At 43.3% G+C, this 140631-nt stretch overlaps 6 protein-coding genes across 9 annotated transcripts; 4 read left to right on the top strand and 2 right to left on the bottom strand.

The window, feature by feature from the left end:
* The first annotated feature begins 25799 nt into the window (after window positions 1–25799).
* MARVELD2 (MARVEL domain containing 2) lies at window positions 25800–33584 on the top strand. The gene is made up of 6 exons (XM_072359537.1): window positions 25800–26981; window positions 28621–28653; window positions 29944–30083; window positions 30756–30927; window positions 31310–31360; window positions 32297–33584. The coding sequence occupies exons 1-6, from the start codon at window positions 25983–25985 to the stop codon at window positions 32411–32413; spliced, it is 1512 nt and encodes a 503-aa protein (XP_072215638.1). The 5' UTR covers window positions 25800–25982; the 3' UTR covers window positions 32414–33584.
* A 1803-nt stretch (window positions 33585–35387) lies between these two features.
* LOC140264398 (general transcription factor IIH subunit 2) lies at window positions 35388–44080 on the top strand. 2 transcript variants are annotated; one of them, XM_072360150.1, is made up of 15 exons: window positions 35404–35577; window positions 35655–35732; window positions 35874–35910; window positions 36361–36447; window positions 37247–37297; window positions 37892–37946; window positions 38552–38657; window positions 39664–39754; window positions 39877–39964; window positions 40470–40577; window positions 41455–41518; window positions 42316–42419; window positions 42855–42957; window positions 43232–43271; window positions 43678–44080. In XM_072360150.1, exons 1-15 carry the CDS (start codon window positions 35522–35524, stop codon window positions 43795–43797), a joined length of 1188 nt encoding a protein of 395 aa, XP_072216251.1. In that variant the 5' UTR covers window positions 35404–35521; the 3' UTR covers window positions 43798–44080. The 2 variants fall into 2 exon arrangements, with proteins under 2 accessions (XP_072216252.1, XP_072216251.1); XM_072360151.1 differs by having other exon boundaries at window positions 35388–35577; window positions 35655–35910.
* Window positions 44081–46438: 2358 nt separating this feature from the next.
* LOC140264449 (survival motor neuron protein-like) lies at window positions 46439–50176 on the bottom strand. Of its 3 annotated transcripts, none has more exons than XM_072360243.1 (9): window positions 50100–50176; window positions 49943–50014; window positions 49733–49858; window positions 49339–49512; window positions 48850–48987; window positions 48298–48369; window positions 48055–48165; window positions 47594–47679; window positions 46439–47073 (listed from the first exon to the last, which is right to left on the bottom strand). In XM_072360243.1, the coding sequence occupies exons 1-8, from the start codon at window positions 50136–50138 to the stop codon at window positions 47623–47625; spliced, it is 789 nt and encodes a 262-aa protein (XP_072216344.1). In that variant the 5' UTR covers window positions 50139–50176; the 3' UTR covers window positions 46439–47073; window positions 47594–47622. The 3 variants fall into 3 exon arrangements, with proteins under 3 accessions (XP_072216344.1, XP_072216343.1, XP_072216345.1); XM_072360242.1 differs by having other exon boundaries at window positions 46439–47026; XM_072360244.1 differs by having other exon boundaries at window positions 46439–47022.
* A 103-nt stretch (window positions 50177–50279) lies between these two features.
* On the bottom strand, window positions 50280–55523 carry LOC140264451 (small EDRK-rich factor 1-like). The gene is made up of 3 exons (XM_072360245.1): window positions 55279–55523; window positions 51255–51363; window positions 50280–50724 (listed from the first exon to the last, which is right to left on the bottom strand). The coding sequence occupies exons 1-3, from the start codon at window positions 55283–55285 to the stop codon at window positions 50643–50645; spliced, it is 198 nt and encodes a 65-aa protein (XP_072216346.1). The 5' UTR covers window positions 55286–55523; the 3' UTR covers window positions 50280–50642.
* On the top strand, window positions 55292–103946 carry LOC140264447 (transcription factor TFIIIB component B'' homolog). Its single transcript, XM_072360237.1, has 40 exons — window positions 55292–55824; window positions 58205–58748; window positions 59415–59524; window positions 62799–62858; window positions 63221–63367; window positions 64208–64341; window positions 65371–65465; window positions 66054–66108; window positions 67073–67216; window positions 68680–68964; window positions 69301–69475; window positions 70412–70571; window positions 72332–72408; window positions 73427–73571; window positions 74095–74171; window positions 74709–74865; window positions 75267–75349; window positions 76478–76709; window positions 77186–77289; window positions 77717–77927; window positions 78358–78545; window positions 80055–80271; window positions 80803–80918; window positions 82738–82951; window positions 83805–84016; window positions 85012–85402; window positions 87010–87126; window positions 87513–87549; window positions 88302–88385; window positions 88905–89130; window positions 90067–90224; window positions 90833–90971; window positions 91525–91693; window positions 92803–92863; window positions 94368–94566; window positions 95887–96103; window positions 96974–97016; window positions 98415–98706; window positions 100078–100276; window positions 100954–103946. The coding sequence occupies exons 1-40, from the start codon at window positions 55292–55294 to the stop codon at window positions 101080–101082; spliced, it is 6936 nt and encodes a 2311-aa protein (XP_072216338.1). The 3' UTR covers window positions 101083–103946.
* Window positions 103947–104087: 141 nt separating this feature from the next.
* On the top strand, window positions 104088–136250 carry MCCC2 (methylcrotonyl-CoA carboxylase subunit 2). The gene is made up of 17 exons (XM_072359432.1): window positions 104088–104234; window positions 106667–106733; window positions 109561–109645; window positions 109891–109992; window positions 110550–110677; window positions 114047–114159; window positions 117895–118008; window positions 122797–122861; window positions 123736–123835; window positions 124834–124929; window positions 125727–125799; window positions 125987–126063; window positions 127357–127423; window positions 127662–127818; window positions 128591–128705; window positions 130578–130663; window positions 136007–136250. The coding sequence occupies exons 1-17, from the start codon at window positions 104115–104117 to the stop codon at window positions 136122–136124; spliced, it is 1683 nt and encodes a 560-aa protein (XP_072215533.1). The 5' UTR covers window positions 104088–104114; the 3' UTR covers window positions 136125–136250.
* The last annotated feature ends 4381 nt before the right edge of the window (window positions 136251–140631 follow it).

The following is a 140631-nucleotide window of genomic DNA, read 5'->3' as shown; positions in this document are numbered from 1 at the left end:
CCAACATAACACTTGTTGATGAGATTTCAGAGCTGGCTTTGTCTGAATATACTGTACACTGTGTCCATTTACAAGAGGTGGTTTATGAACTCACAGGAAAATAGGTCTTTGAGCTGGTCCAGGCTTTCAGCAGCTACTGACTGGTATGATGGGAGAAGATCATTGGTAAAGGAGGTGAGAAAAATCAACTATCAAATAAACAAACTTCTCCCAAAGGGTAGCGATGCATTGGAACTGGCTGCCAGGAAGGGTGTGAAATCACCAGCCCTGGAGGTGTACAAGAGACACGTAGAGGAGGCTCTGACAGACTTTGTTAGCGGCACGGTGGGAATGGTCTGGGGTTGGACTTGATGATCTTAGAGGTCTATTCCCACCTTAAGGATCCAGCACACGGGAACTGGGTCAGATGTTGGACTGCAGAACTGTCCTCTCTGCTAAATACATTTAGTGGAACAGACTTTTGGCAAGCAGCTGCTCTAATCTTGTCATGAGATCTGTATGTAGACGCTCGGATGGACAGCTCAGCTCATACAAGGTATTACTCACATTGTGTCAGGAGACTGGATTGACTGGATCGCCAGCTTCTGTAAGTTTCAAGCCAAAACAGAGCAGGACAGACTTTGGAGCTTGCTGCAAGCAGAGCAAACTCAGGCACCTCAGGCTCGTACAGACCAACTTTGATGTTCATCTGCTTTCCCTGTCATCTGGCTCCCATAGATCAGCAGAATTTCTTTGCATCCTCCAGCTGAGCATCTTAGACTGTACGCCCAGTCAAAGCTGTCCTCCTGAGGGGGACCAGATGCCACTGAAACACACACACATACACTCATGTGGACAGAATGAAAGTATCCTCGGATTTAATTTTTCCACTTTCATGTGATCAGAGGCAGGAGTAGCAAAAACATTTCAGTGCACTCGATCCCCTCATCGAGATCATTAATAAATTTGTTAGATAGGAGTGGCCCCAGCACTGAGCACTGGGGGACACCACTCGTGACCGGCCACAAACTGGATTTAACTCCACTGACCTCAACTCTTTGGGCCCGGGGACTTCACCAGACAGCCACGACGTTTCGGATATGATGGAGGATGTACATTATGCGGGCTGCTCCAAACGTAATGCAGGTTCCAAGAAAATAAAGAGGAGGGAATTAGAGAGTCAGTGTTCACATTTTATTTCTAGAGGTCAGACCTGGTTTGGCTTCAGGAGACTGGGGTGGGTAGCTGAAGGCACAGGTGTGCAGGTGGCTTTTCCTTCTTTACCTTCAGTGTCAGGGAAGGATACTGCACGTGCGGTGCAGGCAGTTCTTGCAGCGTGCTGAAGGCAGTTGCTGCAGATGCGAGGTGCTGATAGAGGCAACTTGGCTTTGGCTGAGCTACATTGCTCCTATAGGCCTTAGCTCTGAAAAACAACGTGACAGAGCATTCAAGGAGGCTCTGTGCACAGTGTGCACATGAGATACTCTTTCAACAAGTTTTTTAGTCAACAGATAGTTTGAAATAGAAAATATCTATTTCCTTTTCTTGCTATGTAATGATCAGAACTAACTAGTTTATGTGGCCACTGTCATTAAGCTTCATGTGAATTTCCTTTTAACGATCATCTGCTTTATAACCACACTGAAAAGCAGCCCTTTTTCAGAAGCAGACGTTGCAGTGATTGAGATGAGCGTGCAGCAATGGGCACTTTGGGGTGTTTTTCCTCCAGCTTGCACAGATCTGACAACTGACGCTGCTGCCCACGGCTGGTGGGGACGGCGATCGCACGGCGGATGGCGCCCCTGCAGGGCTGCCGCGGGCCCGCAGCGAGGCTGAGCGGAGCTCTGCTGTCCTGGCGACGCTAGAGGTCACTCCGACACCACGGAACGGCCCTGGCAGAGGCAGCGCTGCGACCTGGGGAGCCACGGACCTGTAAGCTGCAGCACCGCAAGGAAAAGGCAGATGGAGACGGGCTGGATCGCCGGCATGAGCTCCAGCGTAGCACAGAGCTGGGTTATGCGCTTTGTTCACGACAACCCCGTGCGACCTCATGCAGACTTGGCCTGGAGGGGATGGAAAACTGCACGGAGAAAAAGGCTCTGGGGGTTGTTCATTGACAGCCAGCAAAACATGGGACGGAAGTATGTGCAAGTGGCAAAAACAAAAGCCAATGGCGAGGCACAAAGTAATAAAAGAATGGTCTTTATTAATAAACTGAGCGATAGCAGTTGTCAGAAGAATGCATGTGTCACACCCTGAGGTAAACCCCACAGCAAAAGTAGCTGTAACATTTCCTATCCTCACAGGAAAAGCCTTTCTTCACAAGATCTTCAGGAAGAGAGATGGTAAGAGATGTGAAAGCTGAAGGATCCGAGCAGAGGTCTCCAGCAGCTCCCTCTGTACACAGATGGTTGCAGACACAAAAGGTCGAGTCCACTTTTGGAGGAAGCTTGGTGATGTTTACCACTAACGTTACGCCACCTTCAGGTAAGTCTGCTTGCTTTCACGTCCTTACAACAGTACATGGAATGGATGAGCATCCGCGTCTTTGTTTGCCTGTTGCTGCTGCTTTTACTCCAAGGGCAAAGGCTACTGGCTTTGCTGGTGATCTTCTCCACTCGGTTGCTGTGGGTTTTTAAAATTACTCTTTTTCTGTTTCAAAAAATGCAACTTTGGCACTGTTTTCGCATTTCCAACAATGCAGTGAAATCCTGCTCTCATTCTGATGACAACAAGATGAACCGTATTCCACTCTGAAGAGGGCAAAACTTGCTTGCTCCGTCCTTGGTTGTTGTGCACGGGGACCCTAACGCCAATTCAGTTTGTAGGAGAAATTTCCTCCGGTGACTCTTCTCCCCGTGCCTTCCTCCATCTTCCATTATTTGTTGTTGCTTTGCTGTTAGTAGTAGTACTAGAAACAGTAGGATTGTCGTTATTTCAAGAGTCAAATGTCACCAATGAAAGTCTGCAGAACCATTTTGAATCCGGTTTTGAAATGCAAACTCAAAAGCAAAGATCTTGAAGTCTGGATTCCTGGGCCTCCAAGACACAGGAAAATAAAGGGTGTTTGTTTGTCTTTTTGCACGTGACACTTATGCCCAGGCACACAGCACTGTAAGCAAGCAGGAGCTTTGCTGCCCAGCATTTTGGCTTTGCAAAAGCGAGGAAAACCACAACTTTTCTGCTTGCTTAAACATTTCCAAGAACTCGTATGATGACTTCCAAATAAGTTGGGGAAATTACGGAATGTCCTGCGTCTGCGTGCACGCGTGCTGCTCTCTGATGGTCACGGGCAGACGTCTTCTCCAGGTATCCTTGCAAAGGCTTTCTGGTGTGCTTTTCGCCTTAATCAGTCACTAACTACAGACCCGGTTCTAACAAGCTTGGTTCCTGTTCTTTCTCCCAAGATGTCCGTGCTCCTAGATGTCTGTTGTTCAGGGGGTCTGTCTTGCATGACAGGAACGCGTGTCCCAGCAACGTTGCTGTACAGGTGTCCTAGCAACGTTGCTGTACAAGAATTGTCCTTCAGTCGGTTATGCAAAACAAGCGGAGAAGTGCTGGGAGCCTTCTCCGTGCTGGTGCCACCTGCTGCCTTTGGTATATCAGCTTCTGGATCATCTCAGATGCCACAGAACGGACTGCCAGATGGGTGTCATTTACCAACGGCCAAAGGGCTGCAACAGAAGGAAACAGAGCAGAGATTGAATCCCCCAGTCTGCAGAGAGCCACCACCTTCCCCTCCGGACCTTGCCAGCCCCACTCGTTGCTTTCCTGGCCAGGAGGAGCACGGGAGACTGACGGGTCAGCCAGAAGACACTGCTCAGGGCTGCCAGGAATGCTCCTCTGCCCCTGCAGCATTTCCTTGCAGCAGGGCAAAGCGCAGCTGCATGCTGCCCAGCTCTGCCCCCAGCCCCAACACACACAGCACTGCCCTCACTCACCACAGAAGAGTTCATTCATCATCTCCACACTCTGTTCTCTGGAGTGCTCCCCAGTCAGCCCTAGGGAAAGAGCTCCGTCAGACACCCGCTCCCCAGCACGCCCAGGAGCGCAGAGCCCGGCCCTGCCAGCCCAGCTGCTTCCTCTTCCGTGCTGAGAGCAGGGACGGCGCCCGAGGGGGGACCTGAGCAAGGCACCCACTGGGTGCTACCGGCACGGGCAGGCTGTACCTGGGGGCTTCAGGGCTGTGCCTTCCTGCCAGGGCAGGGCCCAAAGAGGGATGCAGGGGTTGGGCTCACCGATGAATCTGACAGCCTCACATCGCACGGAGGCCTGAGAATCCTCCAGGTATGGCACGCTCTGCTGCAGGTAGCCTCTCTCGCTCTTTCTGTCCTGCTGCAGCTGAAGAAGAGCAGAAGAGCATGGGGCTTGCACAGAATCCACAGCTGCTGCTGAAACCCCTCCTCCAGCATCCCCTTTCCCCCAGCAGAAAGGTGGGGGCTGTGAGCTTGTCCTTACCAAACACTTCATCATCCCCTCTGTGTTCTGCTGCCGGGCCTGCTGCTTGAGCGCCTTCCACTTCAGGAACTTGGCACAAGACACGAGGGCTTCCCCAGATGCCTGCAGAACAACAGACGCAGGGACATGGCAGCACACACACAGACACACATCCCAGTGTCTGGATGCTTGCTCAACTTGCTCTCAATTGCAGATCACTGCTGAGCCGTCAGCACACCACTGCCTGCGCACTGGTCAGCTCTGAAATTCGTACCTGTGCGACGCTCGGGGCCTCGTCACTCATCCGAAAGAGCAGAGGGAGCAGGACCCTGCTCACGGTCTTCTTCATGCTTCCCTTCTTATGCCACACCACAGCGTCCATCATATCCATGAAGAGGCGGATGGAACCTTCTCGCACTTCACATGACGCCTGAGGGAGAACAGGAGGAGCTCAGACCTCAGCAACTTCCCCAGCTGCAAAGTAACCCTTGGCAGAAGGTGTTTTGCTCAGGTGCCAGGTTGAGCCCCAGCACAGGGGCCTGACACCACCAAGAAGAACCAAGCTGCACTGCCAGGGACACGGCCTGCTGGGCTGCAGAGCCCACAAGACATTTCATTCCTGAGAGCCCAGAGAAGGAAAGAAAGGAGAAGGCGCTCCTGTCAAGCACCCATCCGCAGAGCTCAGCCTCCCACAACAGACTTACGTGATTCAAAAGTGGCAGCATCTTCTCAGCCAGCTCCAGAGCAAAGGGACTGGCGTGCCTCTTCCCCAGATGGCGCACTGCGTTTCTGAAGATGTTCAGCGCCTCCAGAGGAATGGCTGTGTTGGCAAACCGCAGGGTCTCCATGACGCCTGGAAGCAGGGCCCGTATTTCTCTTGCCTGTACAAAACACACCATTTCCTTTCCATCAGGAGGACAGGGGCCAGCCTGGCCTAAAAGCTCCGATTACAGAGCAGCAGCCACCTGCAGTAACCCATCTGGGAAGCTTCTGGAAACCTCAGCCACCAGGCCCCACCACGACCATCACCCCAACTCCCGAGTGTCAGGCAAGGCCAAGGCACAGTGTTGCCCACCGCCCCAGCGCCAGGCTGCCACCAGGAGGGCTTCGTTTGACAAGGTCCTGCTCACCGTCTCAGGTCTATCAGACAGCAGCACGAGGCGTCTGAGCACCAGCCAGAGGACTGGCAGGCTCTTGACATTCAGAAGCCTCTGGAGCAGTGCTGGCTTACACAGCTCTTTCAGCAGCTCTTGGGTGGGAGGCATCACCTGAAATGAACACAGCAGTGAGAGGCAGGCAGAGGCAGCGGGATTTCCTGCACCCTGCAGCTACAGGCTGCTCTGGCAGCTCCGGGCAGGGCACTGGGCAGACACAGCCTGGCCTGAGGTAGCGGTGCCTTTGGAGGGCCCCACCATCCCTCTGCGCCCAGGCCTAGCACTATACAGGATGGCAGGGGGAGGCAGGGAGCTGGGGAGAGAGTGCCCTGAAGGAGAGCACGGCGCCTTGTCCAGTAACTCACAGTCAAGCGAAGGAGGCCCGACTCCGCTGTGCTGATGCCCAAGATCTCACGCAGCTGGTGTTCCTGGAGAACCTGGCTCAGCTCGTCCCAGATCCCCTCGGATGCTTCCAGCAGGAGCAGCACACTCTTGAGTATGTCCAGGGTAGTGCTATAAACGGAGAGCAATGCTGCGTCAGCAGGGCTGCCTTAGCCACAGCACCACGGCTCAGGCTGGTCCACTAGGCCCCAGGCTGAGCTGCAGCCTGGCCCTGCTGCCCCACGTGCTTGGGGGGATCTGGAGGCCTGGCCTGGGCAAGCAGCAGGGGCTGAGATGGCCTTGGCCGAGGGGCAGGGCAGGAGGCTGACGGGGGGCTCTGGGCTGCCATGGTTGGTCATTGGCTGCTGCAGCCCTGAGCGGCCCACCAGCACCGGAAAGCACAGCGGGATGGAGGGCCTGCTCCTCGGGATGTGCTGCAGCTTTCCTTGGCTCTGGCAACCAGACCGGTTCTGAGCCCTGTTCTTCACATGGAACAAACGTGGGGCTGTCTGGGCTGATACCTGTCACTCTGTGGAAGGTCGGTCAACACACTCCTCAGCACGTCCTTGGGGAACTGGATGGTCAGCACGTCCAGCACTGAGAACAGGATCTGCTGAACTGATGTGCTCTGGATTTTCAGGTTGGTGTGGATGCATCCCAGAATCTTTGGCACCTGTTGTGAGAACACAGGGAGACTGCTGCTGCCACTGCATTGCAGCCATTTGCCTCCCAGGCTGTGTTCTTACTGCCCTTCCCACAGCTCTTTGCTGCCTTCAAATGGCTTCAGATTCCCAAGAGCTGCTCAGGGCAAGGTAGGGCATGACATTCCAGCCTCACACTGCTTACATCCATCAGCCAGGTTCCAGGGTCTCTCCGAAGAACATCCAGCATAGTCGCAGCCCACATCTTCTCGTCAGAACTGTAGTCTCCAGTCACCTTCTCCAGGGTGACAAGGGCAATGTCGGTCCTCTGAGAAGGGGCGAGGTTTCTCCCAAGTGGCTGCAGTAGGAAGGAAAAAAGGAGGGAAGGCATGTTAAACGGAGTGAGAGAATAGCGTCTGGAGCGGGATGACCAGAGGCAAAAGGAAGGAGAAAGACCCTCCCTTCAGGTCAAAAGCACTCTGAGGGTTCCCGCCTGAGCCCCAGCTTTCTCACAGGTACTCCTGAGCCGCAGAGGCAGCTCTGGGACGCAAAGAATGAGAGTGCCTGGCTGGAATTTTCATGTCTCCTCACCTGCTGCCAGAAGCTGCTGGTCATGAAGGCACTAAGCTTCCAGATGCGCCCCAAAGCCCTCTCGCACACAGTTTTTGTCTCGGAGATGCTGAAAGGCAGCAGCACCTGTGAGGAGAGGAACTGCTGGTTAGCTGGGAGCTGCTGATGCCCACTCCAGGAGAAGCAGGTCTGCTGAGCTCCTAGCTGCAATCACAGCATCCATCCAGGCTTCCTCTGAGCTTAAGCCAAGCCCATCGTGGGGCTACTGGCGCCGGGGTCCCTTGCCGGCTCCTACTGCTGCCAGTGCCGTTTCCACCCAGTGGGATAAAATTCTCCTACAAGGGAGCTCCGGGGGCAGAACTTCACAATAGACAGACCTCCAAGATCCTCTGCAGCCGACTGTTGACACTGGTGCCGGGACAGCTGTCTAGCACAACCTGCAGCATGTTGTCCATAGCACCCAGGGTCTGTAAAGAGAACAGTGGGTTGTGGAAGTCTTTCAGGGTTCCCTTTCATACCCAGGAGACTGCTGTGAACCCCTCTGGCTGCTAAGGAAGGATACCCACAGGTCTGTGCACAGGGACACCCTGCAAAGCTGTTGCGCACAGACCAGGCTACAAGCACGGGGTGTTTGCCAAGCCCGAGGCAAGAGTGAGAGGGGTGAGGGCAAGCAAGGCTTCTACCGTGTCCCACAGACATCATTATTGATCTCTGGACACAAGTAATCCAAGCGGCAGCCCAGAGGCATGGGGTCAACAGTAGATTGCCCAGTACATACGTTGTTGTAGAGGGAAATGTTCAAGTCCCTCACTGGAGGAAGGTAGAAGATGGCATTGCAGCACACGTTGAAGAGGTGTACTATTTCTTCCTCCATAATTGCATTCGCTTTGCTGCAAATAGAGAGACATTGATGCTCGGAGCGGTGCCTGGGTGCAGAGGCAGGGGCGGAACAGGTCCTCCCCTGGGCAGGGCTCCCTGAGAGGGATGGGGAGCCCTGCCAGGAGGCGCCTCCTCCCCCACAGGGCTGCTCTGGGTCAGAGGACAGTCCTGATGCCACCAGCTTTGGGGCGAGGGCCAAGACTTAGCGGGGAGCTGCGTCAGGGCCACCAGGATGGCGCCCGGGGGATGTGCTGGCAAAACCAGGGGCTGGGCAGGTACCTCAAGGCAGCAATAGCGTTCATGCAGTAGAATCTCAGTAGACTGCTCAGCTGCTCCCTGGGCTCCTCACACAGCAGAACCTGCAAAGCACAGTCAGGATGGCACCTGGCAGCACCCAGCAACAGCAACAGCAAACCTGCCACTGGCCGGTAGGGCCTGAGTCACCCCAGTGGCCCTTGACAAGCGCTGGCACACCGGTGCTGCTTCCACCTCCACTGCTGAGATCTCAGCAGCACCCCAAGCCCCATCTGCGGCACTTGGCTGTCTGTGCCTGATTTCCCTGCCTCCCTCTCCCCCTGTCCTGTCCTTCTCACAGGCTGCAGGTACCTGGGTGCCATGTCCCCTCACCTCAATCTCCTGCGACACATCTTTGTGGAAGCAGAAGAAAGTCAGGCTCGCTGTGAGGCCGCTCCATGCAGCATTGCTGCACAGTAAGAAAATGCCCCTGAGGAACTGCAGCTTCCGCACCAGATCCTGGCAAGCACACAGAGACCGAGGAGTGTGAGTGGGGACAGCCGTGGCCAGGGGGACCAGGCGTTGCGGGCTGTGGAGCAGCGCAGGACAGCTGCAGGACAGCAGCAGCTCTGCCCGGCCAGCAGCCCTCCTGCAGCATGAAGGCAGAGCCAGAGGGACCGTCCGGAGATGCGGGCACAGCCAAGATGGAGATGGCTGCTCTTACCTGCTGCTTGCTGATGCCGTAGGCTTGGGTGGAATCCACGGCCTCATTTTCCTCACCGGACAGAGGCAGCCAGTCAGCATCTGAGCAAGGAGACAGAGCAGGGCTACAGAGGGGCCCAAGGCAGCCGCGAGCAGAGGAAGGAGCTCTGCCCTCTGCAGCCCTGGCACAGTCTGCCCGTGCCTGTCAGGACAAGGGGCCCTGGTGTCGAGCAGGGGGCACTCGCTGCCCCAGCCCTGCTGGGCACCCTCACTCACCAGCATGCAGTGGGGTCACCTCGGTCACCTGGCGGGGCTCCGGTGGAGATCTGCTCTCCTGGGGAGCCCCACTCTCCTCCCCGGCCATGATGGAGCGGCTGGGGGTTCTCTCCTCCATCCCGTGGGATGAAGAAGGCTGGGGGGTGAAGGGATGGGGATGGTGCAGCCGCAGGGCTGCCAAAGGCCGAGGGAAACGACTAGGGTTGCGCTCGGGGGCTCTTCGCCAGACCCGCACACTCCTGCCCTGTCTCCTCGCTGTCCTGACGGACACTGCAGGCCGCCTGCTGTCGGTGCCAGCGATGCCTGGCTGTCACACAGATGGGTCACATAGGGCCCCACTGTGACCCGCTGCCCTGCCCGGGCCGGGTTCCAGAACCCGGTTGGAATGGAGCAGACCAAACTCCTCAGCGGGAGGGATGTGTGTGCCTGCTTACCCACATCGCTTTGCAAGTGGGCCTGAGAGCAGCTGCACTGCTCAGCCTCCCGTGCTTCTGCTGTCAGGCCGGAGATGGCCGCAGCGGGACAGAGCAGGCAGACGAAGACTCGCTGTCAGCTCTGCAGCTCTTTTGCTCACAGCCTTGTGAGCTCCAAGGCTTTTCTTTCTGAATTGGAAAGTTGTGAATAAATGGCAAGTTTCACACAGAAGATCCAGTGCTGTGCCCTTATTTCTGATTAGCTGACAATACACTGTCAAATAACTGAGAACGCTGCGGTCCAATAAGGCGTTTCCCAGCACTTGGTCAGAAGCAGCTGAAATTAACAAAGACAGAAGCTGTTACCTTTCTGGCAGCTTTCTAACATCCACGGGTTAAAAGTTTTAACTCAGCCATTAATGCAGCACGTCAGTTACTATTTACTCATTTATTCACTTCTTTTTGGTCAGGAATGGTTTAATAAAGCTGACAACTAAAGGTCTGAGCCTACTGCATAAATGTTCTGCTAAAGACAATTTTTTCTCCTCTTTTGCTTTACAATCTCTAAACAACATCCACCTGGGGAATGCTGTCTGTCAGAGATTTGGCCTTTTCTTGGTGCCACCTGGGCAGGACTTCCACAATGCCATTAAGTCAGCTTTTGTACTTGTCTTCACCGTCCTTCATACGGAGACAGAAATCAAGTGAAACTGAGCTGTTAATACTGATAGCAACTGGAAGTAGCGTCACGCTCCCGGGCACTGGTACTTATGGGGGCCTTCAGTTATCCAGATATTTGCTGGACGACCAACATGGCCAGGCATGCACGGTCCAGACAATTCTTGCAGTGCACTGAGGATTACTTTCTGATGCAGGTGGTCGAGGAACCGACGCGGGGTGGGGTGCTGCTGGACCTTATTCTCACCAACAAGGAAGGACTTGTTAAGGAAGTAAAAGTCTGGGGTAGCTTGGGTTGTAGCAACCATGAGATGGTGGAGTTCGAGATCCTGAGCGGAGGAAGCAAAGCAAAAAGTAGGACTTTTGCCCTGGACTTCAGGAGAGCCAACTCTGATCTGCTCCGGGACCTACTTGGGGCCATCCCATGGGCCAGGGTGCTAGAAGGCAAGGGGGCCTGTGAGAGCTGGTTAGCATTTAAACAGCTCCTCTTCCAGGCTCAGGATCGGTGCGTCCCTGTGACTAAAAAGTCGGGAAAAGGTGCCAGGAGACCTGCGTGGATGAGTAAGGAGCTCATGTGCAAGCTCCGAGGAAAGAAGAAAGTACACGATATGTGGAAAAAGGGTCTGACCTCTTGGGAACAATATAAGAATGTAGTCAGGGACTGCAGAGATGCGACCAGGAAGGCTAAAGCCCACCTGGAGCTGAATCTAGCCAAGGAGGTAAAGGATAATTGAAAAGGCTTTTTAAAGTACGTTAACAGCAAAAGGAAGGCTAGGGAGAATGTGGGCCCCATACTAAGTGAGGGGGGTGTTCTGGTAACGGTGGATGCTGAGAAGGCGGAAATACTGAACGTGTTCTTTGCCTCTGTCTTTAGTGAAAGGGCTCTCCCTCAGGAATCCCAGACCCTGGTGGTTAATGAGCGAGTCTGGGGAATGGGAGATTTCCCTTCAGTCAGGGAAGAGGTGGTCCGTGAGTGCCTAGGAAACATGAAGGTCCATAAATCCATGAGACCTGATGTTGGACTCGATGATCTCTAGAGGTTTCTTCCAACCCCTACAATTCTGTGATTCTGCGATATCCATAAGAAGCCTTATAAAGCCACCGAATGAGCAGAAGAGAATAATAGTTTAAAAAGTGATGCCTCTAATAAGAAATTTTGATGATCGATGTCACTTTTTAGTTGCACCTTTATGTGCAGGCCTGTGTTAAATTGCTGTTCCATTCAACTACTTGTAGTTGAACTCCAAGCTAAGGAAGGAGATGCTACTTACCCACTCTGTGGCGCTGTCCGTTACTGTGAGTTTGCACCAAGGTGGAAAATCAAGGGAAAAGAATGGAAAATTCAGATCTGTAGAGACAGGATTGGTGTGGAACGCCTGATGTGGTTGTGAAAGTAACTTCAGAAGTTTACGTGACAGCTGCTGGGAACTGGACTGATTCTGTAGGAGTGCTTTTCCTCAGGAAAAAACTGGCCAACTCCCATCAGCAGGGTCTGAAGTTCAGCCCGTGTTACTGAAACCTGTGGCTTCCTTCTTCTGCCCTGGTGTGCTTTACAAAGTGCACATCTTTGCAGCAGTAGAGCAGCACGCTCATATTTATTCAAATCCTTGGTGTTTATTTAATGTGTTAAATCATCTGGGAAACAGTAAAGACACGGAAATGGCAGCACTGGCCAGAGCCAGCAAGTCCCTTCTCAAGTTCCTGGAGACAGCTGCATTTTAGTGCTTCATTTCGAGCTTTATGCCAGCTCTTTCTCTTCTTATGCACTCTACCTCTCTGTGCTGTTCTGTAGCTTGTCCCAGGTCTGCATCTCTTGGCAGGCTAAAAACTTCACAAAATCACACAGTCGCAGGGGTTGCAATGGACCCAAAGAGATCGTTGAGCCCAGCCCCCATGCTACAGCAGGTGCGCTACAGTAGGTCACTCAGGTCGGTATCCTGCCAGGACTTGGATATCTCCACAGAAGTAGACATGGCTCTAACCTAGAATGCCACCAGACTGGTCAGGCATGACCTGCCCTTGGCGAAGCCATGCTGGCTGCCTCAGATCACCTCTTTGTCCCATGTGTGCCTTAAGCTTTGAGGAGGACCTGCTCCATGGGCTTCCCAGGCACAGATTAGGCTGACCTGCCTGCAGTTCGCCTGCACTTCCTTTCTCCCTTTCTTACAAATAGGGCTAATGTTTCCCTTTTTCCAGTCACTGGGGACTTCACCGGACAGCCACGACGTTTCAGATACGATGGAGGATGTATATTATGCGGGCTGCTCCAAACGTAATGCAGGTTCCATGATAATAAAGAGGAGGCTTTACTTCTGGAGCAACCTGCGTGTATGCAGCCCAAGACAATCCTTGTTCACACAGCACGACCCAAGCAAGTCACAAGGTTGGACATGTATGTCCCAGCATAACACTTGCTGATGAGATTTCAGAGCTGGCTTTGTCTGAATATACTGTACACTGTGTCCATGTACGAGAGGTGGTTTATGAACTTGCAGGAAAATAGGTCTTTGAGCTGGTCCAGGCTTTCAGCAGGGGTGTACAAGCTCTGGAAACAAGGCTGTGTCACCCGGGAAGAATACAGGGATGCCGTCCGGATTTGCAGACGTGGGATCAGGAAAGCCAAGGCGCAGGCAGAACTGAACTTGGCGAGGGACGTGAAAAACAATAAGAAGACTTTCTACAGGTACATTGGCCAGAAGAGACAGGCCAAAACGGGCGTACCTACTTTGGTAAATTTAAAAGGAGAAATGGCTTCAACAGATGAAGAGAAAGCTGAGGTGCTGAATGAGTTCTTCACCTCGGTCTTCACTGGTGGCCAGGATTCTAGTCTTTTTCACGTCCCTAAGTCTTGCACCCCCATACCTCTATGTGGGGACCAAGGAGGTAAATCCCTCCCCACTGTAAGGGTAGAGCAAGTACGAGAGTGCCTCCTTAGACTGAATGAGTACAAGTCTATGGGGCCAGATGGCGTGCATCCCAGGGTCCTGAAGGAGCTGGCTGAGGTGGTTGCCGAGCCGTTCTCCATCATATTTGAGAAGTCGTGGCTGTCAGGTGAGGTCCCGGATGACTGGAGGAAGGGTCACGTCACTCCCATATACAAGAAGGGGAGCAGGGAGGACCCGGGGAACTACAGGCCAGTGAGTCTCACCTCTGTGCCAGGGAAGATCATGGAACAGATCCTCCTGGACAACATGCTCAATCACATAAAGAACGAGCACGTGATCCTAGACAGCCAGCATGGCTTCACCAGGGGAAGGTCATGCTTAACCAATATTGTGACCTTCTATGATGGAGTGACGGCGTTGGTGGACGACGGGAAGGCGACCGATGTCATTTACCTGGACCTGAGCAAGGCCTTTGACATGGTCCCCCATCACATCCTCATCTCCAAATTGGAGGGAAGTGGATTTGATGGGTGGACAACTAGATGGATAAGCAATTGGTTGAAAGGCCGCAGACAGAGGGTGGTGGTCAATGGCTCTATGTCCAGGTGGAGGCCGGTAGCGAGCGGTGTCCCTCAAGGGTCTGTCTTGGGACCGGTGCTCTTTAACATCTTTATTAATGACATCGATGAGGGAATGGAGTGCACCCTCAGCAAGTTTGCTGATGACACCAAGCTGAGTGGTGCAGTCGATACGGTGGAGGGAACGGATGCCATTCAGAGGGACCTTGACAGGCTGGAAAGCTGGGCTTGGGTGAACCTAATGAGGTTCAACACGGCAAAGTGCAAGGTTTTGCACTTGGGCCGGAAGAACCCCAGGCACTTGTACAGGCTGGGAAGAGTGATCCTTGAGAGCAGCTCGGCAGAGAAAGACCTGGGGGTCCTGATGGACGAGAGACTTAACACGAGCCAGCAGTGCGCTCTGGCAGCCTGGAAGGCAAATGGGATCCTGGGCTCCATCAGGAGAGGGGTGGTCAGCAGGGTGATTGTCCCTCAGGAGGTGATTGTCCCTCTCTACTCTGCTCTTGTGAGGCCCCATCTGGAGTACCGTGTCCAGGTGTGGAGCCCTCAGTACAAAAAACATATGGAGATTTTGGAAAGGGTCCAGAGGAGGGCCACGAAGATGATCAGGGGGCTGGAGCACCTCCCCTATGAGGACAGGCTGAGGGAGTCGGGTTTGTTCAGCCTGGAGAAGAGAAGGTTGCGGGGTGACCTCATTGCAGCCTTTCAATACCTGAAGGGAACTTACTCCCAGGAGGGGAGCAAACTCTTTGAAAGGGCTGATAATAGCAGGACTAGGGGAAATGGTTTTAAGTTAAAAGAGGGAAGATTTAGGTTGGATGTTAGGGGGAAGTTCTTTACTAGGAGAGTGCTGAGGTCCTGGAACAGGCTGCCCAGGGAGGTTGTGGATGCCCCGTCCTTGGAGGTGTTCAAGACCAGGTTGGACAGGGCTCTGGGCAACCTGATCTAGTAAAGGCGTATGTTTGGTGGCCCTGCCAGGCAGGGGGGTTGGAACTACATGATCCTTGAGGTCCCTTCCAACCCAGGTCATTCTGTGATTCAGTGATTCAGCAGCTACTGACTGGTACGGTGGGAGAAGATCATTGGTAAAGGTGGTGAGAAAAATCAACTATCAAATAAACAAACTTCTCCCAAAGGGTAGCGATGCATTGGAACTGGCTGCCAGGAAGGGTGTGAAATCACCAGCCCTGGAGGTGTACAAGAGACACGTAGAGGAGGCTCTGACAGACTTTGTTAGCGGCACGGTGGGAATGGTCTGGGGTTGGACCTGATGATCTTAGAGGTCTATTCCCACCTTAAGGATCCAGCACACGGGAACTGGGTCAGATGTTGGACTGCAGAACTGTCCTCTCTGCTAAATACATTTAGTGGAACAGACTTTTGGCAAGCAGCTGCTCTAATCTTGTCATGAGATCTGTATGTAGATGCTCGGATGGACAGGTCAGCTCATACAGGGTATTGCTCACATTGTGTCAGGAGACTGGATTGACTGGATCGCCAGCTTCTGTAAGTTTCAAGCCAAAACAGAGCAGGACAGACTTTGGAGCTTGCTGCAAGCAGAACAAACTCAGGCACCTCAGGCTCGTACAGACCAATTTTGATGTTCATGTGCTTTCCCTGTCATCTGGCTCCCATAGATCAGCAGAATTTCTTTGCATCCTCCAGCTGAGCATCTTAGACTGTACGCCCAGTCAAAGCTGTCTTCATGAGGGGGACCGGATGCCACTGAAACACACACACATACACTCATGTGGACAGAATGAAAGTATCCTCGGATTTAATTTTTCCACTTTCATGTGATCAGAGGCAGGAGTAGCAAAAACATTTCAGTGCACTCGATCCCCTCATCGAGGTCGTTAATAAATTTGTTAGATAGGAGTGGCCCCAGCACTGAGCGCTGGTGGACACCACTCGTGACCGGCCACAAACTGGATTTAACTCCACTGACCTCAACTCTTTGGGCCCGGGGACTTCACCGGACAGCCACGACGTTTCAGATATGATGGAGGATGTACATTATGCGGGCTGCTCCAAACGTAATGCAGGTTCCAAGAAAATAAAGAGGAGGGAATTAGAGAGTCAGTGTTCACATTTTATTTCTAGAGGTCAGACCTGGTTTGGCTTCAGGAGACTGGGGTGGGTAGCTGAAGGCACAGGTGTGCAGGTGGCTTTTCCTTCTTTACCTTCAGTGTCAGGGAAGGATACTGCACGTGCGGTGCAGGCAGTTCTTGCAGCGTGCTGAAGGCAGTTGCTGCAGATGCGAGGTGCTGATAGAGGCAACTTGGCTTTGGCTGAGCTAGATTGCTCCTATAGGCCTTAGCTCTGAAAAACAATGTGACAGAGCATTCAAGGAGGCTCTGTGTGCACATGAGATACTCTTTCTACAAGATTTTTAGTCAACAGATAGATTGAAATAGAAAGTATCTATTTCTTGCTATGTAACGATCAGAACTAACTAGTTTATGTGGCCACTGTCATTACGCTTCATGTGAATTTCCTTTTAACGATCATCTGCTTTATAACCAAACTGAAAAGCAGCCCTTTTTCAGAAGCAGACGCTGCAGTGATTGAGATGAGCGTGCAGCAATGGGCACTTTGGGGTGTTTTTCCTCCAGCTTGCACAGATCTGACAACTGACGCTGCTGCCCACGGCTGGTGGGGACGGCGATCGCACGGCGGATGGCGCCCCTGCAGGGCTGCCGCGGGCCCGCAGCGAGGCTGAGCGGAGCTCTGCTGTCCTGGCGACGCTAGAGGTCACTCCGACACCACGGAACGGCCCTGGCAGAGGCAGCGCCGCGAACTGGGGAGCCACGGACCTGTAAGCTGCAGCACCGCAAGGAAAAGGCAGATGGAGACGGGCTGGATCGCCGGCATGAGCTCCAACGTAGCACAGAGCTGGGTTATGCGCTTTGTTCACGACAACCCCGTGCGACCTCATGCAGACTTGGCCTGGAGGGGATGGAAAACTGCACGGAGAAAAAGGCTCTGGGGGTTGTTCATTGACAGCCAGCAAAACATGGGACAGAAGTATGTGCAAGTGGCAAAAACAAAAGCCAATGGCGAGGCACAAAGTAATAAAAGAATGGTCTTTATTAATAAACTGAGTGATAGCAGTTGTCAGAAGAATGCATGTGTCACACACTGAGGTAAACCCCACAGCAAAAGTAGCTGTAACATTTCCTATCCTCACAGGAAAAGCCTTTCTTCACAAGATCTTCAGGAAGAGAGATGGTAAGAGATGTGAAAGCTGAAGGATCTGAGCAGAGGTCTCCAGCAGCTCCCTCTGTACACAGATGGTTGCAGACACAAAAGGTCAAGTCCAGTTTTGGAGGAAGCTTGGTGATGTTTACCACTAACGTTACGCCAACTTCAGGTAAGTCTGCTTGCTTTCACGTCCTTACAACAGTACATGGAATGGATGAGCATCCGCGTCTTTGTTTGCCTGTTGCTGTTGCTTTTACTCCAAGGGCAAAGGCTACTGGCTTTGCTGGTGATCTTCTCCACTCGGTTGCTGTGGGTTTTTAAAATTACTCTTTTTCTGTTTCAAAAAATGCAACTTTGGCACTGTTTTCCCATTTCCAACAATGCAGTGAAATCCCGCTCTCATTTGGATGACAATAAGATGAACCGTATTGCACTCTGAAGAGGGCAAAACTTGCTTGCTCCGTCCTTGGTTGTTGTGCACGGGGACCCTAACGCCAATTCAGTTCATAGGAGAAATTTCCTCCGGTGACTCTTCTCCCCGTGCCTTCCTCCATCTTCCATTATTTGTTGTTGCGTTGCTGTTAGTGGTAGTACTAGAAACAGTAGGATTGTCGTTATTTGAAGAGTCAAATGTCACCAATGAAAGTCTGCAGAATCATTTCGAATCCGGTTTTGAAATGCAAACTCAAAAGCAAAGATCTTGAAGTCTGGATTCCTGGGCCTCCAAGACATGGGAAAAGAAAATGTGTTTGTCTTCTTGCACATGACACTTATGCCCAGGCACACAGCACTGTAAGCACATGGGCTGCTCTCTGATGGTCACGGGCAGACGTCTTCTCCAGGTATCCTTGCAAAGGCTTTCTGGTGTGCTTTTCGCCTTAATCAGTCACTAATTACAGACCCAGTTCTAACCAGCTTGGTTCCTGTTCTTTCTCCCAAGATGTCCGTGCTCCTAGATGTCTGTTGTTCAGGGGGTCTGTCTTGCATGACAGGAACGCGTGTCCCAGCAACGTTGCTGTACAGGTGTCCTAGCAACGTTGCTGTACAAGAATTGTCCTTCAGGCAGTTATGCAAAACAAGCAGAGAAGTGCTGGGAGCCTTCTCCGTGCTGGTGCCACCTGCTGCCTTTGGTATATCAGCTTCTGGATCATCTCAGATGCCACAGAACGGACTGCCAGATGGGTGTCATTTACCAACGGCCAAAGGGCTGCAACAGAAGGAAACAGAGCAGAGATTGAATCCCCCAGTCTGCAGAGAGCCACCAGCTTCCCCTCCGGACCTTGCCAGCCCCACTCGTTGCTTTCCTGGCCAGGAGGAGCACGGGAGACTGACGGGTCAGCCGGAAGACACTGCTCAGGGCTGCCAGGAATGCTCCTCTGCCCCTGCAGCATTTCCTTGCAGCAGGGCAAAGCGCAGCTGCATGCTGCCCAGCTCTGCCCCCAGCCCCAACACACACAGCACTGCCCTCACTCACCACAGAAGAGTTCATTCATCATCTCCACACTCTGTTCTCTGGAGTGCTCCCCAGTCAGCCCTAGGGAAAGAGCTCCGTCAGACACCCGCTCCCCAGCACGCCCAGGAGCGCAGAGCCCGGCCCCGCCAGCCCAGCTGCCACCTCTTCCGTGCTGAGAGCAGGGACGGCGCCCGAGGGGGGACCTGAGCAAGGCACCCACTGGGTGCTACCGGCACGGGCAGGCTGTACCTGGGGGCTTCAGGGCTGTGCCTTCCTGCCAGGGCAGGGCCCAAAGAGGGATGCAGGGGTTGGGCTCACCGATGAATCTGACAGCCTCGCATCGCACGGAGGCCTGAGAATCCTCCAGGTACGGCACGCTCTGCTGCAGGTAGCCTCTCTCGCTCTTTCTGTCCTGCTGCAGCTGAAGAAGAGCAGAAGAGCATGGGGCTTGCACAGCGTCCACAGCTGCTGCTGAAACCCCTCCTCCAGCATCCCCTTTCCCCCAGCAGAAAGGTGGGGGCTGTGAGCTTGTCCTTACCAAACACTTCATCATCCCCTCTGTGTTCTGCTGCCGGGCCTGCTGCTTGAGCGCCTTCCACTTCAGGAACTTGGCACAAGACACGAGGGCTTCCCCAGATGCCTGCAGAACAACAGACGCAGGGACATGGCAGCACACACACAGACACACATCCCAGTGTCTGGATGCTTGCTCAACTTGCTCTCAATTGCAGATCACTGCTGAGCCATCAGCACACCACTGCCTGCGCACTGGTCAGCTCTGAAATTCGTACCTGTGCGACGCTCGGGGCCTCGTCACTCATCCGAAAGAGCAGAGGGAGCAGGACCCTGCTCACGGTCTTCTTCATGCTTCCCTTCTTATGCCACACCACAGCGTCCATCATATCCATGAAGAGGCGGATGGAACCTTCTCGCACTTCACATGACGCCTGAGGGAGAACAGGAGGAGCTCAGACCTCAGCAACTTCCCCAGCTGTAAAGTAGCCCTTGGCAGAAGGTGTTTTGCTCAGGTGCCAGGCTGAGCCCAGGAAAAGGGGCCTGACACCACCAAGAACAACCAAGCTGCACTGCCAGGGACACGGCCTGCTGGGCTGCAGAGCCCACAAGACATCTCATTCCTGAGAGCCCAGAGAAGGAAAGAAAGGAGAAGGCGCTCCTGTCAAGCACCCATCCGCAGAGCTCAGCCTCCCACAACAGACTTACGTGATTAAAAAGAGGCAGCATCTTCTCAGCCAGCTCCAGAGCAAAGGGACTGGCGTGCCTCTTCCCCAGATGGCGCACTGCATTTCTGAAGATGTTCAGCGCCTCCAGAGGAATGGCTGTGTTGGCAAACCGCAGGGTCTCCATGACGCCTGGAAGCAGGGCCCGTATTTCTCTTGCCTGTACAAAACACACCATTTCCTTTCCATCAGGAGGACAGGGGCCACCCTGGCCTAAAAGCTCCGATTACAGAGCAGCAGCCACCTGCAGTAACCCATCTGGGAAGCTTCTGGAAACCTCAGCCACCAGGCCCCACCACGACCATCACCCCAACTCCCGAGTGTCAGGCAAGGCCAAGGCACAGTGTTGCCCACCGCCCCAGCGCCAGGCTGCCACCAGGAGGGCTTCGTTTGACAAGGTCCTGCTCACCGTCTCAGGTCTATCAGACAGCAGCACGAGGCGTCTGAGCACCAGCCAGAGGACTGGCAGGCTCTTGACATTCAGAAGCCTCTGGAGCAGTGCTGGCTTACACAGCTCTTTCAGCAGCTCTTGGGTGGGAGGCATCACCTGAAACGAACACAGCAGTGAGAGGCAGGCAGAGGCAGCGGGATTTCCTGCATCCTGCAGCTACAGGCTGCTCTGGCAGCTCCGGGCAGGGCACTGGGCAGACACAGCCTGGCCTGAGGTAGCGGTGCCTTTGGAGGGCCCCACCATCCCTCTGCGCCCAGGCCTAGCACTATGCAGGATGGCAGGGGGAGGCAGGGAGCTGGGGAGAGAGTGCCCTGAAGGAGAGCACGGCGCCTTGTCCAGTAACTCACAGTCAAGCGAAGGAGGCCCGACTCCGCTGTGCTGATGCCCAAGATCTCACGCAGCTGGTGTTCCTGGAGAACCTGGCTCAGCTCGTCCCAGATCCCCTCGGATGCTTCCAGCAGGAGCAGCACACTCTTGAGTATGTCCAGGGTAGTGCTATAAACGGAGAGCAATGCTGCGTCAGCAGGGCTGCCTTAGCCACAGCACCACGGCTCAGGCTGGTCCACTAGGCCCCAGGCTGAGCTGCAGCCTGGCCCTGCTGCCCCACGTGCTTGGGGGGATCTGGAGGCCTGGCCTGGGCAAGCAGCAGGGGCTGAGATGGCCTTGGCCGAGGGGCAGGGCAGGAGGCTGACGGGGGGCTCTGGGCTGCCATGGTTGGTCATTGGCTGCTGCAGCCCTGAGCGGCCCACCAGCACCGGAAAGCACAGCGGGATGGAGGGCCTGCTCCTCGGGATGTGCTGCAGCTTTCCTTGGCTCTGGCAACCAGACCGGTTCTGAGCCCTGTTCTTCACATGGAACAAACGTGGGGCTGTCTGGGCTGATACCTGTCACTCTGTGGAAGGTCGGTCAACACACTCCTCAGCACGTCCTTGGGGAACTGGATGGTCAGCACGTCCAGCACTGAGAACAGGATCTGCTGAACTGATGTGCTCTGGATTTTCAGGTTGGTGTGGATGCATCCCAGAATCTTTGGCACCTGTTGTGAGAACACAGGGAGACTGCTGCTGCCACTGCATTGCAGCCATTTGCCTCCCAGGCTGTGTTCTTACTGCCCTTCTCACAGCTCTTTGTTGCCTTCAAATGGCTTCAGATTCCCAAGAGCTGCTCAGGGCATGGTAGGGCATGACATTCCAGCCTCACACTGCTTACATCCATCAGCCAGGTTCCAGGGTCTCTCCGAAGAACATCCAGCATAGTCGCAGCCCACATCTTCTCGTCAGAACTGTAGTCTCCAGTCACCTTCTCCAGGGTGACAAGGGCAATGTCCGTCCTCTGAGAAGGGGCGAGGTTTCTCCCAAGTGGCTGCAGTAAGAAGGAAAAAAGGAGGGAAGGCATGTTAAAAGGAGTGAGAGAATAGCGTCTGGAGCGGGATGACCAGAGGCAAAAGGAAGGAGAAAGACCCTCCCTTCAGGTCAAAAGCACTCTGAGGGTTCCCGCCTGAGCCCCAGCTTTCTCACAGGTACTCCTGAGCTGCAGAGGCAGCTCTGGGACGCAAAGAATGAGAGTGCCTGGCTGGAATTTTCATGTCTCCTCACCTGCTGCCAGAAGCTGCTGGTCATGAAGGCACTAAGCTTCCAGATGCGCCCCAAAGCCCTCTCGCACACAGTTTTTGTCTCGGAGATGCTGAAAGGCAGCAGCACCTGTGAGGAGAGGAACTGCTGGTTAGCTGAGAGCTGCTGATGCCCACTCCAGGAGAAGCAGGTCTGCTGAGCGCCTTGTTGCAATCACAGCATCCATCCAGGCTTCCCCTGAGCTTAAGCCAAGCCCATCGTGGGGCTACTGGCGCCGGGGTCCCTTGCCGGCTCCTACTGCTGCCAGTGCCGTTTCCACCCAGTGGGATAAAATTCTCCTACAAGGGAGCTCCGGGGGCAGAACTTCACAACAGACAGACCTCCAAGATCCTCTGCAGCCGACTGTTGACACTGGTGCCGGGACAGCTGTCTAGCACAACCTGCAGCATGTTGTCCATAGCACCCAGGGTCTGTAAAGAGAACAGTGGGTTGTGGAAGTCTTTCAGGGTTCCCTTTCATACCCAGGAGACTGCTGTGAACCCCTCTGGCTGCCAAGGAAGGATACCCACAGGTCTGTGCACAGGGACACCCTGCAAAGCTGTTGCGCACAGACCAGGCTACAAACACGGGGTGTTTGCCAAGCCCGAGGCAAGAGTGAGAGGGGTGAGGGCAAGCAAGGCTTCTACCGTGTCCCACAGACATCATTATTGATCTCTGGACACAAGTAATCCAAGCGGCAGCCCAGAGGCATGGGGTCAACAGTAGATTGCCCAGTACATACGTTGTTGTAGAGGGAAATGTTCAAGTCCCTCACTGGAGGAAGGTAGAAGATGGCGTTGCAGCACACGTTGAAGAGGTGTACTATTTCTTCCTCCATAATTGCATTCACTTCGCTGCAAATAGAGAGACATTGATGCTAGGAGCGGTGCCTGGGTGCAGAGGCAGGGGCGGAACAGGTCCTCCCCTGGGCAGGGCTCCCTGAGAGGGATGGGGAGCCCTGCCAGGAGGCGCCTCCTCCCCCACAGGGCTGCTCTGGGTCAGAGGACAGTCCTGATGCCACCAGCTTTGGGGCGAGGGCCAAGACTTAGCGGGGAGCTGCGTCAGGGCCACCAGGATGGCGCCCGGGGGATGTGCTGGCAAAACCAGGGGCTGGGCAGGTACCTCAAGGCAGCAATAGCGTTCATGCAGTAGAATCTCAGTAGACTGCTCAGCTGCTCCCTGGGCTCCTCACACAGCAGAACCTGCAAAGCACAGTCAGGATGGCACCTGGCAGCACCCAGCAACAGCAACAGCAAACCTGCCACTGGCTGGTAGGGCCTGAGTCGCCCCAGTGGCCCTTGACAAGCGCTGGCACACCGGTGCTGCTTCCACCTCCACTGCTGAGGTCTCAGCAGCACCCCGAGCCCCATCTGCGGCACTTGGCTGTCTGTGCCTGATTTCCCTGCCTCCCTCTCCCCCTGTCCTGTCCTTCTCACAGGCTGCAGGTACCTGGGTGCCATGTCCCCTCACCTCAATCTCCTGCGACACATCTTTGTGGAAGCAGAAGAAAGTCAGGCTCGCTGTGAGGCCGCTCCATGCAGCATTGCTGCACAGTAAGAAAATGCCCCTCAGGAACTGCAGCTTCCGCACCAGATCCTGGCAAGCACACAGAGACCGAGGAGTGTGAGTGGGGACAGCCGTAGCCAGGGGGACCAGGCGTTGCGGGCTGTGGAGCAGCGCAGGACAGCTGCAGGACAGCAGCAGCTCTGCCCGGCCAGCAGCCCTCCTGCAGCATGAAGGCAGAGCCAGAGGGACCGTCCGGAGATGCGGGCACAGCCAAGATGGAGATGGCTGCTCTTACCTGCTGCTTGCTGATGCCATAGACCTGGGTGGAATCCACGGCCTCATTTTCCTCATCGGACAGAGGCAGCCAGTCAGCATCTGAGCAAGGAGACAGAGCAGGGCTACAGAGAGGCCCAAGGCAGGCGCGAGCAGAGGAAGGAGCTCTGCCCTCTGCAGCCCTGGCACAGTCTGCCCGTGCCTGTCAGGACAAGGGGCCCTGGTGTCGAGCAGGGGGCACTCGCTGCCCCAGCCCTGCTGGGCACCCTCACTCACCAGCATGCAGTGGGGTCACCTCGGTCACCTGGCGGGGCTCCGGTGGAGATCCGCTCTCCTGGGGAGCCCCGCTCTCCTCTCCAGCCATGATGGAGCGGCTGGGGGGTCTCTCCTCCATCCCGTGGGATGAAGAAGGCTGGGGGGTGAAGGGATGGGGATGGGGCAGCCGCGGGGCTGCCAAAGGTCGAGGGAAATGACTTGGGCTGCGCTCGGGGGCTCTTCGCCAGACCCGCACACTCCTGCCCTGTCTCCTCGCTGTCCTGACGGACACTGCAGGCCGCCTGCTGTCGGTGCCAGCGATGCCTGGCTGTCACACAGATGGGTCACATAGGGCCCCACTGTGACCCGCTGCCCTGCCCGGGCCGGGTTCCAGAACCCGGTTGGAATGGAGCAGACCAAACTCCTCAGCGGGAGGGATGTGTGTGCCTGCTTACCCACATGGCTTTGCAAGTGGGCCTGAGAGCAGCTGCACTGCTCAGCCTCCCGTGCTTCTGCTGTCAGGCCGGAGATGGCCGCAGCGGGACAGAGCAGGCAGACGAAGACTCGCTGTCAGCTCTGCAGCTGTTTTGCTCACAGCCTTGTGAGCTCCAAGGCTTTTCTTTCTGAAGTGGAAAGTTGTGAATAAATGGCAAGTTTCACACAGAAGGTCCAGTGCTGTGCCCTTATTTCTGATTAGCTGACAAGACACTGTCAAATAACTGGGAGCGCTGCGGTCCAATAAGGCATTTCCCAGCACTTGGTCAGAAGCAGCTGAAATTAACAAAGACAGAAGCTGTTACCTTTCTGGCAGCTTTCTAACATCCACGAGTTAAAAGTTTTAACTCAGCCATTAATGCAGCACGTCAGTTACTATTTACTCATTTATTTACTTCCTTTTGGTCAGGAATGGTTTAATAAAGCTGACAACTAAAGGTCTGAGCCTACTGCATAAATGTTCTGCTAAAGACAATTTTTTTCCTCTTTTGCTTTACAATCTCTAAACAACACCCATCTGGGGAATGCTGTCTGTCAGAGATTTGGCCTTTTCTTGGTGCCACCTGGGCAGGACTTCCACAATGCCATTAAGTCAGCTTTTGTACTTGTCTTCACCGTCCTTCATACGGAGACAGAAATCAAGTGAAACTGAGCTGTTAATACTGATAGCAACTGGAAGTAGCGTCACGCTCCCGGGCACTGGTACTTATGGGGGACTTCAGTTATCCAGGTATTTGCTGGACGACCAACATGGCCAGGCATGCACGGTCCAGACAATTCTTGCAGTGCACTGAGGATTACTTTCTGATGCAGGTGGTCGAGGAACCGACGCGGGGTGGGGTGCTGCTGGACCTTATTCTCACCAACAAGGAAGGACTCGTTAAGGAAGTAAAAGTCGGGGGTAGCTTGGGTTGTAGCGACCATGAGATGGTGGAGTTCGAGATCCTGAGCGGAGGAAGCAAAACAAAAAGTAGGATTGCTGCCCTGGACTTCAGGAGAGCCAACTCTGATCTGCTCCAGGACCTACTTGGAGCCATCCCGTGGGCCAGGGTGCTAGAAGGCAAGGGGGCCTGTGAGAGCTGGCTAGCATTTAAACAGCTCCTCTTCCAGGCTCAGGATCAGTGTGTCCCTGTGACTAAGAAATCGGGAAAAGGTGCCAGGAGAGCTGCGTGGATGAGTAAGGAGCTCATGTGCAAGCTCGAGGAAAGAAGAAAGTATAAGAATGTAGTCAGGGACTGCAGAGATGCGACCAGGAAGGCTAAAGCCCACCTGGAGCTGAATCTAGCCAAGGAGATAAAGGATAACAGAAAAGGCTTTTTAAAGTACGTTAACAGCAAAAGGAAGGCTAGGGAGAATGTGGGCCCCATACTAAGTGAGGGGGGTGTTCTGGTAACGGGGGATGCTGAGAAGGCGGAAATACTGAACGCCTTCTTTGCCTCTGTCTTTAGTGAAAGGGCTGTACCTCAGGAATCCCAGACACTGGAGGTTGATGAGCGAGTCTGGGGGCGAGTCTCGCCGCTCCCCGCTCGCACAGTACCAGAGCTCCGTGCCGGCGCATGCGCAGTGCGCGCAGCCGCGCCGTGCTTCGGTGTGGGATGGCTCCGGCGCAGCACGCAGGTGCGGCCGGGCGGGGCGGCGCGGCGCAGGTGCGGCGGGTCGTTGTGTTCCGCCGCAGGGCCGGCCGCGGGTCATGTCGCGCAGCGCCGTCTCGTCCCCGTCCGGGGCCGCCGCCCCGTTCCCGCCGCCCCCGCTGCCGCTGCAGCCGCCCTTCGGTCCGGACGCGGTCCCGGGCGGCGGGCAGGCCGAGCTGAAGCCGGTGCGGCGCTTCATCCCTGACTCGTGGAAGAACTTCTTCAGGGGGAAGCGCGGCCGCGCCTCGGGCTGGCACAGCGCGGCGTCCGACATCAGGTACGTCTCGGACGGGACGCCGTGCTCGCCGCCCGCCTCGCCCGGCCCGCCGCGGGTGCGGCCCGGCTGCTCCGCGGAGCGCAGCGCGGGGTCGGGCGGCAGCGTCCGCTCGCAGGAAGCCGAGGCCATGCTGCGCGGGGACTCGCTGGGCGCGCCCACCGGCATGACGTACAGCGAGCAGGTGGAGGCCTACCGGCAGCGCTACGCCTACATGAAGTCCTGGGCCGGGCTGCTGCGGCTGCTCGGCGTGGCCGAGCTGCTGCTGGGCGCCGCCGTCTTCGCCTGCGTGACCGCCTACGTGCACAAGGATAACGAGTGGTACAACATGTTCGGGTACTCGCAGCCCTACAGCTACGGCGCCGCGTACGGCGGCTATTACTACAGCGGACCCAAAACGCCCTTCGTGCTGGTGGTGGCCGGCGTGGCGTGGATCGTCACCATCGTGCTGCTGGTGCTCGGCATGTCCATGTACTACCGCACCATCCTCCTCGACTCCAACTGGTGGCCGCTCACCGAGTTCGGCATTAACGTGGCCATGTTCCTTCTGTACATGTCTGCTGGCATCGTGTACGTCAATGACATCAACCGAGGGGGGCTCTGCTATTACCAGCTGTTTAAGACACCGATAAACGCCTCGTTTTGCCGTGTGGAAGGAGGTCAGACGGCAGCAGTCATCTTCCTGTTTGTCACGGTGGTCGTCTACCTGATTAGTGCTCTGGTTTCCCTGAAGCTGTGGAGGCACGAAACAGCCAGGAGGCACAGGGAGCAGATGGAACAAGAGGTGGGTCCTGGGGTTCTTTCTCGTGGGCACAACCTAATAGGCACAGCTGTAAGGTCTGCTGTATGCAGAGCAGGCCCTTCAGGGCTGAGCCTTCAGCCTCTGTTGTGGACAAATAGCAGGTACTGTGAAGATGTGACCCGGAGTCTTTTTGTATTCACTTTGGTAAGGAACAGGTGCTGCTCTGTGGAATACTCCGTTTTCATCTGACATCATGTGATGAAGTACTTCCCTCTCTGTGTTTTCCAAACAAAGGAGGGCACAAATCATGTTCCTGTTGAGCTTTTTAGTAGGGCTGGGCTTAAAGCTGCCTCATTAGTTTGAAGACTGCACTCCCAGCATGTGAACTGCTACTGTGAATGACAGTAAGAATATTAAATGCTGATTTGCATTTTGAAGCAAAAATCCAAGTGACTACTTCTTGGCTTTTCAGCTTTATTCACAGTTGTACCAGATAATCACGCAGAGGGTGGTGACACACTGTTGCCCAGGGGGGCTGTGGATGCCCCATCCCTGAAGGCATTCAGGGCCAGGCTGGATGTGGCTCTGGGCAACCTGGTCTGGTGGCTGGCAACCCTAATCCTGCACATAGCATGGGGCTGAAACTGGATGATCTTTGTGGCCCTTTTCCACCCATGCCATTCTATGATTCAGTGATAGTAATGATAGAGCTGGTGTCTCAGTTCTCAATTATTTCATCTTTTCACTCAGTCTGTTTTGCTTTGCTACTGGCCTTGCCCCTACTAAAAACAGCTCAATGCACAAATACTCACCTAGTTAATGATAAACTGTCACAGCGTAAACCTGGCTTTGTCAACCAGGGCGTTTGAAGTCATTTGCATAAAACTTCTTCCATGTGAAAACACTCTGAAAAGCTGCTAGAAGTCATTAAAACATAGCTTAAAAACACACATATGTGAAGCTTACAGAAGCCTACCGTAAGTAATTGTCGGCATTTAAATGATTTAGCAGGAGAAAGCAGGAAGTTTCGTTCCATCTGCTTGTTGATTCTATTTGTGTTGATTTCCAGCGTTTTCCTTTATTGTTGGTTTCCTTGCCAAGATCTTGCATGAAACTGAGACTCACCTTTAGGAAAGTGAATTGTAGGTGTATGAAACTAGCTGGTTTTCAACCAGGTTTTAAGTACGTCCTGCAAGTATGAGGTGATTTACCTGTTGTTATCCATGTTCTTTTGTTCCAGTTACTTAAGAATATTATTGAAGTTAACTTTTCTGTCATATAAACTAGGATCAAGAGAGTGCTGTGCAGAAGAGTAGCAGGTTGGTTACTGGCTAGTGCACTGCTGTGTTTTTAGGCAGTGGACTAAGCTGTGAGAGGCAATGGAATATGAAATTTAAAGGTCTTTGAGAAGTAGTTGGAGTATTTACTCTGTGTTTTTCCTTACAGCTGTGCTACTAAAGGTCTTGTTCTGGGTTTTGTGTGGTTTTCTTCATTCCACCATTCTTCAGATGTCTTCAAAGCGCTTGACCTGAAAATATTCTTTTGCTAAATATGTTCGTTATTTAATATAATTATATAAGAATCTCTACAGCTTGGCTTAATGTATATATTAAGTATCCATGCTTTTCTTCTCATTGCGTAAAATAAAACTTAGAGCTCTGTGTGTGTTTTTTTTTGACAGATGAAAACGCAGTTGTCATTACCAGATAAGAAGGTAGGAAGAAAATGTATTTTTCTGTTTACTGGGATTACCAATTGCATACTGTTTGTTTTTTTTCTTGTAACTCCTTGTCTACCTTTTTCATTATTTAGTTGTTGCTGTTTTCTGTGGGAAAGATTAGGTTTAATTCTTTAGTATAGTTAAGACAGCATTCTTCGTGGAAGAAGCTTGTGAAGAACTACAGCTTTGTCTATGTTTTAAGATTTACTGTTGACAGTATGTGCTTTTACTCTGTTTCATTAAGCGGTGAGTTTTGTAGTCTTCATCACAGAATTTTGCAGGTATGGTTATAGCAGCAAAGCATCTGATGCATCCTTTTGGCTACCTCTTGAGGTTGGAGAGTAGCCAGTGGGAGCTCATTGTTAGGTTTGAGGTTTGAGTTTGCTCCTGTTATTCTAAGACTGCTCCAGGACTCCCTTACAAGCTTCACAATACCAAGAAAGAAGGATTTTTGTGCTTCTACTGCCCAAATTTGCAGGCATATAGCAGCAAAGCATCTGATGCATCCTTTTGGCTACCTCTTGAGGTTGGAGAGTAGCCAGTGGGAGCTCACTGTTAGGTTTGAGGTTTGAGTTTGCTCCTGTTATTCTAAGACTGCTCCAGGACTCCCTTACAAGCTTCAAAATACCAAGAAAAGAAAAGAAGGATTTTTGTGCTTCTCCTGCCCAAATTTGCAGGCATACACACTACAAAAGTTGGATGGGATTTTAACATGGTAGCTGTTGATGATTCCCAGAACATTTATGAAGTATTTCCTTCAGACTTAAATGTCTCCCTTTAAATACTGTGAGCATCCTGCCACTGTCTTTTCCGTTGCTTACTTCAGTACTGAGTCAGGAGCCTTTTTGACTCCATGTGACATTACTTCTGGATCAGGGATTAAATTGTAAAATGGGAAGTAAGGGAAAGAGGGATCTCTAGAGAAAAGTGACTCATGTTTATCCACAAATGAAATGGATATCCAGAAAACTTTCATAAACTGTTTTTTAAGATACATGGAACAAATCTTTTGAAGCCCCAAATAATTATTTGTCTGTCGCTGGTACAGATATTAGGTTCATTGTTAAGAATATTAGGACAAACTGAAGGTAACTATTTTAAGTTCTTAACTGTGCAACTCTTTCCTGATTTTCTAACTCTAGTAAATCATGTGAAGAAAGTATGTGATTTACCTGTGCTGCTGCTTAGGACTCTTATCTCTGTCTTCAAATTATCTGGATACTTTACAGAACTTGAATAAGATCTCATTTTAATTGGAACAATATTTTTTCTCTTCTAACTTAGTATACTGACAGCGACAACACAGCAAGAGAAGAGGTTGCTTACAGGCAGCTAAAATCAATGGAAAGGAAACCAGAGCTACTTAATGGTCATATACCTGCAGGCCACATTCCTAAACCTATAGTGATGCCAGACTACTTAGCGTAAGTGACTTACTTTCTTTATCAGAGTCAGTACTTGGATCACGTTTTTCAAGCAGCATTTCTTCATATTCATGTTTTCTTTTCATGTGCTGTAGAAACTTACAATTCTTTATCAGTACCATGGACACAGTAGTATAAATTAATGATCTGAAACTTAAAATACAAACAGCCCCTAAATCCCAACCCAAATACTGGACCATGCTGTTAGAATCTAGCATGTAATTATCAAACGAACAGAAGACACAGGCAGTATTCATGGGAATTTTCTTAGCTTTTTAGCTTTATGAATTTGTCTAATACTAAATGGGTGAGTGCTAAATGGGTAATATCTCTTTTAAAGGATAGGCTTTCCATGTTATCCACAATCTGTTTTGCTTTTTTTATGGTTTCCATGATATAGTGGGGGGCAACCCTGCTCACAGTAAAAGGGCGGGAACCAGATGATCTGGTAGGTCCTCTCCAACCCAGGATATTCTGTGATTCTGTGGTGAAGTATAAAATAAATTGGTTTATATCCTATCTGCCATATATTTCAATGGTTCAGATTGGGAAAGCTTCAGCAATTATGAGATGATCAAACAATACAGAAGCATGCTACTGACGTCAGAGCACTGTGTGCTTGTTGAAGTCTGATGTCGAATACTAGTCACTGAATATTTACTTATTTTAAAGGAAATACCCAGCAATTCAAACAAATGAAATGCGAGACCGATATAAAGCGGTGTTCAATGATCAGTTTGCTGAGTACAAAGAACTGTCTGTGGAAGTCCATGCTGTACTAAAGAAGTTTAATGAGCTAGAAGCATTGATGAGACAACTTCCTCACCACCCTGGAAGCATATATGTGAGTACCTGTGAAAAAGAGGCTAATGGAAAGCATGCAGCTTCTAACTTTCCATGGTTAATGTCTGGTGATGTTGGCAGTACCTTAAGGGGAGAGATGTTTTTTTCTCAAATACACTATTTCTTACTTGGTCATCCATCTAGATTGCAGTGATAGTGTATATGTATTTGTTTTTCTGTTATTCGTGTTATTAGCTTTCCAGTCTGAATAAAGCAAAGTTAACTTGTTATTACTATTTCTCAGGTACAAAGTGTGCATCTAAAATAAATCAGAAAAGATTTGATCAACTGTGAGATTTACTTTTGACAAGTATTTTGTAGAGCTGAGATGAAGATACAGAGGATGCTCAGTATGTTTAAAGATGTGTGATATCTCTCTGCAGGAACAGGAAAGGATATCAAAAGTTCTGCAAGAATACGAGAAGAAGAAAAATGTGAGTGTTTTCAGCTTTACATTGCTGATGAATCTAAAGAACAACGAAGAAAATGTAAACAAACAGCACTTCTGATAGAAATTTGCTGCCTTGGGGTACCCCTGGCTATTACAGGGCTTTGTATAGTTTGTATTTTAAATCTTTGGCAAAAGCGGGATGCTGCCTACCCTGTTTCATGCCAACAACCTGTTTAGGAGAGTGATTCTATTAGCTGGGTGAGGAATAAAATAGTTAAGCATTTTTATCTTTTAACATCTTCCTTTTAAAGGTCTGTTCACTTCTTGGGGTATAGTTTGTTTATATTTACTAACTGACTTGGCTGTCAGATACGTTACCAGAAAAGAAAGCCTTACCCTTAAAAATAAGGTTTTTTTTTTGTTTGTTTGTTTTTTTATTTTTTTATTTTATTTTTTTAATTGTTTTTTTGGCAGCTTGAAACTTGGGTAGACTTCCAAAAAGTGATTTCCAGCATAATTCAAAGAGTTTCACTTTGTCTTTTTTAAGTGCAGGCAGTAAATGGTTACTTAAGTCCTTCTAAAACATCATCTGTTACAAGTACCAGTTGTTCTTTTTAATTAAAGTTGAGTTGTGTCCGTGTTAACTCAGTTTCATTGCTTTTTTGGAGATGTATTTATTAGACAGAACACATGTATTAAATTAAAATTATGCAGTAGAATGTCATTTACATTCTCAGACTTCTTTTTTAAAAACAGCTCTGTTTCCCTGCATAGCTGCAGTGTATTGAAGCAGAGCTTCTTTCTCTACCCCTTCAAGAAGGAAAACAGGAAATGGAAAATCATGGCCAAAGAAAAAGTATTATTCTGGAGAATAATTATGTGCTGTCCTTAGTCAAGAACATCATTATGGATAACAGACTATTGCTGGATAAGACTGAAAGAATAAATACTAATGTAAGGATTTTTGCTTTCTTGGCAGGATCCCGCATTTCTGGAGAAAAAGGAACGTTGTGAATACCTAAAGAATAAGCTTTCTCACATAAAACAACGAATTCAGGACTATGATAAAATTATGAACTGGAAAGTACAAATGTAGAAGTGCCTTGAGCTTGGATGTAATATTTTTCTAGTTTTTAAATCAATATGTGTATTTTAAAGTATTTATTTAATCTCAGATCTGTATACTTTCAGCGGGGATAACAGCTGCCTGATCACTGTCACTTCATTGGGTATTGTATGTTACTGATAGGGTTTATATGCAGATTCAGTTGTAAATCTGTGTAACAAATTCAGATATGTTCAGGATACCAGTGTTAACATTCTGCTTTCTTTAGGCAATACATAGAATGACCTCTTAATTAAGCATACTTTATTTGGAAAGTCCACTAGAAAAGGCAATTCTAAACACTGTCAAAAGCGTGCATACCAATACTGTAATGATACAGGTGACATCTTAATGATATCAGGAGTTGCATTGTTCTCTGTGGCTGAGGTTTGGTAGAGTATTTGATCGCACTGAGGAGTTTCAGCAAGTAGGAAATGAGTTTTACAAGTCAGCTGCATTTCTAACCGCACCGTTGTACATAAGAGATGATTGGGAATTTTGCTTCATAAGAAATGCAGAATGAGTTCCTATGTAAGCAGTGATTATATGCTGTGTTTTTTATTGTTGTTTTGTTTGTATGCTCCTCTGTAGAGGTGATGCAGCAAACTCAGAAGTGACCTTAAAAGATTAAAAGAAGAGCAGCGTTGAGTAAGAGTCATGTTCAGCGTTCCACTGGTGTTGCTGTAGTTACAGGGCAATCTGCATATATTTCTGGGACATTTCAGTAGGCTTCTATTGGGCTAGAGAAAGAGCACTTCTTCTCTCTGTCAGCAAGAAACTGGACTTCACTGTAGCCCAGTTTAATTTATGTAAATGCTGCTGTTTGTGAACTTATTCAGAGATTAAGTACAACAAAATTAATTCTCAATGTATAAATTAGTAGCATCTTTTATAAGGCCAGGAATGTTTTGTTTCCTAGAGTGTATCTATAAATTCAATATAGATTTTCATCTGTGTTGGGGCTATAGGTTTATATATGCAAATTTTCACACAAGCCAGTGAATTTTCTCTTTTTATCCTTTTCCACATCTTTTTTAAAAACTTTTTTTACATAGTAAAATTGCTGGAAGCATTAATAGTTTCCTTGTACAGTTTTATATAATTGCAAATGGACTGTTTTTCTGAAATGCATTTTAGTTTCATTAAAGAAATGAAACAACTTAATGATGTTAGTCCATTGCTTATATAATCATATCACTGTTAAAATATATGTTGCCACTGTTGCTTAGTATTGAAAACACATTGATACACCTAACTCTGGGATTTATTTCTGGTTTGATTTTTGAGCTCTTGTTGTCACTTAAGTTGCAGTCTTGAGGTTACAGCTCACTTCCATACTTAGAAAATTGACTTTCCATTTTTATCAGCCACTTTAATCCCGTGAGTTTTAGAAGGTACACAGTTGATGGCTATGATGGTTTTGGTGAAATCACAGAATTAATGGTTTGGGCTGTAAGAGACCTCTAAAAATCACCAAGTCCACACCTCTGCCATGGGCAAGAACACATCTCACTACTTCATGTTAATAAAAGCACCATCCAGCCTGCCCTTGTACGCTCTCAGAAATGGAGCATCCACAACTTCTCTGGGTGAGGTGTCAGAAGGTTGAAGAAGAGAGAAACAACCAATTCTCTCAATGTGCTGGATGTAATAACTTCTTTAAATGCAGACAAGGATATATGTGTGACTGACTTTCTGCTGCGCACGTTGCTGGTTTATATCCAGTTTTTTGTCAACTACTGTCCTTGAATCCTCTCTGCAGGGCTGCTCTCAAGTCTGTGCAGCTATTGGAGGCTGCCCTGACCCAGGTGCAGGACCTGCTGAACTTTGTGAGGTTCACATGGACGTTCTTATTGTGGTGTTGTCCCTGTGTATGGCATCCATTTCCTCTAAAGTGTCATCTGCAAACTTACTGGGGATGCACTCAATCACACTGTCATTCATGAAAACACTGTATGGTGTTGCTCCCTGCAGAGTCATGGGGGACAGAACTTGTTTATGGTTTCAGCTTGGACACTGAACTGTTGACTCTAACTCCCGGGATGTATACGAAAAGCCAATCCTTTATTCATCCAACAAATACATATTTCTCCGATTTAGAGGCAAGAGTGTTGGGGGAGAGGGACATATCACAGCCTTACAGAAGGTTTTGCACCCTAGTAGACCTTTCTGCCATAAGAACACTGGGTTGTATTTTCAGCCTCCCTTTGAAAGTGATCTGGGTTTCAGTTTCTGATGGCTTCTGGACCTTCAGACAGTGCCTGTGTACTTCTACACAAATAAAGCGGCGTCTAATAAATGTGATCAGGAGTTTGCTACAGAAAGCGACAGCGGCCTTCCTCTCCTATTTACGGAAACGTTGCTGATGTTTAAATGCTTTCTTCCTCAGCTCTGGTCGTACTTGGACGCAGAGCGGCACGCCTTCAGAACGGATGCTTGGTGACTTTCCTGCCATTCAGAAAGGTCAAACACGGCGCTGGCAGGTTTCCATTGTATTCAGCTGTGCTGGGATTGCTCTGCAGAGAAACTGGCTGCAGGGATCTTCACCCTGCTGGTCTTTATGGCGGTGAGCTGAGAGTGCCTGCTTGTCTCAGTCCTGAGTATTACCTACGGCAGAGTGAAAACAAGTGTGCCATATTGTTTTGAACGATGACAGTAAATAGAGTACAAGCTTGTTGTTGAGGGATCGACTCGGTTAAGCTGAAAGAGCTTGAATTTGTACAAATTCTTGTATAGTTTTCAATGTATTAATGAGTAAATTAAAGTTTGCAGACAGTCTGGGGGCTGAGCACATGAGTTAGAGAGGGGAACAAGAAACAACCGATCAAGAAAACACGGGTTTTCAGAGCATTTTGATTCAGTTTTATCGCCCACGGGCCGTCAGCGGCTGGGGAGGAACGAAAGACGCGCAGCAGCGGGTGCAGCCGGCGGCTCACGGCTGCAGCACCGGGACGCGGCGCCACTTCCGTTGTGAGGGCGGGCACTTGTGTGTGTGTGTCCGCCGCGCCGCGTTCCGGCCGGGAGGGTGTTCGCTGTGCGGCTCGGCCCGCCGGCACCACAGCTTCGGCCCGGCCCTGTCGGAGCGCTGCCAACGCCGCCATGGACGACGAGCCCGAGAGGACCAAGCGCTGGGAAGGAGGCTACGAGAGAACGTGGTAGGTTTTCGTTTCCTCGCTTTGCTGTGGGCGAGCAGAGCCTTCAGGTGCTCAGCGGGAATCTCCCTTTTCCGTAGGGAAATACTGAAAGAAGATGAGTCCGGGTCGCTGAAAGCAACCATCGAGGACATCCTCTTCAAGGCCAAGAGGAAAAGGTGGGGTGCCGCATGCTGTAACGCAGCCCTCAGTGCTCGGTGTCCCTCTTTGCTGAAAGCCCGATGCTGGTTTAGTTCCAGACGTTGTTTCAGGCCCCGTTCATTCACCTGCATCTCACTTGAGTCTTTATGTTTTGTCAGAATCTACGAACACCATGGACAGGTCCGGCTGGGAATGGTACGTCAACACATCCACAATGCATTCAGCACAGCTGGCGTGCCCAACCCGGAGCAGCTCGTGCTGAATAGATGTGCTTGAGAGCAGAGCTCGCTCCTTGTGTTTTCAGAAAGCTTTAACTGTGTTCAGCAGCAGGGCGGGCTGTGGAGCACCGGGTTGGTGTGTGTGCACAGTAAACCATGGGGTTTTCTCCATGTGAGAAATGAACGGCTTTCTTGAGCTGCAGATGACAGCATTGCTTCGTGCAACACCAAGGCCTTCAAATAAAGAGGTTAAACTGTGTGTAATTTGTAGCTGGCCTTCAGAGGAAAAGAGTGTTTTTTCCAGGTAGATGGTCTTTTGTTCCATTTCAGAGGAGAAATGGAAAAACGCAAAAAAAAAAACAACTTGGTCCTTGTGCTAAAAGCTTAAAACCTGTGTCAGAATTAACATGTTGTGGTGGTACTGCAGATGCGTCACCTTTACGTGGTTGTTGATGGATCGAGAACGATGGAGGACCAAGACTTAAAACCGAACAGGCTGACTTGCACTTTGAAGGTATTTCTCTACTCAGAATTTATCTCTTTGTTAATCCACCCTTTTTCTGTAAATCCGTTTCATTTTGCATTGAAAAGAATGACAATTTCCTGCAACCAGATTTCTCACGCAGCCTCATCTCTCGGACCTGCTGGTTTTTTCTCTTGTTTCTGTTGATGACCAGTGATTTTCCTGCAGTACTTCAGCTTCCCTTTACTGAATAGTACAATCTGTGTAACGTTAGTGTGCATTGCAAGAGCACTTCTGTACAGCAAAAGCAGTGGAAATCTTCAGCGGTGTGGAAACTAATGTGAAATGATGATGGCTGTAATACTGGATGGAAGAACAAACATGGAACATTACACATGTAACAGTGTTTTGTTCTTAGAACTGTACATTGTAAGTTCTGCTTTGAATAGGTGCTAGACAGGAGTTTGTATTGCTGCTTCACATGGTAGACTTAATACTTGAACTATACACACAGTGTATCATATAATACGAAGCATTAAAATCCTGTGTTTTGAAGATTTTGTACAGATTAATGGTTTTTTGGTGTGTCTTTGAAGTAATCTAATACAGAGCTTCAGCATATGAAGTGGATAAAGTAAAGCACAGGGAGTGTCTGGTATTGATTTGCGTAGGTAATGCTGGAAGGAGAAGGATGGAGGGGCAAAGGGCAGGGACAGGCTTATTTCCCCCCCCTTCCCCCTCTCCCTTATTGTTTGATTGGGCGACTGTTTTGCACATACTATAGCAGCGTATTACTGCATGTGAAGCAAAATCGTATTTAGTTTGTAACAGTCTCATTTTGTCCATATAGTTACTGGAATATTTTGTTGAAGAGTACTTTGACCAGAATCCCATTAGTCAGGTGAGTGAAACCATGCAAGAAACAATGTCATGGGGTGTTTTAGGTTCAGTGTTTCAGTTGCAGTAGGAGACCATCCAAGTGGGACTTCCCACCATCAGTGTTTCCTTCTGACTCTGTCCAGTATTTGTATTTCTTCACTACTGTAAGATACAGTGGTAAGCATTTAAGTCCTGTTTTCTGTGATGGTTGAAGGTATCTGAGATCAGAGCGATGGAGGAATCACTTGACTAAAATCAGGTTTTCTCCAATAATTATTGGTTGTAATTCGTGATGTAGCATAAAATCAAAAGGCAAATCTTTGTGAGTGGTTACAGGTGTAAAGAAGCATTAATCCCAACAGAGAAGACTTGGTTATGTTTTATTTCAGCCACTTTGATTTCTTTCTTTAAATTGCACTCTGTGGCAATTTAAACTGGGGATACTGGAATGTATGTTAGCTGATGCATTATGTGCTCCTGCTGCTGTTACACGTGTATGGTAACCCGTGTAATTAAATAACTATTGATCTATGAAGAAGTATGGGTGAAACAGCAGAGATGTAAGTCAATGTATTTTAAAACTCATTAAGTTTTGCTGTTTTCTTTCCTTCTCTAGATGGGCTTAATTGTAACCAAGAGTAAAAGAGCTGAGAAAATGACAGAGCTTTCAGGTAGGGAGAAGCAGTGTCTTCTTTTAAAATGGCAGATCTGTTGCCAGTGCACTTAATTTCTCAGTCTAGATGTTAACTTCTCAATCTAGATGTCAGCTTTGTATCTACTGAAAGCTGTGCTTTCCTTGACATTTGGCAAGTTGCTGTGAAGCAAGATTTCTTGGGTCCTTGTTTTCTGTCACCAGCAAGGAAAGTGTCTTCAGAGATGTGGTTATAAGTGTTGTCTCTTTATCCACCTGAAAAGCTGAAGGAATTAGAAGAGTTCCTCGGTGCTTAAGCAGTACTTTAAGGATAACAGGAAACTGAATTCCATTTCTACCGGAGCAGTTTGTGAGACAGTTCACTCTGTGACTGCTTTGTTCATGGGAAGCACTTAATGATGATGGTTTTCTGTCTCTTTGGCTTCTGGAAGTTTCTAGGGAAGGGAATACCTGCAGTGTCTGGTTTTCTGTGAAAGATGACATCCCACACTGGGACCAGTTCTAAGGGAAAACATACTTGGGAGTCATGTTGTTGATGTATAAGTGCACTTCATAGAAGGTGTAGCTTAAATGTTACATTTTTTTAACTAGTTATTTCAGCTGAAGTGTTTTATTTATTTGCAGGTAACCCAAAAAAGCACATAGCTGCTCTGAAGAAAGCGGTGGATATGAACTGCCAAGGAGAGCCATCTCTGTATAATTCCCTAAACTTGGCCATGCAGACTTTAAAGTTAGTATGTAAATGGGGTTCTGTCTTTTCTTTGTTTCCCATCATCAAGATAATGCTAATTGTGAATTTTTGATGGGAGAGAGTCAGTATTTACATTTGAACAAGTCGTGTCTTGCCCTGAGTGCTGTGAGTCCTTAAAAAGGTGGCTTTGATTCCTTGTACAATGCAAACTGTTAAGGAGTTAACTTCTAGACAGGCATTATGTTCGGTTTTCTAACATATTTCCATTTAGAGATGAGCTTCTTACGGCAAGAAAAAGCATCTTACAAAATTAGATGGTTTTATACAGTGTATAAATGTGGTGATAGACCCTGCAGTGAGTTTTTAGTAGAAGACTGAGTTAAAGAGAGAGCTGAGGATTAAGAATGGCAAGAGAACAGGAAACTCTGTGGAATCACAGTAACCTGACTGGAGTCTTGACAGAGTTTGAGGTAGGATGGATTTGAAGGTGTCATTTTTTCTATGTGTGTTCTTTAGATCAGGAAAGCATTTGATGAAAATGGTTTAGCAGCTGGTTTTGTTCTGGCAGCGTTTCTAGCTCTGAGTGATAGTCGGTGTCACAAAGTGCATTCCAAAAAGTGCTTTGAAGACAGTTCTCATTTGGGGAGTGAGTAAGAGAAGAGGCTGGAGTTAAAAGTAGTAGATTTACATCTATGACCTGATGAGAGACTTCTGTTTTAAGAAGTTAGGAAGACTTGCTGCAGTGTTGCTACTTTGAAGGTGAATTTTACCTGGGAGTGTGTGGATAAGGCATGGGGATAACCTGAGCATCATCACAATCAGATCACAGGTGTTCAGCTGTGTACTAAGTGTTAGATACTGGGAAAAACTGGATTTTGGAAGGTGGAATTCTGAAACTCAGAAGGAACTTAGCCAAGGTTTTCAGGATTTTACAGTCAGCTTCCTTTCAGGTCTCTTTCTGATATTAGTACATTAAAGTCCCTGGGAACATTATCATGTGCGTTGCTTAATGTGCAGAAGTGAACTAACATTGTGCTCTCCTTAGGCATATGCCAGGACATACAAGCAGAGAGGTTTTAATAGTCTTCAGCAGTCTTACAACCTGTGATCCAGCCAACATCTATGAGCTAATCAAGGTACGGAGTCGAAGTTTGACTACTAGTTTTAGCCTCCAAGCTGTCAGACAGCTTGACAACTTCTACCCTTTTTTAGCGCTCAGTGTACAAATGGGATTATTTTTTTCTTTCTCCATATGAAGTGTTTGAAAGCAGTGAAGATCAGAGTGTCTGTCATTGGTCTAAGTGCTGAAGTTCGAGTCTGTACAGTACTGACCCGAGAAACTGGAGGTACGTGTGTGTGAATTTCTGTAGTGGCACTGATTAAATACATCTCCAATAAGAATTGAATAACTAGTTGGTTTGTTTTTTCTTTAATGCATCTGGGTGATAAGGAATGAATAGTCTGTTGTGCTAGTGGGAGATATAAGGGCTTCCCAAATCTGTGGCATACACAGTGTTCAGTGAAATGGTAAGTGCTGGTAGAAGAAAAATGCCTAAAAGCAGGATTCTACATTAAAAAACTGTATGTCTACATCAGTTGTAGTTCTTACCGTGTAATTGCTGATGATACAGATGAGGGCCTTCACTTGTAAGGGAACATTCTGTTTTATTAATGATAAAACTTGTTTTCAGTAGCATTCACAAGGTTGTTTTCTTTTTGAATTAAATATATATATGTGTATATTTAGTACCGAAGTTGTTTTTTTGTTTCAGTTTCTTTTTTAATACACGTAATTGGAAAACTTGCTCATAATGCATAATGTGAGAGTAAGGCATTTCTTTGTCGTGGCAGGCACGTACCACGTTATTTTAGATGAAAGCCATTATAAGGAACTGCTGATGCATCACGTTAGTCCTCCACCCGCCAGTTCCAGTTCGGAGTGCTCCCTGATTCGAATGGGTAGGGAATGGTTTGGTGCAAGATCTGCAAACCCTTTGTCTTTTTCTGTCTCTGTCTTCTGTGTGAAAACAAAGCAAGTGGTTAGAAGCATAATAAAGGAATATACGTTATTTTTCCTAGTAAGTTAGGTTTTGTTAAGTATATTTCTCATTATGTGTAAGATGAATTGGCTTTGAGGCTGTTTTAGACACGTTTGTTAGGTGCATTGTTGTGGTGTGCTTTCTTGAAGCACCTTTCCTTCTCCTGATGTATTTCTCAATAAATGTAAGACTAGAGTTAAACTGCAATAATACCACTAAGGCCTGTGATTAGAGATTGACTTCCCACCTTCATCTGCCCATTTTCACAGAGGGAATGTGTGTAATTGTGTGTCTGTCTGTGTGTGTATAAATAAACAGGATACTTGAGCTGTAAAAACATCTGGCATAGCAAGACAAATGCCCTTCAGCCTTCACAAAGTGCTGTAGCATAATGGTAGGTGAGGCTGTGCTTGGAAGGAGATTTTACACTCAATGCTTACATTTTATTTTCCCCGTAACAGGAATTGCTGTTCAAGTGTACATTTATGATTTGCTCCTTCTAATTTCTTACCACTGTAAATCATTTTCTTTTTAAGCTTTTTATTAGAAAAACTAGCTCCAGTAACTTGCAGTTAATAGGAAGCTTATGGGAAAAACAAACAGTTGTGGGAAATACAATGAGGGTTTTGTTGGTGGGTTTAGATAGAGACTCTTAGGAAAAGTTGTTTTAATTCCTGTAGTAGCAAACAAAAGAGATGTTAATTTTGAGCATGTTGTTTGAACATCTCCATTACCAATAAAACTGAAAGATTGTTTTTGTTTAAAATGGATAACAGAAAATGTTTTTCTCTCTGCAGGTTTTCCCCAGCACACCATTGCTTCCCTTTCTGACCAAGATGCAAAGCCATCCTTTAGCATGGCGTAAGTGGAGGTGATGAGGACTCAGTGAGCTGACTAGAACTGGAGGATGTGTAATAGTGTTGATCAAATCTGCTCTCCAGTTTTATTCTGGAAGTAGTGCAGAATAATATGAAAAAAGACTAGCAAGCACTGAAAGCCTTGATTTTGTTTGCGCATCCATTCTGGCCGTATTCCCTCTTTAAAATAAGCTTTGTAACATTTACAGTAGGTTATTTTTTTGAAGGTAGAAAATGGCTTTTTGATACGTTTGTGATACTGCCAGCTTTGAATGCATTTCTTTATTAAAATGTTTCTATCCTTAGAGAGAATGATGATAAAGAAGAATATTGTCTGTAGTAAAGCTTTATTTTAATTTACACGCTCACTTTGCTTTAAAAAGATGTTTCGAACTTAAGCCTTTTTTGCTTAATGTGCTGGTCCCTGTAATGAAAAGAACTGTAGTCTTTAAGGGTGGTAGGAAGAGACAGTCTGCTCTTTGAAAGCAGAAGTGCTGACATGCATCTCAGTCAGTACAGGATGCTGTGGGGAAGCAGAAATATTAGTACAAGCATCCTTGGTAATTACTTTTTTTTTCCAAGTTATATTGACTCCTTTATGTGGGAATATTTGGTCTTTGCTTTATTTCTGTGGGAATATGTGGTTACTGATATCCTATCAGTTGTTTTCTGATACTTCCATACACTTTGAAGTGTAGAAGCTACTGAAAATTAACTGCTGTGAGAACTGTTTGTCTGTGCAGTGTGATACAGTATCACACTGTTATCTCTTAAGCACTAAATTGACTTCCTCTGTTCCAGACAACTGGAAAACAACAGTGAGCCATGTCTTACGCTGGATGGGTATTTCTGTCCTCAGTGCAGAGCCAAATACTGTGAACTTCCCGTGGAATGCAAGATCTGCGGTGAGTAACAAAAGCAGGTGAGCACATGCATGATGTGCTAACACTAAGAGAGTAAAGGGGAGTTAAAATACAGTTGTGCTCAGAAATTAAAGGCCTCCTCTCCTTCATTTCTGACTCATGGAAGCTTCATGCAAGGGTCTTTCAGAACTGCTGTTGTAAACCTACCTGATACTGTTTGCTGTGAATAATGTGTTGTTTGTGTGCCTGTTGCTGAAGTCCTCGTGGGTGCAAAACTGGAAGGGAAAGAGGAAACTCCTCACTGGCCAACTCAGAGGAGAAGCAGGATCTGCAAGACAGTTTCAGGCTGCCTTCTTCAGTACTTCTGAAGATCAAGTTAATCCTTCTAACTAGAATTCCATGCAAAATAAAGGAGTTAGAGGTTATTTATTAGCTGTCTCTTATAGTAACACCGGTATCTTTTTTTTTTAATGGAAGGTCTTACACTTGTGTCTGCACCTCACCTGGCTCGGTCTTACCACCACCTGTTTCCTTTGGATGCCTTTCAGGAAATTCCACTGGAAGAATTTCAGGGAGAACGGTATGTGAGTGATAATAAGGCTTGTGATAATACGGCTACCTTTCATAATACATATCTTCCTGGCCGTGGCTTCCATATTGCTAGAGAGACTTAAATGTTTGGAGATTTTTGGTCTCTTCTGGGAAAAGGTTATTGCAGTTACATCAGCAGTTATCTGCCCATTCAGATCAACACCTGAAATTGTCCTAGGAACGACTGATATGTGGGATGTTTTTAAACACCGCTTTATATTGTCTTGTAACTTTTCTGTTTAAAAACACTGTTTTGTTTTTAGGTATTGTCAAGGCTGCCAAGCAGAATTCAAAGATCAAAGTGTAAGTACATTGGAACGTGCATGGAGAGGTGCCACAAGTAGACACAGTCAAAGAATCAAGCAGTCATAAAAAGTACTGTTCTAGAGGCCAAAAAAGTAGTACTTGCAGGGTTATTGTCTGCTAAGTAGAGTTCTCTGTCGTAGTTGCACCTTTGAGACTTCAAAGGCAAGACAAGTGAGGGCAAGGGTTTCCTAGACTTACATGGATAAGGTTCCACTTGTAAGCATGTGGAAGCAGTGACTCAAACTCAACCCTACTGACACACTCGCTCTTTGAAATCCAACTGAATTAAGGTTTCTTTTGGGCATATATTGCAAGCAATACCTATTTCATCTGTTTATACTCTCTTGACGAGGACTGTTGTTGGGTAATTTTCTTCTAATTTAACTTTTTCTACCTTTTCCAGATTTATGTATGTAAAACATGCAAGAATGCGTTTTGTGTGGAGTGTGACATGTTTGTTCACGACTCCCTGCACTGCTGTCCTGGCTGTATTCACGAGCACCCTGCTCCCGTATCTGTATGATGCCATCTTTTATTTTAAGAGGTTGTCGTATCGGTTTAATCCTTGTGTAAATCTGTGGGGTTTTTTTGTTCAGACTTGGCTTTCAGTGAGGCACCTCAAAATAAGAGTGACTACAGGAGAACGAGCGCTGGGCTGGAAGCAAATATGTTTAATTTTGTAACCGATCAGATGCATTTAATTCAGGAACGTATTTATTTTAAACGTTACGAGTTTTTCTGACTGTTGCTGTGGGTTAACATGTACATTTGTAAATGTGGAAGTAATAAAGCTAGTTTGTATATTAGCATGGTGAGCCTGATGATTCACATTCGTCTCTCTGTTCAAAAGAGAAGCCTTGAAAATACACGCATCTTTCCTAGTGGGTTGCGGAATAGAGTGGAATATTATCATAAGAAATTAACAAAGATCTTTTAGAGCAATTTGTTGAATGTTCTGATGGATGAACAGCTTGACGTGAGCCAGCAGCGTGCTCTTGCAACCCAGAAGGCCAACAGTATCCTGGGCTGCATCTGAAATGGGGTGGCCAGCAGGGAGAGGGAGGGGATTGCCCCCTCTGCCCTGCCCCTGTGAGGACCCATCCAGAGTACTGCAACCCTTCGGTCTGTGGCCTCACAGTCTGCTGCATGTATTCAGGCACCAGCCTGGGCCTCCAGCACCCTCCATCATTCAGTGATTTCCCTTATTGGCAGTCTGCCTTCACTGCTCGTATCACAGCAGGCGGTTTGCTCATGCTATCCTGTGCAGTCTACTCTCCAGGACCTGCTTTAGCAGAGGGGTTGGGCTTACATGACCCCCAGAAGTCCCTTCCAAACCCTTCGAAACATCTTTTTTTGTGCCACAGAACTAAATGTGAATTTATCCACTAAAAGTGAATAATTCCAAGAGATAAGCTGTATTGAGAAAGATAGTGTAGGAAATAAACACTTTAGTGCAGTCACTTTCATAAAGGGAATCATCGAATATCCTGAGTTGGAAGGTACACTTGGGAGTTTAATCAGAGAGCGTCCACACGGGGCATGCAAGGACTGAGAAGGGTTTAGAGGGTGGGTAAGTCACAGATCAAGCAGCTGAGCACAGACCAGTGTTATTTCTGAGCTCTAGATTGATTGTAGATCAGTCTTCCCTACCCCAAACCTTCAGTTATTTAATACATGTTGCTTTACATGCTGTCTAGAAATATCCTCTGGGCTTTGTGATTGCTCTCCCAGCTGCTGTATCATGTGAATCATGCCAGCAGCTCCAATGAGTTTGCCAATGAGTTCCTACTGTGAAAAGTCCTGAGGAATGGTGCTTTGTTACCTTAAAGGCGTGAATGCATTCAAAGCAGCAACTCTGGTGAATAAACTAAAAAGTACATTGAAACCTGCAATGGGATTTTTGGAGTGGTGGTAATCTTGGTTGTGCTGAAAGTGATACCTCGTATTTATTCCCAAGGAAACTCCTGCTGATACAAAGAGCATAAAAGATGTCCAAGGTGAGACCATCCTTGCATCCAGAGATCTCCAAGGCTGGGAAAGCTTCAGCCTTCTAACAGTCTCTGTGGGCTGCACATAGAAGGCAAAGGACTCCCTTTTCTTAAGGTGACACAAGCCAAAAATGGTTTGTTGTGTTGCCACTGAGTTTGTCAGTGGTCATCATCAACACTTCTTCCTGCAGAGGAGTCTCACCTGTGTTCCCTATGTCTGTAGTGGTTTCTTTCATGCAACTCTGTTGGCTTTCCCAAGGATTTCTCTTGGCAGTCCAGGTTGTGCAGCTGTGTTCTATTAGAGCAGCGTCTCACAACCTTGCTGGACAGGCAGCAAAGCCAAAGGGCGGAATAATATTACAGGAAGGATGTGGTGCGTGGATGACACTACAAATGAAGTCCTGCCTCAAGGAGAGATGGAAGAATTTTGATGCTGTGGAAAGACACAGAACCAAAACCTCTCCTGATATAAACTGCCACTGTGGCTACTGGTGCTTGTTGGTACCTGAGCAACTCAGTTTGAACTAAATAATAATCTTAGCAATGGCTCTTGGCACTTTTACCTGTTGTTCAAGACTAAAAATGTTTGAAAGCATTTTTGTCTTGTTTTTTTTCCCCTCCCCTTTGCTGTATGATAAACTACTGCTCCCACATTGCAAATAAACACATTCTGTAGTAATATTTACTGCAGTGGAATATACTGGTCTCTTCTACAGCAGCGTGATTATAATAGAAAGAAGGAAGAGAGGACAGGATTAACATTAAATTAGTTACAGGCCGTAACTGATGCCTTCCATTGAAAAACGTGTAATTCTGTGAGCAATCCTAATTTACTTCCACTAGACAATGAAAGAAAATCTTCCTGAAGCCACTCAAAGCTTTAAAGGGAAAGGAGTGTAACAGAGTTCAAAACCTACATTGGGCTACTTTTCCCACCATAGAAATGCTGGTATTACCTACATCATCATTCAGTTTTGTGCCCATAACTTCCACTCCACAAAAACTACGACTGTAAGGGCCAAAATGTTAAGCCCACAGTTTCCATTACCTTATCACTATCCCCTGCTAAAACACCTGGCTTTAGCACAGTGCCACAGGAAAACCACATGATGAAATCACACCAGACCTTTTACATATCATTCAGCATAATGTGAACAAAGACAAAACCAAGACGTAGAAGTTCGAAGAGCAGAACTTTATTAACAGGCGTGTCGAACAGAAAACGAGCCCCTCCAGCTGCCATTCACAGCATCCTGATCAGAGCCACGAAACAAGACAACTCCTCTTAAACTTGGAGGCATACTGTTAAAGCTTGGAGGCATGTTGTTTTTCAGGTCATTGCCATCACAAACTACAGTAACACAAAATGCTTCATAAATGTGTCCTAACGTGGTATGCTGCAATTGCTAGTGCAGGTGTTACCACAGTCAGAATCAAAAGGAATACAACGTTAATAAAGGATAACAACAAGAAAAACAAACACCCCCAAACCCAAACTTGATGGATCTATTACTTTGTTTCAAGGAAGTAAAAAAACATTTTATTGCAGCAGTTCTTTCTAAACGCAGATGCCAAGATGTCTTCAAGAAAGAGCTTGTTTCAGTGCGCCTACAGTTACTTGTCTCGGGTAATTTGTCTACTTGTTACATGGGCAGCTCACTGTTAGGAAAACAAAGACTCATCACCTTTGCACAAGTTCTGATCTTCACCATCACCCGGTGCACAAGTGATAAAACATCCCCAGTGACAAACATCTGCACCTGTCTTCAGAAAGGACAAGAATCAGCAGATCAGATGACATCAGATTTGTCCTACAAGGAACCACAGAGAATACTGGAAAGTTCTAAACAACAGGTGACCAATAAAAGCACAAGCATTGGAGTTTAAAGATCACAACAGGTCAGAAACGTGAATGCCAAACACTGACCTTGTCCAGAAAACAAAGCGCAGCAACACACCAGGCTAGAAAGCTGCTTTTTAGAGCATGTACATTAATATGAAAACTGTATTTTATTGCTTCACTTAACAAAATTCAAACTACAGTAGATATGTTGACAATAGTTTAAGTCAACCATCCTGTTAAACCTGCACAGAGAGATACAGCAGTTATTTATACCTCTCATCGCAGTGCTTCAATACTGTCCGTCATCCTGCCCAAGAAAATAACTTTCCACTGCTGCTAGGCAAAGGAATGAATTCTAACAGAAACCATCTTTAGAGAGAGCCATGAAAGCAGACGGAATTCCTGAACCTTTGTGCCTAGAACCAAATGCTTTCCAAGAGCTAAAGAGATTTTCAGGTAAGACCTGGCACTAAAGTCACCATACTTACGATCCTTCAAAAGAGCGATGGTGATGCAGTTATTTTAGATAGGCTTCTCTCTCCAGGGCCGCTTCCATTCGACTTTGTTTTAACCCCTGTGGAACACAGTTTAGGTAAAGCTTTTATTGCCTTGTAAAAGTAAGACTTTTTTTTTTTCAGTCCTTTATAAACCAAGAATAGAGTTTGGGGAAATGAGACCTGAAAAATACCCGACCTGATGCCAAATGGGATACAACCATTCCCCTGCCTACAAACACAGAACCTGTTCTTTCAATACCGATACAAGACGATGGTTACAAGAGTGCTGAGTGGGATTACAAGCAGGAAAAACCCCACAAAAAACAACCTCAGCTGAGCGAACACCCGGGCTCACATGACTCCTGCTCAAGGTAAGAATATGCATACAAAATAGCATTAAATCTAACCATACAACAGTATTACATACATTTCCAGATAGAAACAGCACATACCAGGTAATATCCAGTGTGATAACCACTCATATACCAAGCTATCAACATGCTCCCCAACGCTTCATCATCCTCAGGAGAATCTGGCCCCATAGGTGGTGGAGGAGGAATCAACTGAGAAAGAAAAACCCAAGTTGTCTTTGTTTCAATGAGTTACATCAGAAAATACAGGCTTTTAACACAGAGTTCTAATGAACAGGGCATCAGTTGGGAAGTCTGAGATCAGAAACGTTCATCTTCACTTACCGGTGGTCCTGCTGGAAGGGGTGGCGGCCAGCAAGATAAGAACGGTGGAAGCGTTCTGAACTTTGATCCGTGCTATATTGAAATAATTCAACGGTGTAATTAGAAAGGAACTGAAGGTATTGGGGTTTTGTGTAACAGAAGCATCTGAAGCAACCCACAAACCAGAAACTAAAGGCAACATACGCCAGCAATTTAATGACTGCAGTAAGAGCACACAACAGCTGTTTCTGGGGAGCATTCCACAACCAGAGAAGTAGAACTTACGTACACCGTGAGGCAAACAGTGCTGACACAGACTTTTAGTTAACACAAAGATTTTCTGGCTTTTTTTATAAGTTTTTATAAACAGAAGTAAGTGTTTGCACTTATTAGAGGTGAGGTCTTAAATGAGCACTATCACTAACAGCGTATCACTGCCCACAGAACAGCAGCCTTCTTTCAAGTTACCAGGCAGAAGGCTCTGCAATGGGACTACACAGTACCCGCATCACTTGCCATTTACACCAGGTTTAACAGTGGTGCAGGAATTATTTCAGATGATGCTGAGCTTACCCTTCCCACGCCTGGAGGTGGCACAGGAAACCGTAAGTTCTTAGGAGAGAATCTTGTTTTTGTGCAGTTGTTTTCATGTCGATGCGACTGGGAAGATTTTTCACTTTCATCTGTCGAACACGGAGTCTCGTTTTCAATCTAGAAGAGCAAAACATGGTTATGAGATGCACAAACTGCAGAAAGCAACTGCGGCGTGAAGTATGGAGGTGCTGCCCACATCCCTCCCTTCATCTAAGCCTCCCAGCCCTCCTCAGGGAGTACCTCAATCGTATCCGTTCATCATTTTCAATGTACTTTCTCTCACCCATGAGTTTCTTATTCCTGCTTTCTATCATGCAGACTTCAGGAATAAGGGGAGACTTATCGTGCCCTGTGTACGACCCTTTGCAATGGGTTTCAGTCCTCACGTAACCCATCTGGTCAGCGCAGTGGTGCCAAAAACACTGAAAAAAACACTCTTCCCCTCCCCGGATTCCCCCATTTATTTACTGTTTCGTCGCTAGCTGGAGGAAGTAGATCAGACAGGTTCTGTTCCTCCTTGTTTCCATATCCGGTGTAAGTAACAACACACGTGCCCCTCTTCAGATTTACGGAGGCAATAGTTGCTGGGTAGACGTTGCCATCCTCAGACCAAACAGCATTGCAGCTGTCCCCAACTTTCCACTGCAACAGAAACGAGAAGGACGAGTAAAAAGCTGCACCAAAGAATCGCAGGGTACAAAGATTCTAAGCTGCCTTTTTGTCCCAGCCATGAGCACGATGCCTCTTACCCAGCTTTTCCCCAGTGAAAACATATGATGTAGCAGCCACCTATAAGGCCTGTCCCGCCATCTCCTCCCCCTGCTTTCTGAGGCGTTACTCGCAAGGTAATAAGAAACAGGACCTGTTTCGGCGGCACGGCGCTGCTCTTGTTTCTGCTCCTGCTCTTCTTGCTGTTCTTCCTCTTCATCCCCGGCCACTGCTCCTGCCTGTCCGAAGGCTCCGCACAGTCCCCGTTCTTCAAAGCGTTCTTCAGGAAAGAGAAGGGAAATGAAGCACAGCCGTGGGCTCCCGCCCGGCTCCAGTAACAGCACGGGGAAGGGCCGCCCCTCACCTTGAAGGAGGCCACCGCCTTGTCGTACGCCTTGATGAGGGCCGTGTCGTCCCACATGTCCGACTCGTCGCTCTGAGGACGCACCGAACGCTTTATCAGCGCGGTGTCCGCCCGCAGCCCACGCTCGCTCCCTCCCCGCCGCCCTTATCCCACCTACCTGCCCGCCGCCGCGCCGGAACAGCACCCGGCCCGCCATGGCCGCCCCGCCCCAAGCCGCGCATGCGCACCACGTGCTTCCGGTGGGCGGAGCCACGGGCCCGGCGAGAAGCCCCGCCCCCACGGCGGCCACAATGGCGGCCCAACCGCGCTGCCAACCATCAAACATCAGCGCTTCGGATCAGGCAGTGTTTCATGCGACATTTTATTGTAAAAATATGACCAGTTGTACAGATCGAACCTCCGTAAGTTTCAGCACGTCTCACTAGTGCGTCCCACTGTGAATGATGTCGTACTTGGAAAGGTAAGACAAGAACATGGGGTCTCACTGTAGATGTGCCCGCCGGAGCCATTAGTGACCCCCTACACTGCAGTAAAGCTACCACTAGGCACGATCATGCAGACTGCAGGCAGCTCTGAAACAGCATCCAGACCAACGAGCCTATAGAACAGAAAACAAACTAGCGCTAGTTGAACAAAGCTGCAAGATACACGTCGAACCGTTTAATGGCAAGCCGTCTCGTGAACCATCTTCTGGGCCCTTCTACTTGACCGACATATTTGTGGCTTGCAGGGACTTCCTTTCGTTGGCTGCCTTCTGTTTCTGCTGCATGATTTCAGAGTCTCTGTGAGGAAAGAAGGCAAAGGAAGGTCAGATTTCTGATACCAACCTGCTGTTTTTCTAACAAGTCTCATACACCTTTTTTGCGGCCCTTTATCAATCCCATGTAGATAAAGGGCATGTATTATAGAATCAGCCACTGTCACATCTTCATCCTGGTCATCTCAGCACCCCGCGATGCAGAAATGTCACTAGAGAATTACATTATCATTATACCTTATGTAATTCTATGTAATTTTAGCAATACAGACCACAATGGATCAAACGTCTTCAAGTGTTACATACTATTTCCCTGTTAACACCAGGCAAAAAGCTGCTGAAAAGTAATTCCAAGTCTTGCCAAAGAAAACTCTGTGTCTAACAGCAGACACAGTAAAACCTGCATCCAGGTTTTCTACTTGGACACGAGTGGACCATGAACAAAAGAAATGGACTTAAACCCTGTTTCAGCAAAGACAGTGGATGTTTTATGCCTCATTTTTCTTCCTATTTTGCACAATCAATCACTCTGATCAGCGGTGCTGGGTATCTTACCTCTGCTTTCTCTGAGAGGCAGACAAGCTGTCCTCTTTTCTTTTCCCTTTGAGAGTTTCCTGAGTCTTCTTTAGGTTCTTTTGTCGGGCAAGTTCACGCTGATTTCCACCTACAAGATACCATATAGTTTATATATGTAGTACCGCTTTTTAAACACAGTTAGCATGTCTATTACAAAAGCATTAACATTTGGCTCATTTTGCAATTAGAATGACATTATCCCTTGCCATGGTTTCTCCCTCTTGCACGGTGAGGCAAGAAAGCCTACTGAGTGCACCCACAACAAGTCTGCAGATCACACCAAGCCGAGTGGTGCAGCTGACATGCTGGAGTTCCCTCTGGGATAACATCCAGAGGGACCTGGATTAGCTTGAGAGGTGGGCCCATGCCAACTTCATCAAGTTCCACAGGGCTAAGTGCAAGGTCCTGCACCCTGAAAAGGGCAATCCTAGGAACAAATACAGGCTGTGTTGAGAATGGCTTCAGAGCAGCCCTGAGGAGAAGGATTTGGAGATATCAGTTGATGAAAGACTCAACATAAGCTGGCAATGTGTGCCTGCAGCCCAGAAGGCAAACTGTACCCTGGGCTGCATCAAGGGAACCACAACCAGCAGGCTGAGGGAGGTGATTTTGCCCCTCTGCTCTGCTGAGACCCCACTATTAAATGCTTGAGTTGCCTTCCCCTGGAACTATGAAAGCAGAGACGATGATGGAGAATATAAGCAGCTGAGGAGGAGAGGTTTAATTTATTTTTGCTCCAAGACGGCTCGACTGTACTCAGTATGAGGCTAAGGGAGATAGAGAGTTTCACTCCAAGATTAAGCTTACAGAGCATGTAACACTCAGAATCTTGAAACAGAAGTGGAGTTCACAAAGCTGAAATTAATACACAATCAGAACCCCACATCCTCATCAGGACACCTTGATATGCAAAAAGAGTTTGTACACACTTAATCTGGACAGTGTGATAATGTCCCGGCACAGGGTGGATGCCCCTAACACTATTCACATGTGAGAGTGGTTCCATGGTATTCAAAGAATTACTTGAACAAACACTCAAGCAACTTCTTGCCACGGGGTTTTGTTCATAGCTTTCCTTCCTCTGCATGCTTTTCTGATTTCACCCCAAGCCAATCTTCCTCCTTTCATGAGTTCCTACAAACAGGTGATACCTTGCTTGGGCAGCAAGGATGCAGTCATTGTTGGTCTACCTACTTTGCATGTGAGGCACTGTTAGTCCATTCAACTTACTCCAGCAGTTATAAATAAGCAACCAGAAGTGTTGTTTGTTGTACTCAAGCACAGTCTCACAAAGTGTTTAGCTTCCCTTTCAACAAACAGCAACAAGTGTACATGTTTTTATTAAAAATACACGTACAGCACTGTTGCCAGCATAGAGGATGACTCTCAGGGGACAGAAAGCTTCCTCCACAGCTATCAACACCCTGAGCTAGCTGCTGAGAAGTAAGGCTTGCTATCTTTTTGATCTGAATGTGCTCATGAAAGCAACTGCACAACACAGCAACTGCTCAGAGCAGGCGCACCTCTCCAACCAAGCACTGCCTTGTAATGGCCATAGCCATCACAGACACTAAACTTCTGCATTAGCTGAAAATCTTTCGATAATATACAATTCCAGCATTCCTAGACTGCTCCACCTCATTTGCTAGAGTTGGTTCATTTGCTTGGTGTCTCCTCTTGCCCTGCTTTTTCTGGTCTCAAAAGCATTCCAGGATACACTGAAGTACAATTGCGCTCTTGAACAGACATGAGACATTTCCCATGCTCAAAAATGAAAGCTCAGTTTCCCCATCATTTCCACTGTACCCCTTTCAGCATCTCTCCAGTCTTAAGATGACCTATGCCATCTCTCAACCCCAAGACCAACCTCTCCAAACTTCACCTGCCTGTAATTTCAGGTACACAGAGACAGAACCAGATGAGAAAGAAAATCTGAAGCTTCACTGTTGATATAATCCACAGCTTTGTACCAAACTCACTTGAGGTGATAAAAGGTACCTGCCATGCCAACAAGACAAGAGTTCCTTCTTCACACCAGTTGGTTTAGTCCCTGGCAAGAGATGCTACATACAGCTTATGACCACTGCAACTTCCTGAGGTCTGCACCTGCTTTTGAAGATGCACTTTGCCTGTGACTGACCACCTTTTGCACAAGCAAAGAGAATTTCTGTGCCATCCTTCTCACAAGCACTCGGCGAGATCCTGTTCCCAGAGTTCTGCCAGCTAAAGTGGTCAATATTTCTTCAGAAGCGGAAATGAAATGGCTATCTCTGGCAGTATTGGGAGCTGATTAGAACTTGATGAGTCATAAGCAGATGATACATTCCAGGCTATAAATGGTTCTTCGGTTTTGTAGTGCTTAGTGCACGAATGTCACATGAGTAGGTTTGCAGCAAGGTCTTATGTGGTGCTTGAAGAAAATAAATAAGTATTTATCACGAAGGAAAAAAGGTGGGAAGTCAAAACACACTGTTTTAGACAAAATCCATACAGCAGCTGCCCTCCATCCTTAACCTTACACACTCCCTTCTTCTTCAATCAAGCAGCATCTGCAGTTATTCCATAGATGTATGTATCATCTTCTAAGAACAAGAACCAAGCTGGATGGTGGAATGAAAAGCTTGGCTGCTATTACTGCACAGCACAGGAGAACAGGTGGATAAGTGCAGTAGCACTGCATACACTAAACATACAGAAACAAGCTGCTATTTGAAAATGAAATTACTTGTACCACTTCTATTTCCAAGTAAATATCCCAAGGACTATCTGGCCCTAGAACTTTACCTGAGATGCTGATTGAGCATTCCTATCTCTTAAGAGATGGTGCTGTTTTATAAGTTCTATACATCAACCTAAATCTTCCAAGAAAAGAAGCCAGTTCTACTTCCTATAATGTGAAACTCACACGAGTTCACACAGAAGAACAGTACATCCTTCCTGCCAATACCTGTGCCCTAATAGCTCATCCCGGTCTGCTTCTGCAAGGCACATGGCCTTAGTTCTGCCCGTCTGTGCTCTTCCATTTCCAAGATCCAGCTGTCTTTTTAGAGAAAGGTAAGCAGAAACTTCTGTACAGCATTGGAACAAGCTGTAATCACTTCTCCTGGACAGAGGCCAAAGAGAATGGCAGTAAGGATGGAGTACAGATGCCATGGCCCCTGGAATACCTTCTGAGCAGCAAAGAATCTAATCATGTGCCAGATCTCCAGCGCCACTGTGTTCCAGAATCAGAATGCTGAAGTAAACAGATCAGTATGATACGAGTACAAAGGAAGATGGTTACCAGAAAAAAGAGTTCATCATTTCATCCAACCATCAACATCCTGTCAGATTTATTGCACTTCTGGGCACCTCATGTAGCTGCACAGCAGCTACCCCTCCAGCATCCTGGCACTGTACTGAACTAAGCTACCTTACAATGAAACGCTATAGCTCTGTTATCTTTGGCTGTAGGACACCGTGCTCCTCTTTAATCCTTAACATATAGTTAACTTATAAGAACAGTAAAAACAAACAAAGAAAAAGACATAAAAAGCCATTAGCCTTCCACTTTCTCAAACTGAAGGTCTGATGTGTGCACGGGCTGTTTGTGATCCAGGAATGCAGAACATCTCTGCTGTTAAGCCAGCACTGAAGTGCCTTCTCACCCCATGACAGACAGTTCCCGTGCTGTCAAATACAACCTCACAACGCGGTTACCACTCCGAACACGGCTCACCGCTGCAGCACAAACACACGATAAACTGCCTACGAATGAAGCTGTAATCAGGACTGCAGCGGCACCCCGACCCACAAACAGAGCAAGGCAGTTAGGTACCCGCGGTCGGCCCTTTACCCGCAGGCCGGGGTGCAGCCGGGCCTTAAGCCGAGCGGGCCGCCGCCTCTCCTCACCCTCCGCTCCCCGAGGAACGACCCACCCCGACGGCGGCGCAGCTCAGCGCAACGTCCCCATCCCGCTCCGCTCCCCGGCCGAGCAGCCCCGCAAACCCCGGATACAACTTACGGGTCATGGCGGGATGCTCGGAGCGCACAGCACAACGGACACCACCACACCAACTAGAACCTTCTCCCGCCCCGCCCACCGCTCGCTCTTTGGATGGAGCTCTACCGGCCCACACGTCACGCTGTCAGGGCGCAGAGCCTCACCCAACCAGCGCTGCTCGAGCTGGGGGCGGGCAAGGAGTGACGGAGCGCTCGGCCGTGAGGAGGAGGCTGAGGCGGAGGCTGAGGCTGAGGCGGAGCCGCTTCGCCTGCGGCCTTCCCCCCGCGCCCGCCCCGCGTCGCGCTCTGATGACGTCACGTCCGCGCCGGCGCGGTGCCTGAGCGCTCCAGCCGGCCCAGCCGCCCGTTCCCCGCGCGGGCTGCGGCTCGCCTCAGGCCGGCACGGGGTCATGTTCCGCCGAGCCCGCCTCGCCGTGCGGCCCAACGTGCGGCCCGTTGGGAAAGGTGCCGGCGGAACGGCGGAGGCGGAGCCGCAGGGCTCCTCCACAGCTTCGAAAGATGAGACTGCGGCGGCCGAAAGCCTGCCGGCCGGGCTGCGGGATGACAGGTGGGTTCCGCCGGTGCTGCTCGGAGCGGGGAGGGCTGAGGGTCGTCGGTCCCGGCAGGGCGGGGTGGGCCGGGCTGGGTAAGCACGGCTGCCCGTGGGGTCTTAGCGACGCTGCGCGGTGTGACTCGGCATTCTCACGGTGCCGCTGCTCTGCCGCCGGCCGAAGCGCTCTGACTTTAATTCAGGCTCTTTTAGTATCCTGAGTGGTTTTCGTTGCGGTGGGAATACCCGGTGAGGTTGGGCTTAGGAGCAGTTCTCCCTGTGCTCTCTCCAGCCTGATAACTGCCCTTCAGAACAACCTTCCCACCTGGCTGGCTTTGCCTGTTGCGTTGCAATTTCCGTTTAAAAACAAAGAAACAAAACCTTAGAATCTGTGCTTTACGACATTAAATGGTGTGTTTTTTACAACTTCTGCTTGCTTTGACTGTAAATGCCAGTATTTAGCTAGGTTAGGCTTCCAGAATTCAGACGGTGGAAGAAGGGAGTGCCCAGCCTGCAGGTATTGGGAGACTGGGGGACATTCAGCCCTAGGCGCAGGCAGTACGGGCTCAGGTGGGAGCTGCTGCCTTCTTTCCTACATTTTCTCTTCCCCAGTCCCGCTGAATTCGTGAAGCTTCCATTTGGTTTTGAAGGCTTCCACTAAGCAAATAGGAGAGGGCAGCCCCAGGGATTTACTGCAGCGTGGGCAGTTATTAGATTCATAGAAAGCTATAGATGATGTGTTTTAAAGATTGGCTGCCTCTGAAGATAGAAGGACGTGTACTCAGTTTGATCTGAGTATTAGGAATGGGTGGGATACGGCAGAATGTCGGTTTTTGTGCTCTGCAAAAAAATGAATGGCAAGTATGGACATCTGACTTCTTTTCTGGCCCCACCCAAAGCATTCTGTCCTAGCCTCTCCAGTCTGTCCCTGTACTGTTTTTCCTGCTTTCTAAACTCTGAACCGGTTTTGGTGATTATCAGGGAAGTGAAAATTCCCTCAGCATTAAGATTTAAAGTTCTTTTTAATGTGGTCTCTGCTAATGCTGTGAGCTGACTTCAGTAGGCAGCTCAGCCCCACGCAGCTGAGAGAAAATGGGAAAGGTACAAGAGAGAAAACGCGTGGGTTCAGATAAAGACAGTTCAGTATGCAAATCAGAAACTGCACATGCAACTAAACCAAACCAAGGAGTTCATTCACTTCTTCCCCTTGAGGAAAGCAGGGCCCATCACACATAATGTTTTTTTGGGGGGAAGATGAACACATTCACCCTGAACATTCGACTTGCTTCCTTCTTCACATCAGCTTCTGCTGCTGAATGCGGCCTCATAGGATATAGGATGTCCTAGAATTTCTTTCCACTGTTTCATGCTGTATAATCACTGGAGGACACTGAATGGAGTTTACCAGGTCACATTTGAAACCAACAATACATGGTGAAGTTGCTTGGCTCACATTAAAGGATGTCTACTAAAATGCTGAGAGATTATTCATAGAAGTTTTTCTTTTTTTTTTTCCTTTTTTTTTTTTTCTTTTTTCTTTTTTTTTTTTCCCATTCATTCCTCCAAAGGCATTTGCTTCTGAATGCTTTTGGAGTTGGGTAATTAAAGCATAGGTGCGGTCAGTGGTGCAGGAACAAGAAAGACATGTGAAGTTAAAAAGCTCTTTATGACTCAGTTGTAATTCTGCTGCAGCTTTACTGTGAGAAGCAGCCAAGGAGATGAATACCAGAACTGCTTACAGGTTTAAGACAATAGTGATGAATTATTTTGCGTGCACTTTGGAATTTATTCATATGTAAGAGATTAAAACAGTACCTAAATAAGAAAGTTTCCAAGGAAGGCTGCCCCCTGAAGGCCATTTTTTATGCGTTCAGTGAGTAAGTAGCCAGTTTCACTCCTTAAATGGTTCATGCTTTAAAAGAAAAACAAAAATTGCAGGTTAGATTTTATCTAATTGTGTTAGAGAAATGCACGAATTCCAGTGAAAAATCATAAAGCTACTTGTGCGGACCTTTATAAAAATGTTTTTAATGTGTGACACATCATGTGGACGTGGAATACTTTCTTTACATACATCTGTTAACTTTATCATACCATGAAATATGGTATTCTCAACAAGAGATCAGAGCCTCCAAATGGAGGGGCAAAAGGGAAAGGTGTGTATTTAGTGTTGTTGGTCAACTAATTTGTAGCATTAATACTTAGTATTTGAAAACATGCCATTTTTAATATCTATTAGTTTGAAGAAGTGACAGGTACTGGACAGTTCAATTGTGGCTTATTGTATACATTTATATTTTTCTGTACTATGTTTATACTTCTTGGAGCATTAGCATGTTTTGATAACAAGCGTTGTAAATCTGCTACCATATTTCAGACTAACTCTTACATTTTCCAGTGATGAGAAGACTAACAACTCAAGTGGTGCTGGAGAAGCTTGTAAACCTACAGACATGCCTACGCAGAGAAGAAAACGGATTTCCACTATGCCCAATCTTGTCAAACCCAGAGCAGGGCCTTCATCTGATCTGCATACTGCACCAAAACCACAAAGGCGAGCATCACAGGCACCTGATGGCAGTGCTCCCTTCCAGAAGGATTCTCCCCCATCAGAGAGAAGTCATGTTGAAAGTTCTTCAAAGTCTTCCATGCTACCTGAAAAGAAAACACCTGTGCCACAAGTGCCACAGTTCTCCCCACTAAAAAAATCAATGAACAAAGAGCAAACTGTTGCTGCTCAAAAAAATGATGATACCTTGAAAAACTTACCCTCCCCACTTAAGGAAAGACCAACACAGGAAACATCAGTGGCACAGGAGGAAAAGCTACCTCCAAAACCATCTCTTGTGAAAGAGAAACGAATATGTTCTGACCGTGAAAGGATCCTCAAAGCTCGGAAGTTAAGAGAAATGCTTAAAGAAGAGCTGAAGAAAGAGCGGATGGTAGGCCTCTACCTTGAGCAGTGCTGATTTACGAAGGGCAGAGAAAGATGCTATCTACCTAACATTATCATTGCTGCTTCTCAGTAGTATTTTCTGACAACAAGCATTACCTGCTCACTAACTGCTAATACTTCATGATGTGTCAATAACCCTGGGGGAATTTAATTGCTAAGTAGTAGGAGTGCTGTGTTCCCTCATAATACAGATTGAGAAATTAGGTATCTTTATTTTTAATTAGATTTAACTTCTTTAAATGTGAGACCTTGTTACTATATTATCACTAGCATGCCAGTTTTCATAGCTGAAAATACAGTGTTGAAGTATGCTGTAAAAAAAAACAAACAAAAAAACATAAAAAAAACTTGGGATTTGCGATTTCTTGCATCTTTTAGACCTTCACTAACTGAGTTATGTGGCTTAGCTCTGCCAAGCACTGAATATCTCTGAGAGGGTAAATCTCTCAGGGGATATGTAGTCTCCACTCTGATAAATATACACTTTATCATAAACTAACCAGTTCAGTGTGAAAGCAAAAAAAAAAACCAACCCTCAAATTCCACCAACAAAAGAACAAACTTCATTTTACTATGGTACATAACAAACAAGCGCTGTCTATGAAATGAAAAGTACTTCCTTGTTGAAATTAAGTTTTTTGCTTTTATGCAGAAACAGTTGAAAAACAGGCCTCCAATAATTGAAGGATGTTCTCCACCAGATCGCTCTAAAATGACCATGAGAGACTTGATATACTATCTACCAGAAAACAATCCAATGAAGTAAGTGTGCCGTTTTTCTTCCTGGGTTGAATGATTCTTTTTCTGTTTAATGATTATGAGGAGAATTCTCAAATCTGGAGCGTTAGCACAGGTGCAGTATTATTATAATGGCATCAAAAGCTTCTAAGCACTTTCATATCTACTCAGTCATTTTATAGAAATGAAAAGACAACTTAGCATGCATGTTGAAATGTAAAAAGTAAAATCTTTCCCCACAGCCAAATAGCTGAGTTTCAGATCTTGTGGCAGAGAGAACATTTAGAGCAGCCCTCATGCCACAGGAAGAGTTGTATTCCTCTGGATATCCTCTAAGCCCCATCCACCTGACCCTGAACATTTCCAGTGATGAAGTGTCCACAACTCCTGTTTCTGTATCTAATCACCCTTGTAGTAAAGAGTTACTTCTTTACTTCAATCTCTGTCTACTCCTTTTTTAGATTAAAACTGTTCACCCTTATTCTGTCACTATCTACTCACGTAAAAAATTGATTTCCCTCCTCTTCTTAAGCTCCCTTTAAACACCTCGGGGAGGTCTTCCAGAACATTGCCAAGCTGAAAAGCCTCAACTCTCTCAGTTTTTATTCACAGGAGAAGTCCTCCAGCCTTCTGATGATGTTTGTTGCTTTCCTTTGGACATGCTTTAACTTTTATGTCTATGTAACTTGTGCCGGGGGACTCCAGAACTGAACACAGTGCTCTCACAAGAGTGGAGTAGAGGGGGAGAATCACCTCCCTTAACCTCCTGGCCATATTTTTCATGGGCTGGTTGAGATTCTCTGATCCTGGTGTAGGACCTTGTGCTTGCCCTTCTTGAACTTCATGAGGTTCAATGGGAGACAGAGTAGACAATGGTGATGATGATCTGGGAAGGATCAGTCATTAGATGTAATGACTGGTTATAGCCCTTTCATCCCTCTCCTGCTCCAGTCATATCCATTTCACCATCCTTATTCCATACTGATCCATCAGGATCGCTGCTTCTCCCTCCCTTGGACTTGGACCCCTCACTTAAATATATCACAATAAGCTTACATAGTTGTGCAGCCTTCTTCTGAATACATTATGTAAAAGACAGTCACACAAAACCCTCTCAAATCTCCCAGATATTCTTACCAATTATGAAGTTTATGTTGACCTTCAGTCCTGTTAGTTCCTTTAAAATCCTATCAATTAGTGGCAGATAAGTTTTGGTTTGTTATTGTCTTATCACCTGCTCATTAATGTTTTTGTGCCTGTGTCTTCTATTTATCACTTTTCTTGCTAATTTTTCTTTTACACTGAGTAGTCCTTCAGCAGATAATGAATCAGATGCTCTCACATTCCCTGTTCCTTTACTATGGATATGTTCACCTGCCTCTGATGTGGCTTAATCCAGTAGATGATTGAAACACCACACAGTTGTTTGCTCATTCCCGCACCTTCCCAGTGGAATGGAGGAGAGAACTGACAAAAACAAACCCCTCATGGGTTGATGGAAAACTGAAAACTACTAAGATAAATAAAAGGATAGTAATTTTGACATATATGTCTATATATGAATGCATATAACAAGTGATGCACAAGCAATTGCTTACCACTCCCTGCCTGATGTCCAACTAGCCCCTGCGCAGCAGAAGTAAAAATGAGATGAATTCGCATCCTCTTCAAAACTCCTTCTGCTTGATGTGATATGGTATGGAATATTCCTTTAGCCAGGTTACATCAGCTGTCCTAGTTATGTTCCCCCTCATCTCTGTGGGCCCTTTGGTGTTAATGGCCTTGGTTCTCTACAATGCTGCTTAGCAGGCAGCTGTAAGCATCTGTGTATTATCAACATTGTTCTTCTCCTAGAGCCAAAACACAGCATCATACCAGACACTGAAGAAGATATTCTGTTCCAGCTAAAGCAAGATAGTCTTGAAATCTGGCTAATACACTCTATCTTAGCTTTATGCAGTTTAATCTTACATTAGCATGTACCTTGAAGTAGTTGCTGGAGCAAGGACCCGTTGGTTAAACTGAGGGATGAGGTGGAATTGTATGGGCAATGAAAGTGGGGATGTGTAGCCTGAGAATAGTGCAGTGATTCTGTCTGTAAATGTAGAGGTGGGTTCAGGAAAACCAGATTGAACTGAACTTTACAAGAGATGTGAAAAATGACAAGGATGGACTCTATGGATGCATTGGTCAGAAGAGAAAGGCCAGGAAGAGTGCACCTCCTCCTGTAATTGAGAAGGGAGAGCTGCCAACAGCAGCCATGGAAAAGGCTGAGATACTCAAGTTCTTTGCTGTATTCTTAACTGGCAGTCAGGCATCCCATGTATCTCATGTCCCTGAACCTCAAGGTGGAAGCAAGGTCTCCCCAACTGCAAGCAAAGAGCAGATTTAAGACCTGATGAGACTGAACATGTATGAGTCCTTTGGGCTGGACAGTGTGCGTCCCACTCTGTCATATTTGACAAGTCATGGGTGTTAGGTGAAGTCCCAAGTGACTGAAGAAAAAAGGAAACATCACTCTTATTTTTAAGAAAGAGAGAAAGGAAGAGTTGGGGAACTACGGGTTTCACCTCTGTGCCTGGGAAGATCATGGAGTAGATCCCTCTGGAAGCTGTGTTGATGCTCATTCAAGACAAGGAAGTAATTTGAGACAGCCAGGGTGGCTTCACCAAAGGCAGATTGTGTCTGCCCAGTCTATCTTCTTCAAATATAGATTTGAAAGGTGGACTGTCTGTTGTATAAGGAATTGGTTGGATGGTAGCAGCAGGGGAGCTGTTAATGTTAGCTCTATGTCCTAGATGAAGGCTAGATGAATGGTGTCCACCAGGGATCCGTATTGGGACTGGTGTTCTTTAACATCTTTATTAATGATCTCAGTGATCTGGATAGTGGTAAGGGCACTCTCAGCTTGTCTGAGTGCTTCAGTTGATCCAGTGGAGGGAGTGCCAATTGGCATGGCCTGAACAAACTTGAGAAGTGAGTCCACATGAACCTAGTGAGATTCAGTCAGGCAAAGTGTTGCTCTTGGTTGGGGCAATCCTGTATATGTGTACAGACTGGGAGAATAATCACAGAATGGCATTGGTTGGAAGGGACTTTACAGTTCAAACCTTCCTGCTGTGAGCAGGGTTACCACCCACTAGATTAGGCTGCTCTGGACAAGTTCAGATATGATAAAAAGAGTTGAAAATCAGAGTTTATGTTTCGTTGCTTGTTTGTGCATTATCCAGTGAAAGTGGCTTTGAGGGAATGAAGCAGAAATATATCTGTATAAACTTGTGTCTCTTAAAAATTCTAGGTCTTCGTTAGCAGAAGAAAAGAGAACAGAAAAGAGTTCTGCTCTGGGTCAAATGAAAGAGTAAGTCTTGGAGATGAAGGTACTTAGAGTAAAACAAAAACAAGTCGTCTGATATTGGAAAATAGCATGTGCAAATGTAGTAGTATTAATAATATCTTCATTTACTGTTTCAGTATCATAGCCCTTCATTAAAACAAACTGTGAGAGTGTTTTGTAAAAGACCCTCTTGCTTTCCATATTACAGTTTTGAACTTGTCCATCACACAACGGAATGAAAAGCAGATTTAAGAGTCTGCATGAGCTGATGTGTTTATGGGTTGTACTGTTAAGTGGTTAATTAAATTGTTGAGCATTTAGCATATAGAGCAACAATGTGGTGGAGTGCTACCAGAAGTATTAAATTTTGCTATTCAACATTGTAGACAGGAAGAGAAAAGTACTCCTGACCATGAAGAGGAAGATGAGGAGGAGGAGGAGGCAGAGAATGGGGAGGAAAGTCAGGATGGTCCACTTCTAGTTCCTCGTGTAAAAGTAGCTGAAGATGGTTCAATTATTCTGGATGAAGAGAGGTAAGTTCTGTGTTTGACTCATGGACAACAGGTGCTAGATTGCTTCTTTTTTTGTAGATAGGACTGTTGTTTGAGAGAGGGAGACACAAGTGTATGATGTGGTGAGTGTTGAGCTATGCTAATATAGAGAACAGAGCAAATATACAGCAGTATATGAGCAACAATTATCTGTGCCTCAGTAGTGGCAAACTTCCTCTGAAAAACACGTTTTGGGGAAAGAGATAGCAAGGAAGATGTCATGCTTTGTAACAGTGCTGAATGTTTGTTAAGCTTCAAAATGTCTCCTGTTTTGTTCACGTCTTTGTTTTCATGGTGGCAAATGTCTGTTCATTGTTGTTCAGTCATCAGATTTGCTTCAGCTTTCTATCTTGCATGTTGCTGCTACTCAGCTGTCAGTCACTTTTCTTAGAATGTGACATCTGAAAAATATTAGAATTATGTGTATGCATACTCCCCAAATGTGTTACTATTTAGGTTGATGTGCAAGGCTAGAACAGCCCTAGGAAAAGAACTTAAAGTTTTTCAGAAAGAGGAGGTACTACTGTGTGGTTTTGCTAAGCAGCTTTCTTGGATATTAAAAAGACAGGTCTTTGTGGTAATTTTTTAAAAGATATTTTAATTATCTGTCTTTGTACTAAATCTAATAAAAAGGGTAAACCAAACTGGCTTGCACAGTCTGAGTAAGCTAATGCTTTTTACCACATTCTTCCATTAAAATACACAATAATGTAATTGTTACAGTGGATGACAATGCATTCTGACTTATGGCCTATAAATGTCGTATGTGTATCTTGCTAGCAGTGTTTTCAGGTAAAATGCCTCTTGTCTTTGCTTTTGTAGTTTAACTGTAGAAGTTCTAAGAACAAAAGGTCCCTGTGTTGTAGAAGAAAATGATCCTATTTTTGAACGTGGCTCTACAACTACGTATTCCAGCTTCAGGAAAAGCTTTTATACCAAACCATGGTCAAATAAAGGTAGGTATACCTTTGGTTTCATGTTTTGCATCAGCACGAAGATGTTTTCCACCAGTGCTTTATGCTTAACAAATTTTATTCCCAGTGAAGTTTATGGATCTGCTTAAGCCTGATATTCCACACATAAGTTCTTTAAACAAGCAGAGCTCTGATTTTTGTCTGTGAAAATAGGAAAATCCAGTGCATTTTGTAGGATACTCATGACTATTTCTGCTGCGGAAATTTAGATACCATGGAAATGCTTGTCTTTTTCAGATGGGTAATTTTGGCTTGGGTTATCAAGGTATCTGTGCTCAGTATGGAGCAGGTAGCCTTTCTTAGCAACTCTTCTAATTGGTTCTTCCAGCATGAGCAGAAATAAGTATAAAGCTGTTTCTACATTGTCTGTTTCTAATGCATACAGAAGCTATGTTTTTCTGTCTGTTTTTTTTCTGTTATAACTAGCTCTGTTGTTATAACACAATCATGGCTGATGATGGCTGACAGCACTGTGCAAAATTTCTTATCGTTTTTTAATAACTCATATGGAAAATTTAGCTTCAGAATGTGCCGTGCTGCTCTTGGAATGGGCTATTACCCTGTTTACAAGGAATAGTAACAGCGTGTTTTAGGTTTTATTTGCCTGGTTCCTGTTTGAGGTTGTGTGCATAATAACAACAATAACAATTTGTTATTTGAAATTTATTACTATTTATTATTATTATTTGAAAATTCAATTTGCAATGTGAAATGAGTTAACTTTTATTTACTAGTTATCCACAGAACATATTTAATATTGTGCAGTTTTATAATACATTAGACAATTCCTTCTGCTAATAGTTCACGTTAAAATGTTATTAGACGTACTTCAGTAAAATAACTTATACCAGCTCAGCTGATCTGTAGATCACTGTAGATAACCTAAAAATTACCTATCTAGTTGTATCAAGTTTGAAAGATGTTTGTATTTTGGACAACAAGAAGGCTGATTGCCTTAAATATGCTCAGTTATGTGTATGTATACCTATGTATCTTTTCCTTCTTCCCCAGAAACAGACATGTTCTTTTTAGCTATCAGTATGGTGGGAACGGACTTCTCCTTGATTGGACAATTGTTTCCTCACAGAGCCAGAGCAGAAATTAAGGTAGAGGTTAAAGCACTTAATGCAACAATTAAGCATCTTGTTTCAATTTTCTATTCCTATTATTCTGTTGCTATGATTCCTATTAGTATTGATCATGTTAGTGCTAATCGTCTCTGTAGAAATTATTTTAATGTTTCCAGGAGATAAGAATCTCAATTATGAATATACTGACATGAATTCTGAACAGAATATCTTCTAGATCTTACATATCTGATCATAGTTTGCCTTGTCTTTATTTTAACTGAAAATACTGATGAACATAACAGTGAGGTTCTTCTGTGGTGCCTGTCTTTGTATTTGTCTGGGAAAACCTCTAGGATTTCAAACTCTGCCTGGATTAGAAATAAGAAAAAATATGTTGAAAAGAATCATAAACTGAGTGATGATATGTATTGCTGATGGTAAAAACAAATGTAGTATTGACATTTAAAAACAGGTGGCAAACTCGTGTTCTGTGAGCATGCTTGCAAGTGTTTACAACTTTGGTTTGTAGAAAATTCTGCTGCATTTTGATCTTGTATGCAACAAGACGTGGTACAGCACTTCTTGCTTACTGAAAAAGGCAATTCCATTTTTTTATTTGTTTAGAACAAGTTCAAACGTGAGGAAAAAGCAAATGGATGGAGAATAGACAAAGCTTTCAGTAAGTAAAGCATACCCCACCCTACCATAAGTCGGTTAACTAGCAGTTATCTTCTTTCACTGTCAGTTTTTGCTCTGCTTAAGTTAACTATGTGACAAAGCATCTTGATCATAGCTGAGTTTAGAAGTTGAGTTTACATTTTTATGAAAAGTTTGGCTGACAGTAAAGTCTTTGGGTTTAATTTCTTGCTTTTCTGTATATTTAATATTTTACATTAATGTTTCCATATATATTCAGTTAATCATGCTGGACCTATTTATCAGAGTTACTACTTGCAAACTGTTTTGAGAATCTTTAAATCCTTTGTATGTTGTTTCAGTGAGAGACACAAGTCTTGAATTAGCATGTGTTCTGCTCATAAAGAAGCAAAATAGCTTCTGACAGGTTTTTGGTGATGCCAGGCAATGCATTTGCAGGTAGGCCAATAGTCATAAACAGAAAGAAGTGCAGATTGCACCCAGGGTGAAAGGGCTCTCTGGCTATACAGCACTGTTTCCTGGGAAGCAGCCCTGGTCCAAGAGGTGCCCTCCCTTCTGTGGCTAGCACTTGTACGAGCTCAGGGGAGTCACCTTGGGTCCAGCCCTTCTGCTCACACAGGGAACACGGGTGCAAATGATTTGCCTGTGCTCCCTAGACCAGCTACAGCCCTTCTTGAGGTGCTCAGTCACCAATTCAAGGTGTGATCCAGCAGTTCTCCTATATCATGTTGATGCATTACGTATACTGTGATAAGTACTGTAACTGTTCCACTATCTGTTTTTTTTTAAACCAAGCTGCCTAATAATTTTTGTCACCTCTTGTATTTTCTCAGGTGACGCAGAAATTGATAAAGGATTTTCTATTTAAATTTACATAACCTCTGCTTCTTATTATCATAATGTATTAATGCGTATTTTACAAAAATTCTTACCTTTGATTTTTTTTTTATTTATTTTTTTCCTATTTTGTTACTTAAAACTGAAAGAAGAAAAGCGGCCCTTTGATTTTGAATTGTTCGCCCAGCTTCTTGAGAAGGTCTTGGCAGATGAGGAAAAGAGGAGGCAGAAGACTGTGAAGAGCCAGAAGCCAAAGGAAAAGAAGCCACTAAAGCCTAGGAAGAAGCCTAAAGGTATTTCAAAAGAACGTGTGAGAGCATTACAGGCCAGTGTGTATTAAGATGTTGCTAGCAGAAGTAAAATCCTGTAGAGAATTTCTGTCTTCCCTTTTCTAGACATAATAAGAGAATCCTGGCTTAATAATATAATTCTTTAGGAGTAGTTTGTTAATCAGAGAGTCATTGAGGTTGGAAAAGACCTTTCAATCTAAACATCCCCTGTACAAGTTAAGACTATTTATTTGTGTCCTATCTTAATAATTGGTAGCAGCCTGTTTCTTGAGGTACGTTTTCTCTGGGCAGAAAGGTGAGACCACACTGAGCATAGTGCACTTCTATGAATTGAAATGCTGATATTCTCAAAGAGGAATTCTAATTTAAGTTAGTAGGAATCTCAGTGATTTGCTAATGAATTTGCTGCCAGAATCCATGGCCACACACATCTTTTTGGCAAGGTTGTTCTCTGGCTTTAATTATCCTTTTTTTTTTTCATCTGGAGAGTTGCTAACTATATAGCATCTTATTACTTCATTAACTATGGCAGGCCCTTTCGTAAGTCTGCCTAAAACAAAAATGGTTCTGCTGACATCATTTCAGAAATTTTGTGGGGTTTTTGAATGTTTGTACCTTAAAAGCCCCTTTCCTTATAAAAAAGAGCAACTCTCTCTAGGGGGTGCTGGCCAGGAAGCAGCATGTCAATTTAATTCTTAAAATTGACAGGGCTGTTTTTCTATATCACTTCTTTCAGATTTGACTGAGGAGGACCACCTAGTGGGTATTAAAGTTGAATGTAGAAATGGTGTTGCCAGACCTTAATAGTGTGTTTAATGTACATCATGTTAAGCAATGTGAATATACTTTTCTATTTCTCATGCATTTTGAATTACTTGGAGGGTACCAAATATAAGAGTAATAAAAGGAACAGGGAAGAAGTGTTTGGTGGTTGTCTGATGTTCCACGTAAATTCAAGATCATGACAAAATGTTCTGGAAAATGAAGGAAGCAGAATTTTAGAAATGCATTAAATCCAGAAGGGTGCTTATAAATTATTAGCCAGATAATAATTTTAAGCTTTCTTATGTAAAATAAGGATGGTTAAGTCACATGCATTGATTGAGCAAAATCTTCCTGACATAATTTCTGCAACCACGACTATCTCTTTCTGCAGAGATAGAAGAATTCTCTTTAGGAATATCAGTGCCTGTTTTTACTGGACCCAAAAACAGCTGCATAATCCAGTAAAAATTATAGGAACAAGAACACTTGATAACTGTGCCCTTTGTTGGCTTTTTGCTCATCTAAGTGTGGTCCCAGGTGTGGAACATGTTTTGTGTTTAGTGCGGAAGCTTCCTTGTTTCCTTGCAATATACTGACACTGATGTGTGGATTCGAAATACATTGCTAGGGGGAATATCTTTCACATTTATGACTCCTAATACTCTGCCAGAGTAGTAACTGGAGCCATATTGTGTCAATAGCAAAAGTTGCCAACACAGAAACCACTGATAATGAAGATGATCTTCAGGAAGCCAGAATTTCTGACGCAGAAACAGAAGCAGATACTGTGACAGCTGAGAAGGAGAATAAAGAATCGCTGGGTGTTTCGGAAGAGGCAGAAGAACAAGTTTCATTAGAGGCAGCGTTAGTGAATAAAAAAAGAAAAAGGAAGAGAAAAGATGATCTTGAACAGGAAGTGGAAAATCATCCGGAAGAGTTGGCAGTCCCTTCAAAAATTGCTGAGGAAGGAAAATCATCTAAGAAAAGTAAGAGTGTGTAACAAGTGTTTACTTGTTGAAATACAAACTGTTTGTAAATATACCACGAGATTAGAAATGAAAACTGAGCTTTTGTTTCATATCACTGATCTGCCTTGAAAGGTTGTGGATTGGTGCCCTTCAAAGTCAACTTTTGTCCTATAACAGGATATATTTTGTTGTAGCTGAAAACAGTTCTCTTAAAATGTAATATCTAGTAGATATGTTCTGCTGGGATGTTTTTTTTCCTCCTAAATTAACACTTGCATTACTATAGCTAGGATGCAAAAGCTGGAATTCTAAGTTGATGTACAGAACATCCAGATTGATTTAATTCTTTATTAGCAGGAAAAAAAATGGTCAGTGAACCAGACGCTGCTGGTCATACTGTCTGCAGTGAAGAACCGAGCAGTGTTACTGAAGAAGAACGAGATGATCTACCTGATGAAGAGGAGAGATCAGTGTCCTTTAGATCAATGGATGATGTAACAGAGAGAGAAAGGGATGTCAATTTAGACAGGTAATGTTTGCGTTGGAATGCTTAAGAACAACAATAACAAAAGTGATTAAAACTTTTAACATTAGTTTCATTTATTTGTTTTTGCCATCAGATGTGGCAGAAAATGGGTGGGTTTTTAGTATCTAAGGATTGTCTTGGGTTTGTTTAAAGTTGCTTTTTATTTACAGTGTTAATGTATTTTCTGCCCTAATAGTGCCCCAATGCTTCCCTATTTTGAAAGGAATGTTGGGCTAAATATGGCTATTTATAAAGACAGTTCACTTATCCTGACTACCAGTGTTTCTCAAAGCACTGCTTGGTAATGTTGCTTTGCCCTTGGAATTTTCATCTATGGACTTTGTGCTGAATCTGGGAAGACAGGCAGGCTTCAATTTTGGGTATTTTGATAGAAAAAGGAAATCTAATAGTTGTTTTGTTAAGCTTCTTATATTGGAAAGTTTTTTATATATAAAGTGATTATGAAGCTGTCAGGACTGATTGGTCATTTTGTTTGTTGCTTGCTCTGTATAGTAACATCATAAATGTTTTGTTATTTCATACAGTTTCCCAAAATCATCTATGTGCTTTAATTCCCCTTTGGAACTATATGAAAGAACAGTAGCTGTCCTCGAACACAGCATAGTTACAGAAGATAGGGAAAGATTATCTTTGTGCAGTGTTGATATCAGTGAAGTCTGTTTTTAAGACTGTGTAGTCTAGAATACTCAAGCGATGTTTTGACATCTGATTTTAAAACAACTTCTCTACTTTTGCAGCTGAGATCATGGGAACATCACTAAAATTTGTCGGATAGTGTTAAACATAATCATTTGACGTCAAAATTGCTTACTACTATAAATCTGAATTTTATATGTGCAACTTGATCTGACTGTAAGCAACAGTAGCTTTTAATTAAAATACAGTCTTACTGTTTTTGTGTGCATTTATTGATTTCAGCCTTCAAGATAGCAGTGATGTAACACTATTAACGGAACATACCAAAGAAGGGAGCCTAGATGTCACAGGTGATACATCACAAGAAATTCAGCTCTCAGAGTGTCCAGTTTCAAGAACTAGAAGCAAAGAAAGACAACTTGAAGAAGCTAGAGAAACAACGGTATGTTTATTTGATAAAATTTTTATTTTTTATTTTTGTGCTTTTCTGATTTATTTAAATCTTCCTCTTTAGTAATGATAATATTTCTGCAGATCAAAGCTGTTTTTTCTTTGTTTCGGGTTTCTTCTCGTTTTGATTTGTCATAAGATACAAAAAAAGGCAAGAAGCCTGACTTCCAGAATCTAACTATTTCCATTTTTCATTAGCTTTTATGGGCTGTTATACAGCCTTGTCTCACGAGCAATTTATAAAGCTGAACAGGTTATTTATTCAGAACTGGGGCGTTGCAGTACCAGTAGTAAAACTTGACGTATTGCCTTGTGCCAGTTTTTGCTGCTCCATGCTTACTAGCAGAATGTTGGAGCCTGAGCAGGATAAGCATAAGGTTGTTTGCGATGCCTCGGAAGAGAAACCTGTCTAAACTTTTGTTTGATGGTCCTGGCTGGTTTGAGATATTCCAGGAAACATATAAGAAACGGAGACAAGATTGAGTTGTCTTTGTATGAGTATGTTCTAATCAGACACAGCAGTTTAGAAACTTACTGAGATTTCATGTAACATTCTTTCACAGACTTTATACTCACGATTTCATGTTTAGTTGCCTTTTCAGATCTGCCTGTGCTTTCTTCAACAGTAGCACACTGAAGCTTCTTAATTTTAATTCAGATAACATACAAGTGTTTTCTTTGGGTTGTTTTAAGTGTGATGCCTGAAAACTAAGCTGTTCTTCTATAATATCATGTTTCCTCTCCTCAGCAGTAGATTCAGGATAAAAGGTGCTAATCTTACATTTCACCTTAACGTTGGCTCTGTTTCCCCTGGTCATTGTTCTGTCCTTGTACCATTACATCATTTTTGGAAATTAATATACAGTTCGAAAACTTCTATTTGGGAATAAATTACTTTATCTTTCGCTTTTTAATACAAAAAATTATCTTTCAGCTAAGCTCTACAGCGAAAGATTAGGAAATTCTAAGTGCTAGTGTTTCCCTAAAGTGGTGAGCAAATAATTTCTATTTTCACCTTGCTAAAGCAATGGCTTCATTTTAGTGGAAAATTAATTATTTCAGTCTTCGTGAACTCCAAATGCCTGTAGCTGGAAATGTTGGAATGATACTGTATCATGATGCGTAGTAGTTGGAATAATATTTATAAACATAAATGAACTGAAAAATGTGTGTTGGTTCATTCAGTGAATGAGCTCTGCATACATCAGCTTATCACAGTAGTCTTAGTAGCCAGAGTAGCCAAGCTCTCTGTCTGATTACTTGAGGCTTTTTGATGTGAGTAAATAGCAAGTACTCTAGAATAGATCGTTTCAAAAGGTCTTTAAGGGAAGTTGTGACTGTGTTGACCTGCAGTGGCAGATTTTCTTTAAAAATTAGAAATAGCCAACTAGTGATGTGTAATGCAATTTTATCAATTTAATTAAAAGAAGTGAATCAATTAGAGAATAGGCTTTTATCTTAATTCAGTAGATAAGTTCTGTGGAAACTTTATTGTAATAGTGATTAGTTTGCTGTTGTCGCATTTTTTTTTTTCTCATTTTCAGAGTTACCATCAGGGTTCTGTAGGAAACTGATTTAAAAACTAGACCTGGAGATTAATCCTAAGTGTTACTGCCCAAAGAGTCTTTATCAGCTTCATTCAACTAAGAAAACAAACTGATTTTCTTCTTGTTTCTGCCTGTTCTTACCTTATAGCAGAGTTCTTGCGTGCTTATCACTTAATTTCTAAAATACTCTTTTAATCTTACTTAGAATGTAGACACACATGGCTTACATAAACCAGAGGAAAAGCAGAATGCATCAGAAAGTGATTCTCAGTCTCAAATAATGTAAGTAGAGGTATTCTTTACCTTGTGGGTTACTTGAGCTAAACCTTCATTTGGCTGTATTTCCATTTCACCTGTGTAGGCTGAACTAGATGGTAGATAATTCTGACTTTTTAAATATTTAATAAAGTATTTTTGATGGAAGTTTTGATAGCTGAGGAGTGATTAATGCTTCAACTAAGACATGCATAGTGGATATATTCCAGAAGAAGGCTTAACGTAGCTTACAGTGAGCTAGTCCCTCTATAGTCAGCAGTAGTGAGATTCTCTGAAGAACTGTTTCTGTTTTGTGAGTGAACCTATTTTCTGAAAGTTGATCTTGAAAAGAGATTCATTGTGTTCTTTGAAAATGGAATATGGCCATCATAGAGTATTTGTTATGTACATCATGTATGTGGTGTTTAAACAACTCTGTCTAAAGTTTCCATTTTAAAGTTTACATTGAGTTAAGAGGAATTACTTGTCTTGGTCTGCATACACGAGGGCTGCTCTGAAAGTAATACCTCCTGTTTATTTCCATGTATACAACAATGGATAAAAAGAGAACAATGACACTGTTTGACAGAGCAAATTCTCAGCTACAAAGCACTATTTTTCAACGTAGCTACCACTATTAGCTGTACATTTTCAGCAGCAATGAACTAGAGCCTTCTTGTCATGCTTGTAGAAATCTGGACTTGCAGAGCTGACCCACTGTCACCACTGCTGAAGAACACTGTGCTCACATCCACTGGGTGTCTCCAGAAGGTTCAGCCCCTACAGTCATACCACCGCCATCTGCTTCTGGCATCATGGGCCAACACAACAAAACATGAGGTGTTACTCTCAGAGTAGTCTTCAAAAATATATGATGCAGTTCATGTATATTAGTACAATTTAGTTTTTAGTATTTTTTATCTTAAAAAGAGGGCAACAAAAACACAAAACTGCTGGGATGTTTGACCTTACCTTTGTGAAACTAATGCATCAGTGTCTGGTTCTCTCTAGTAGTAATATGAACTACCTCTTCTTATGTCTTAAGGAAAACTGAAAAGCCAGCAGAGAGGAGGCGCTTGCAGAAACCTAAACCCAATATAATGAAGTTATCTGGTAAGAAAGAAGCAGTAAACCATGAGAAAATGGAGGCTGAGTCTTCCTCTCCAAAACTTGTGAATACTACTGAAAAGGTCAGGAGGAAACATTTTTCTTAATGTGCTAACTACTCTCATCAATTTTGGTCAATGCTTATCCTCTGTACCAGCTACTGTCTAATATGTAGCATTGTGAGAACTGCCTCACATTTCATGCTGTGCTTGCTTTTGTCAAGATAGGGTTAATTTTGTAGATAATGGCCCAAGCCGTGCTGTATTTTGGATTCGTAATGACAGTAGTGCAGATAACATGCAGAGGTTTGAGTTGCTGTTGAGCACGCCTTACACAGCGCTAAGGTCTTTTCAGTTTCTCATGCTGCTCTGTCAGCAAGAAGGCTGGAGGTGCTCAAGAAGCTGGGTACAGAACGACGACAGATGACTCCCAAGTTACCGGTTATCCCATACCGTGTAGTGTTGTGCTGAACAATCAAATGCTGGAAGGGTGTGAGTTTGCTAAGGCTGCCATTGCAGAGGAACTGACTGTGGTGCTGGTGGTGGACAGTTGTATTGTGCTTAGCTGCCCACTGGAGTTAAACTGCAACATTTGCATTAATTCCAGTGCTCTGAGGAAGACAGTGGAAGAAACAGAAGTACAATCGCAGAAGCAGAAAGCATGGATTTGGATACTAAATCTGAGTAAATATTGAGATTACTTTTCACTAACTGATTGTAATTGTTAATTTGTTTTGCATAGTGCTGTTAGAAAAACCAAAACACTGATAATTAATATGGATCTTAGACTTGAGGGGAATTATCATGGATGATTCCAGTAATGGTTCTGCAGTACATGTTGCGTGTGTTTTATGGGAAACTGTGGGAAGTTCTACTCCTGTAAAGTACAGGCTTGAAATTTGGTGGGGAGGGGAAAGTGATAACAGTGGCTTTGCCCCCACCCCGTCTGCCAGCTGTTTCTGATGCTTGGAGAAGCAGCAATGGCATGCTCCCAGTGTGATTACTTAATATTTTCAACATACAGATAAATGGAGTTTCCACACTCTTAAGACTAAGCAATGTCGGATACTTACATGAATTAACTTGCTAAAGTGTGTGCAAAACTTTCCAAAGATAACTCAATGTAACATTGCCTCCCGAGTAAAGAAAGCTGTGTGAGCCATTGGATATTAGGCTTGAATATTATGGATTAAGTGTCATTATTTTGAACCCTTTGTGCAGAGAGCCTGAGAAAACTGTGCTTGCAGTAGCAAGAATTAGAGGAAATCGACAGAGGTTTAAGCCTAACCTTACGAGGGCATCTGGAAGGAAAGAGCATGAAAACAACACGGAAAATGATAAAATGTCCCACCCGGTGTCTAAGGAAGAAACTGAAACGGTATTGATGGTGCGAGATAACTGGAAATAACCTGTTAATTACAAAACTGTTGGATGCAACAGCAACATTCGCTTTTGTTTCCTGAGCGTGACCAGGAATTAGCACTTACTTAGCCATCAGTGACTGTAACATGGTGTAGAGATCTCAGCTTGGGTGACAGCTCGTTGCACAAATGGTAGATGTTAATACTCTCTCATGCCATGCAGCAGGCACAACATTGGTTTTTTGAACTAGGCTTTACAGCACCTTTCTGGGCATGTGATACTTACTGCATAAGTGATTACATCTGTCATGAGCAGCCTGTTTTGTATCCTGTCATGGATAGTTACCTGGTCTATTAGGTAATGATGCACTTGATAAGTACAAAGATGTTAATGTCTTAATATTCTATTTCTACCCAGAATACTGACCAAAGGAATAAGTTTGATGTCAGCAGTGGAGAAGCTGTGGAAAAAGATGGTAAAGTCTTGGAGATGGTGTCTCAGTAAGTATGCTGGGGGAGGGAAAAAAATATATATTTCCTTCTTGCAATTTGCCACCCTCACATCTGGTCATGTTACATAGGATGTTAGTTACACAGAATTGCAGAATACCAGCATCTTCACAATCTTAAAACAGAAGTTTCTTAGGCAATTTTTGCTCTGAGATAGAAATTCAGAGAAGAGTAACATTTATTTATTTATTTGTTTGTGTGCTTACTTATTAAATGCATATAATAAATTACTTGTTTTTAGATTTAAAGCAGCGTTTTTAAATGCATCAATCCCCATGATGAATGCAAAGAATTGGCTAGTCCCTTGCAAACTAAAGCAAGCTATCTCCAATAGTTTGAATACTGATCTATCATCCTTTCAGTGAGTGAAAAGTATTGAGTGTTTAAGCAACAGGAATAAATGTTTGTTCTTAATGCGTAGATAAGCATTTGAGTGTGAGGAGGAAAAAAAAACCATTCCAGTGTGGGTGGTTTAATGTATATTTTAATTAATAAGTGTTTCCTGTATTTCTATTCAGTGGAGAAATGGCAGATGTGGTGTGACAGGAGAAATGTCCTTTGCAGGAGAGTTAATAACAAAAACACCTTGTCTTTTTACTTAGTCCTTTTAAAGAAGGTGAAGGATGACTATACAAGGTTTGATCAGACATAAAAACACTTCAGCATTTAGTTCTGTTATTATCTTCCTTGCTGTATAACGTGGCTCTCGGAGTAAAGGCATAGAAGAAGGTGGTAGTTGTAGATACATCTTGTATGTGTACACCAGTAAGATTAGTAAGATATTGTTATATTCTTATAAAGTTCCTGATACCTTTCATAGCCTTTGTTAAATTAGGTTGTTCTGCCTCTAGAGCAGCTACGAATTTGAGAAGTGCCTTTTGTGAGTCAGGAAAAGATCTGTAGCGTAGTATCCCATTTCCAGTGGGGAAAGAAAAGAACGGTGCAAGCATACATTTTTACTTCTCAAGCACTTCTACTGTCTCCATGGACTTAGCAGTGCATAGCTCTGCTTTATGGAAATGTATGTGATTTAGTGCTTAAAAAGGAAAACATATTTGCCTTACGAGCCTTCCAATGTAAGATCCATAAGTACACAAGATGTATTCTGTATTTTTCCAGGTCTAATGACATGGCTGGTTCACAAGAAGGCAGCAAAGAGAGTGTGCTGAAACCAGCACCTTTCAAAAGAGGCCGAGTGCAGAAACCCAAACCAAACCTAGAAAGAACTGTTGCATGGAGAAAAGACCACGGACATGAAAAAGATCCTGAAGAGGAGGAAGCTGAAGGTGGAGAAGCGGAAGGATGTGCGTTACACCATGTGAATGAAAGCAAGGATTCGTGCCACAAAGATGTAAGCTTCTCAAGCAGCTGCATAGATGTATTTTTGCTGGGCAGTGGTAAGAAAGATTTACCACTTAATCTGCAAGCATAGTATTTGTGTGTCTTATTCCTTCCAGTTAAACTGAATTGTCATATGTTTTTCTGGTGCTTGTAATTAGATTCTGCTTTCTGTAGAGACAGAGATTATATTTCACTGATGTTTTTGTTGTTGGTGGTGGTGATACCAGATTTGAAAGGAGAAGTGCTGAACAGAAAGGATAATGTTGAAAAAAAGACCATTTCAGATGGAATGTATGCAGAAAAATAACAAATTTTTATCTTTAAAGTATTCGGGGATTTTAGCTGATGAACAAAAAAAAGAACTTAATTTTTGAGGTGTTTTAATACGAGAATGATTAAAGTAAATATTTTTTCTTCCTTTCATTCCAAAAAGGAGATTGGCCAAAAATGTTTTTCTTACTAGAGTGGAACTTGTCTTCTTTTTAGGGAGTGGCTGATGCTCCCAAGAAAAGCCCACAGCAGCTAAAAGCTGTTGAAGATGAGAAAGGACCTTCAGATGTCTTGAAAGGCGCTTCAGATTTCAGTACAGGGTAAGATTATTTTTTAAGCAGAGAGATGGAGTGGAGGATGCGCTCCAGGTTGGACGTGTCTGTGACAAGTTCTCCTTTTGGTAAAGAAAAAGGTTAATGAATAAGAAATTAAGAAATGCTGTAGATCTGTTTTGTAGTTTTAGAAATTATGAGCTAGATGAAGGATTTGGTTAAATGTTTACATTCCTCTCAAGGTTTGACTAGAAGTTGCAGTTGTTTTGAAACTGCTTCATTTTTCTTTCTTTTGCTGACTTGTCTTGAAGGTACAGGTTCTTGATGTTTGATGTGATCTTAGTTGATCTTTTTCATGGCGTCCCTTCCTTTGCTCTCATTCTAGCTACTGCTGAAAATTAAATACAAGCATTTGAAATGTGATTGGAAGAATTCATCTTGTCCCATGCCATCAACTGCCTGTTTGGTTTTTTAGGGAGTCTGGTCCTGAGATCCAAGAAGACAAAACTGTTACTTCATCAGTTCGGTTACTGAGGAGTCGATTCCATAGACCAAAGCCAAATTTCAGAACAACAAGTAGGAAGGAAGAGATGGATATAAATGAAGGTGTATCGCAGGAGGATGCCAACAAGAAGGAAAGTTTGATGCAGAGTAGTCATGAGTCTTGCGTCCCTCCAGATGCAGATGTAAGGCTTTTTCTTTTTTTTTCTTTGTCAGTTGGATTCCAGCTTCTGAGTTTGTGAAACTGATAGAAACACTTGATGATGTAAAGAAAAGATAGATTAGTCTTTTTAGAAACAATATATTTTTTCAAAAGCTGTGATTTTCTGTGTGGGAACTCTTGTACTTCCAGTTATTTCTGACCTGAGGAAATAAAAGTACTGAAAACATCTACTGAAACCTACATTTCAAGGTGTTTAGTTAAAGAAAGACATACGAATTTTTCTTGGGAAGCCTGTGAAATGATTAGGGAGCAACTAAAAGGAGATGGTCTATTTGGACAGGAAGTGCTCTGAGCAGTGATTAGTACTGAGCTTTGTGGACATAAAACTATCTCCTTTTTCAGTATGGTACCATGACTTGCTTTTGCTCATATTTGTTTTTCCTATTTTTCAGAAAGCAGAAAACTGTGAAGTCCTGCAGTCATTGGAATCCTTAGGAAAGGCAGAGTCAGTTGGCCCACAGGATGTTTCTGAAAGCTCAAGTTTTACGTCCCCAGACACACTTTCTGGATCAGAGTGTGGCAACATGGAGGCCTGTCCACCTGTAGATAATCTGAATGAGACCTCAAGTACTAATGCTGGGTAAGGGTCTAGCTGCATTTATACCTTGACTAATAAGGAAGGCATTTTAAAAGGATACTGTTCTGCTGATGGATTTCTTGTTGGCTAAGAAAGTCTAATAAAAATTCTGAATGTTACTACTTGTAGATTTAACACTAGTTGTATGAAAGCCCTAGTTACTGCTATGCTAAGCATCACATGAATGAATGTTTACTTTCGATTGAGAGAACAGTTTGTGCTGTAAGGGATCTTAAAGACTATCTCACTTCAAATGTCCTGCCATAGACAGGGATACCTCCCACTAGATCAGGATGTTCAGATCTGCTAACCAAACTAGCCTTGAACACCTGCCTCTAGGTATGGCACCCACAGCTCTGGGCATTACCCCAACCTTTATGCAGGATGCCATGCTGCACTTTGTTGAGCTTCACGAGATGCACATGGGCTGACTTCTTGTGGGTTGTCTGAATGGCATCCCTTCCTTCTCTTGTTTCAACTTCACCACTCAGTTTGATATCAAACTGATATTTTGTCTTCCTTTATGATCCTCATGTACCCATTAGAATCCCTTGCTTGCATCAGCTTAACTTTCCTGATCCCATTCCTATGCTTCTGTTGGTATCCAAGTATCCCCAGGATGTGTGTCTCTACTTCCACTGGCTGTGCATTCCCCCTTACATTTCAGTTGGACTGGGAGGTCCTGGCTCAGCCATGCTCATCTCCTGCCTTCTTTGCCCACTGTCTTGAACATGGGAATCAAGAGCTCTTGTGCTCCAAGAAAGATGTCTCTAAATATCTGCTGACTCTCTTCTGCTTCTTTATCTATGACAGCTGTTTTCAGGAGAATCCCATTGACTAGTCCCTTTAAAAATCAGGAATTTCACTTCCTTAAAATGTAGGGTCCTTACTGTACTGCTCAGCCAAAATCATGAATTCCACCAGCACTTAATCACTGCATTTTCTCTGTTTGGACTTTCCTACCACATGAACTAAGAAGTTATCCTCAGGATGCTGCGAGAGTCTCCTTGACTGCTTGCAGCTTGCTTTGACACATTTCCAGTAGATGTTAGGGTGGTTAAAATCACCTGGCAATATCGGGGGTTGGAAGAACTCTACATCAACGCCCTCCACCCAGTAGGAAACACCAACTACATAGCTTTCTTGGTTGGTTTGGTCTCTAATTGTCACCCGTACTCCACAGTGGCTGCTGGCTCCTGGCTTTTACCCATGCTACATTGGTAGGGAGACACCTTCCATTGCAGGATCACTTTTCCATCTTGTTATTTGTGAGCATTTAGGAGTCATTAAGAATTATTTCTGTTGTGGAAGTAGTCAGTAGATGAATGCCTATACACATTTGCTGAAAAAAAAATAAATATTTGTGTGCGTAATTTAACACGCAGCAGAATTTTGTATTTGTGTAATGTCTTTCAAAAAGTAAGCTGTGTTTTATAAAAGTGAACCTGTGCTTTTTGATGGCGTGCTTTTGTATTGAATTGGATATTGTTTGTTTGTTTCTGGTTGTCTTAGCATTGATAGAAAAATCCCAGCTCGAGGTGAAAGTGAACAAAGACCTCTTCAACCTGTCCAATTAGTGAGGGGCGGATTCCAGAAGTACAAGCCCAACTTGGGAAGAGCTGTTAGAAGGAAAGAATTACAAATACCAGAAAATAATGAGGATAAGAAATCTGAAGCGGATGACTTGGAGGTGCAACAAACTGAGTCTGCTCGTCAAGTGTCAGCCTTTGTAAGTATACTAAGAATGGCTACTTTGCCTTCGAAAATGCGATTCCAAGTTACATGTTCTATCTTGGGCAGATATATTAGAATATTTAACTTTCATTCCCTGAAGCAGAGACACCATCTGCTATGAAAGAAATCCCACAAACTGAACTGTTGAGATATTGCAGGTACGAAATTAGTGGAGTCTACAACTTACAGTCTTAATGTCTTCTCAGAAATGAGGATCTAGTTTTGATTGGGTTGCATGACAGATGAAGGATTATGTACATTTTAAGTAAGCAGAATGCAAGTTTGTTTTATATTGCGATACATAAAGATGGGCATTTAGTTCATTTTTTCTTTCCTGCTTGGTTGATTGAAGGCTGTGTTGAAGAATCCAGGAAGTATCAAGAGAAGACATAGGGTAGTCTGTTTATCTGCAAGAGTTAAAGTCGTTGTGTGTTTATAAATGAAGTTCTGTTTTATAACCTTGCTTGATTCTCCTTTTTTCTTGCTGTTGAAATGGATAATACGTCTGTGTTATTGCAAATCAAAGGGTAAAAATGAAGCTGCATCGCATGAAGGAAATGTACTGAGCAATGAGGAACATGCACAGGAAGAGGTACCTCAAGTGCCCTGTATTTCTGAAAACCTGTTGTGTGAACAAAGCAGGTAAGGTCAGAGTTTAGCAAAATCATGTATGAAAAGTTTTCCTTTGGTACATAAAGATCAGTCTTTGAAGGTGTAAATTCTTCTGTTCCTTGTATTCGTATTTCTCTGATTTCTTGTTTTCAGTGCCCATGGGCAGCTTCATCCTTTGTTTTTGGTGCACGCTTTTTAGTTAAGGCAAACTACTTTTGGTTTATTTTTGGCTCCTAGTTTTTCATTTGTTTTAAATACACTGTTTGTCTACAGCACTAGGTTTTTGAGTTGTTGGCTCCAACTGTATTCTGTATGGAATGAGGGCTGCTCCAACAGTAATTCTTCCTGTTCTGTTATGTTGGGCCACGCTGTTGCAGACTCATGTCAGTGGTGTGGCAGTAGAGGTTGAACCTTCCCACCACTGCTCCATTCCATGTTGTTGCTGTGCAACAGATGGCAGCAGTGGGACAGTCTGACAGGATGGTGTCTGACGTGGACGCGTGGATGAGGCAACAAAGAGTGGAAGATAATTTCTTCATGTGGAAAAAAACTGCAGCCGTTGACATTCGTTAACACTGAAAGTTTTCGGAGGCCACGCAGTGGATGTGAGCACAGTGGGGCAGTGGTGGTGTGTTTCTGCAGCAGTAACAGCAGCACCTCTGTTTGTGCAGTTTGTTATGAGCGTGGCATGCAGGTGGTTCTTCATCACCGCTGAAAATGTGTGACAGATGGTGTTGACTGTGCTGAAAAACAGTGATTTGCAGATTAGAATTTGCCCCACTGAGTAGTGTGATTGTGCTCTTTGTAGCAGTTGTGGTTTCCTGGCAAGTAAATAGGAAGCACTACTTTCAGAGCGACATATGCAGCCTAAGACAGTACCTGTTCACTCAGTGCAGCCCAGGCAGGCTGTAAGGCTGGACAGCTGGGTACTGCATCCTGTTCAGATCCCTCTGGATGGCAGCATGAGCATCTAACATATCGGTCTGATAGCTGAGGGTCGGCTCTTCTGCATCGTCTTGATCATTTGTGAGATGGTAAGGAGGACTGAAGCCAGTATTGACCCCGAAGCCAGTAGCTCTCAGTTCCTAGCCTCGTAACACTCGTAACTGATCACTACCTTCAGGGCCCACCTGTCCAGCCAGTTTTCAGTCCACCTTATTGTCTGCCCATGCAGCCTGTAACTTAGCAGCATCTTTATGAAGGAGTTAGGGGCGATAGTGTTGGAAGCCTTGCTGGAGTCAAAGTAGATCATTTCTGCTGCTTTCTCTTCCTTTGCCTACCAAGTCAATTATTTATAACAGAAGATTTATCAGGTTGGTTAAGCTTCTTGTCTTTCCTGGTTCTGGAAGTGGTTTACAGAATTTATCATTGCATCACATTCCTCAGGATTAAGGTGAGGCACAGCAGCCCATAGTTTCCTTGATCCTCCTTATTGCTTTGTTTGAAAGCTTCAGCTTTCTGTTCACTCATCTGAATGTGATTAAAGGAGAGATGAGAATTTTATCTTGTTTAAAAGCAGTAGTACCTTGAATACTGGAATTAATGAAGATAGCGTTCCTATGGCTAATTAATCTGGGAACCCATTGTTGCTGAAACTTTTATCTCTTCCTAACATCTTAATGCTTTTCCAAAAGTAAGCTAAATGTTCCATTACTGCAGAAAAGAAAATCATGTGATTTTTTTGGTTTGTTTGTTTTTTAACTCTTTTAACTCTGTTTTGCTAAAGTAAATAAATAAATACACAGAACGACTGAATTCATTTCTAACCGTATGTTTTATGATAAGACAAGCTTGTGGAATGTATTTTGTGGTGCATGGAAAGTTAAAGTTGAAAAATATTGTTTTCTAGGTCTGATATAAAATTAAGTTCTGGAGAAGAGAGCAATCAGTGTGATACAAAACCTTCACGGCAAGCAAGGGTATCCCTCAGGAACCCAAAGCCAAACCTAACAGGAGCTCACAGAAAAAGGGGTCATTTTGAAGAAGACAGAAGAAGCGATGAAGACAATGCTGAGACTAGAAATACAGAAGAGCATTTGTTAGAAAAAACAGGTGTATCGGTGGTAAGTGCTGATGTGTTTTGAGCCTCTTTGTACCTCAGTTCTTGTATTTAGCTTCTTAAAACTCATAGGTGACATGAAAATCCAGTATGTAAATATGAAAAGTTAAGGTGATGCTTTCATTCTTTGTGCTTCACAATTGGAAATGATGCTGAGTTAACATCTAGACACTTAGGAAATATTAAATATACAGTGTTCACTAAAGTTTTACAGTTTACATGCAGAAATCTGTATTACTCTGCCTGTGGCAGGAGGATCGAACCCTGATGATAGTTCAGATCCCTTCCAAACCAAGCATTCTATGATTCAATAAATAAATAAATAAAGGTCTTTGTTATGGTCCCACATCACTTTCCTATCTCTGAATTGGAAAGATACAGATTTGAAGGGTGGACTATTCAGTAGATAAGAAATTGGTTGGATGATAGCAGCAAGAGTGTTGTGGGCAGTGGTCTCATATCCAGGTGGAGGCTGGTCAGGAGCGGTTTCCCTCTGGGTTCCATCTTAGCACCAGTGCTTTTTCAGCATTTATATCAATGACGTGGACAGGAAGATTGAGTGCAACCTCAGCAAGTTTGCTGATGATACTGAGTGGTGCAGTTGATACAACAGGAGGAAGGGACGCCATCCAAAGGGTCAAGAAAATGTTTGAGAAGTGGGACAACTTCTCTTGATGAGCTGCGTGGACCTGGTGTGTTATTTGGCATTAGTGGGAAACTCAGGCATCATATTTAATACCATCTCATGACACTTTTTAAAAATCTGAAATATAAAGAAAAAAAGAGGAACAAAATGAACTGTGCTACCAGATTACAGCTGAACGTGTTCAATGATAGCAGTTGTCTCTTCTATCCAGCAGAACTCCAGTCACACAGAAGAAGCTGCTTCCTTCACAGTGTCTACAAGGAAACATGATTTTACAGACTCTGAGAAGCCGTCCTGTAAAAGAATCAGGCAGAATAGTAGTTTCCAGTCTCCAGAGAGATCATTAGAGAATAAGAGTCAAGTAGAACAAGAAGAGTCTCAGCTTTCTGCACCTCAGCAAAAAAAATCAGATGATCAGACAAGGTAAAACAGCTGATTATTTACATATGTTCAACTGATTGTTTCTGTTCTTAGACATTAATAACTAGCCATAGTTCTGACGTGTGTGTGAGAGAGAAAGAGAGCGCATGCAGGATGGTAGCACTAATGACTTCCACCTGAACCATAGCAGAGGCGTGCAGAAATCCCTGCACCCTTTACTCTGTTTGCAGCTTCCTAAAATGAACAGCCAGCACTCTCACCAGCCTACCCCGGAGTCCACTGTGGTCTGAGTAACAGTTCCAGATTTTAAAAGGAGAGCTTTAAAAATACCCATGCTGGGGACAATGGGATTATGAGAGTTATCCAAGCAAACTGTGCGGGAAGTGTCCTCTGTACTTGGTTTCATCTCTCTATCAGTTGACAATGCAAGCTCTTCTAAGGGTGAAATTTGGAATAATTTTTCTTGCTTAGAGCAATTGCGACCATCTCTTTGGGGATGGAAGCGGTAGCTAATTCAAAGGGATTGCGTTCTAAGAAACGGGAGCCGATCATTAATGATCATCTAACAGTTCTGGTTTCTAGGCATTAGTAAGATGACCAAAAATCTCATAGTTTGGGTTCTGTACTGTGCTTTTAGCAAAGGAGAAACTAGAGAAGTTCCCATGATTTAAAAAGTTTGCAAGCTTCACCTATCTCAAAATGAAAGTTAATTTCATTGTTTCTAATAATTCCATATATTGCAGATTTCATACTGCAGCTTCTCAGCTCTCTGAAACTGCTTACTCCATGCTTAAGATCAGTACTTTTGTGCACATGTGAAGATTTGGTTTCCGGATGGAGTAATACCCGAATGCATTTTTGCCAGCGTGTTGCAGGAAGTAACAGGATTGTAGTCTTGATCACAGTGCTCCTTTTCTTCTTTTCTGTTCATTGAGTTGGTTTTTACTTGTGGTGTCTCTTTTAATGTTTTGGATTGTATTAGACTTGATTATTATTTTTAATATACTCATGTTATGTGCTCTTGCTTTGTGTTCTAGAAGACAACCTAGGAGGTCATCAAAACAGACAGCACTACCAAAACATGGATTGGAGCTAAGAACTGATTCATCTTCTGCTTCTGAATGTGAGGCCAGTTACTGTGAGAAAGGGAATCAAAGACAAGAAGTGAAATCAAGTGTTACTAGAGGCAAAAGCATGAAAACTGCCCACAGAAAGAAACCTGTGAAGGAGCAGAGAAGTTCAAAAACAAGCAGCCTGGTGACCCTCCGGGCTTCTCAAGAAGATGAGGAGGAAGCAGATGACTTTGAGCCTGATGATGAAGATGAATGTTTTGCTGAAGAGGAAGTAAACAAAGCACCAGTGTTTGTTCCAGTAGGTCTTAGGTCTCCTAAACCTATTCCTGTTCAGATAGAGGAGACGATGGAAGAGGTATAATGTAGTTGTGTTCTGTGTCCATGTTTGTTTTGTTTCTTCAAACAGAAGCTTTCATTCCAATTGCAATTGCTAGTACTTGTTAAGTTTAGTTTGTTAAGAGTAGTGCTGACAGTAGCAAGGATGTTTACTTGACACATGTACTTGGTTTCAGATGAATGTACATCAGCCTGGGATCCAAACAGTGTTATGAACTATCAGTAGGTCTGCAGGGTGCTCACCAGGTAGTTTATCGGGGACTGGATTTAGGCACAGTCTGATGTGCTTACTGCATGTTTTGAGGCCTAGGGTGGAGCAAATGGAGCATTTCAGTTCTACATTTGAATGTCAGGGAATGAGAGAGATTACCAGTACAGTTTCTGGTTTCTCTGCAGGTTTGTCCTCCTTTGTTCTTGTGATATACTTCCTGTAACATAAAACTTAAGGAATGGGTTAAGTTTAAACATGTGTCTGTTACAAGATACAGCCCTATATCTCTTTAGTTTAGGCTGTAGAGTTTGACCCAGCAGTGGAATCCACTCCTTCCCTGTGCTCCAATGTAACCCTTCCACAGGCTGGAGGTATTTCAAGGAAGATCCTGCTCTGTCTGGTGTGGGCAGATCCCAAGCCTGTGGTCCTTACATTTTGGCAATTATTTTTTCAAAAGCTGTTTTTGGCCTCTCCCATGAACTGCTTTTATAGTTAAGCCTGGAGTAAAGGCCTAGTGTTTAATTGTGGTTTTAGACTAGAATTAGAACTCTGAGAATGTAACAAGACTTAGTATCATCTCAACTGAACAAACACTAGAGTGGAAATTGCTTCCAGCTCTCCTTTTGGTTTACTACTAGTAGTTCTCTTCCTCTTTTCTTCTGTTGAAATCCTTCTTCTTTACATAAATTAATCATACTGTTTCTTGCTCTGAATGACAGTGAGAGAATTTAAAGCTCAGTCAAAATACTTTGGGAAACTCTAGAACAATGACGGAGAGCAGAGTTGTTGCAGGGAAAGTTTTGCTGAATTGTTGCCTTTCAAAGATGTGCAATATTAGGTATGGAATGATCGATAAGTTACCTAGTATAACACACAGGAATCGTAAGAGATAGTAAAGAATATGGTTAGATGCCTGAGGACTCAGCTGTTTACATATTTAAATAGAGCCATGGAAAGTGTCAGTAAATACTGAAAGCAAGCTCTTGTTAATTGCAAAGATTAAGCAGTTTTCCTGAGATCCTCATTGACAGTATTGTAACAGCTCTGCCATATTTCAAGTCCATGTTTATGAAAATGGCGGGTATCTGAAGTTTGGTTTTTTTTTCTGATGACTTGAAAAGCAGAAAAAATGATAAAATCAACAAAATCCGTTTGAGTTAAATAACCAGCTCAAAAGGTCTCAGCTGGATAATGCAGATTTTCTGATTCCTCTAGTTAGTTATAAGCAGCACTGCCAGTTCTTCCAATTGCTTCCCTCTTTAACCTGCAGTATTGTTCAGTACTTGATTTGTGGAGGGATTCCATGAGATGTTCAATGTCTGCTAAGCATGTAGTTTATTAGGAAAAAATAAAGTATTTGACAGATTTTCTACCATGGCTGATGAACTGAAATGCTTTCAAACCAATTTTTACAGCTGGATATATCTCTGAATATCCCTGATGTGCCGGTGGCTACTAATGTAGAAGGTCTTCCTCATGTGTCTGTCCAGCCAGTCATACAGGAGGAGGAAAAAGGAAACACCTTACCAGCTGTAAGAATGCCTCTTTGTTTTTGACATCTTATTCAGCATTGCCATCTACTTTGGGAACCATCTCTCAGGAACTATTGATAATTGCGTTCTTTCTCCTTGGGGAGCCAGTTGATGAAGGAGATAAATTCCCACCGTGTCCTCACCGTGTCTCCTTCACCTTCCTTTTCTCTCTCTTATTTTATAGCAGATACAAAGCTCTGGCCTCTGACTGGTTTCCAGGCCTGCTTGTGACAGTATAGATATGGAAAACTAACATTTTGTCAGCTCCTACTATGTATTTTAAAGCCAGGGCGACCTCTGGGCTGAGAATTAACCAGGATGCATTACATTAAAATTGCAGATGGATTTTTGTGTAAATATCTGATATGTTTTTCTTTTTGCTTAAGGAAGCAACTGAGCATGAAAATCCAGAAGTGGACAAAGGTAGATATGCAATTCTCTTGTTTGTGTCTTCTGCATTAACATGCTACCAATTTGTGGTTACTCTTGGAGAAAATTTCAAAATTCATGTATTTTAGAAAACAAACAAAAAAAAAAACAACGCTCATGAAGTACTGGATTCTTTCATGTTTTTTTGAACAGACTTAAACTATCTACATTCTTCTGTTCTCTATCAAGCAAATGGACCAAGCATTGCAAAGTTTTGTTTCTTAGAGTTGGAATGTGCATTTTCTGAGTCCTATTCTGTAGTTATCTGTACTGGGAGAAGAGAAAACTTCACAAACCATAGAATCATAGAATGGCTTGGCTGGAAAGAATCTTAAACATTATCTAGTTTCAAAGCTTACAGCTTACTTGACGTGTCGTGAAGTGATAATAAGAAGCAGGAGCTGCAGTCAGCCCATAACACTTTACCTCCACCACATCTCATGGTTTTCCACTGGTCTAGTATGGGATCTTTCCCATGGGATACAATCCTTCACAACTCTTCAGCCTAAGCCTTCTCCACCATATGTCCTCCAGACTGCGGTTCCTTCAGGGGGTGTCATTCAGGGAGTTCTGAATGTAGTGGATGAGAACTGCCATCTGTCCATGAGTATCTTAATTCATGAATGGCAACAACGTAAAAATGCATTCTGTGCTGTATGGATGATAACATCAAATGCTTTTGGGATGTGGGTACATGAATTTCTTGTAAGTATACTTGTGATTTTTACCTCTGAACAACTTTGTAGGAATTAGTGATGGAAGCACTGAAGCTGCCATGACTTTACTTGCAATGGGTGATCCAACGTTCCAGTTAAAAGCAAGCACTGAAGGTATGATCTGATTTATGAGACAAAGTTTTCCTTGTGCATTCTGGGTCCACCTAAGGAGGAACAGAGCAGTAGCTGCAGAGCTTCTCTACATGAGGCTGCATAGCAGGAGGACAAGAGTCTTCTATGTGTTTAGTCCTGCTGAATTGTAGCACATACTTACTCCAGGGGTCTAGGCAATGCAGCTGGGATGGGAAAAGCAAAGCACCTTACCAGGTAGTGCCAACTGCATCACTGTGTGTTTCTGAGAGCTATTTTAAGGAAGGGTGTGTTTGAATTGATCAGTGTTGGCTGCACAGATTGGACAAAAGGGAGGATCTGGAGTTAAATGGACATAAGTGATTTTTCCAGACCTTTAAATTGAAACATAGGCCTTCCCTTCTGACTAGCTGTAACCTTAGGTTACCAGGCTTTTAGTCTAGTTTTTGGTAGATTTTCATATAGAATTTATCATCTACTTCCACTGTTTGAATATTAACTTTCTAAATGTTGCTGTTCTGTGTTGTTTGCTGTTCTAACTAGAATGGACACACGTGTTACCTGTGCAAGATGAGATGAACGTGGCCAACAGTCTTGTGAGCCACGAGGAGTCTGAGCAAAACAGAGCTCCTTATCAGTGTGTAGTTTCTTCAGCTACTTCTGCCAAGGTACCTTGCAAGGATGGAAGCAACGTTAATGTGGAGGATCGAAGCACTTGTGCAGGAACAGGTGCTGAAGAATATGTCAAGGAAAATGCAGCAGATGCCAGGTTAAATTACTACTTCAATTAATTTGTAGAGACAAATGCTCTGACGCTGCTTACTTTTGCAAGGTTCTCTCTGGAATTTTGTCTTGAATTGCAAGCAGTCTTGCTTTAGTGAAAATTTCTCAGCTTAGGTAATTTTCTGTGTCATATGGAGCCACCATCTATATCTTTTCTTTATAATGTTTGCGATGTTGTTCTGTGATTTGAGAGATGTGAAATTTATTCCTCACTCCAGAAGTTAATTTATGTTTGGGAGGGAAGAATGATAGAACTTTCTTGGTATGAAATTGCTGCTAATCCCTAAGATCATTTTCCCAAAGTACTTTATGGCTAATTGGGCCAAGGCAGATTGCTTAACTGTCATTGCTACTGCGCTCTCCATATAGAACAAATATCAAGGAGCAGTGATCTTCTATCATTGTGTTTTTCAATTTTACTCAGATATTCTTCAAAGTTAAAATAGATGGAACTCTTTTTCAGAAAGAATCTAGAGATCATCATGTCCTGTTGTTTGGAAGAGTGTTGACTGCTTGAACAAATTATCAGCTTGTACTCTTCTGTAAAAACATATATGAAGCTTTCACTTAAGTTCAGCAGTTCTTTTGCTGTATTTTTAACCAAAACTTAGTAGCATGTGACCAGTGTTAGATCACTGATCATCTCACATTTTCATATGTTTCAGTTATTTTGATAGAGGACGTACTAGTTTGCAATAAACGTACTTGTTCCAGTTACCAAAGTAGCTGATGTTTGCTTTTGGTTTTTTTTTCTGCCAAATAATGCCTCCTCTGTCAGCTGCAGTCTGTGTTACATCTGTTCATTGTCATCTGTTTTACCTCTCTCATCTTTTTTGTACAGCGTCTTTGCTGAGAATATCTTATTGCTAGATGTCAAGAAATCAAGAGCTATGCTGATGGCATTTCTCCTTCTTACCTTTAGCAACAGTTCTCTGCCTTTGGTGAACAGTATGAGACTGGGAAGAGGCAGTCTCCAGAAGTCAGATCCAAACACTGGAGTACTGAAGTCTAATGAGAGTGCAGTTCAGAAGCCTCTTAATATGAATGTAGTTCTGGAACAGCTAGACAGTGTTCAAAGTGGTAAGTCTGTTTCTTATCCTGGGATTTTAAAATAGTTTCTTCTAGCGGATTCGTGGCTCTTTATAACATAAAACTGAAGTGATCTTTCCAATTCCCGTTCACAGATTACGTGTCAAAGCTATACCACGAGATACTCATTTATTGTAGTTTTATACATAAACCAAAGCCTCAATTTAAAATTAAATGAAATGTCAAAATCAATTTCTGGTCTGGCAATGACAGAAGTACGGCACAGTGTGCTTTCCTTCTGTTGTTAGTATCATTGCTTTCCATCAGAACTGGAAGGGGAGATGTACAGAATAGTTTTGTTTTTCATAACGCAGTTATGGAAAGTAGTGATATGTAAGGTGGCAAAGAGCACAAGATACCAAGGCAAGGTGTGTAGATCATAAATACGAGACATAAATTTTAACCTACATATATGCCAGCATTTTTTAATAAAGAATGTATGTATACAATGTATATAGGAATAAACTTCAGTATGTGTATTTATACAGTTCTACATATATATGCATTAAATGCAAAAACTTATATTTAAAATGATATACAAGAAAATGCTCAAATTATGTAACATAACTTATTAATCTTAAAGTACTTTGTATTTTTAGAGTCTATGGACTTGAGAGGCAGTACAGAAATGCAGGAGGTGGAACAGGTCAGGGTCGGACCAACTTCAAGGGATGTTTCAGGCCTTCAGGATTTTGGAACTAGTATGGAACTTGTCAAGCAAACGGACAACAAAGGGAGGTAGGAAGAAATTGTCAGCTAGCACTTTATTTCTAGATTCTTCTAAAATAAGCAGCTGAAGTGTATGCATGATAGAGATTGTGTGCTTATGGACACTGTGTGTTAATTGCACAGAAGTTTAATTTAGACTTCTGTTTTTAAGATTTTTTATTTCTCAGATGTTACCTGAAGACTTTTGAGTGTCAATGTTAATCTGTGCTTGCTGTTTCAGTACTTACTAATCAACTTGCTACTTAACTGCCTGCCTACAAACTGTCTGCAAGGAAACATTCATTGATGGATCAGTTTGCAAACATTAGTGAGCTCCCAAGCTTTCTTGCTTGGTCGTGCCTTTATTAGTAAAGTCTCAAGTTAGTGGTGTTATGGAGATTTTCTACTGAAATATTTCATATAGATCTGTTTGAACGTTGTGTATGTTCTTTAGTAATTTTCAAACAGGTAAATGTGTGAGCTTCTCAGTAAAGGCACAATTAGAATCGTATTATACAGAGTTTAAGCCCATACACAGGGTACCCTTAATTGGTTTCAAACTATCTGATCATACATCTTACAGAACAGAGAAAGAGATGAAAGATGTTTGTGGAAGTTCTGGGCACTTGTCACCAGAATGTGTGGAATCTCACCTTGGGCCAGAGGATGATCTGGATGAAAGTTCTCTGGACAGAGCTGTGCAAAATCCTTGCCCTGCCAAGGACAGTCAGCGTACAGTCAGCTTTGCTCAGGTAAGTCATTTAATTCAATTACAGCCTGGAAGTGCCCGGTTTCTCAAACTGTATTCAGTGCAAATGTGCTCATCTGTTTTACAGACCTGGCATTTCTGATTTTATTTATTTATTTATTTATTTTTGCACAGGTATAGTCACATTTAACCATGACAACAAGCCTCAGTTTTTAGGATGTCAGCAATAAGTGATGCTTGTTAGCAAGATGTTGAGAATGTCTCAGTTTTGTTGGAAGAAGTACGTGTGACTCCAGTGTCATTCAGTCCGGCCTCTTCCTGTTAAATCTCTTTAAACTGAAGTCACATACTGCAGGGACAATGCATTTCCGTCGTCACCTTCATTCGCTTTGCTTAAACAAACTTAGTTCTGTTTAAGTAAACTTTATCCTTCGCTGTACCCCTTCCCATTTCTATGCATAACTACCTTTTACATATACTTATTCGGCCATGGTAACGTATGTATTTTGCATCTTTACTTTGCAGTGGTTTGTACCATTCTTGCATAAAGAATTACCTTATTTTTTCCTGAGGGGGGTTCATTCACTCTTCCCTTGAGACCTCCAGCATTGCTTGATACCAGCATACTTGCAGTTGCTGTGGAATGGCCGAATTGCAGTGACTTGTTTTCTCAGTGCAACCTGTAGATGTTTCATTTTAGAACAGGGTGCAGAAAAGACTGTGCTCGTACTGGAGTGGCAGAAACAGTAGGAGGAGGCAGCTTGCAATGGAGGATTCCTTCTCTTAGCAAAGAACTTCTACTGTAGAAGATATAGGATGGGTGTGTTGCAGAGCTTGGTGCTTCTCTTTAGCACTTAGGGAATTTACATTCCTAGAGCAATTTGTTATGTGAGTCATCAGTGACAGAGTTGTGCACTGGGAAATATCAATTTATTTCAAGACATCATCCATGCAGACAGTGAGCTGCATATAAATTACATATTACTTTTGTTGGTCTGGTATCCTTCAGCCTGGAATGCCTTGAAGTAAAAGCTGAGAAAACACAATTTTAGGTTTTATGTCTCTTTGGAGTCTGACATGCTTTCTTTCTTGTTTTGTGGAGTTCTTTGTCAAGCTTACCGTGTTGTTTTATTTCAAATATTTTATTTCTAGAATGAAACAAATGCTAAGGATTGTCAGCAGCAACACATAAGCAGCACAGAAGAAACTTCAGGTATAATGCACACTATATATTTTAAGAGAGCAAAAAAGTTGTGTATCTTACAGTGATGCAAAGATTAATAATAACAAAAAAAGAAAATGTGTTGTTATGATTAAATAATCTACTTAATGAACAAACAGAAGGACCGATAGCTTAGTGTCCTTCCCCACTCTTGCTTCTTATTTAAGTTTCATTATTGCAAACTAGACTTGGAAACCTTTCGGATGACTCCTTGAGCTTAGATATCAATAGAAGGGAAGTTCTTGCTCTTTTCTCTCAGCAGTGAACGCCTGCTTATTACCTCTGCCGTGTTCAGCATTTGTTAGAGCTATTTGTGACACTGACTCACATACCCCTCAAAAACTGAAGGTGGTAGAGGGAGAAAGCCCATGTATTTTTCCAGTAGCTTAGTGAGCTGTGGTGGCTCATGAAATGTTGAAGTGAATGCCAGCAGCAGTGAATGTGAGTGGCTGGGCTGGACTGTGCAAGTGTAGAGCAAGAGGAAGAGGAGAATGGGAGGTGATAATTGAAGAAAACACACTTTTCAGCTGCTAATCATTTAAAAGTAATGCAGGGCGCCAAGGTGATAACTGCTTGTTGGTAAAACAAACTAAAACAGAGCTTGGAGGTTTGGAACTAATACTTGGGTAGGATATGGGAAAATCAGAGTTAGAAGCCCAAAATACTTCATTCCTGCCAAATGCACAGGCATGTGCAAAAAGCAGGGTTAATATTTATTGTCATATGTCCATCACCATGCTCTGAGTTTGTGTCTCGTAGAGCATTTTAAGTAATCTTCAATGAGATTAAAAAAAAGTCAAGATGAGTTAAAGTTGGTGTAACAGATCTGCATCATTAAAAATTAGAGCTGTCTGAAGGAATAGAGCAATGCTGTTGTTTTCCATTTTTTAATAACCTTTAGACATGTGATCTCCTAAAATGCTTTCTAATGGCAGTTGTCTGATAATGCCCATCTTTTTGACTGAATTAATTTTAGTTCTCATTTATGACATATAGGATGGTGCATCCTAGGTTTTCTGCAAATCAACAGGGAAGGGAAAAAAACACTGTAGTTTATTTTAACAAACAACAGAACAGGAACACCACAAAGAAAATGCACAGAAATAAAGCAACAGTAGAATTCTGTCACTTAAAGAAGTAACTCTTAATACCTCATAGTAATGTATAGAGACAGAGGGCCATCTGGCAACCACGGCTACACAGATTCGATTAAACAGCACGTCTTACACCTGACTTAAAAGCTTCATCCCTACCAGGCATTAATATTGTTTCTTCTGAGGGATAATAAGGATTCTAGTGCAGTGAAAGAGCTCCAGAGTGAGATGTATCTTGTCTCAGAAGAAAGCAAGGATGTTGTGTGAAGGATATTCCCAGTGCCTTCTTTCATGGAGATTTACATGCTCATTACTCAACGTGGGGAGGGCGTAAAGAAGAGAACAGTATGAGTTTAAACTTGAATAATAGATTTTTGTTACTTTTTTATTTCCCTGGAAAGTGATGGTAGTGAATGATGATCACAGATGTCCGGAGGAAGAAGAACAGACATTCATTTTAACATTGGTGGAAATCCTTGCTGACTCAGGAGGGTTCGATACATCTGCTTTGCAGGAACAGACTTCAGAACCATTACTACCAGCACCGATACTTATCAGCCCAGTGAAATCTGGTGGAACCAGCTTGACTGAAGTGGAGAGGTAAATACTTTATTTTTGACTTTAAATGTACATTAGAGTAGGAGTATTCCTCAATGCAAGGTAACTGAATTATTTCAACATTACGGTTGGAATGAAATCTGTTCAGCTTGGGAAGAAGGGGGGAAAAATCAAAGGAAAATATTCTGAAGTATAGTAAGTGTTGCAATTCTTTAAAAAGCCCTGCTATATTTATGTACATTCTCAGGTAAAAATAGCAGGTGTGATGCTCCAGCAGTGCAGAGGGCTTTGCCCTTTGATTGAATAGATAGATGTTTAAGAGTGAATTTTGGCTACACAATGTAAGAATTCTAACTGCTGTGGAACTACTGGTGATAAGCAGAATTTCTGACAGGCACAGTTAGGATATGTCTTCTGTGTCACTGTTCCCTTACTGCTTTACACTATTTCCCTATCTGTGCTGCTTCCTGAGATGTCACAGTCTTTCTGGGATCATACCAGGAGGGACAAGGAGAGGGTGAGAATCAAGGTTTAGCCACATGTACAAGTAGTGTTGTATTTTGGAACTATTTAGGGCAGTTAGTCTACTCTTTTGTGGAAGTATTAAATGGAGTTGAAATAGAACAGCTTTAAAGTGATTAGTTTTGACTGTAACTAGAAAAAAACATTTCTCTAACTTACCTTAAGATAGATAGTGCAGCAAAATGTTTCTTGATGGTAAAATAGTAGACTTGAAGCCTATACCGACTCTAAGTAGAAATGAGTATTAGCAAAGATCCACGTATAATAGCCACACTAATGTTCTACAAGGTGAATTTTGGCTTATTCTACAATCATGTCCTGGTTTTAGCTGGGGTGGAGGTAATTTTTCTTCCTAGGAGCTGGTGTAAGGCTGGGTTTGGGGTTTAGCATGACATCAACATTGATACCACACTAATGTTTGAGTTGTTGCAGAGCAGTGTGTAAAGGGACAAGGCATTTTCTGCTGCTTGTGCTGCCTTACCAGCAAGTAGTCTGGGGGTGCACAATGACCTGGAAGAAAATGCAGCCAGGACAGCTGACTGGAACTGGCTGAAGGACTGTCCTGTGCTGTAAAATAAAACTGGGGGAGTCATTTGGAAGTGGCTCAAGTAGGCATTGTGCATCGCTTTCTATGTACATTCTTTCATTACTACTGTTATTATTTTCCCTTCCTTTTCTGTGCTATTAAATACTCATTATCACAAGTCATGAGTTTTGGGTTTTTTTCTGATTCTCTTGCCCATGCTCCTGGGAAAGAGGGATGGCTGTGCAGTGCCACTTGCATAACCTGCTGGCCAGGTTAAACACTAACAAAGCACAATAATGACTTCCTATAAACAGCATTGGATCATCGACAACTGCAGCTGATGAACTTGGTGAATGTTCAAACAGCAGTACGGAAACCAAACAACAACGGAGTGCTTCAGTAGAGCCTGTTCTGACTTTGGTGCAGACAGCTCAAAAAAGGCCAGCTGCTGAGCCTGCAGAGAACGATATTCCTCCTGTCAAGAAAACCATATCTACTGTAGCGGAGAGTAACGTGGAAGGCCCTTGTCAGGTGAGAAGGTCATTTGGTAGCAGTGTCTTTATGTGTAGTTGAGGTGCTTAACACTTTATGGATAGTAGAGCATTTTAACTGTCTTTGGAGTTGGAATAAAGTGACTTAATCCGTACAGTTTCAAAGGCAAATACACATCTGTAGGTTGCATTTTACTTTGAATGATAAAACAGGTTTTAGGCTGTTGATTCAGATTTGTTTTCCTGAGAATCCATTTGCTCTTGGATATTTTTATTAGGCTTTCTAGTATGCGGGCTGGTAATACATCTTATAATTTGGTTTGTTCGCCACAGCCTTTCTGACAACAGCATTGCAGGAGGGAAAACTCTGCTGGATGACTGGCAGACTGTGCAAATTAACTGGATGACATGATGGTTCCTGCTGGTGTCTGTTACAGAAAGAAGCTGTTAGATATGTTCCTAACATTTTTGACCTAGTGGGCACTAGTCTAAAAGAATACCTGCAAAGAAAGACTGTTTGGGCTTCCTGCTGTGCTTTTTGAAAACGACCCAGGTTGTTGGAATTACTACCATTAGTTTCTGTGACCAAGCTAGGACTTCAAAGTGTGAATGTCCGGGAACGAGCAGTAATTTCACATATGAATCAGAGAGCTTTTCTAGGAAGGACTGGATAAGGCTGCTCCTTTCTCATTGACCTCTCATCTTGACATCCTCATCTTGAATCATTTTTCATGGGAACATCTTGAAAACTTGCTCAGGAAAAGACTTAAATGGTGAATTATCCTCTACTGAAGATCTGTTCTTCATCACTCCTGTTCTTAGAAGTGTACGTGCATGATCTGCCTCTGTCAGCTTTTCTTGTCTCTTGAATACTGAGATAAATAACTTTTTTGTTTGTGTTTTAATTCAGGGGTATTCGAGTAAATCCACAGATACTCAAACAAGAACTTCTGGTAGGTAAATTTGAACTTGTAAATGCAAATTGCAACTAACCTAAATGCATGGTACAGCACAGTTTAATGCTTGTCGTTATCCCGAGTGGTCCTGTCTGCAACTAACTTAAAAGTAAAAAGAAATTTTTCCTGTAACTCCCCAATACCCATTTCATGGTTTCTGCTATGAACTAAATGTGTTGTGTTACGTAGCTGGCTATTAATTTAATCATGGTTTGTATTCATAGAATCATAGAATTATCCAGGTTGGAAAAGACCTTGAAGATCATCAAGTCCAACCGCAGCCTAACCAGTACCCCATCTCTAAGAAAAAAAAAAAAAACCAAAAAAAAACAAAAAAAAAAAACAAAAAAAAAAAAAACAAAAAAACCAACCTCTGCTAAATCATATCCCTGAGTACCACATCCAAACGGCTCTTAAACACATCCAGGGATGGCGATTCAACCACCTCCCTGGGGAGCCTATTCCAGTACCTAACCACCCTTTCTGTAAAGAAGTTCTTCCTAATATCCAACCTAAACTTGCCCTGGCGCAACTTGAGGCCATTTCCCCTCGTCCTGTCACTTGTCACTAGTGAGAAGAGACCTGCCCCACTCTCACTGTAAGAACCTTTCAGGTACTGGAAGACGGCAATAAGGTCTCCCCTCAGTCTCCTCTTCCTCAGGCTAAACAGCCCCAGCTTCCTTAGCCTCTCCTCATAGGGCTGATTCTCCAAGCCCTTCACGAGCCTCGTTGCCCTTCGTTGTAAGAGCAATGCTGGATTTATTCTACTTGTGAATTTCAGGAGATTTTTGGACTGAACCTGTTACTGTCTGCTTAGCAAATATTTTCCCCTGCTGGAGAGTGCTAATAACTGAAGGTGTTCATGTTACTGTGCTGTAACACAGTTCCCTTTTTAGTCTTTGTTGGTCTTTTCAAAAGTACACGCGCTGTTTAATCAGTCTCTGAAGAAATCAACAGAAGGAAAGCAGAATTCCCGACAGTACAGTTTTCAATCAGCTGAACCTTTGGAGGGTTTGGAGATGTACTTCTTGGTTCTGAAGTGAACTTGAAAGAGAGATGGTGGAATTATAAGCAGCTGGATGACTTCACTAAGCTCTGTTGTGTGCTGTAAAGATTGGGGGTGCGGCTGTACAACTAGATTTCTCCAGCTCTTTCCATACAATGTCTGTAAGATTTTACAGACTTTAAAAGTAGATTGTGAATTCTTTAGTCTTAGTGGTGGTTTTGAGAAACAAAATGACAAAAAACTGAAGAAAAAAAAAAAAAAAAAAAAGCAAAAAAAAAGCCCTCATCTTTTAAGCCATTTTAATATTATGCTTATTTTTGGACTACAGTGTTATCAATGAAAGTGAGTCACTGACTGAAGTTTTTTAATGACTCTCAACTCTTTTACAGGTAATCCTTTCCAAATAAAAGGGCCTTCAACAAATACAAATGTTCTTACTGCTGCCCTGCTGCCTGAGCCTATTTCAACAGTGGATGAGAGATGCCAGTGTGAAACTTCAGAGAATTCAGGGAAAGCATCGTTTCACAATGTAGCATCCAGCCAAGAGGAGGTGATGTGCAGGTCAACCTCCAGCAGGAAAACAGAAATAGGTGAACAAGGAAAAGTGGGAGATAAACACGAAGCAGCACAGTTGGAATGTACTGAAAGCCAAACAGAATCTTCTAAAGCTCCATTACTCAGGTATTGACAGAATGTTTCTGTCAGCCTTTTCTGTCAGATGTTTTTTCCATACTGAGTCATTGATATCCTCTTTCCAGTTAGTACTGCAAGAGCAGCACTGCCCTCCTCTGTGACCTGTAAGAATTATAGGTCTGTCCTCAGAAATTGAAAAGGATTAAACTGTCTCCTTTGAAATTTGGAGTGTTTTAGACATTAAATAGGCAGATTGACCAAGGGATGATGCTACTGATGTACGACCTGTTTAGGCACTGACAGATGCCCCTTCTGATACAGATATCCATGAGGCTGTAAGACAGACTTAGGGTAACTGTTTTTCCTAGCTCAGTCTAATGCTTAGATATGCACCCATCCATTTGTTACGATTTTCGGCCTCCTGCCAATAAGATTTGGTTTTGATGCAGTACTCGCCATGTTTCTACAAGTACTAATTTTGTCTTTTCCCCATGGGACTTTCTAGCCTGACAGCTCAGAGGATATTGTTCTGATCTGTCCATCCAGCTGTCTGAATTATGTTTTCTTGTTTTAATATACCATTCTACAGTATTTAAATGCTTTAGTTTCTTCTCTCTGTTGTACTTGTGCACACTGTTCTTGACTGTGGTGCTCCCACAGCCCCGATCCTGTTACTTGCTCTTTCATGATATTTTTGTACCAAACAAAACAGGTTATTTGTATCTGGTATCTACAGCAGCTGGGAAATGATGAATTGAAATTAAGAATCCTTGCCTTCAAATTTACTTCCTAAGTTGTTAATTCTTACTTAGCAACATGAGAGGTAGCTTTGATACAGTTTGTACCTCCTCTGTACTTACTTCATTGCTGTGCCTTCTGATGTTATATTCAGAAGCAGAGGTACATTGCTAACAGCAGGCTGAAGCCCTGCAGCAGGGATTCTTCTTTCTGTTGTAGATAGTCCAGGAGAGTCTGAAATAGTTCTATCCTTGGGCATCATGTTTTGTTTGTTTTCCCCACTGATGACGTGACGTGTGCTCTTCTGAGTTCTTCCTGCAGGTCTGTGTCTCTGTTCCTCTCAGAAACCGTTCTGAACATCTGGTAGTTACAGGCTCTAGTTCAGAGACGAGTTACATATTCTTGTTCTCAAGGGTGGAGGTTGTTCAGTGTTCCTTTAACACTTCATAAACTCCCATGTGCCAGAAGAGTTAGTAATACAGAAGTCCTGGGATCACTTCTTGTTTTTTTCCTTGAGAGTTTTCAAACATTTCTGAGGTGTGTGTTTGCTGTAGCATGAACTGGATTCCTGTAATACTGTTTACATATCACTTTTATGGATCGATTCTATTACGATCTTACTTTACTTGTTTTGAGCAGGAGTAGATGAAAACCATTGGGATTTTTATCTTTAATTTGCAGAAAAAGCAGTTCTGAACTTGCAGAAGAAATGCAAAGGAGGAGAGGAGAGATCCCAAACCCACAGATGGGGACCACAAAGCAAAGTCTGAAGGAAACAACTCCCTCTAATAAGGATGATGGGGAATCTTGTTCCTTTCCCTCTAGAAGCACATCGTCATTTGTGGAGTATGACAACGTAGCTGCTGATGCTGTAGTTATGGTATGTTTGCTTCTGAATGTCTTTGCATTTCTGAGCTGTGAGAAACAACGAATTAGTCGCTTCCAGGTGAGCAGGGGGGCATGCTGTGTTCAGGTTCTGAGAGATTGATCTGCTGCAGGGAATGGTTTCTGCCTGGTGCATGTCTAGGAAACTTAAAAGGGAAATAAATTAGCCTTCCTTGTGCACGTCTATCTATGAGCATTTTGGTTTCTCGGGAAGTTGTAGCCCATTTTTCTACTTGTGCAGAAGTTGCACAAGGTTTGTATGTCCCTTCGAGACCGAGTTGAAGCTGTGGGGGCCGCTGCTGATCACTGTGCTTGTGTGTGTAGGTACAAGGTGGTTATCCTGTGAAGTTTTTGGATTGAATGACTTTGGATTGCCTTGTAGCAATAGTTCTGTTTAAACTGACACCCACAGCACTATGTGAAGTCAAACAAAAGGGAACGAGCGCTGCCCAGTACGCGGTCCATCTCAAAATCTTGATCAGCTTTTGCTGCAGAAATATTCCTGGTGTCAGCAGAGGATGAGAGAGGAATCTACTCGTTTTCCTTTTTCCAGTGATTCCCAATTATTTTAATGTAGTCTTGGTATCTGAATTGGCAGCACAAGCATCTACATATGCTTATACTTGCATGCAAATGCGCTCTGTTAATAGTAGCCTTTTCTTTTTCTACTAGGCTCCACATAATGAACCATCCGAGAAACCTCCTCATTGTGCTGAAGATCAAGAGAAGGAAGAGGAACCAACCAAAATCTCAGAGTATTTTTTCAGTGACATCTTCATGGAAGTAGATGACCCAGAATAGTGAACTGGCTTTATAAAAATGGTGGGATCTTTGTGCAACTAACTAAAAAGCTATTATTTTTTAGGAAAACATTGATTGTTTTCATATTAACTATGCCAAATTTAGCATCAATTACTGTTAGTAACTTCCATAAGGATGGAATCATTTTCTTCTACATGGATGTTTTCAGAACGTTGACATAAGCTAAACAACTCCATTGGTGTCATTGGACCAGAACAGTGGCTGCAGGATTAATTTTCACTTGTTTGGATTTTGATAATAAGTGCACATTGTCTTCCAGAAAAGTGCAATGCAAAAAATGCTTATTCTTGTGACGAGCTGCTCCTTTGGATTTAATGCTGAAGACTGCGGTACTGATTGTACAAGTTCTTTACTTCTTTTTGTGAAGTATGCTGTATTAGTGTGTTAGGAGGAAAAAACGAACCTTTTATTTGCAGAGTAATCTCTGTAGATCAGGCTGCAAACAAGGAAAGTACTGTCATAAACACATAGTTCTGTTCAGCACTGCGGGTATTTTTATTAGCATCTCCAAATTATGTATTTTTGTATTGAAGAAGACTTGCATAAACTAAAAGACCCTAGCCTGAAAAGCCCAATGACTTTAGCTCCTTTAAAATGTATAGAGGAAAAACCTGGATAACATTTCATTTATACAATGATAATCTTTGGAACTGTCCCATTGGAGTGATAGGAAGAGTTAATGTTTCTCAGTATAAATGCCAGTTTCCTTCTGTTGCGATTCAACCCAGCAGGAAGCTCAGCACCACACAAAGTGGGATGAAGGAGAACAGAAGTTGTGGGTTGAGATAAAAACAGTTTACTAAGACAGAAAAGGAGAACGAAGACAAACATGCGATAACATCAACATCTCTACAGCGCAACTACTTATCGCTCAACACCCAGCTAACAATACAGCTGCCTGCTGACTGATGCCCTGCTAGCAACTCAAGGTCTCACTGCGTGCCAACTGATGCCCTGCCAACTGCAAGCAGCAGCCCCTGCCCACATCTTTACAGCCTTCTGCATCATGTCGTGTGGTGTGGAATAAAGCCCTTGCTTCATCCAGACCAGTTTTGGGCACCTCAGCACAAGAAGGACATGGAGGTACTGGAGCAGGTCCAGAGAAGGGCAGCAAGGCTCGTTAAGGGCTTGGAGAATCAGCCCTATGAGGAGAGGCTAAGGAAGCTGGGGCTGTTTAGTCTGAGGAAGAGGAGGCTGAGGGGAGACCTTATTGCCGTCTTCCAGTACCTGAAAGGTTCTTACAGTGAGAGTGGGGCAGGTCTATTCTCACTAGTGACAAGTGACAGGACGAGGGGAAATGGCCTCAAGTTGCGCCAGGGCAAGTTCAGGTTGGATATTAGGAAGAACTTCTTTACAGAAAGGGTGGTTAGGTACTGGAATGGGCTCCCCAAGGAGGTGGTTGAATCGCCATCCCTGGATGTGTTTAAGAGCCGCTTGGATGTGGTACTCAGGGATATGATTTAGCAGAGGTTTGTTGTTGTGGTATTGTTTTGTGGTTGTTTTTTAAGAGATAGGCTACTGGTTAGGCTGCGGTTGGACTTGATGATCTTCAAGGTCTTTTCCAACCTGAGTAATTCTATGATTCTATTAAAGTGAGCTTGCTTTAAGGATGTGCTACTTGGAGGCAGTTGTATTTGAACCATTTTCCTCATGTTTCAGGTCTGCTTGTGCTGAAACTCACCGTAAAATTTTGGTGCAGCTTTAGGTTTTAGCTTGTTTCCTTGTGGGAGAATTGTCTTGTTGAAATAGGAAAGTTCTTTTGAGTTCTTATAGGTGGCCACTGAGAGGTCAAGTAATTCTTGGATGTTACTGCACAAAAATGAGCATGTAGGTGTAAGTAATCCAACTACTTCTCCTGGTAATTAATAACAGCAATTAATTTTGCGAAAGAAATTGTTAAGAAAGAGGAATTTGAGATTGTATGATGCTCTGCAGAAACCCGTCTTCACCTTGGGGCTGGGTCATAATTTATTTGCAAATGTTATGTACTGAATTTTGAAACATTTCATGAAGTTTGAGAATGTCTAGCAGTACTTATGAATGGACATTGAAAACTCTGTCAATAAGGAAAAATACACAGGAATAACTACTGCTATTGCAGGTTGTTGTATTAGGAGACCTCTGTCAACCACGCTGCCCAGAGAGGCTGTGGATGCCCCGTCCATCCCTGGAGGAGTTCAAGGCCAGGTTGGATGGGGCCCTGGGCAGCATGGGCTGGTATGAAAGTGGAGGTTGGTGGCCCTGCCTGCATTTAGGGGCTGTGGGGGGTAATCCACCACCACCAGTTCCTGTTGGGAAATCTGGGAGCTTTTGTTCTGCCCGGCACATGTAACTTGAAATGTGTGTGTGTTGTCTTACTGTAAGCATTAGGAAATAGATGAGTGTATCCATTGTATATCTTGTAGATATTTCATTTAGTTGACTTAGTTCCGAACACGCGTGGCATGTTTCAATCCCTATTGCACTGACACAGCCTAAGAATACATTTCTGGGGATTTGGCTATGAAATAACTGCCGTAAGTATTTTCCGAGGTGACAACCATTGTGCATTTCACGGCATGCACTTTGGCTTGCATTTGTATCGCAGCTTACAAAGCAATTGTTTCGTTACTGAGATGTAAGGTGCCTTACCTATGTTGTTAATGGAGGCTCTGCGTTTCGTTCCCTGCAGTAAAACCGTTTGCACTTTGTTTCACAGAACAATCTGAATAGAGACAGGGCTGTGCGACGGGGTCTGGACGGGACTCCTGCCGGCTGTATAATCGCCCCCGTGCTTTCTGTTTGCAAGGAAGTTGTCGCGTCCTGTACATGTAAATGATGTAAATAAAGTATTTTATATTACCTGCGTCCGTCCCGCTCTGTCTCCCTTTCCTCCCTCGGGTGCCGGCCCGGCTCCTCTGGGCGCGACCGATGGCGGGCGGCCCCTCCGTGCATTGGCTGCCTTGTGGGGAGTGGCGGCGGCGGGGCGGTGCGGCGGGCGGTGCCGTGCGGCCGGGCAGTGCTGGGCCGCCATGCTGCTGGGCCGCTGCCGCATCTTCTTCCGCGCCGGTGCCGCCCGCCCGGCCCGCGCCTGCTATGGCGAGGCGGCGGCGGTGGGCTCGCGGCCCGACGCGGGCTCCCCCCTCTACCAGGTAGGCTGGGCCGGGCGGGCCCGGCTCCCCTCCGGCCGGCGGGCCCCGAGGGCTCGGGGCGGGCCTTAGCGCCCGAGCGCTGCTCCTCCGCGTCCCCGAGTGAACCCTGCGGCGCTGTGCGGTGCCACCTCACTTGCAGGGTTGAGGTGTCTGAGAGAACTGCCTGCTGTTGGCAGCTCCCTTCCTGAGGAGAAGGGCAGGGGTGGCGCGGGGTGCCCGGGCTGCGGGGTGCCGGCAGAAGGCGTTGTCATTGGGGAGGAGGAAGGGCAACAGATGCGAGCGGGGTTACAGCGTTCTTACCACGGCGACAGTGGGGTAAATCGCCTTCTAGTGATGGGGCTTTATCAGCATCTTCACCCGGAGGGTGAAAGTTGTGTTACAGCCGAATGGGGTTTTGCAGAAAACAAGCTTTGGGACAGAGCTTCGGGTTACAGAAACTGCTCTGGGACACCTGTATGCATATATATATGTGCCACGGTTGATTATATGGGTGTGTTTAGGTACACATATTTAAACGTGTATAATAACATGTCATACGTGCGCATGTGTTTGCATCTGCGAACAAACAAGCAAAAAAGCAGCAGCTTAATAAATGCATTTACTTTGCTAAGCTGTCGGTGGATTTGTGTTGGTGTGAGGACCTTTAAATCTCAGAATCCCAGGCTGGGAAACTCTGTAGAACACTTTATTTTGACTTCCATTTTTAGCTTCCGCGTATTTGGGCAGCAGTTTGCAATGAGACTCAAGACAGGGAAGGTGGCTCTGTTCCACGAGCCCACCTGTGTGCGGTGGGAGCGCATTTACAGGCACGAAGGGCTGTGAGGTGTTCAGCAGTCGGAGACAAGAATCACGTGCAGGGAGTAACAGTGCAAACACGAGAGTGCGAGGCAGTGTGTGATGAAGGTCTGGCAGTCTGTTTGCTGTTGGCCCTTCTGGATGTCAGGACAGCCAGACAGGTTGTCCTTCATCATGTGCACTGTGCTCTAAGGATTGGCTCTTACGGCTGCTTTGGTTGGGCAGCAGTAATTCACTGCGCTCATTAGGATCTCAGCATCAGTCTGTAACTTCCACTTCTTGGTCCTGCTTTGAGTTCCTAGGAGCCCTCGCACTAAGAGCAGACTTTTATAGACCCGACTGGTGCAGAGGCAGGTTTACAGGAGGAAAGTGTGTCCATTTGCTTGAGTTCTGGGCATTAATTAATTAAGGGGCCACAAAGATGCAGCGGAACTAATAGGTTCAATCCTGCATGGAGCCATTTCTGCCTGTGTTCAAAACCTACATGCATCATTGCTTTTCCTTTGTAATATGAGGAGGTGTCATGTTACTGTTAAAGACATGAAAGGTAAGGTCAGAAATTAACTCCAATATTGAAGCACAGTATTTTTACTGACGGCATAAGAAATCCTTCCATGAATTTTCCTGCGGGAGAGTAGATAAAATAGCTACAGAAGTTGTTAATCCAGAATCAGATAAGCAAGACTGTGATTGCTGTGCCCCTCTTAATTCCTATTTCCTATTTCAAGGTGAATATTTAATCACTACAGTGTGTGAAGAAGCTGAGTGTGCTTAGAGGAAACAGGTTGGGAACAGGCACATGCTACTTCCTAGTGTGACCCTAATCCTATGTGTTCACCTTTTGAATATTAAACCTCCAGGTTTTTTGTTTTGTTTTTCTTTTACTGTTAGATTAGGCTTTCATATCTCCTAAATGAGAATTAGACAGGACTGATTTTTCTCACGCTGCAGTTAATGCATCTTGCAATGCATGTTGCAGTTATACTTTGCAGAGAAGCTACATAGTTCCTAACATTTCTGAAAAGCTGAATTAAGGTTGACTAATGCCTTTTAATCCTGAAGAAGTGGTAAAAACGACTGTAATGACAGCAGTGGTGAGCTGACTGCTGGATAACTCACACCCAAAGCTACAAGAGCCTTTGTTATTCTAAAAGGAGCATCGGTAGTGAGAATACAGACATTTTTACCAAGCTAATTCACTCCAGGTCATTAATCTTCCAGCACAGGAGGCACAGCAGCACTTCATTTGAGTACCCATGATTTATTTTGCAAAGTTCTATTTGTGAAAGGCAAACAAAATGCATAGCGGTAAGTTAACAAAACCTGAAAAATAAAGTTTGAACTATGTAACGACTAATTTTGGTGCTGGTTCATTCAGCTTAGAGCTGGGCTGTTACAGTTCAAACATAACCATAGTTATTGTGAAGCTTGTGTACTCAGTGCTTTGGGATGACATAAGGAAGCCCACATACAGGTTGAAACGGTATTTCTTTAAAGACAACACGGAGCAAGTATTTAATAAGGTAAAAAGAAAACTTGGAGAGAAATTACTGTTGCATGCTATTTTCTGTGTTTCTTTATTAAAGCATCATTCTGTCACCTTTGTTTAAACTTGAGACATTTGTTTCCCCTTTTAGGAAAACTATGAACGAATGAAAGCCCTGGTAACTCAACTCCAAGAACAAGCAGAAAAAATCAGATTAGGTAAGTGTGTTAGTCCAGATTTTAGAAGGCTTTTAAAACTATTCCTCAAATAGAGTGCTTTTCCTTTTTTTTTTTTAAGTGTTTTTCCCCTTAGTTGTATGTTTACTGATCATTCAGGTACAACATGCTAGGTGGATCATCACAGTCTCACAGAAATTTGTGTCATCAGTTTAAATCTACTTTCATCATCTGAAAACCATAAAGCTTTTATCCAAGTTAGCCTGGTTGAAAATTAAGTTGATTTAAAAAAAAAAAATAGGAAAAAAAAGCAACTGACCTTAAATAAGAAAAAAGTCCATAACATTGGTACTCTATTTTATCACAGTATTTAGTTAATGCATTTGTTTGTCAGATGGATTAGGTCTATCCTAATGCTGCAAATAAATTACTGGGAAAATGAAATAAATTAAAGCATTTTGATATAATCAAAAGATTAATTTAATTCCTAGTGAGGCAGAAAGTAAACAAAGTAAATAATGAAAACTAGGTATTTACAGTTGTTTAATATTTTATGAGCTCGAATTTTAGAATATCAGTGTGTTTCTTTAATAAATGTAATGGCAGTTTATTAACAATGAATAAGACTATTAACAAAAGGCTTTTACTGCTGCACTTTCCTCTTTACCTGCTTCTTTGCTTCATCCTCCTGCCTGCTTTTACAACAGCTTGGTATGACTAGTGTGCTTCTGTTCAAGTTGCCTGTTTGTCTCTTTACTTGTAAAGGAGATTTACAAAGACCCCTGGTTTCATTTTGCTGGCAAACAGAAGCAAATTTGTACTGGCCTCTGTCTCAGAGCCTTAACTGCTTAGACAACCTGAATTAATTCCAGTTGACTGTAGACAAGAAAATGTAAGAAGTTTAAAGATGTTCAAGGCACGCAGCTTAGCTCTCCCCTTCTAGTGTTCATTGTAGTAGTAAACTGTCTCTTATGTAATGCAATCTCTTTTACAGTTTTAGAAGAGCACAGTTCATGAGCTTTCTGTTTTTTCTTACTTGCTGTGTAAGAAAATGCTAGGATTTCATCATGATGTGCTGAATTCCATAAGTTCCCTGTCTTGTGTGAGTGTAGAGACTGTTCAGTAGTTCTTCATGTGGCTTATGAGTTAATGATCATGACCTTCTTCACTGCTGTGCCTTTCCTGCTCTTGCATATCATATGATAGCAAGACTAAAGCCTTGATATGCTCTGCCAGGATGTTAAAATATGTATCCTGAGAAGGATTGCTTGACACGTCTTACAGGTGTATGAGGAGAGTTGGTTTCCTACACTGAAGGGTTTTGAGGGATAGTTGCAAACTCTTATTCTTTCTAAGAGCTGTCTTTTGGAGAATGAGCTCTTGCCAGAGGTCTCTTTAATGCATGTTTCATTCCTTGTTGCTCTGTTGGGTAGGTCTTACCCAAGGTAGACCCTTACAGTCTACCTTGTAATCCCAAGCAACAGGAAGAGGATCCCTGCCCCCCAAAAATTTACAGGCTGTAATAAGTAACAACAAGTAGATTTCTGTTGACAAGCAAAAGAAGACAGTCATAGTCTGTCTGCAGTCACGCTAAAATCTAATGGACATCACTGCAGAAATTATGCTGAAGAGGAGCCGTCAAGTTAAATGACCTCTGGTTTGTTTCATCATTGGGGAGGCTGTTACAGTGTGGGGCTTACTATAGTATTGATTGAACTTCTCAGTTCTGGAAGAGAAACTAATAGAAGGGCTCTGGGGCGTGCAGGACAAGCATTTATGATTAGCATGAGGAGAGCAGGGATGGGCAGAGAAGTTGGACATCAGTCAGGAGGTGACAAGCAATTGCTTGAGCACCACTTGTTACATACATTGATAAATATATACAGTCATAGCTATTATCCTTTTCCTTTTTTCTGTCTTTGTGAATAGTTTTATCTCCACACACAAGTTCCATCTTTCTTTCTCCCCCCAATTCTCTCCCCTGTCCCACTCGGATTGGGGGAGTGAGCAAACAACCGTGTGGTGCTTAGCTGTCTGCCAGGTTAAAGCACGGCATCAAGGTGGTTAAGGAAGGTGGTAACAAGGAAGGCCTGACAGGTAGGCTTAACAGCTCTGTTGCAGCAATGCTTAGCTGTCAAATGTAGAAGTGTCTGGAGAAATGTTAGCAAAAAAGTAACTCCTTTACTTTGGACAGGGGGAGACGATTTTAGATTGACAGGGTAGATCAATGGTCTGTCTACATCAATACACTGCTTGGATAAGCAGTTGCTATAAAGGGGCTGAGATGTGTCAACTGATGTGAAACTGCAATGTCTCAAGCATTGAATGACACAAAGCTCTGGAGAGCAAAATATATGATTTAGAGTGGCCTCAGGTAAAAGGTTGAAATGAAGCAAAGATAAGTAAACTTTGATATTAAATGCTGTGTTTCTGAAATCTGTTGCTTACAGTTTTGAAGTAACCTAAGGAGATGAATCCTCATTGTATTGGGTCTTTGAAGGTTGGATTTGGCATAGCTATTTTGAACTCATTCAGAGAAGCTTTCTGCTGTCCTTTCCTCTGTGAATTCGTGTTTTCGTTCTGTTCATTGCCAAGCAGTGAGGGAAAGCTTCAGACAACTATTTATTAGTGTCTTTGCCTCAAGACTAGCTGTAAAAAACAGAAGGAAGAATAGATTCCGAAAGGCAAGCGTTTGTTTTGATATCTTAAATCTGTTTAAAGTGAAAAATGTTATTTATTAAATACATTATTAAAGTCCATACATAAAAAACTGGGAACTCTTTAATACTTCCATTCTGAATTTTAATATAACCAGTGATTTATCTGTCTGTGTTCTCAGTAAGCCTAACAAATGGCTCTTCTATCACAGGAGGTGGAGAAAAAGCTCGTAAGCTTCACACATCAAGGGGAAAGTTGTTACCCAGAGAGAGAATTGACAGACTTATTGATCCAGGGTAAGTACTTTCTCTTTTGAAAAACACATCAAGTTCTCTTTCACAGGTAATGTTCTAGGAGCCTTATTTTCTCATTAGTTTCTATCACCATTTGGAATTTTACAGATGTATTATTTGAAATGCTAATCTGTTGGGTCTTTTTAATCACATCTCAAAAAACTGTATCTTACAAGTGAGATTCACTGGCAGTTAATTATCAGACTGATTGACCTTTAAAGTCCTGTTATGGTATTTGTCATTATTAGGTCTCCGTTCTTGGAGTTCTCCCAGTTTGCAGGCTACCAGTTGTATGGTAATGAAGAGGTTCCAGCAGGAGGTATTATCACAGGCATTGGACGAGTATCTGGGTAAGAGATAGAAGTGATCTACATTACTGGTGTTAAGAAAAGGAAGGAGGTATAGTTTTCTTTAGTTTCCAGTATTAAGCGAGTAGCTTTTTTAAGTATTTCATTTCAGCAAAGTTAGCATCTTAATTCATTCAGTCTGATCTAAAAGGAATTGGCTTATTTTCAGATATTGTTCTGCCCATTAGACACATGTAGACTTTCTGTTGTCTGGTGAAATAGAGAGATTAGTGAATCAGTAAAGCAATCTGCAAAAGACAGGACTGTATTCTAGGCTGAGAATTAGTTTTGCTCACTAGAAGTACCACGGAAACTATTGTTGAAAATGAATATGACATTAGACAGCATTCCTTTGGGGAGTTAAGGAACTGTGAAGCAGAGTGTCGTAGTGCTGAGACTGCTGTTACCATGTGCATTGGAAGGGAATGCGGGTGAGGAGGGCTGCTCCCTTGAGCATCCCAGAGGTTTCATGTGTCTTGGTCAGGCTGCAGCTTTTAAGCAACAAATGTATTTATTTACTACAGATACATTCATCTCTCATAAACTTGTTCTGTTTTTAGGGTGGAATGTTTGATTGTCGCCAATGATGCAACTGTCAAAGGTGGTACCTACTATCCCATCACTGTTAAAAAACACTTGCGTGCTCAAGAAATTGCAATGCAAAACCATCTGCCTTGCATATATCTGGGTAAGTCATGTTGCGGAAACAGCAAGTGATCCTTGTCAAGGGCATCACATGATCTCTAGGTAAAATGCTGATTCTTTTAAAAAGTATTACTGAGACTGGTGAGTCTCCAGATTTGACTAACCAGGTCTGTATTTTCAGTTACGTTTATCCAGATGCATGTCCATAATGCCGTGTTACTGAAAGTATTGGTGGAGTGGACAGGGTGACAGCATGTAGGCTTAGTAGGATTGTTGGTGGAAGGTGTTTTCAAGTAAAGAGGAGGGCTGTAATTACCACTTGAGGTTGTTGTTCATGAAAGCTGTATGAAATTTAGCCTTGCTGTTTGCAAAACAACCATGATTTCTTTTTCAGTCCGACTTACTAGCAACTTCTATATCTCCAGGCAGCTCTTACCTTTTAGTGAATGTATTAGTGGACAAAACTGTGTCCTGCTGCCATTTTGAGGTCTAATGGAATAAGGGACTATGGACATAGGTTTACCTTTGAAAAATGTGTTGGGAACAGATATATGTTGGAAGGAAAATTCAGCAGGGTGCGAGTGATCAAAAAGGTTCCTGGAATATGTTGATAGTAGCTTCCTCTTCCAAGTGGTACGGGAGCACACAAGAAAAGGGGCTACACTGAACCTTGTCCTCACCAACAAGAAGGGGCTGCTGAGTAATATGAAGCTCAAGGGCAGCCTTGGCTGCAGGGACCATGAAATCATGGAGTTCAAATCCTCAGGATGTCAGAGAGGGTGCACTGCAAGCTTGCTGCTCAGGACTTCGGGAGTGCAGACTTTTCCCTTGTCAGGGAACTGCCTGCTGGGGTGACATGGGGTAGTGCCCTGGAAGGAAGAGGAGTCCAAGAAAGCTGGTCAGCATCCAAGGACCATCTCCTCAAGGCCAAAAGCAATGCATCCAAAGAAAAGGAAGGCAGGCAAGGATGCCAGGAGGCCTTCGTGAATCAACAAGGAGCTCCTGGACTTAGGTGCAAAAGCACAGTCTATTGGGAGTGGAAGAAGGTTACCTGGGAGGACTACAAAGAAGCTGCCTGAGCAGACAGGAATCATGTTAGGAAAGTTAAAAGCTGGTTAGAATTAATTTTAGTGAGGGATATTAAGGGGAGCAAGAAGAAAATCTACAGATGTATCAGTGATAAAAGGAAGACCAGGGAGGGTGTGGGCCCTCTCCAGAAAGAAACTGGAGGCCTGGTCACAAGGGATACAGAGAAAACTGAGATGCTCAATGATTTCTTTGCCTCAGTCTTCTCCAGTGAAGGCTTTAGCCATACCGCCCAACCTGCAGAAAGCAATTGTAAGACCTTGGATAAGGAAGATCTGCCTGCTTTAACTGAAGATGAGGTTCAAGAACATATAAAGAACCTCAGAGTGCACAAGTCCACGGGACCTGACCAGATCAGTCCAGGAGTTCTGAGGGAACTGGAAGATGAAGTTGCTGAACCATTTTCCATCATACTTGTAAGTCTGTGGCAGTCTGCTGAAGTTACCACTGACTGGAAAAGGGGAAACATAACCTCCATTTCAAGAAGGGAAAAAAAAGAAGATCCAGGAACTACTGGCCAGTCAGTCTCACCTCTGTGCCTCACAAGGTCATGGAGCAGATCCTCCTGAAGGGCCAAATAAGGCACATGGAAAATAAAGATGAAGTTATTGGTAGTAACCAGCACAGCTTTACCAAGAGCAAGTCATGCCTGACAAACTTGGTGATCTTTTATGGTGCAGTTACAGTGTCAGTTGATAAAGGAAGAGCAACTGATGTTGTCCACCTAGACTTGTGCGAAGTATTTGACATTGTTCTGCACAACATCCTGTTTGCCAAGTTGGAGAAAAATGGATTTGAGTAATGGACCTCACAGTGAATTAAGGAATTGGTTGGATGGCTACACAAAGAGCTCAGTGACCAAGTGGAGGTCAGTGATGAGTGGTGTTCCTCGGGGATCGGTACTGAGACCAGCGCTGTTTAACATCTTTGTAGGTGACATGGACAGTGGGATTGAGTGTAGCCTTAAGCAAGTTTGCAGATGACACCAAGCTGAGAGGAAGTGTCTGTCTGCCTGAGGGCAGGGAGGTCCTGCAGAAGGATCTGGATAGACTGGATAACTGGGCTGAGGCCAGTTGTGTGAGCTTCACTAAGACCAGTTACAAGGTTCTTCACTTTGGCCACAGCAACTCCTTGCAGGAGCTTGGAACCAGATACTCTTAAAGGTCCCTTCCAACACAGTCCATTCTGTGATTCTGTGAAGTCAGCTTTTGTATTCCAACTTTGAGCTGTATAGTCACTGTATGCATTCTGCCTGTCAAGGAGCTCACCAGATTTGAGTGTTTTCAGTTTTCGTACCTGGGTTTGTGTCAGTTCATTTCAATTATGAGATCAAGAGGGAGTGCTCTGTATTCAGCCAGCACTTTGAACATGTTATTTCCATGCCATTTGGTTTTCTGTTTCCGTCAGCGGTCCCCTTGTAGATGTTGATTGCCTGATGTGGACACTGGGTGCCATTTTTCACTGAGAGTCACTGGTTTGGCCATTTTTGTGTTCAGGTGTGGCCTACTGTACTACACTGGCAGTAGTGACCGGGTTAGAGTTTGTGTCATTGCCAGAGTTGATGTTGCATTTCAGAGTAGTTCTATAAGAGCGGAATAATGAATCAAAGCTCTGCATCACAGTAAAGCTGAATGTAGGAGATTACTGGCTACAGTTGTGCTGCATGAGAATGTACATGTAGACTGTTGCTCAGAAAGAGAACTTGGTGGAAGCCAGAGTGGTTTGAGATGCTTGGCATTCATGTGCATTTCTTTCTCATCTTCTGTTCCTTAGAGTTTTTTCATGTGTTTTCATGTTTCTGGAATGGAATGATAGCTGAAGTCAGCGACCTGTAATTTGGAAAGCACATCATGAGTCAAGGGCGTATATGAATGAAACTTCTGAAGACAATAAAAGGTCTTCAGTATGTCTGGATAATCTGTGTGTTATGTATTTCAAGGGCTTTCAGTGGTAGTTTCTTCTTTGGAACTTGTGACAAAATTGCAATAGAAAAGAAGATTTTAAGATGTACAGTGAAAGTGTTCTTAGTTTAAATGTTTTGCATTAAGATGAATCTATAAGATTATGTAAGGAATTTGGATTGCATCTCTTAGCACATCTGGGTTGGTTTTTTTTGCTGGAGGGGAGAGTGGATGTTGGTTGCTTAGTCGTGTGATGTTGCTAGTGTTTCATTTTCAAAAAGGGTATCATAACATACCTAGATTCGTGGCAATACATGCAGCATTAGCATGTGGTACCTATTTTAACTAATCTGCAGATGTTTTACTACTAACTTCAGTATATAACACTGTTGAGAGATGTAATAATGTGTTTTCATTCACTGTAGTTGATTCTGGAGGAGCGAATTTACCTCGGCAAGCAGAAGTATTTCCAGATCGAGATCATTTTGGTCGTATTTTCTATAATCAAGCAATCATGTCTTCGCAAGGAATTCCACAGGTAATTTGCTCTGACTTGAGGCTGAAGTGTATTAATTAGCTTTTATACTTGCAGCTTTTGTCAGATTTCAGGGTTTATATCAGAGCTTTATTTTAGACAGCACAGAGCTGTGCTGACCTGATGGCCCAGACTGGGGATTAGAGGCACTGTAAACACATTAACTATCCACAAAAAGTCATCATTTTGAAAAGACTGCCTTCTTCTTGGCCTTAATGTTGACTGCGTGACCTACCTGCTCCTATCTTGGAGTGGGAGAAAGGAGAACTTGACAGTATGGTAAGTAGGTTTGTGTAAGGAAGCAGTAGAAAATCTCTTGAAACAGTTGATTATTCTGCATCATTGCTGTAAGGGTGAGGACCTTTTTGATGATGGCTAGTAAATGAGATGTACTTTTTGCTAAGAGTGGTATGTGTATATTTTTATACCCATTTTATATGTGGATCACTGTATGATAAAGCTGCTCTGACATTGAAGTCATTTTCTAATGTATTAATGATGCATAGAAGCATTGTGACTTTTAGTCACAGTTCCTGGATTTAGAAATGGTTTTGTGTCATGGATATTTCAGGAATGTGTTGAGGGCAATTTTTCTGATGCAGGTGGCCAACTAGGAGAGGTGCTGTAGTGGGTCTGTTACTCATGAAGAGTGCAGAGCTTTTTGAGGATGTAAGTGCTGATGGCAGCCTTGGCTGCAGGGAAAATGAGGTGCAGAGAGTAAGATCTGGATGTAAATGAAGAAGGTAAGTAGAAGGATTAGGACCCAGGACTTCAGCAGATCAGACTTTGGCTTGCAAAGGGAGCTGTCAGCTGGAACCTGTGGAAGGTCACTAGGCAGAGGTATCCATGGTCTTTGAAGATAACCACCTCCAAACACAGGAACTTACTATCCTGATGTACAGCAAAGCAAACCAGTTCCTTTCTGTGGTCACTGTTTAGTCAGTCAGCTCCCAGCCTCTTCACATGCTTGCACATCTCTGTCATTTACCCCCTTTGCAGGCTGAACAATTCAAGTTTGCTTAGCAGTTCCTGATATGTGTTTGTCATACTTCTGATGATCCCTGTTTATTTTCTCTAAATCTATTGTCAGGTTTTGTTGGATACTTTCTGAAATGAAGGGAACAAAGGACTTTATTGTTGAAGGAGACAGTCACATGGCTGTTGTACTAAAAGATTTTAAGTTTCAATAAACATTTTTTTGCTAGGGGCTCCAATCATTATCTGGTATCTTAGTGGTGGTTTTTAGATCTTATGTTGAAGATGAATATGTAAACCCAATTAGTAAGGCTGAAATTACTGAGGTTATGCAGGGCCTTGCTCGAAAGTCCTGTCTCTTATGTCGTGCTGCTGTTTTTAGATATACCTGGAAACAACATTCATGCATTTGCAGAGTCCTGAATGTGTCTTTGTAGTGCTTCATTAGACTAGCGCTGTAGACCTGCAGTGACCCTAATCAAAATTAAGTGCTCAAGGGGTTTGCCTTGTAATAATGCACTTACTGTTTGGTATGATGTGGATAAAAGTAATTCTCTTGAAATGACACTAATGGAAATTTTACTCTCTTAAAATGTTTAAAGAGGGCTGGGGATGAAAAAGTTGTTCTTGAAGTTATTCCTTCATTTAAAATATGTAATGAATGTCATTTGTTTAAGGGTTGTTTCTTTCATTTCTTTCATTTCAGAAGAGCACTATTAACCTTTGTAAATCAGCTATTGATTCTGTGCTAACAGGCTGTGGTAGCTAGAATCATCTTCCCTGTCTGAGAGGATTCATCGTTAGGAAGTAGTATTAATTAGGAAATAGCACTGCTTGTGATTCCCACTCACATTAATTCTTCAAACAAGAAGTTTGGAAATAGTTTTTATCAGCTGTTGCTCTGTCTGTTTTATTAGTTCACTCATCAGCCCTTCTCAATTTTGACCATACAGTAATAGCTTTTTTTTTTTTTTGCTTATTTCTTTTCCCAGGTGCCTGTGCTGCTTTTAATTTCTCCCTCCACTTTTACCTGTGACTAATTTATTATACTCCTACTGCAGCTTTAAATTGCTCTGATGTCTGTATAGCTGTGAATCAGAACGCAGTGATTAGCTTCGCATTAGCCACTTCGTATGCTCTCTCATACTCATGTGGCATGGATACAACGAGAAAGCTGAGCTGATGATTTTTATTGCTTTTTTAGGTAATTTTCAGTGCATTAATTCTGAGAATGAAGTCAGAAAATAGCATTGGCTGGAAAATATGAGTCTGTGCTCTTCAACAGGTTGATTTTAATTTTGCAGTATGTGGATAAACCAATACATGCATTAGAGAAAACAAGACCTGAATTAAATTTTAAATGTGCCTATGTTTTTCAGAGTGAGCATGAGAGAACAAAATCCTGAGAGGAGGAAAAAACTACTAACCTTGGATAACAAATCAGATGAAATTTCCCCAAATTACTCCCATTTCTAGAAATTATGTTTGTATCAACCTGGAGATACTTATTAAATGTGCAGTTGCATATTAATTATGTGGCTCTGATTATAGTGTAAGGAACCGAAAACTATTTCCTGAAGGTGTTTTGAGTACAGGTTAATGAGTTTAATCTCCTTCTGCATTAGCAGAAGGTAATGTGACTTGGACATTTTATTTCTGTGTGGCGTTTTAATAGCAAACATTAAGTTACCATTTTAACACTGAACACTGCTTGGTGTTATTTCAGAAACATATCCAAACAGTATTACCACAAGACAATATTTTGTGATTTAAATTTTATTTTATTTTATTTTATTTTATTTTATTTTATTTTATTTTATTTTATTTTATTTTATTTTATTTTATTTTATTTTATTTTATTTTATTTTATTTTATTTTATTTTATTTTATTTTATTTTTTGTGGTTGTGGAAGAAAGCATTCCATTAGAGAATTATTTTACTAATGTCTTTTCATTATGAGCATTTCTCTTTCTTTTCTGCAATACAAGCTGTCTTGAAAAATGTCTTTGATTTTTTGGAGGAACTCATTTGAAGGAGAACTTCAGAAAGTTAAGAGTAACTTTCAGGATTGTTTGCTGCTGCAGTGTTTATTATGTATGAGATCAAGTCAGTTTTCCTTTTTAAATGTCACCAGAATACTAACAGTGGAAGGTGGGTACTGTCTGATCTGAAAATTACGCATAAGAGATAAGCAAATGTTATTAGTGTTAAAGCAAATAATGAGTTAAACAACACACCCTGAAGGAGCAGAACCACTGTGGCATCTGATTATCAGCACTGATGCATTGAAAAGCTGAAGTTACATAGTAGTAGATGAGAGGATTCATCTTCAAAGACTGCTAACAGTGTGGAAATTATACTGATAAGCAACAGATTCCCTGACTTTAGTGTGAATACCAGGTGCAGTTTCCAGATTTCACCCAGACACAGTTCAGTGGGACAGATTCCTTGGTAGAATGTAAGCCTCTTCAAATATTTCATATATGTACCTTGCAGGACATCATATATGAATTTTCATGCAGGGAGGTCTAAAGGTGGAGTGTTGAGGACTGCTGAAAACTGGAGAGATGCCCTCTTGTTTTTTGTTCTTGAATGAAAGCTGAGATATTGTGTTTGTCCTGTCAAGCAAAAGTAATCTTACAGTGTTGTCCAGCGGCCTGCATTAAGATCAGTACAAGATGTAATAGTAGTTACATATTGTGCACATTTAGTGGTTTAAGGATTGAGCAGTTATTAACTCATGCTTTTTGTTTTCCTAATAGATAGCAGTAGTGATGGGATCCTGTACAGCAGGAGGAGCATACGTGCCTGCAATGGCTGATGAAAGCATTATTGTTGGCAAACAGGGAACTATATTCCTGGGAGGGCCACCACTGGTAAGCATGGGGAGGTTTTTGGTAACATAGCTCAGAAGATTTGCACTGCTGACTGCTCTGTACAACTTAAACCACTCTGCCCTATTTTGGCAAGATGTTTCCAGATCCTCTGTGTGATATTTTGCATTTTTCTTTAAATATATCTGAATGCTTGTGCTGTAAATGAAAACTTCGATATTAGTTACAGCAATGTGGTAAAAAATGTCAACCGTGTTCAGTTTTGCAGGTTCTAAGTTTGACTTGAAATAAAAAATGAAAACTATGCATATTATATTGAACAGTCTGGGTCAGAGAATTTCAGCAGATGGGCTGATGTGCTACATTTTTATGTCTGTTTAGAGACAAAGGTGTGTGCTGGTGATGGCGTTTATCATCATTACTTTACTTTCTTAGTAAGGAAATTGTTCCTAAGGAAACTGACCTGAGGAGATCCTGTGAATTGAAAGTTGTTTTTGCTATAAAGCACAGAATGGAAATTTGTCTGTGAAATACCACAGCATAAGGCATCTTGAAAATTACAGTAGCTTGGCTCTGAAATGGGAGTGTTTGAGTAGTTTCTGTTTGTTTGTTTTAACAGACTGTACTAGTGTATGTTCTAGCATAGACTTACATGTTTTATAATGATATAAATAACCTGTTTCTGACAAGAACTGTTTTACTCAGCATAAACTTTACAAGAGGAAAAAAGGAATCTCAGGTAGTGTTAGGATGGTGCTACAGCAAACAGATAAGCCCAGTGTTTCTAGTCTGGACAAACTTGCTTATTTAAAATAGTCACGAATATTGACTCATTGAACAATGTGGTATTAAGCAGCACATTAGCTCTGTTTTGATGATAGTGATTTGGAAACTTTGTGATATTTCCTTTGCCAAAGCCAGGTGCAAATCAAATGTCTCTCACAAGTCCTTCCAGCTTCAGCAGGCATAAGATAAGAAATCACTTCATTACAGTTTATATGCTGTCACAAAGATAGTACTCCACTCATTTCTTTAGTAACAGAGTGGTGGGAGTCTGCTGGAATTCACTTCTTCCCAACACTTACGATACTTGGAAAAAATGTAGCAGGTCCTGTAAGCTATAGGAAAACAGCCACTTCCATGATCTTTTTTTATCATTCCCTAAGACTAGATTGTGTTGATTTCCTTAATAGCTTGAAGAACTTACACTGTGATGTCATTCTGGGTGGCACAGCCATCATGCCACAGAATGAAGAGTGTCTCAATCAGCTCATCTGTACGAATCAGTTAATGGTAGTGACAATGTTAAAAAATAGAGTTTTGTAGTTGAGAATTTGCTCTACCAAATAGTGTTCTTGTGCTCTTTGTATCTGCTGTGGTTTCCATGGAAATAAATAGGCATTATTTTTTCAGAGCGACCCCCACAGAAGCTGTGCAGGAGACTTTTGTCAGGTTAGGCAGCTGAAAAATGTGACCCTGAGTCCAGCTGCAAAGGGAAGACTTGGAAAGGCAAGTCATTGTCTGTGAGGATACTGTGTAGCCAGAAAGGAAGAAGGCTTTTCACTACTTCCAGAAGATTTCACAACTATCCTCCCATTTAATTTGTTCTTTAGCAACCTGCAGATGCAACGATCTTTATCTTTGTGCGTATAGATCAAACTTCAATATCACCAGCTGTCAGCTTTTATGTTTGGGAAAGGTTTTCATATTCTCACTGAAAATATTTTACTTGTCTTACTGTAAGCATCAAAATTACTTCAGAGTCCCATGGAAACATCTGCTTCATGTTGTTGCAGATATTGTAGCCTTTAGTGCGTATGCTCTGTTCCCCAAAATATCACTCCTATATGAAAAAAATAAAATAAAATTGGATTTGATTTCCTGCTTTCCTGCCTAAAAGAAAGCATCCTAAGGAAACAAAGGAAGAATCTTGATGCTTGGTGTAACCAGTCTTGGAATGTGTATGTTTTATTAAAAAAAAAAAAAAAAAGAATAAAAAACTGTAGGTGCAGTCCAAAGTCTAAAGTTTTCTCAGTCTTCTTTTTAGGAAGGTGAGTAATAAAGACTTGGTGAGCAGGTAGGTACTGATAATAAGTAGGAGCTATGTCACACAGCCATTCTGCGCTCCATCCAAGATACAGAATCAATATCTTAGCCAGAAATACTCCTTTGTAGCTGCTGTGCTGACTGATCGGCATCGCCAGCCCATTGGAAATTTCTCACCCTTCATTCCTCGCAGAAATTTTGTTGCTTTCTGCGTTCCCTTCCCAGTGGTGAAGGGAAGTCTGGAGAACAGGGAAAAGTGCAAAATTCCTGTATAACTTTTTGTGCTAGAGCCTCTTCTACACAACATTATCTGTTTACAGAAATGTGATTTGTTTCTTTAAATAAAGTTCATTGTGTGCACGTTTGTTGTTGGTTTCAAATAGGGGTTTCTTTGAAAATCTGAAAACAAGCGGAGGCTGTATCTGCAGCGTCAGAGCTAAAATAGTACCAACTTTTTAAAAGTGCAATAAAATGACTGTTGAGTTCTCAGTGAATGGCAAACCCATGTAGAACATGTGGTCTGAAGATGCAGTCTGACAGAGAACTTGGAAATTCCTTTCCATCCAATCTCTGGTGTCCCATTCTAAAACTTTGTGAGAATTTTGCTCATTTTCCTTCTCTTAATGTTCTTTTGTATTCAAGAGAAAGGAAGTCTTAGTTGTATTGTAAATTTGTTTCATCTGTATTTATAGTGTTTTGAAAGATTTGGATATGTGACCCATGGGTGTTTGGTTTATTGGAACCTGGGCTGTCTTTTTATTACATGCTACTACTTATTTTTTTATTTTTTTTTAATATATATTTATTAGCTAGCAACCTCCCAGACTGATAAGTGCAATATATTCCCTTCAAAAGTGGCTGATTGTTATTTCCTAGTGATGTGTTATTCTATTTCTAGTTTAAAAAGTCAAGAACTTATTTAGCCAAGACACATGTTTTGTTTTTGTCATGGGCCTTGGGTTAGGATGGGTTTAGGAAAGGCAAAGCCCACTTGGAGTTCAATCTGGCATTAAGGGCAGGAAGATTGGGTTCTATAGGTACACCAGAAGTAAAAGAAAGGCAAGATAAGATGCAAGCCTGTTGCTGAATAGCATAATGAAACTGGTGACAAGGGACATGGAAGAGGCTGGGATACTCAGTGCTGTCTTCACCTCAGTCTTTACAGGTTGGGTCTGTGTTCAGGAATCCCAGGTCCCTGAGGCAAGTGGAAAAATCCAAAACAGAAGACTTCCTCGTTGTGTAGGATGAATAGGGAACACATGAATAGCTCAGACATAGAAAGGTCAGTGGGGTCTGATGAGGTGCCCCCATGTGTGCTGAGCAGCCAGGTGCATGTTATTTCATGGTCATGTTTGGTCATGAAAGGGCAAGAAGAGGGGTTCAGGTAACTACTGTCCAAATGGCCCCATCACAGTACTTGGGAAGGAGAAGGAGCAAAACTATTAGGGACAAGAAGGTGACTGGGAGTAGACATGATGGGTTTGCAATAGGGAAATTGAGCCTGACCAAACAGATGGTTCTCTTTACTAAGACAACTGGCTCAGTAGGTGAGGAGAGAGCAGTGAATGTTGTTTACCTTGCCATTGACAAGGCTTTTGATGCTGTCTCCTGAAATGACCTCAATAAAAGGATGAAATGCAGACCAGATGAGATGGGAGGGTTTAAAAAAGTGTTTATAAGTTGTACTCAGGGAGATGGATTAGTGGGAAAGATCGGTGGTAGGTGGAGAGCCTGTGGACACAAGAAACAAAGGAGATTCATTTTAGATACAATAAAGCACTTCTACTGTGAGGGTTGGGTGATTGTGCACCAGACCGAGATACATGGAGAGATTTTAAAGTCTTCATCCCTGGAGATACTGCAAACCCATCTGTATGTGGCCATCAATCTTGTAAACTGATACCTGGTTTAGAAGCGATGATAGTTTTATCTGTCTTTTGCTGCCTTCACACACTGTGTGGGTGATGAATAATGGTTTCACTAGCTTGTGAGGAATCCTTTTCAAAAGGAGTACAGCAGAGCTTGGGGGAAAGGTATTGCATTGGGAATGCGTCAAGAGGGGTTTTTTTGTGTTTTCTTCTTTATTTTCTTTTTTTTACCAGCAGTAAATGAAGCTTTATTTTAAGGAGGAATGCGTTTGCTGTTAAATTATTTTGTCATGTGTGTGGTTTGACTTAGTTCGTGCATTCCAGTTATTTTTACAGAGACATCATAATTGATCTCAACAGTTTCATGACATTATCGCGTTCTTTTTAGAAAATGATTCTTAGTGATTTACTGCGCTTGTTATGGAAGATCTAGAACATAAAAGCTGATCATAACTGGTCTATGATTAGTGATAAAATAAGTAACTAAAATCCACAGAATAAAAGTTTGCTCAGAGAAAGCAAAGTGAACAGAGGCATTATTATTATTATTAATCATCATTAAAGCATCACATTTTAAATTACTTCCTTGTTAGCTGCTAAAAAAGAAACATTTTGTGAAGTGATTGTATATTAATCTGTAGGTGTGTCCACACTAATAGTAGGTAGAGCAGCAAAGAGCGGAGTAAACGGAGAGTCTTTCTCAATAAAAGCTATATATAAGTCATGCAGATACCAGATCAGTAAAATTAAGTAATTTGGACAGAATTCTGTGTTGTCACATTTGAAATGCTGCAAAGGGCAGTAGCTGAAGAATTACTAATGAAGTAACATTTTGGAGAGTATGATTATATTGCTGTAACTAGGCCTGTATCAAGATAAGTACAAGGCAAGTGTTATTTCCCTTTTCTTGTTGTAGGTTAAAGCAGCAACAGGTGAAGAGGTATCAGCAGAGAATCTTGGTGGGGCAGATCTTCATTGCAGGTTTGAAGAAATATTTTCCCAGTGTTTACTTCTTCCATTCTTTAGACTTCAGTACAGTGTTTGTATATATATATATGTGTATATATATATATATATGTATATATATATATATGTATGTATATGTACACACACACACATATATGTATGTATTTCTAATTAATATTGTTTAGATTTTAAAACTGTACTTAGATCTGAAAAGTTGATGTTTTTCTGTGTAATTATCAAATAGTGATGAATCAGAGTGAAAACTTTTGAGGAGGTTACTATATCTTTGCAGATGATATCCCAGCTGGAAATTACTGCAAACAAAATCATAACAGCCTGCCATTTCTTTCAAGGGAGGGTGGTTGGGCACTGGTAGAGGCAGCCCAGAGATGCTCTGTGCCTGGTGGGGCTCGGGGCTAGGTTGAGTGGTGTGCTCTGCAGCCTGATCTGGTGGGTAGCAACCAGCCCATAGGAGAGGGGTGGGCTTTAAAGTCTCTTCCAACCCCAGCCATTCGATGGTTATCAAAATGAAGACTTCTGTGCAATTTCTGGTTCCAAAACAGAAACAAAAGTTTTACATATATATACATGTTTCACTTTATGGTGTAAAATTGTTTTCAATTAGAGCAGTGTTTGTCATTCTTTATATTGTCATTTGGATTTTTGGCTTGTTAGCGTTTGTATTTTGTCTGATAACATGAATGTACTGCTTAAAAGAAAGGTCAAAAATCAGAAGTTTTATTTGGAATGCATTTTTATAAGATGATGTGGAAATGTGATGCAGTATATATATATATTAAATATGCAGCCTTGAAAGTTTTAAAAAGCTCTTATTTTGATTCATGGACTTTTAAGAAGTTTTTGTATTCTTATTTTCATTTAAATACAGACATTCTGGTGTAACAGATCATTATGCTTTGGATGACAGTCATGCACTTCATCTGGCAAGGAAAACAGTAAAAAGTTTAAATCTCCAAAAGAAAGTAGATGTAAGTATATAGTGCCATCTTCTAAAAACACTGCATTTTTTAAAGCAGGAACTCTTTTCTTCCTGTAATTCATGCAACACATTCTTTGTTTCTGCCTTTAGATGCTTTGGAAGAGGAATTCATGGTTCTTAATCTTTAATGTTTTGTGTGATACTTCACTTCTGTGATTTCATTCCTATTGCATTATTCCCAACAAAATCACTGGGATTACGTGCAGCACCGAAACTCGCACGATAACTGCACTTCAGAATTGCAGAATTCCAGTTCAGAATGAGCTCAGTCTCGTCAGTTGCCTAATCTGACTTTAAAACCACATGGTCATTCCCATGGTCTTTAAATTAGATACCTGCTGAAATATCTTTTAGAACACATATCTTATGTGGCGATTAACAGAAGATGCAGAACTGAGAGGAGGGAGCTGTGTCATGTCATTTTGGTACCTTAGGCCTTGCAATGTATTGTATTGATTTAAAATTTTGTTTTAGGAAACAGGGCAAATATCGTATAGTGGAAGTACTGTCTTAACCTACCTGGAGGGAAACAAGAGAGGGAACAGCTCTTTACGAACCCTCAGCTGCATGTCATTGTATCTATTTGAAACTGGATCTAGACTGTCATTGTTTTCTCAGACACTAAGTAGGTTTTAGCTTGGAGAAGAGAGAAGGCTCTGAGACCTCATTGTGGCCTTCTGATACTTGAAGGGAGTGTATAAATAGGAGGAGGAATGGCTGTTTATGAGGGTGGACAGTGATAGGACAAGGGGGAATGGTTTTAAACTGAGACAGGGGAGGTTTAGGTTGGATCTTAGGAAGATGTTTTTCACTCAGAGGGTGGTGACGCACTGGAACAGGTTGCCCAAGGAGGCTGTGGATGCCCCATCCCTGGAGGCATTCATGGCCAGGCTGGATGTGGCTCTGGACAGCCTGGTCTGGTGGTTGGTGACCCTGCACACAGCAGGGGGATGAAACCAGATGATCCATATTGTTAAATTTCTATAGGTGTCTATAGAACCATCAGAAGAACCTTTATTTCCTGCCGATGAAATATATGGAATAGTTGGTGACCAGCTAAAAAGAAATTTTGACATCAAAGAGGTAAGAATATAAATGGAATGTCTGCATGTGCTCGGTTTTCTTGGAAATAGAAGGAATATAACACTGTAGTTTGTTTGCAGAAATCTGTTTTGGAGCATATAATGTGTCTTTAAATATTGCATAATTACTTCTAATCTTTTTCTGGACGTTCTTGTCTGACAGATCCATTGCAGTGACAGTAACATGCTGAAAATACAATGCTTTCTAGTCCTAATTTTAAGAAGGATGAGCAAAGAATAGAGATTAATAGTAAAAGGCTGCCAGGAAACAATGAACTTGTGGCCAAACATTCTATAGACCTGCCAAGTGATATGATAGCTTTCTTCTTCTGTTAGCCTGCAGAAAAATAAAGATCAGATACTTAAAATTTAAGCACCCCAGGTAGTTCAGTGTTCTCCCAGGTATGTATGGGAAGTATTGTATTCCAATGCAGTGTAATTATTTTCTGAGGTACCTTCAGGGATTACAGCTTCTGTACAAGTTTTCCCTTGAAACTGAAGAAATGAGAAAAAGTTCTGCTTACATAATTTTACTGTTTAATCACAATATTCTTATTATTCATATTCCTTTTTTTTTTTTTTTTTTTTTAATGAACATGTAAATAAATCACACTTCAAAATGTAAATGGACTTAGCCTGCCTTCCACACTGCTGATATAGTGGGTTGCTTGATGCTCTCTTAATGAAAGGCATTAGTATTAGGCGTTTGCATGTTCTTTCTTTCTAAAAACAAAAGTAAAACTGTGAAGGATTAAGGATTTCACTGTGTTTTTCTGTTTGTTTATTTTTTTTCTTAAGGTTATTGCTAGAATTGTGGATGGGAGTAAATTTGATGAATTCAAAGCTTTGTATGGAGATACTTTAATCACAGGTATTAAAATTACGATTACTCTGTGTATTCATTGATCTCATGGTTGGATTTCTTTTGTTCTGATCACTCAATGGAAGGTTTTTTTTTTCCCCCACAAAAGAATAGCTATTTCTGTTGTCAAGAGAAAGTGTTTTTATATGCTGCTGTAAAATAAATGGAAATCTGCATATTTACCTTTCTTCTCCAGGATTTGCAAGGATATTTGGTTATCCAGTAGGAATTATTGGAAACAATGGAGTTCTCTTCTCAGAGTCAGCAAAAAAGGTAAATAAAGGCCTTCTTAGCCATCAGGTAACAAGATTTCTGGTGAAGAATTTGTTTGTGAGAAACTTCTTTAAATAATGAGAGCTTGCAGGCTGCGGGTTTCTCAAGTAAACAAGAAATAGCTTAATACAGTAAAAAATAATTGACCTTATTTTCTAGAATTTTTGTATAGTCCAGTCTTCAAATTCATATATCTCCAATTTAGAAGTAAAAATGTGATGCGGGACTATAACACAGGCCTTGCATAAGTCCAGGTTAACAACACCAGCTGCCCTGCCTTTGTCCACCAATGTTATCCTTCCATCACAGAAGGCCACCCAATGGGTTAGGCATGTTCTGCCCTTGACGAAGGTGTGCCAGCTCTCTCAGATCACCTCCTCATCTCGCATGTGCTCAGAACTTCACCTGACAGCGTGACTGTTCACACTGAGTATTTTGAGCACTGCACTAAGTGACATTGCTTTCAGCTGTGTTTTTTTCAGCACAGTTATTTCCAAGTTGAAAATAACTTCCACAATTTCTGATACTTCCAGTATTTATATCACGATTTTGCAGAGACAGATTTTTCCTACCAATGGAAAAAATGAAGGGAATCTTCCTTGGTTTGGGACTTCTGCTGTCAAATCAGTAACCTAAGGAGGAGATGGCCACGTGTTACTTGTTTCACTGCTGCTATAAACTTATTTCTTAAGTATGGCAAAAGTATGATGACATAGTGATGATCAAGGGAAAATGATATATTTTTGGGGTGTTTCTCTGAAAAAGCTAGCTAAAGATTATGCTTTATAATTGTCCTTTGTGTGTATTCTTTTTATTTTAAAATTTTCTGATTGAAGAAATTACAAGTTTTTCTCAGTACTGCTTTTTTTTTTTTTTTTTTTCCTTCTTTTCCTCCAATTCTGTAGAAAGTGCCCATTTTCCATGTGCAGTGTTACATAACTCAGTGCCAGACTGGAAAGCTGTCTTCAATTTAACAACGTATTGGCTAAATAAAACAGTTGATCTTTTCAGTACAAGCGGTAGTGCTTTTTAAGGGTATTATTTCTCCTTTACCTTTGGACTTCCGTACTTACAGCATTTTCTTTTCCTAGAGTTTGAATGTATGTTTTGTAGTTGACTTTGGAGTCAATGGAAGCAGGACAGTGCTGCATGATACAGATGCTCCCAGGGACTTCTGTGGATGAAGTCCATGTAACTTATTCTGCCACAGACTTCAAAGTGCTGGTAGTGATGACTTCACTGATTTGACATTTAAAAGCTTACCGCCTCTTTTCTTTTTTCTTCCCCCCACAGGGTACACATTTCATCCAGCTGTGCTGCCAGAGAAATATTCCCATTGTGTTTTTGCAAAACATTACAGGTAAGCTCAGTATTATGAAGTTTCAGAACGCTGTAGTCTTTGCTCTTAACTACGGAGGCTCTAACTTCTAGACATCATCTTTTATGCTTATCTACATGTGTAGCCTCTTTTGGAGTCAGCCTGAATGCAGATTTTGCTTGTTTTTTTGGAGTGCTTTATCGTGCATATTACAAAGTACAGTGCAGTATGACAGCACAAAGTTCATATAGAATCTTTTTTTCCATCATCCACTCATTAGGTTTCATGGTTGGCAGAGAATACGAAGCAGGAGGGATAGCAAAAGACGGTGCAAAGATGGTAACTGCTGTAGCTTGTGCCAGCGTACCTAAAATAACAGTCATTATTGGCGGCTCTTACGGAGCTGGAAATTATGGGATGTGTGGAAGAGCATACAGGTAAGAATTGCTTCAAATTACAGCAGGAATAAGTTAAGATACTGTGATGAATTGCTGTTCTGAGCTGTAATTCTTGCAGAAATTGTACTGGAAAACAAAGCCACTGTCACTGAATATGGTTGTAAGTAACAGCCATACAGAACTGTAAAGGTGGATAGACTCATCATTTACACAGATTTAGGTAGCAGATTTTCCAGCATATAAGCATGCTGACCTGCTTTTCTGCTGTTATAGTTGAGGGGGGGGGGGAGGAAGGAAATTGATAGTCCTAAACAATTGCTAGTTACTGTGGGCTGGTCCCTTATTGTGCATATGTGTGAAGAAAACCAGCTTGAATTAAAAAATATATATTAAAAATCATCTTCATTTACTTTAACAAGTCTGGTTTCTATGAGCAGTATTTGCATAATCTGCAATACAGTGGTTTTGTTGTTTTTTTTTTTTTACCTTACTGGACATGACTCATTGAAAGTTTTTATAATTACTTTTCAAGGTCCCTGATAGAACTGAAACTGTTAGTGGTACTTATCCAAAAGAAAAATTCCTAAGGGATTTTAAGATGAGCAAGAAATGTGTAAGGTGCTTGAATGTGGGAATGAGCTGAATTTCTGCATTTTAAAACATAATGCTGCAAGTGTGTAGTGTGTTAGTTTCAGTTCCCTAAAAAACAATAAATTGTAAGACTGTTGTGCAGAAAACACATCTGGGAGAAAATTCTTTACTGTGTCATTATGCAATGTTGTATTTTAATACTCAACACATACCTTTTCAGTCCAAGATTTCTTTATATGTGGCCAAATGCTCGCATATCAGTGATGGGAGGGGAACAGGCTGCAACTGTTCTAGCTACGATAGCTAAGGACCAAAAAGCAAGAGAAGGAAAACAGGTAAGTCTTTTGTTTGTGGTACTGTCGTTATCATTTTCTTCTTCAGTGGAAGTGCTCACATTACGTAGGGAAGTATGCTACAGAGATACCAGGTGCTTTGGTTCTCCTAATGCCACCTCGTACACTGACAACAGCAAAACATTTGTGAAATGTTGTCATTTATGTATTCTAAATGTGAAGGTCATTCGTGACATTTTTTGCCTTTGATGAAAAAGATAAGATTTTCTTAGAATCATAGAATCACAGGCTTGGAAAGGACCTACAAGATCACCCAGTCCAGTTGTCCTCCCATTACCATTGCTACCACAAGCCACCAAACCAGATCTCATAGCTCCTCGCCCAGATGCCTCTTGAACACTGCAGGGATGGTGACTCCCCCACCTCCCTGGGCAGCCATTCCAGTGCCTGACCACACTCTGAGAGAAGAAGTTCCTTCTTATGTCCCATCTAAACTTCTTCTGGTACAACTTGCAGCCATTTCCTCGGGTCTTGTTTGTTGCCTGGGAGAAGAGGCCAATCCCCTCCTCATCACAGCCTCCCTTCAAGCAGTTATAGAGTGTGATAAAGTCTCCCCTGAGCCTCCTCTTCTCCAGACTAAACAATCCCAGCTCCCTGAGCTGCTCCTCATAAGGCCTGTGCTCCAGACCCCTCACCAGTTTTGTTGCCCTTCTCTGGACATGTTCCAGGGCCTCAATGTCTTTCTTGTAGTGAGGAGCCCAAAAGTGAACACAATACTCGAGATGCGGCCTCACCAAAGGCCACATGTTATATTGCATTCTTATATCATCTTATGAGGATTGTTTTTTGCACACAGTTATTTATCTGCCCAAGATTAGCAGCAGGGGACTCCCACTCCCCTACACCCACCTGGGAGTGTGAGGAAGATGTAAGAATAAAGCATCTTTCCATTTACTTCTGAAGTAGGCAGTTCTGTAGAAATCTGATCTTCACATCATTCTGTGACAGAGTAATGAGGCTTAAAATAGCAGAAGCACAGGGAGGTTTGAAAAAAGACTTTTACTTAATAATTATAGATGATAATTTCTGGTATTTAGTTCAATAATATTTTCTAGTTTCTTCGTACAATCTTTGCTGTGATTTTTACACTACTTGGGCTTGTGTTTACATTATTATAAGTGTACATTAGTGTACTTTAGTTGGTTCCATAAGAAGTAATTTTACTGCAGTGTCATAGAATTGCTTTTCTTACCAAGAGCAGTTTCTGAGAACAGTGAAGCAGTTAGGTACATCTTATGTCTGGAGTTCTTCCTTCTACTCTTTATTTTGTCTTTCTGTGTATAAAACATACCCATACTTTTCTCTGTCTCAACTTCTCAAGCCCCTAAGATTGACGAGATGATACACAGGCAGTCTGCGAAGATTGTAGTTATGGGGAGACGTGGAAGTACTGTGAATTACAGCGGTCACCACTCTGGATTATAGAGAAATATAGTACTAGAATAACACAGGTTTGTTTTATTGAAAGTCTTGCCAAAGGCAAGTCAGAACAAGGTTTATTCAATAAAATAGGTTCAGTAATTTTTCTGATGCTAATCCCCAGTTGCTCTTACACTCATTTAAGTCTCTGAATCTGACTTTATCAGCAAATAAATTTGACAAATAAATACGGTGAAATGACTTTCTTTCTGTCTATTTATTTCCTTCTTCCCATTCACCCCAGTTTCAAAAAGTAATTCCACATCCAAGTATACTAAATCTGTAACTGTAAGCAAAAAGGTGGAATAGATTTGGAGCAATTATTTCAGCAATCTCTTCTTGTTTGATGCTGCACTTGAAGCTCTGCTGCCATTGTGGAAGAAAATATTAAAGATTGTCTTTCTTGTGCTTGTTGATTTGCCTGTTTTGCTGCAGTTATCCAAGGCAGATGAAGAAGCCTTGAAGGAGCCGATCATTAGGAGGTTTGAAGAGGAAGGAAACCCTTATTACTCCAGTGCACGGTAACAAGAAAATGTCTTTTCCAAAACCTGATTATAATCGAAGGACATAGTAATAACTCTGAATTTTAGTGTTGAAGGGCAGGTAAGCAGAGCACTCTGGTTTCATGTGCAGGAGTGCAGCACAACAAGCATCAAATAAATATCTCTGAGACTTTGTACTGCATAGTATTTTAGAAGAAGGCAAGCACTTGCAGGAATTACTACACTGGTTCTGTAAGTAATTACATGGTAGGGAGATATTCTGTAACCAGTCTTCTGAAGCATTTAGTTCTGTGTATTTTGTTCTGGATAAATTTTATCTCATTCTTTCCACTTCAGTGTCAGTCATGCTTTAAAGTCCATTGAAGTGCACCGCAGGACTTTGTGGGTGTCAGGAGAAAGTGGGGTTTGCATGTAGAAGAGGTCAGTGAACATCTGAAGCAATCTGTAGATCTTGGGTAATGTAGATGTATACTGGGTCATAGGAATTCATGTAGGCCACTAGCTTATGGGTGTGTGTTTGCTGAGAAGTCGTCCAAAACTATTATGCTAGACCTTTGTAGCATTTGCTGCTCAGTTTCCAGGAATACTTTAAATGCCCTGGAGTTAGGCTGGTGAAATGGAGTGGCATTTTGGAGTGTTGTTGCCTGTTGAAAATAGGTTGGAGGTTTTTTTGGCCTCCGGGTGTTACTCTGTGCTAGTTTCCCACTGTCTACAATAATCATTCTGCTGATTTTTCTGGTTGTGGTAAGTCCACAAGCCAATCCTTCATAGGATCTCAGCTGTTTCTCCCTGCTGGGTGCTGAGGTGGGCTGTGTGTTCTCAGTAGGGTAGTGTGGCATTTGCAGTGTAATGTAGGCAGATTTCAGAGGTGTATAGCATGTGGGTTGGGGGTTCAGGGGGGGATTTGTATTCTCTGTGATCTCCACTTCTGGCTGAGGTCTACGTGGCAGTGTTGCAGAAAAGTCATCATGAATATTTTCTTGAAATTATAGATGTAAGTGCAACCTCCCCCTGGGACTTAGTATACAGTTTCTTTGGGTTTTTGCACATAGTCAATGAAGATAGTTTTGTGAAGTCCTAGTTCTTTTTTGATGTGAGCTTAGTGACATTCTGTTTGGGCTTTTTTTTTTCCCAGTCATTTTAATGGTTCTAATTATTAGGGTGTTTTGTTGTTTTTTTTTTAGGATTTCCCCCAAATTTAATGGTGTCAGTTGTGCTGTGTTAGTACTATTCAGTGATGAAGCCTGGTACCTCTGCCTCAAAACCTTGTGCTGTTCCCTGGGGAAAAAAAAGGAAAAATGGAAACAAATATTGTCATCTTTTATAATTGGATTTAAGGAAAAGATTTTTCCACTGAAATAATAACATTAAAAAAAATGAGTCAATCTGCCTGTATTTAAAATGAATCCCTACCATGGAGGAGGAAATGAAAGATCTCAGTTTTCTTATATTTTCTCTCTTTAATATGTTCACTGAAGACACAGTCATAGTCTCTCTGTACTCATGATTAAGAATAATTTGATTCATTTAACATCCAATATATTTAGTATAATGATGAAACAAAATCTCGTCCCCTTCCAAAAAACTACAGAGCACTGTAATGAGTTGCAGCAATAAATTCACTTGTGTGAATGGGGTTAGGATTTAAAAACGCAATAATTTAGGTAAGAAACTTGGGTATTTATTACCAACTCCCAGCTCTCTGTAGACCAGGTTTCACCAGTTTGTTCCCCATGCATCTGGCTATTCTGTAAAGATAGGCTGCAAATCCATAAGTACTCAATGAGTAACCTAACTTTGCTAGGCATTAGGAAATACTCTTAGCAGCAGGAGACATGTCCTTCACCTAGAAAAAGCAGGGTTGTTATGTAGCTTGGAAGGGCAATGTATGTGCACTTGCTGAAAGCTGGCAGAAGTAGCTTTGATCTGGATTGCATCTTATTGAGTTCTGGTGATGCTGATGCTGTACTCAGGATAATAAACCCAACTGAGCTGTGAAGTCAAATGTCAGAGCTGACATACCTCTGAGTCTGGTCTGTCTAAAAGCAAGTGAAATGAAATGCCTCTTGTCACTGAGCACTTGTGAGAGTGGTGAGTGATTGACCCAGGTCAAGGCAGTCCAGGTTGGTTTCTGTCTCTCTGTCCATGTAGGTATACTTTGCATTGCGTAGGAGCTTTTAATTGCTCTCTGCTGTCTGGTAAAGATAACTGGATCTATTGGTAGATATTCTTGGGCTTTCTGCTTCCATTTCTTGACTTCCTGTGAGTGCTACATTGTGTGTGCCTTTTTCTTCTGTTTATTACTAATTCCAAAGAAAGATTTCAGACCATTCACTCATATGATTTTTTTAAACTATAGAGTAGACTGCCCAACCAGAAACAAAGATTTAAGGTAGGATTGCATTCCCGCTGGCAAGTAATGTACACAAGGAAGGGATTTTGCACCATGGAGCCAACCTGTTGTTAGCCAACATGAGTGGTTGCTAATTGAGCAAATATTTGTTGTAGATCTGAGAAAGATTCCCTTTGCTCTAAAGGGATCCCAGGCGTGGTAACAAAACAACAAAATCACAGTAGTGAACCTTCAGCTGTCTGTCATTGTATCTATCTGAAACTGGATCTAGACTGTCATTGTTTTCTCAGACACTAAGTAGGCTTTAGCTTGGAGAAGAGCAGGACCTGAGGAGACCTCATTGTGGCCTTCTGATACTTGAAGGGAGTGTATAAACAAGAGGGGGAATGGCTGCTTATGAGGATGGATAGTGATAGGACAAGGGGGAATGGCTTTAAACTGAGACCGGGGAGGTTTAGGTTGGACCTAAGGAGGAAGTTTTTCACCCAGAGGGTGGTGACGCACTGGAACAGGTTGCCCAAGGAGGCTGTGGATGCCCCATCCCTGCAGGCATTCAGGGCCAGGCTGGATGTGGCTCTGGGCAGCCTGGTCTGGTGCTTGTTGACCCTGCACATGGCAGGAGGGTTGAAATTGGATGATCATTGTGGTCCTTTTCAACTCAGGCCACCTTGTGATTCTGTGACTGTATGATTCTGTGACAAACTAGATCCCTCCACCAAAAAGACAAAAGCTTGTTAGAGAAATCTCCAACAAACAGCTTTTCATTATAGAGAGAAAAGGAAGATAAATGGAAATAAAGTCTGCTTTCCTCTGGTGCTTGGGTGCAGACATTCTGTAAGCTCGCTCATACTGTCCTCTTGTTAATTTATGGGGACTTTATCTCACCCCTGATGTCCACCGAGATTGATGTAGCCCTTCCAGTTGACTTCATTAGGCTTTGACTCAAGCTTTGAGCCGTAATAATAAGAGGAAAGAAAAATGCCTTAATGATCTTACAATACAGGCAGATTTCCTTGTTTACTCTTACGAACATCAAATTGTTACATGTACAGAATGTCAATCCTATTCCCCACAGTTGTATTTTCTAATCAAACTTTAATCAATTATTTGATTAGAGTCTTTCACACTGAGCAGTCTTAATTAACAGAAGTCATTAGGCAGCACCATTTTTAATGAGCTGTATTAATCTACTTACAGGTTTCCAAAAGGAGTTTCAGCAGCTTGCACCATAACAAATTACATGAGCATTTCACTTTTAGGGGATGTTCATTTCTTTTACTCAGTGTTTCTGTTATGAATGTTTTATGAGTGTAGATGTGACTCATGTTCTAGCAGTGGGGTTTTAATAGATAGTTCAATTATTAATGTTTCATCCCAGCAGAGAATGTAGTTTTGTTTAAACAAAGAGAAGCAGAAGCCAGGGGTAACCATCTGAAAGTGGCTCGACTTCTATGCGGCACAGAACCTGTGTGTTTGTGGATATAAGTTAATTGTGTTGCTACGAAAAACAGACCTGCCATTTTAAAATGTGCCTCATGTTTGGGTGTGTTTATTACAGCAGCAGTCACTAGCAAGTTGCAGCATGGAAGCACACCATGTGAAGTGGGTGATGATTCTTTTTCATTTGGCTCCTCTCTTCCCCCCCCATCCCTCAGCACATCTATTAAACACTCCTAAAGAAGTATGAATTACTTCATTTAGTTTCGGTCTTCTTCATAAATCAAAAGCTCACTGCAAGTGTTCATTAAAAGTTGTACTTCAGCAACGCTCTTGTGCTCTGTTGAGGGGAGGAGACTCCTCTGCCTGGCAGAATACAGCAAAATGGGAAGCTGTCAGTAGTGCGTGGTGATGCCTCGATGCTATCAGCACCTACTAGGAGACATCTTCAGGTCCTGTTTCTCTTGGGAGTAGGCTTTTAGTTTTGAGAGAAGTGTCCACGTTATAATGCTTTCCTTTTTTAATTGGATTTTTTTCAATTAATACCCAAACAACAGGTAATTTGCAACTGGAACATTCAGTCAGAAAGGGACGATTATGCTTTCTATAACGAAAAGGCATTGTCGGCTTCTTTTTCATGACCCTTTCCTGCAGTTTTAAAACAATGGTAGTAGAGCACTTCTTCCAGAGACAGAGAATAAAACAACAGACAAGACAGCACTGCAGTCAGTTCAGAAAAGATGGAAAATAAGTCTAATTGGGAAAAGATGGGATAAAGGAGGAGCATTGCTATCTTAACTGAAGTACTGTATCTGTGTTTTGCAAACCCTGCTGAATATACTTGCCTTTACAAGGAGGGCTTGCGTTGCAATGCCCAGTGTGGTACCTTGTTCATATGATGTCTTGCTGAGGAGGTGGTGGATGTGCAAGTTTCGGCGTGGCTTTACTTTTGGGTAGGATGTAGCTGTGGAGAACTGACACAGCAAGAGCTTTAATTGTTGGATAATGCCAAAGAGATTGTTTGCAAGTGTTTGTGAATTTGGAGACTTAGGAATCTGGTGTTGGCCTCGGGATTTTGATACAGTGTGCGTTCATTGTTTGGTTGTCTTCAGAGCTGTAAAGAGGAGGATATCAGCTTACTCGTTTAGAAATGGACTTCAGAAAAGTAAATACGGCAGATGCTGGAGGTACTTAAAATTAAGCAGTCTCTTCTGGTGATGAAGGCATAAACACATGAAGCAAGCTTAACGGCAGCTGATTAAGATGAATAATGTACCTAATGATGTGTCACATTCCTCGAAGCACTAGCATTTGTACTAGAGGAAGGTGGTTTCTTCAGAAGATGCCATTTTCCACGCTACCTTAAGTTTCTGCTTTCTTCTAGTCAACAAATTGCACAAAATACTTCATAACAGTGTGTTCCGTAGTAAGGTGAATTAGCGCCATGGCTTCTTGTGTAGTTTGTCTCTGCTCCTTGCTATTTACTTGTAACTGCCTTCAGTTTTGTGCGCTTTGAAAGTATACCTGCTGTGTATGTTAATTTATTTTAATTATTGTTTGTTTTTTTCTAGGCTGTGGGATGATGGAATTATTGATCCAGCTGATACTAGACTGGTTTTGGGCCTCAGTCTCAGCGCAGCGCTAAATGCACCTACGAAGAAGACAGAATTTGGGGTTTTCAGGATGTAATCTGAATGTATGCTAGTCAGAATTACCTCCGTATATCTTAACGTGGACTGGAGGGTGAAGTTACTTAAACACTGAAGTGTTTTAAACTGGTTTAAGGAATAAAGGCTTATACAATGCTGTTCTTGATGGAAGCCTTAATAATGTATTTTCACTGAGTAATCATCATCCAGGCCTTTGATGTCATGATAGTGATTTGAGACCAGTCGGTCACAGTGCTTGTAGAGCACTGCACTGCTTGTCCCATGAATAAACGGCAACCTCTGGCATTAAAGTGTTTGGTGAGAACATTCATCCCTTACACAAATAAATCTGCAAAATATGCTGCATATTTGCTGCCTGCCAGCTCCATCGTTTTGTTCCCTTTCTTCTTTCTCTGTCTCTTACAAATATGGAATATTCTTGCAGTCCAGCAACCAAAAGCAGAATCCACATTTTTCTAGTGGGAATAAAAAAAGGTGCCAAAGGGAAGTTCAGGAGCAGCAGCCAGAGAGTTCAGCACAGCACGGAATTGTAGGTTTTGTGCAGCTGTTGACATTTTGCCCTTTCTCTTGCTTTCATCCGGAAAACATTCCCCTCTGTGCGATACCCTGAAGTCAAAACAAGGAGAGAATCTGATGGATGTGTAACCTTTTTTTTTTCCTGTAAGGGCTGGAGAGAGTCTGCTCCATCTGTGTGAGCTGCAGGTTGCTGAGAACACTTCTGAAGATGAGAGCTGGCTGCTGAGGCATTTCAGCACCTTAATACAGTGATGTGATCCTCCAGGCAGATTCCAGTTTTGAGAGACACAGCAGGCTCTCCAAACGGGTCAATACTTGACCCAGACAGAGCACCTGCCTGAATCCCAATGACTTTGGGGTTAAGATGCTGGAGTGCCTTGTTAAATCCTGTTATTTATTTAGTGTAGTTTATCACAGTGCAATCTTTCTAGAGAATTCAACGCCTTCTGTTTCTTGTGTTCCTTTTAGAAATGCCCTACCTTGCAGAAACTAAATGCTTGACATTAATTGTGCCTGGAATAAGGAGGCAAATGCTGTGCTATCTGGGTCTCAGAAGGTAGCTTTATCTAGCTTGGTCCTACAGCTGTCTAGATACCAATTAACTGCCAAATGTCAGAAATACTATTGATTGACAGATTCCAAAATAGTTTACAAGTGCATGGATGGAAGTCACAGAATTGTTGGGGTTGGAAGGACTCCTGGAAATGATCTGGTCCAACCCCCTGCAAAAGCAGTTTCTCTGCAGTAGATCACACAGGAAAGCGTCCTAACAGGCCTTGAATACAAGAAGGAGCCTCTACAGTGTCTCTGGGCAGCTGTTTCCAGTGCTTTGTCACGCTCAGTGTAAAGAAGTTCTTCCTCACCTTTGTATGGAACTTTCTATTTTCAAGTTCTTTCCCACTTTGTCCCTTGTTCCATTGCTTCACATTGCTGAGGAGAGTCTGGCCTCATCCATTTGAGTCCTGTGCTGTAGATACTTAGAAATAGTTATGAGATCTCCCCTCAGTCTTCTCCAGGCTGAAGAGTTTCAGGCCTCTCAGCCTTTCTTCGTATGGCTGTACTCCTTCTGGACTTGATGGAGAAGTCCCCTTGGACCCAGGAGGGGAGAGGCAGAACTACTGCCTAATGCCTGACTCAGTGTGTTTCTGGCACAATCCAAAGGTGAACATGAAAGTGTGAGCAAAGCCCAATATATGCTGAGCTAAGGGGTATGCCTGTACATAAAAGACCAGTTTTCTGTCCCTGATTGCAAATAAACGTACCCTAAACTTAGTGTGATTGGCACTGCTAAAAAGATTACTTCTATAGGCCTGCACAGATGTATCCTCACTGTCCCGCTCACACGCATGTTCTTACCTTATATGTGTGGCAGAGTGTGAGGGTGCAGAATACTGCAGTGAAATGGCACCAGCTGCTTTTTGGCATTGATTCTTGTTCTCATCATGCCATGGGAGTCTGTAAAAGTCGTGTTGGGCATTGCCCCAGCATAGCTGCATCCTGAAAGCACGGTGCTGAGTTCTTGAAATATCTTCTTAAATGCCCAGTTTTCAAATACATACATCAGGGAGAAGGAAAGACTCAGACTGTGGAGCAATTGTTATTAACAACAGCTTCCAGGGAAAAAGAAACACGTTATTTCCTTCAGCTGTGGTGGAGGCAGCAGCTCAGGCACCCACTGTCTGCCTGCTGCAGCTGCCCCAAGGGTTCCCCTCAGCTCCTCTACTCTGGGTTGAGCAAACCCAGGGACCTCAGCTGCACATCGCTCGTCTTGATTTTGTTTTGATACCATTATTTAAGTGAGGCAAGTAATTGTTCCAAGTTGGAGACAGTAACTGATAATCCTCAGATGCATATAATGGAATCAGGTGTGCTCAGGAGGGGCTGAACCTCTGACAATGCCAACCGCTTGTTATGACGGAAAGGATGGTTATTACATTTATCAACATTTATCCCTCTAAATACGTGTATAAGCAAAGTCAAAACATGTTTCTGCATAAATAAGTTACGTCTGCATTAGTAACACCTATCTTTGGAAACCTGTTAAACAAATGAAATTCATCATCATGGGCTTGTTAGCATCCTATCAGCATGCTCCTTATAGGGGGAGATGCACAGAGAGGGACTGTCAGTGAACACGAATGACAAAAGGAATCACTAGCAATTAACTATCCCCCATTGCATAGAAACCACTTATGGAAAAAGTTTGTCAGCTTAATATGTGACGCATCCACAGCATCCTGCCTTGTATCAGGAATGGTGTGGTGAGCAGGACGAGGGAAGTCATCCTGCCCCTGTACTCGGCATTGGTGAGGCCTCACCTCGAGTACTGTGTCCAGTTTTGGGCACCTCAGTACAGAAAGGACATGGGGGTGCTGGAGCAGGTCCAGAGAAGGGCAACGAGGCTCGTTAAGGGCTTGGAGAATATGCCCTGTGAGGAGAGACTGAAGGAACTGGGGCTGTTTGGTCTGGGGAAAAGGAGGCTGAGGGGAGACCTTATTGCTCTCTTCCAATATCTGAAAGGTGCTTACAGTGAGAGCAGGGCTGGTCTCTTCTCACCGGTGACAAGGGACAGGACAAGGGGAAATGGCCTCAAGTTGTGCCAGGGGAAGTTTAGGCTGGATATCAGGAAACACTTCTATACAGAAAGGATTGTTAAGCTCTGGAATAGGCTCCCCAGGCAGGTGGTTGAGTCCCCATCCCTGGCTGTGTTTACAGACCTTTGGATGTGGTGCTCAGGGACTTGAATGCTGGTTTCCAGGACTGCAGTGAGGTGAGGCTGCAGCGCTGCCTCTGTAAACTGAGAATAATTTCTGAGAAGAACTGGACATCCATCCCCAATCCTCTTTCCCGCTACTCTTCCACCTGTTTTGGGGTTGGTTCAATCTGAAATCTGTAGCCTCAACGCTGTGTTGGTGTTTGTGTATCTGCTGGTCTTATGAGAGCCCATCTCTTACCCAGGTATCACTTTGTGTTCCCGCTACTCATCAAGACCAGTTTGTATCTCCAGCTGAAACAGACATTGTCTTGAAAGTATGCCTTGCAAGTATGCCTCTGGGCTCTACTAAATGTGGCAGAACTCTAATTTGCCTTAGGTTTCTTTGCTATTCCAGATTTCAGGTCAGAAATCCCTCGATTCAGAAAAACTAACAGTGGTCTATTTTATTAAATTCTTTTTAAAACTAAGATTGATAAATTAGGGCAGTTCAACAAGGCATATATAAAAGTCCCCGCTTTTCTGCAAAGCCTTAAAGCATCCACTTAAATCCAGATGTCCAATTCCACGGCTCTGATTCAGTAGAACACTTGAGCAAAGTCTTCACGCTAATCTCTGTGGTTTAGTGGTCATAAAATCCATCTCACTGCGTGTCTACGTCAGTCCACAGCTAGAATGTCCAAACCATCAGAACTCCTCCAAGAATATGCCATTATTTACACACTGATGTCAAGAGAAACCTCCTTTGTTTTCCTGAGTTTAGAAGAACACTCGCTTGATCAATCACAGTGGAACAGTGAGCCCATGAAAAGCATGCAGTGTGAAACTGCAGAAGTTATCCCTTTGATATATAGATATTAAAACACATCGGCTGTGTCTGTAGCTCATCTGTAATAATTTCAGCGTGGAGAAAGTAAGTTAACCTAGAGAAGCTTGAGTCAGTCCATTGGTACAACAGACTGCTCGTCTGCAAGGTTTGACTGGGTCGATGCAGGTAGTTTGGAGCTGAGTTATCCTTACTGCCAGCTACTGATGCTGTGGCCAAAAAGCAACTCCCTTTTTTGTAGCTGTAAATAGAAACTTTGCCTTCCTCACACCTCTACCCTGCTCTGCTCATTGACGTGGCAGCTTCTGACCCTTTTATATCACGCAGATAAACTTCATCCTACATTCTGACAGAGACTATCCAAACATGGAGCAGAGGAACAGCAGTGTTTGCAGAGACAGCAACAGGCGGTCACAGCAATGTACCATCCCACAGTGTCTGCAGACAGACAGACACAAAGACATTTGGAGA

This window comes from Excalfactoria chinensis, chromosome Z, assembly GCF_039878825.1.
Source record: "Excalfactoria chinensis isolate bCotChi1 chromosome Z, bCotChi1.hap2, whole genome shotgun sequence".
Lineage (NCBI taxonomy): Eukaryota > Metazoa > Chordata > Aves > Galliformes > Phasianidae > Excalfactoria > Excalfactoria chinensis.
Note: the sequence above shows the minus strand (reverse complement) of the source record. Positions and strands in the feature narration are given on the sequence as shown.

Bases quoted from the DNA above. Each gene is read 5' to 3' on its own strand.
- MARVELD2 (XM_072359537.1), top strand. From the start codon at position 25,983: ATGTCGCGCAGCGCCGTCTCGTCCCCGTCCGGGGCCGCCGCCCCGTTC. The intron at 28,654-29,943 runs GTAGGAAGAAAA...CTTCTAACTTAG, and splicing joins TGTCATTACCAGATAAGAAG to TATACTGACAGCGACAACAC. The intron at 30,928-31,309 runs GTGAGTACCTGT...ATCTCTCTGCAG, and splicing joins ACCACCCTGGAAGCATATAT to GAACAGGAAAGGATATCAAA.
- LOC140264398 (XM_072360151.1), top strand. From the start codon at position 35,522: ATGGACGACGAGCCCGAGAGGACCAAGCGCTGGGAAGGAGGCTACGAG. The intron at 37,947-38,551 runs GTAGGGAGAAGC...ATTTATTTGCAG, and splicing joins GAAAATGACAGAGCTTTCAG to GTAACCCAAAAAAGCACATA. The intron at 42,420-42,854 runs GTGAGTAACAAA...TTTTAATGGAAG, and splicing joins CGTGGAATGCAAGATCTGCG to GTCTTACACTTGTGTCTGCA.
- LOC140264449 (XM_072360243.1), bottom strand. From the start codon at position 50,138: ATGGCGGGCCGGGTGCTGTTCCGGCGCGGCGGCGGGCAG. The intron at 48,370-48,849 runs GTAAGCTCAGCA...ATTTCAATATAG, and splicing joins CACCTCCAGGCGTGGGAAGG to CACGGATCAAAGTTCAGAAC. The intron at 47,680-48,054 runs GTATGTGCTGTT...TGTGTTCCACAG, and splicing joins ATCACACTGGATATTACCTG to GGGTTAAAACAAAGTCGAAT.
- LOC140264451 (XM_072360245.1), bottom strand. The intron at 50,725-51,254 runs GTAAGATACCCA...CTTTCCTCACAG, and splicing joins GCCTCTCAGAGAAAGCAGAG to AGACTCTGAAATCATGCAGC.
- LOC140264447 (XM_072360237.1), top strand. From the start codon at position 55,292: ATGCTCGGAGCGCACAGCACAACGGACACCACCACACCAACTAGAACC. The intron at 65,466-66,053 runs GTAGAGGTTAAA...TTATTTGTTTAG, and splicing joins GAGCCAGAGCAGAAATTAAG to AACAAGTTCAAACGTGAGGA. The intron at 73,572-74,094 runs GTCAGGAGGAAA...CATTAATTCCAG, and splicing joins TTGTGAATACTACTGAAAAG to TGCTCTGAGGAAGACAGTGG.
- MCCC2 (XM_072359432.1), top strand. From the start codon at position 104,115: ATGCTGCTGGGCCGCTGCCGCATCTTCTTCCGCGCCGGTGCCGCCCGC. The intron at 109,646-109,890 runs GTAAGTACTTTC...TGTCATTATTAG, and splicing joins GACAGACTTATTGATCCAGG to GTCTCCGTTCTTGGAGTTCT. The intron at 122,862-123,735 runs GTTTGAAGAAAT...ATTTAAATACAG, and splicing joins GGGGCAGATCTTCATTGCAG to ACATTCTGGTGTAACAGATC.